The following is a 128,961-nucleotide window of genomic DNA, read 5'->3' on the forward strand; positions in this document are numbered from 1 at the left end:
ATGTGAGGATCGCTTGTTTGCTTCATCAGGGGAGCTTGAGGGAAATTTGTGCTGTGCTAAATATGAAGAAATGTCCTTGCTTTGAAGCACAGTAATTGTACTTGAGGAAAGGTTGGCCAGATTACTGGAAGTAAGAGATTGTGAATAGTTCATTGATATTGGCAGTAGTAAAGATGAGGTAAGCACAGGTCGTGGTGGGGGTCTGGTTAGGGTTTTAGTGGTGAGTGTCTGGTGTGGGCAGACAGTGGTGAGAGTGAGGTGAGAGCAAATAGTGATCAGAGTGAGGGTAAGGAAGGGTAGGTATAGTGGTGTGAATGAGAAGAGAGCACGCAGTGGTGAGGGTAAGGTGAGAGAAGGCCATAATATGGCTGATGCAATGGCAGGTGGTGGAATGAGTGGGATGCACATATTTAGGAATGAGGCTTGGGAGATGGTTTTGGTAGGGGATTAGACTTTTTTAAACAGTGAGAGGTCATCCTTTAAAAATCTTCTTCTCCAGAATGGTTAGACAGATCGAGGGGTAACGTCTCACACATGTTCTCCAAGCTTTGTGGATACCAGGGTGTTCAAGAAAAATGGATAGGTCACATGATCTGGCAGCCATATTGCATCGAGTGAAAAATCATTTATTTGAATGCCTTTTTCTTGAACCGCTTCATTGATCGATGTGAAACTTCACAATTAAGATCGAGTCATGATGGGAATACAGGATTTAAATTTCAACCAGATTGGATGCAGAAGAAAAAAAATTTTAATATGGGTTCTTTTTTATTTATTTATTTTTGAAAAAGGCTCACTTGGCTGTGCCTGGATGGATTTGAACAGTCATCTTCACTATTGTTTTAAAGAGGGGGCCACTTTTGCCGATAAGACGTCAGTGAGAGATCACACCACCTGAAACACTCTGTAATGGCTGCTATTAGGCTCCACATACTCTTCTTTGTTGTGGTTAACTGTACTGCAAGCATAATTACTTGTAGACTACAACCATATCTTAATGTAGTTATGTTACTTTTATGCTTCGTGTTGGAACATTCATTTGAAACTGTTGGGTCCATTTGATAGCATTTATGGCGGATATGATGGAGTGTTTTCACATTTGTGCATTATTGGCCACACTTTCGGCCAACAGGAGCTGCCAATGGCTCGCAGGCCATGCGATGAAAAACAGGGGGTTTGAAGGTAGAGTAGCAAATGAAACCCAAATCCTATCCAGGTTCCCCCTGATGACTTCATCTTTGCTTTTAACTTGTTCAGGTTCCTTCTGATGACTCCGATGCAGTACCGTAACTATTTGATCTTCACCAAAATGGAAGCAATTAGTCCTTGTCACACACCCAACATGTTCACCAAAATTCATCCAAATCCATCTACTACTTTTTGAGATATCATGCAATCTTGTTTTTAGCCCCATCTCTCAATGGTGAAGAATCACTTAAATAATTCTCATGTCCGGATCCAGAATCTGATCTTCACCAAAATCACAAAAATATTCAGAATGTTTGCTTGAAAACTGGAGCAAAAATCGTGTGAGAAACAGACAAAAGACAAACAGACAGACAGACAGACAGACAAACACTGCAAACCACCATACTTGGTGAAAAACATTTTAGCCAAGTAAAAAAAAAAAATCACTCATCGAGTGTCACTTGGCAAAATGGAACGGCTTGGTGTCGTCTTGTCAAAAAAATGAGATATGTAGCTAAATAACATGCGAGAGGCATTTTTGAGGAAAAGTTGGCAACCAGTTTATTTTACCTAATTTGGGTGTGCCAAATTCATATTTGCTGTCTGCCAAGCTGTATCTTGACCGAGTGACCTTCAAAATGACGTGATAAGGCACGCCCCTTTTTTGCCGAATGTGAAATATAATTCTCCTTAAAAATGGCATCAAAACTATCATGTGTGGTATCAAATTAAAGCTAATGACATGTACATTGCATTCATACTGTCAATAAATTAGTTTTGTATGATCTTTGGTCAATGAAATGTCAAAAGGTCATGATTTGTGTGAAATATACAATCAAAATTATATATACATTTATGGTCGTGTAATGAAAAGGAGAGGAAAGTCAACTTCTACTTTGATTAAAAGATGGTCAGGTTTCGATTAAAAAAAGGATAAATATGTATTTAATGTTGTTTGTAAGTGTGATCCATCTTGGTCTCTGAAAAAAATATAGCTTCTCTCGAGGGCGCCAAGTCATCATATTGTGGCTACAGGCTGTCTCGACTGCACATATCAGGACATGTAATTGGACAAAAGTTACTCCATTGTTATGTCAACAACCTTGTCAATTATACACTATTCTGGTAAGTTTTTAATATTTTGAGCACCAGTGTAATATTTTGTATGTAACAAGGCATCTGTGAATGTAATTATTTACATGATATTTCATGAATTTGAGTCCTTCCTGTATTGTTGTTTTCGTATTGTATCAATCTTGTGTAGCCTTTGGAACTTCTACTGTTACAAACAGCCCTGAATAGTATCGTTTTGTAACCTGAAGGGAACAAATTAACAAATCGAAGATGTACTATAAATCTAAGTAGTTCCAAGTCATCAAAATTAATTATTCGTCATATTTTTAAGACCATCAAAGTTGTTTTGCCCCACTTCCGATTTTATTACTGGAAGAGGGATGGAGGGATCAACACTCCAACAAAACTAGTTACATTTAAAGGACTTCATAAATATTTTGATTTGTTCCCTACCTAAATTATCCCAGATAATGCAATACATACTTCTTATCAATGAGTTGGCAATGTTGAAAGCTTGCACTCTTGTATGATACCAAACATGATTATAATGATGTTTTGATGATGTTTATGATCACTAAGAAGGTAGCCTATGGAAATGGGTGTGGCTTAAAATGTGATATCAGGGGTCACCGAGTCAGGATACAGTTTGACAGAACTTTTTTTAATTCAGCATGTAGGGTAATGTAATATATCTACCATGTACACCAAAAAAATTGTCAGATTTTTTTTTCATACTAACAAATTATGCTTCAGGATAAACCGGCAAGGCCGGAGAAGTCGGGGTGTTCTGACTGGTATTTTGACGAGAAGCTTTTCGATTTTAATCTTGATTTACATTAAAATCGAGTTGCTCCTCGTCCAAACATCACCCAATCGCTCCGAACGATCGCTCCGAGCGATCCGAACCCTGATGGTTTATACTGAATAATGATTCCTTAGAATGAAAACTCCGACCGATCGCTCCGAGCGATCACCCAATCGCTCCGAACCCTGATGGTTTATACTGAATAATGATTCCTTAGAATGAAAAAGAACGATATGAATTTAGTCCTGAATTGTCTTTATCAAGCTATGTAGAATTACGTAATATGATATTATAACCTCATTTGACCCAAAATGACCTCTAAATGACCCCACATGATGTCATATTTATTTATTGATCATGGTTTTGCAATGTTCAAGTCATTACCTTTCAAATGATACCACACATGATACATTTATATTAACTTTTACAGTAAACCGTATTGCGGAATATGCAAAAAGGGGCGTGGCTTATGACGTCATTTTGAGAGTCAAGCAGTCAAGATACAGCTTGGCATACAGCAAAATTGAAATCAGCATACCAAAATTAGGTAGAGTAAAGTGTCTGCCAGCTTTTCCTCAAAAATGCCTCTAGGGTCGTTATATTCAGAAAACTTGACTAGTCGAGTAGTGTGAATACCTCCACCAGGCTAAAAAGTTTACATTTTGTATCCGATTGATAGGTCTGATCTAAATCCGGACTTAAACCAAAGTCAAACCGGCTTGTTCTTGTCACCTGGACAAATATATATATATATATATATATATATATATATATATATATATATATATATATATATATATATATATATATATATATATATATTGTTGCGAATTCGCGCCCGCCAGAGTGCGGACGGCCACGTAACTCGAATCGCAGCACGTCACCCACTGGAAGGACAATTCTGTCGTGACCCTCTCGGACCAACGCCGGGAGCTAGTCATGGGTGGGCCTTTCGACCTCACCACAATCATGCCAATCGGCCACCCGCATAGACAAACTCGACCAACCTAAGTTGTTCGCCAAACTCGACCAACCTAAGTACCCACGCGGATGGTAAACCGGGCGATCGTACCTCGCCGCAGGTCGACTCCGGACACGAGCCACTTGGGCAGCCCGCTCTGTACTATCGGGATAACCGAGCGGTGTTATCGTCGACCTGGACGGTTCAGATTAATTACCGGGATGTTGCACCCACTACGAACCCCTTTCCGTGATGCAAGATGGAGGGTCAATAAAGAAAAGACAAAGCGAAACAGGCACAGTTCAACAAGCAAGCATTTTATTCATAGCCACAGACACAAAGCACGGAAAAAAGCCATACAATAATCAAAATGCACATAAAGCAACCAAAACAAAAGTAACAATGCAGAGCTACAACCGGATACGCGCACACATGGCAACACTTAAACAGTTCTACTTTACGAGACACGGCGCCACAAGATCCATACAAAAACACCGAAAAGAAACTGGCGACTTCCCTTTGGGCCATCGAGCCCCTCTCCCACGTCCGTCGGCGTGGTTGCGCCTGGCCGCGACTCCGATCCCTGGCGTGGTAGGCGAGTCCTCTCCGGCGTGCCTCGCGCCGGCACGTGTTGGCCGCTCGATGCCACAGACAGGGTTTCCGGCGCTATCTCAATGCGGATAGAAAGGGGGGGGGGGGAACGATGTTGCTCGACGTCGTGGTGTGGGGAATGGCAGATGCTCCGTCCCGCCAGCGGGGTCTTGGGACCACACCACAGAAGACCAGGCCAGCGGCCAGCACGAAGAGGAGACGAAGAGGAAGAGCAAGCCGGAAGAGAGAGGAGAAGACGAAGTTAGCAAGAGCACGAAAAGCGCTCCGCCCATGTCCGACTTTAATAGCCCGGGGCTCTGCCCTTCACTCCGCCCCCGTTTTTGGCTCCACCCTCCTTCGAGAGGGTTCTCGAAGAGGGGCGTTCCCTCTCCCCGACCGCCTCACGCTGGTCATCCACCAATCAGCAGCGAGCTGCCCTCCCCTCTTCCTTCACACCAAGCACGGGGAAAAATGGTGGGAAAAACAGGCAGGAAAACCCGCGCGTCCTCGCAGCTCCTTCCTTGGCACCCTTGTTTGCCATTCGGAAGCGGACGTAGTGGCGAAGATGTAGTAGCGTAGATGGTGGAGGTGACGTGGTTGCAGTGTGGTTGGCGCTGTGATGGGGATGGCGTGGTTGTTGAAATGTTGTGCGTTTGAAATAAAAGATAGAAAAAGAAAAACGCCTAACTCAAAGCGTCGCAGCCCGGATGGATCACATAAATTCCCTCTATACAGCGGGATTGGGCTAACTACACATGTACCTATGAAGATATCTCACCTGAGGGTCCTTTATGGTGTAATGCGAATTTACACAGCCGTAACAATGTGTGTGTATATATATATATATATATATATATATATATATATATATATATATATATATATATATATATATATATATATATATATATATATATATATATATATATATATATAGTTGAAGGTATGTCTGTTTGTGTGTTTGTCTGTGACCTATGCACATGAAAAGTACTGGACTGATCTTCACCAAACTTCACATGCTGACAGAACATGTACCCAGGAGCGTCCCGATGTAAAAGAGTTGTACTTCAGACTTCCGGTTTCCGAATTATGACGTCATCACCTGATTTCGTAACGTTAATTTTTCAAGTTCAGCTGATTGACATGGGGCCAACGCCATATACAATATATCTAACATATGATTTAAGTTTTTGTTTGTCTGTTTGTTTGTTTGTCTGCATGCGCTAATCTCCTGAAAGGTGAAAGATAAGAGCTAACCACTGAAACAAAAAATGTCGGGATGGGCCCCAAGAAGGTTATAGGCTATGTGACAAAGCCCCTCGGCCGGGGGGGGGGTGGGGGGAAGGGTGTGTTTCCCCCTCACCAATCCCCTTAGCCTATGACTGTCATGGCCCAATAGGGAACTGATACTGTGCTCACGTCAGACATATGTATAGAAGATTCAGTTCATTCAAAAAGAACCCGGGCAGCGCCGGGTGCATTCACCTAGTAAACAATAAATCCACAAGTTTTTGAGATATCATGCTGCACATACACCACCGGTCAAAAGCTTTACAACACCCCCATTTTTCAGTTTTTACTGAAATTTAAGCAGTTCAAGTCAAGTGAATAACCTGAAATGGTACAAAGCTAAAGGCCCAGTCACACCTTGACGTTTTAGCCAGCTTATGCCGATTTTTGGAAAATTTGTCTAAAACGCTGGTACACGTCAAATACGTTATGGGTAAGTTTTGATAACATTGAGAGCACGCTGAAAAACACTGCCATACGTCGTTGTACGCTGGCTTTAAACGTTGTACTTTTCGGTTGTCCTCAAATTTTCCATGCTTGAAATTTTAAGACTTATGCCAGCGTATGACTCACACGTTCCGCATAATGCTGGCCATAAGTTGTAGGCACGTCACGCGATCGTTGACAAATGTTACTTGTGAGTTACTCATAAGTCGAAACACGTCGAGGTAATGTTTAGCGTACCCGAAACTTATTTCTAACCTATGAGTAACGTGTTGTACTCACATTACGCGATCGGTGAAACACATCGACACACGTTACTTGTAAGGTGCTCATAAGTCGAAACACATCAAGGTAATGGTTAGCGTCAGTGTTCCAGACTCCCGGTTTTTTTTTTTTTTGGCTTTTTTTTTTCTTCCTTCCTTCGGTATGATGGTGATTTTGACACTTCGATTTCTCATGCGGTTATAATATAATATAATTAATAGGCTGCCGCTCACCGATTTAAATCATAACCGCACTGTACATCGTCATACCGAAGGAAAAAAAAAACCGGAGTCTGGAACACTATATATATATATATATATATTACTACCGGTAAAAAAGTTTTAGAACACCCCCATTTTTCCAGTTTTACTGAAATTTAAGCAGTTTAATGTTTCAATGTACTCTGAAATTAAAGCATAGAGCAATTATTAAACAATTGCAGATAAAAAAGAAATCATGGAATCGTTTTGCTGAACAAAATTTAATCTAAATTTTTGACTCATCAAAGTTGCCACCTTTTCCAGATATCACAGCCGAACATACTCGTGGCATTCTTTCTACAATGGAAATCAAACATTGTTCGGAAAGTTCTTCCCAACACTGTTGCAAAGGTTCCCACAAATGTGTTGCATTTGTAGGTTGCTTTGCTTTCACCCTTCTGTCCAGTTCATCCCAAACCAGCTCAATGGGGTTTAAGGCTGGAGATTGTGCTGGCCATTCCATGATTTTAAGCCTACCGTCTTGTTCTTTTCTTCTAAGGTAGTTCCGACATAGCCTGGAGGTATGTTTTTGGTCGTTATCTTGCTGTAGAGTGAACCCGTAAAATGCTGTGGCAGCCCTTTTGGTTCAGGGTGCCAGTCACTCTGTGCAAGTCGCTGACTGACGCTGACTGATAAGTATTTTAGACCGGTAGTGTAGTTTTTGGTCCCATCTCTCACTGGTGAAAAATCACTTTAAAATTCTCCTATCCAAATCCAGATTGAGATCTTCACCAAAATCAAGCATTGCTGTCCTTAGCTGGTCAACTACATACAAAACAAATTTCAGAACGATTGCTTGAAACATGTAGTCAAAAATTGTGTGACAGAAAAAACAGACAAACGCTACAGACCAACATACGAGGCAAAAAAAAATTTTTTGCCAAGTAACAAACAGACAAACAGAAAAACGGACCACAATGCAATAACCTCTCCTCCGGTGACGGTAAGAAACTAGAACGGCATTCGGTAGAGCGCATACTTCCATCAGGCTGAACAGTTTACGTTTTGTATCCCACTCCTAGGCCGGATCTGCTGACCTGAACCAAAACCTAATCGGCTTGTTGTTGTTATCTAACCAACTCATCCACCAAGTTTTGTCAATAATCCGTCCACAACTTTTTGAAATATCGTGCTTTATATCGTTTTTGACCCCATTTCTCAATGGTGATCAAGAATCTATTATAAAACTTATGAGTCTCATCTGTATCCGGATTTGGATATTCACCAAAATCCAATCATTTCGTCCATGTCACACACCCAACCTGTCCACCAAATTTTGTCCGAATCCATCCACAACATTTTGAGATATCCTGTTCATAGACAGAGACAGACAGACAGGGGTTAAAACATAACCTCTGTCCACCTTTGGCGGAGGTAACCAAAGCATCCCAGACCTTTCATAATCAAAGTGGCGAATTTGGTCAACCACCACTGCTGCAAATGACTACCCCCCCCACCCCACCTCCACAAACACACAACCAGTCTAACAGTAATCCCCCCCAATCCTCACAGCAAACCAGAGCAAAATTTCACCATTCCAAGAAGGGGTTTTACGATACAAACTCCATGAACTGCAGACTGTTGCAAAACTCATAGTCCCAGATGCCAGAGTGAAGTGGTCCATTGCCTAATTATGCACAAGGTTGATCCAATTAACCTAGTACAACCAATTTACTCGGCCCGACCTCAGGGCATCCCAAGACAAATGTTTCACCATTTTCAGATAATGAGCTTGGAACTCATTCCAAATGCATAACGAGCAAATATTTTTGCTTATATAAAAATAACACCACTGTGTGGCATACATGGTGATGAGAAACGTCACCAGGTGCAGCTGGCAATACAATACGATTATATAAATATATGTTCCCCATCTTCATGTTGCACTGTGAATTCTTTTATACAATCTCCTGAAAGATGAAGATACTGCAGACATTTTTAATCATAAATTATCTTGTCGATCTCATCAGTGCATCGCATAGGCAATCAATAATGTATCACAATTTTCAGTGCAATCTGAATTATTTCGCTGAAGAACATACATGCAGTGTGTGCACATAATATTCCATGCTGCGTTTGCTCATATTTTTGGTAACAATGGATGTGATACAGTATTCTTCTTTAAGGATGTGTGCATGAATATGTTATGTACCCACAAACACACACACACACCTTTGAAAAACATCTGTAAAACTCACCAGTGAAGCTGGACACACTCTTGGGAACAATTCGAACAAAAACTCCTCGTGGTCATCAACCTGCAGCACCTTCGGTGACGGCCAAATAGAATTTAGGTCAAAAATGCAGCTCTCAGAGCAGGATGTGGTTGCCAGTAAGTGGGCGTACCAAAGTGAATGACGCAGCATTCAGCTCCTCTCCGCGTTGCCATGGTGACGCCAGATGCAGCTTAATTGCATCTGGGTCCGGTTTCCCACCGTGGCACGACATTGCTTTCAGTTGTCGAGGTTCCAACCCTGAAGAAAAATTGTGTGAGTCATTTCGAGGCTATTTATTATGATGCAAATATAAATGAGAACTTTTCACCACCAACTGCCTCCCCCCCCCCACTTTCCAGCCCCCTTCTACACTGCCCTCCCCTCCACACTGCACCCATTATATTACCCCCAGGCCACCCCCCCCATTCTCCTGCCCCACTTCCGCACCCCTCCCTCTACTACTATACTATGAGCAGCATACATTCCCTTTCTTCCGGTATCCTTACTATATGGTCCGTGGGTCAAGAGGACTTACCGTGCACCCCCACCTATGATCCAACCTAATGTGCATCAGTGTGTCCAGTGATGTCCCCTTTGATGGAAACTAGATACCAACATTGAAAAAAACCCTTTTGGTCTATGTTTTCTCATGCCCTATTGGGACCCATGTTAAAATGTCACTTTTTCATCATTTCTGCCATTTTTGAGGTTCATGAAATTTGTGCATTTTGATATTGCAATATCGCAGAAGTTACTGGCTCAAATTTGATCTCGTAGCATAATCAATGTAACACGCCAACTTCAAAATATTAAACAAATGTTTGAAATTTTTATTTTACGTCTCCATCATCGCAGTCGAGAATGAAATCATGGAATCAATCATCGCAGTTGATATGAAATCCTTCCTTATTTCCAACAACCTCATCTCGTATCACCAATTTGGTTTCAGACCAGGTCACTCCACCTTGGACATGCTGCTTCTACACACCCAACAATGGATGGAGGCCCTCAATGTCTGACATGAGATCAAGGCCATCTCTCTCTGGACATATCTCGTGCTTTTGATACAGTCTGGCATCCTGCCTTACTCTCCAAACTGCTTGCCTTGGGTATCCAAGGGCTACTACATACATAGCTTATTGACTTCCTCTACTCTCGGAGCCAACATGTGGCTCTCAACGGAATCCTTTCATCTCCTCTCCCTGTCAAGGCTGGAGTGCCCCAAGGCAGTGTTCTGGGCCCAGACCTATCCCATATCTTCATCAATGATCTCTCTGACTCACTGGAAAATACTCTATATTTCCTTGCTGATGACTCCACCCTCTGCCGTGACATCCCTCATCCTTCAGACGGGCAGGATGCAGCCTCTTCCCTCTCTTCAGACCTTGAAAAAAAAAATCACAACTGGTCAAATACTTGGAACATGTCTTACAATCCTGAAATATCTCTCTCCGAAAAGACCGTCTGACAACTCCCACCCCCAACCCAGAGTCTCTCCATGTACTTTCTTAACAATCCCCTTGAGTAAGTTGTCATTCAAACTACTGAGTCTCATTTTCAGCCATGATATTTCTTGGGCAAACCACATTTCAACGTTGGCCTCGAAAACCAGCTGCAAACTGGGCATCCTCCATTGTACAAAGCCCTTCCTTGGCAAACCTGAACTCATATCGACCGACAAGGCCTTCATCCACAGCTTCATGGAGTACCGCTCTCCCCTCGGGGCTGGCTACCCTGCCTCACATCTTGCTCATCTTGACGCTGTAGAAAGCATGGCATTCAAGATCATTGGAATCTCCCTCACTGAAGCTGAGTGTATGGACTTATTACTTCACCACCGCAGACAGGTCAGTGGTCTCTCCGGTCCTTCAACTGCCCTGTTGGTGCCCCTCTCTCTCCACTGTTTCTTTTGTCCTGTTACATCTTAATTGGTTCAGTGTACTTGCTCTTCCATGAAGCTTGGCTATGCATACAAAAAAGGCTCAGAGGAAGCACGATGACACATTTCTCCAAAATCATCTGATCCTTTAATGTTGAGGCTCTTGTTAAATAGGGTTTGCCTTGCTCTTTCTTGCTGCTCTTTGCACAGTTGCAAGGCTTTGTTGAGCAATCCTTTAGCTGCTATTCCAGAGACAGTTTTGATCCATTTGACAGAGACAGTTGCCATGGCAACCATCTTGGTAACTTGACTTGTATACAATATTTGGAGGGCTCTCTTGCCTTGTTAAACAGGGTGTGTGTGTGTGTGTGTGTGTGTGTGTGTGTGTGTGTGTGTGTGTGTGTGTGTGTGTGTGTGTGTGTGTGTGTGTGCGCGCGCGTGCGCCAATCATCTGAAAGATGGGGATCTGATGTATCAGCTCTGTTATTCATAATCATTATCACTACAAGGAAGTAGAAGATAGTCCTGTTGAATCTTCACAATCATTCCTTCCTTTTTATAGCACTTGATTTTCGCTCTTGTGATCATAGCATAATAGACAACTTTCAAAATGATGTATTCAGAATGCTCGCACGCATGTGCAGACACCCAAAGGAACGTCAGAGTGCAGAGAATCATAAAGTATATTTTGTGTGCGAGATAAGGATTGTGACTTAAAATGGCTCACAAGACTTCTGAAATAAGCTGAAAATACTTGGAAAAGTACATGAGAGAATGGGCTCTGCCTCTTCACAACAAAAGACCTGGAGAACTTTCTCAGTTCGCCGAACAGGCAGCTGCTAGGACTGCAAAATCACAACCATCCGGTGGAAGACTCGAGTGAACGAGCGTTTGCTATAAAAGTATCTATTGCTAAAAGTGGAAGCACTTTTGTGGTCAGGTCAGGTTCGATCTGTGACCTGCTACAGGTACCATGTAAACCTGTACTAACCTGTTCCATGGTCGGGTTGTCGGCGACTAAACCGTCTCCCCCACCAGGTTTTCTGGTGAGGAGGGTGTTTGGATATGGACACCCAGCAGGATTAAAAACAAAACCTGTCAAAGGGCGGAGGAGCTCCTTGTGAGCCAACGGCCATCCATATCTAGTGCCCAACTGTGTCTGCGGACGTCCTCCTGCAGTTGGGTTACTTCTTATTAGGAGGTTGGTGGCAGGATTTGCACTCCAGCCACCGTAAAACCCTTCATTCCGCAAAACGCAAAAACGCAAAAAAATCTGAAAACCCACTCCGTGGGAGTACCTCCTGTGCAGCTTCCCTTCGCAGGGCAGCTCACCGGATGATGGGATTGGGGCAAAGCCTTCGGGACCCCCAATCTTTGATAGGAGGGAAACCACGGGGTAACATCCCTGTGTCAGATTGCGGGAGAGTGTGTCGGAGTGGTGCTGAGGTGTCGTCCACCAGACGGCGGTCTCCTTGGGTTAACCTGAGGCGGTCCCTTCGGGTGGGTGCCTGGAATGTCCTATCCCTAAGAGAGGATGATCACCTGTCTCTGTTATCATCTGAGCTCAAGCGTTTGGACATCGGTATTGCAGCTCTCTCTGAGGTTCGGAGACCGGATTGCGGCGAGATAATGGTGGGTGGTTACACCTACTATTGGTCTGGTCGCTCTGATGGTTACCATACCCAAGGAGTTGCTGTAGCTGTGTCCAATAAGCTGACCCCAATGATAATTGAGGTAACACCGGTCAACGAGCGTATTATGAGATTAAGGATTCGTCACTCCTTAGGTGTCATTTCCCTGGTCTCTATTTATGCTCCGACTGAGGCGAGTGATCTTACCGTGAAGGACACATTCTACGCCACACTCGAGTCTGTGGTTGATCAGTGCCCCAGACGAGATACACTTCTAGTCTTGGGGGATTTCAATGCATCGACTGGAACTGATAGGGATGGTTATGAGGTGTGTGTTGGTCCCCATGGGTCAGGAACTATGAACCAGAATAGCACTAAGTTCCTTGACTTTGCAAGAAGTCATGGACTTAGGGTGGCTGGTTCATGGTTTCAGCGCCCGCAAGCTCATCGCTGGACTTGGTATTCCAACGCTGGCGGTGTGGCAAAGGAGATTGACCATGTCCTCATTGACGGTCGTTGGAGGATGATCCAGAACTGCAGGGTCTACCGGAGTGCTCAGTTCCTCAATACAGACCACAGGCTTGTTGTAGCAACTCTAAAGCTGCACCTTAAATCCTGGAGAATGGTACCATCCCAGCCTAGGCTGGATGTTACCAAGCTCAGGGATGAGAGAGTAGCTGAGGAGTTTGCGAACAGGCTGAGTGGACACTTGGGGGGTCTGGGTGCTTTGGGGGGTCCTGAAGAGTTGTGGAGCACCTTCAAGACCACCGTCCTTGATGTTGCCGGTGGATGCCTTGGAGTTCACCGCAGGGCAAAGAAGAATTTTGTCTCTCAAGGGACACTGGATACCATTGACCAGAGTCGCAGGGCCAGGCTGAATGGCAGAGCTGAGCTGTTCAGGGAGCTGAGGCGTAAAACTGTACGTGCACTGAGGGTGGACAAGGAGGCCTATGTGCGAGGAATCTGTGAGGGGTAGAGCATCACCTGTGGACAGGTGATTCTCGTCCCGCTTACAGGGGAATTCGCGCATTACGTTCATCCAAGCCCATCCCTCGGAGCACTGCAGTTCGAGCAGAGAGTGGTAGGCTCTTGACAGAGGAGTCTGAAGTGAAGGCCCGCTGGGCCGGTTACTTTGAGCGTTTGTACCAGGCTGATCCCCCAGCTGTCGAGTTGGACGTCAAGGGTGTTACAATCCCTGTTGCTGACCCTCGAATCAACTGTGGTCCACCATCGCTTGTGGAAACACGGGCTGCGGTGAACCAGTTGAAACGGGGCAAAGCTCCAGGGATCTGTGGCATCCATGCCGAACTTCTCAAGGCTGGTGGAAATGCTGCACTCGCGTCGTTGCATGCAGTTTTGTGCTCTGCCTGGAACACAGGCATCATCCCAACTGACTGGAAGAGGGGCCTTGTTGTCCCTCTCTGGAAAGGGAAGGGTGATCGCCAAGACTGCAACAAGTACCGAGGGGTGACGCTGCTCTCAGTGCCGGGCAAGGTCTTTGCTCGGATAATTCTCGATAGGGTTCGCCACCATCTGCTTGAGCACCAGCGTCCAGAGCAGTCAGGCTTTACACCAAAGAGGTCAACGATTGACCGTATCCTTGCACTTCGTGTCCTCACCGAACGCAGACGAGAGTTTCGGCAGGGGCTGCTTGCAGCCTATGTTGATCTCTGTAAAGCGTTCGATTCAGTGAATCGGGATGTCCTCTGGAGGATTCTTGGTCTTCGTGGGGTGCCACCAAAACTGATCGATCTGATGTCTGAACTCTACTCTGGTACTGAGAGTGCTGTGAAGTGTGGTGGTACCATCTCTGACTTATTTCCAGTTGTTACTGGAGTTCGTCAGGGGTGTGTACTTGCCCCCACACTTTTCAGCACTTGTATGGACTGGATTTTTGGGAGGATGTCGGAGAGATCAAGTTGCGGTGCATCGTTTGGCAATGTCAAGATCTCGGACCTTGATTTTGCAGATGATGCAGTCATCTTTGCGGAGACTTTAGACATCCTCTTGGGGGCCCTCGAGGTGCTGAATGAGGAGTCGGAGCCGTTGGGATTACGGATTTCTTGGGTCAAAACAAAGATCCAGGCTTTCGGTGACATCTTGGATGCTGCTGTCCTGTCTGTGTCTGTTTGTGGTGAGGATGTTGAGGTCGTGGATAGATTCACTTACCTTGGCAGTGATATTCATGTCTCCGCAGGTTGTGAGCCGGAGGTCAATAGACGTCTGGGTCGGGCCTGGGGAGTCATGGATTCACTGGATCATGGGGTGTGGCGCTGCCGGTACCTGTGCGGGAGGACGAAAGTCCGAGTCTTCAGGTCCTTGGTACTTCCAGTCTTGCTCTATGGGTGCGAGACTTGGACTTTGACCAAGGATCTGAGACGGAGACTTAATTCCTTTGGTACCAGGTCTCTTCGGAGAATCCTTGGCTATCGCTGGTCGGATTTTGTGTCCAACGAGCGGTTGCTGAGAGAGACTCGGATGAGATTTGTTACCTGCATAGTCCGTGAGCGTCAGCTGCGGCTGTATGGACATGTGGCTCGTTTTCCTGACGCTGATCCTGCTCACCAGATTCTCTCAGCGAGGGAGTCTCATGAGTGGAGGAGGCCAGTGGGCCGACCACGTGCCTCATGGTTGCAGCAGGTTGACCATCATCTCAAGGAGATGGGGATGGGCCTGGCATCTGCCTGGGGGATGGCCAGACGGAGGCCCCTGGAGTACCGGCGGAAAGTGGACGCAGCGACGCGCTGTTCTGGCACATGCTCCCATACCTGACCTGACCTTTTGTGGGTGTTTGTGTGAACATATATATATATTACAGGCATCATCCCAAGTGACCGGAAAAGGGGCCTTGTTGTCCCTCTCTGGAAAGGGAAGGGTGACCGCCAAGACTGCAGGGTGACAACTACCGAGGGGTGACGCTGCTCTCAGTGCCGGGCAAGGTCTTTGCTCGGATAATGCTTGAAAGGGTTCGCCACCATCTGCTTGAGCACCAGCGTCCAGAGCAGTCAGGCTTTACACCAAAGGGGTCAACGATTGACCGTATCCTTGCTCTTCGGGTCCTCACCGAACGCAGACGAGAGTTTCGGCAGGGGCTGCTTGCAGCCTATGTTGATCTTTGTAAAGAGTTTGATTCAGTGAATCGGGATGTCCTCTGGAGGATTCTTGGTCTTCGTGGGGTGCCACCAAAACTGATCAATCTGATGTCTGATCTATACTCTGGTACTGAGAGTGCTGTGAGATGTGGTGGTACCATCTCCAACTTATTTCCAGTTGTTACTTGAGTTCGTAAGGGGTGTGCACTGGCCCCCACACTCTTCAGCTCTTAATTCTTAAATTACTCTTAAACCTCAAACCAAAACAGTTATTTCTGTAAGTTTTTTAATTGTGAATGTTTTTTATACTCATTTGCAATTTCAGGCTTTCTGGTACGCTATTTTTTCATATTATTTACACACTGTAATCTTTGTGAGTGTAAGCTCATATGTCATCACCTGGGTGTTGTCGAAGGTGCAGAAGATACCAAGTTCGAATTGCATCCTTTGCGGTTGCTATGCTGTATAAAGTTGATAAAAAAAACACTATAAAAGATGAGACTGCTGGTGTTCATGACGGTGTCTTTTCTGATAAAAATGAAATGGCAGAGCATTGAGGACTGAACTATATTGCATGATGGTCTCATTAAATTGCTATGATATTGCCATTGAACAAAATTTATTTAACAGATCAACAGCCAAAGTTAATTTAAAGACATTCCTCAAAGTAAGGGGCCATCTACATATTGTGGAAGGGGTTAAATATCAGCGGTGGGGAGGGAGAAGAGAAATTGTTTGAAGAACAAAGTTAAAGGAGATGATGAAAAAGGGATAAATTGGATGTGACACTTTCTTGGAAGGAGTGGGCATAAAATTTAAACATTTTGTGCATGAGATACTTAGATGGTTATGATAGTGAAGGCTTATGTTCAAATAAGATGATGAACTCTTATATCAGGAGTGAGAAAGTTGATTGAACACATTAACCCACGCATTATTCAAGTACTGTATATATTTCAATTTAAATACAGCACAATGATTTTAAAGATCGTAAAAAAAAAATTCTGGAAGTTTCGTGCTCTTGGAGTTGTTCCTCGATCGTAAACGGCAGGTTTGTTTTACGATGAGTGTTCAAAATACAATATTCCATTTAAATAAGTTGTTCCTCGTGCTTTTGAAGTCGTCTTATCCATCACCCTTATTTAACACAAGCAAATACAACCCGTCGCTTCACTGACGGGAAGATAAAGAGGAGGGAGAGAGAGAGGGGGAGGGAGATATGGAGGGAGAGAGAGAGGGGGAGGGAGATATGGAGGGAGAGAGGGGGGATGAGAGGGAGGGAGAGAGGGGAGGGAGGGGAGAGAGGAGAGGGAGGGAATGGAGGGGAGGGAGGGTGAGCAAGGAGGGAGGGAGAGTGAGGAGAAGTCAGAGAGGTGGGGAGTAAGGAAGGAGGGGAAGGCAGCGTGAGGGGAGGGTCCATCAGGACAGGACCACCATCCAGACACCTCCGGAGATAACCACCGTCCAAATACGTGCATAGACAACCACTATCCGGATACATGCGGTGATAACCAGGAATTCGGACACACCCCCAGAGTCCCTTTACAGATTCAAATCTACCCATATGTACCATGTCCATGTGTGCTGTATATGTACATCTCCCTTGGAGAAACTGCCAACTGTACATCCCAATCAGGACACAAACTGTACCGCTATTGACTGTAGGGTGTTCGCCAAGTGGCTTAAGCACTCATACAAGCAGTCCAATGAAATGGTTGAGAAGGAAAGGCTGGCTAGGCAAGCGATAGCAAGCTGATTGGTAATGTCACATAGCTGCAAAAAAACTAAACATCACCAATTTCTTAACATTTTCAGATTTCACTGCAGATTTCAAGTTATTAAATCAACATTATCCGATCTTCCAAACTCAAATTATATTTCGATTATACACTTTAATTAGTCCGTGAGAGTAGATAATAGAAAAATCGCACCAAGTACTCCATAAAATCGCTCCAAGCTCCCAATTTGAAAACTATAGCACGTACAAAAGCAATGTATACAGCGATTCGTAGACATGTAGATAAAGCTTTCGATAATACAGTAGAGTGAGGAAAATGAAAAACAAGGCATTTTGAGTGCTTTGTCATTAATAAACCATTGTGGCCCGTTCCAACTCCAGGCATTGTCGAGCAAGTCGAATATGTGGTATAGCCTGCGGGCATGCAGGGCGGGGCATGATGGTGGGAGGAGTGGTCGTGGTGGTCATCGTGTCTGCCAGGAATATAAGGAGTGCACGCCGCCTGAGGCGTTGTAGTGATGCCGTAGTCGCCCGGCTTGTGAGTGTGCTGAGTACGTAATAAAGGAGAGCTGCGGGCAAAGTACGACCGCGCTCGCGCTTGTGCAACACAGCCCGGCTCGACTGTTCCCCCGCTCGTGTCTGCCTGCTAAGCATCTTCTACACGACACCACAGTTGGCTGACGAGGATCTTCGGATCGGCATGTGCAGGGTGGTGGCTGGGTTCGGCATGGCAGCGAGTAACTCAGCGCACCTTGCGTGGTTCGAGGTTCCGGAGGAGTACGCATCACGAAGAGCGTGTCGCAGGTTCGCTCGCCGCGCGCACAGGCTCCGGAGCCAGGAGGCTCGCCGGCTCAGGCATGCCAGGAAGTCGGGGAACGGCACGCGGACGCGTGCCCGCCTTCGTCGGAGTCGACTTCGGCCACGTCAAGTGGGCAACGGCCGCGCTCAGTGTTCGTTTTATTGAGGCGCGACAAATCGGGGGAATGATTTCTGCAAAGCCACGGCTAAAGAACGAGGACACGCGGTTCGGCTCGAACGCGGCGTTGGACGTCGCGCAAGCTCTGAAGAATGTCCGGGGTCTCGATGGTCGGGGCGCAGCAGATGGTCCGGGGGTCAGCGCGATGTGCCAGGCGCGTAGGGCCGCGCGCAAGGTTTGCGGCGCGGGTCGTGGGCGAGCGTTGCAATGCAATCACTCGGACGGCGGTCTGAGCACTCGAGGACGTCTACGGTGTGTGGGCCGAGGGTCATCGCCCATCGTTACAGTCATAGATGGTGGTGTGTGAAGCGATCCTTCCGTCCCGGGTCAAGACCTACTGCCGGCATGGTGTTCGGTGCATGGCGTGCACGGTAACGCCCCGGGTCGAGTTTGGCGGCCGGGGCACGGAGATTCCAGCGACCCGGAGCGGGAGATGCTGCCGGTGTTAGACCTGCGTCCAATTGATCCGGAGATGACAAGATCAGTGGCAGGGGAGGTTGAGGTGACCGGGGCACTGATGCTGCCCATGTTGAGCCTGGTTTCAGTTGGTCCTACGGTGACAGGACCGATGCCAGTGAATGTCGAAGTGATCGGGGCACTGATCGGGTGTCGAATTGAGTCCACTCGTGCTGCCCTCGCATCGCGCACGTACAACGGCAAAGCGATTGCGCCGCTTGCGGCGCCCGACGTCTCGGTGCTCTACCGGGGGCGAAGCGCCCTACTCACGGTGTTCGTGGTGCGAGGGGAGGGGCCCGTCCTTTTGGGTCGGGACTGGCTGGCGCACCTCGGGCTGGATCTCCAGTTCGTACCTCCAGGTGTGCCGGTGCTCTCTTCGATGCTTTCGTCGAGTACCGAGGGCGAGGTTCTGGCGGCGGGAGCCACGTCGATGCAACAGGAGCGGCCGTTCGTTGCTGCCTGCAACAGCGGTGTGCGGTTCGGGAGCAGCAGGAGCCGTGCCAGCTCTCGCGATGAGCTCTCGCGCGTCGGCTGCGTTCATGGTGCGAGGTGCGCCGGTGTTGTTCGGGCAGCTTCAACGGGTTGCGGTGAGCCCGTGGCGTTAAAGGAAGTCGCGAGTCACAACATCGAGTCAACAACCAAGAGACGGACTCGTGATGTGGGTTATGGGTTGCTGTTCATTGCATATTTGTTTTTCATTGCTCGAGTGATGCGGTTTAACGTTGTTGGAATAAATGCCAACAGTTCATGTGTAAGAATAGGTTTGGCTGAGATCAATCGATGGGATTTGTATTATGATCAATGTGATGTGGGGGCTTTGGGAGCGGTGGGGGCGAATAAAGAGGGTTTATTGGCCTCCAGTTGCCCCAGGCCACGGGTAGTTGTTTTGTCAGGTGCTGGGATTTTATCAAAAGAACGCGCTGTACGGAAAAATGAGTTTGCAATGGTTCAAATGTTATTCCTGTTGATTTATGACGAGCCTATAGTTGGAGTATGCTTTGAATGGAGTTGCGACCGTCTAACGGCTGTGGGGGTCTCGGAGATCGACTCGGAGCCGGGACTCGTGCGCTGGTCGGCGTTACCCCCACCTCTGCTTTCAGCAAGGTCGGACGTGCCTGGCGCCTGGGGCGCGGCTCTCTGGGTTCGCTCAAGGCCGTTTTGGCCATGCGGTGGAATCTCAACTGATTGTGATGCGTGGGTTGTTGTGGAGTGTTTGTTGCTTCCAGCCAAGGGCGCTGTTCAGCGCCCCCACCAAGGTCAGTCGGGTCTGGCGGTGGCGCCGCGGGTTCCAGACAGCGGGGGTCCGGCCTCGGAAGGTTTATCTGTTTCAGGTCTGGCTGGGGAAGAGGTGCCGCCTTATGGGCCGGAGGCGTTTGATGGTGCCGGGGGGGGGGGGTTTGCTGCGGGAGGTCGCCGCGACCTCGCTGAGGGCCATGTAAGCATGAGCCGCCTGGGGGCGTTTTTGCTGTGTAGTGCTGCTGTGCTTCTCCAGTAGCTCGCTTCACACGTTGTATGATGTGATGTGCTTTTATACTTCGCTGTTTTCTTTTTTGTACCTTGTCTACTGTTGTACCGTAGTACTTCGTGCTGTTTATGCTTATTATGATGGTGATCATTTAATAATCATAGTTTTAGGAGGGAGGAGTGTGGTGTAGCCTGCGGGCATGCAGGGCGGGGCATGATGGTGGGAGGAGTGGTCGTGGTGGTCATCGTGTCTGCCAGGAATATAAGGAGTGCGCGCCGCCTGAGGCGTTGTAGTGATGCCGTAGTCGCCCGGCTTGTGAGTGTGCTGAGTACGTAATAAAGGAGAGCTGCGGGCAAAGTACGCCCGCGCTCGCGCTTGTGCAACACAGCCCGGCTCGACTGTTCCCCCGCTCGTGTCTGCCTGCTAAGCATCTTCTACACGACACCACAGAACAAAATGGCGATTTAAGACCCCAGTGAGGGAGAGCGAGGTGACCAAGGAAGCACGGAGGTTTCCAAGGATGCATCTGATAAAGGATATCATTAAATAAGGCCGTTAAGCATCTTCAAAAGGTTTATTTTAAACAACCCAAACACTCAATTTTCACTCTTGCACTTCTTTGGAGTTCCCTTCGTATGCGTGCAAAGCAGTGCCGGCTACAGGCTATAATCAGCAGGGGGGCATTCATTTTTCCAAAGGGGGAACTTTATTTTTCAACACCCCTATATATAGCAAGCAAATGCTCACCTATACAATAAACAACACAGTGAAAGTGCTTTGAAAAAGGCTACAAGTATAGGTTACTACAATTATGCACCAACAACAAATAAAATTATAGCATTATAATGTCTTTAATGTAATGTCACCATCTCCACGGCAGGAGGAAAAGGGGGAAAAAGGCTCTGCACCAACAACAACAAATACAAATATGTTGAGCATTAACTTATAGGCCTAGTGTCTTAATGTCGCCATCTCCACGGCGGGAGGAAAAAGAAGAAAAAAAAAAGTCTACTTCACCGCCAGGACTGGGGGGGCACAAAGTCTAATCTGGGTGGGCATTGCCCCCCAATGCCCCCCTCCTCCGTGGGGCCGACACTGGTGCAAAGTTTCAGGCTGCTTGGTTTTATGGTTTTGGAGTTATGGAGGAGACACACTGACGCACTGACATTTATTAGTATAGACGTCGAGTGGGATACTGCCAAATGGAAGTTTTGAATGTGGAAAGAAGGTGATGTGTGTTCTACAGTGTTCAAGTATATAATTCAATTTAAATAAAATGAAGATTGTAAAAGTCGTATAAATAAATTAATTCCTTAATTTACTGCTATTGACGCAGTATAGATTACACCACCCAATCTAACACGTTGCATTTGGGTATCCGTGCCTGTTGTTTGTGTCCTTTATGATGTCCTTAAAAACAGTAAGTTTCCCGTTTGGAATGATATTAAATCTTGTTTGACTGCCAGGCAGGCAGACAGAGGAATATGATAATCATCTCACTCCTATCTGTGGATGTGTGATCAGGACGAATTCAGACAAAGTACTGTAAACAGCAGGTTTGTTTTCCGATTCATGTTCAAAATATAACATTCAATTTAAATAAGTTGTTCCTCGATCATAAACTGACATTTGTGGACAGACAGACAGACAGACAGACGGATGTATGGATGGACATGAACCAATTGCTTAACCCTGCTGTTTGCTTCACTTGCGGTTGAACAGTTTACATTTTGTAGCTCACCGATAGGCCGGATCTGCATCCGGACATTAACCAAAATGTAATCAGATTGGTCTCGTCACCGACCCAATTCATCCACCAACTTTTGTTCAAACCCATCCATAACTTTTTGAGATATCGTGCTCTATATCGTTTTTGGCCCGATCTCTCAATGATGAAAAAAAAAATCGCTTCAAAATTCTCGTATCGGATCTAAATCCGGATCTTTACCAGAATCAAATTAATTCGTCCTCATCGCACACCCGACCTGTCCATAAAGTTTTGTCCAAATCCATCGAAAACTGGTATGGAGATATCCTGCTCACAGGCAAACGGGTGAAGACATGACCCTCATCCACATTCGGTGATGGAGGTCATAAAGTAGTCACGCAAGGTAGTGGCCAAAAATGTCACACAGAGGATAATGTTTCTCAAAACAATGGTGCCACTTTCTGTCAGACTTAGTCGAACCTGGATGTTCTAAGCACCTGAAGGTTGTTGTTTTTTTTTTGCACCCTGAATTTGCTTTGAAACACACTGAAGAGTAGGTACTGAAGGACCAGAAGATAGATCTTTCCTTGTGGAAATAATATATTTTTGATAGTATTTCTCTTCAATACCCTTGATATATTGAAGGAATCCAAATGATAAATACAGTCAACCCTTAAATATCTTGGGTTTGAATGCCACAGTTTTGACCAATTCCTTAAGTACCTGTTTAGTTATTGTGGTGTTTTATTTTTGACCAATCGTGGTTTTTGAACTAAACTGTGATAGTTTGCTCACCACAAGGCATTCGTGAACATGGAATGGCGCCAAAGTGTAAAACGATAGACAAACGGGATTCTTTTAATTTATTTTATTCTTACGAGGTTACGAGGTACAGAAGGATTTATAAAAAAAACATATCAACAGATAGCAAAGGAAACAATTGAAGAGACAAGCCGGTAGGCGACATGGGTGGTCGCTACACAATTGCATACTAGTCATACAGTTTTTGACGGATCGGGCTGAAAGTTTTTGACAAAGAGGTTGATTATAGTGCGCATAAAAGTGTGAAGCCAATTTTTGAAAAAATTAATTTTGTGGGATTTTTCAAAAATTTCAAAGTCCCATTGCTAGGCAACGGTGGCATCCATAGCAACGGTGCTCCAAAGCATACAACTTGATCCTGGTATGAACCTACCTGTCAAGTTTCATCAAAATCGGTTGACTCCTCTGGCCTCAAGAGCTGTCCATTACATACAAACAAACATACAAACATACAGACAGACAGAAAAACTGAGAATAAGGCTAGTCTAGCGTCCACCCAATTAATAGGGGAGGAATGGTGGGGACAAGGGGGCAGGTTTAATCACTTCTAAAGGTTTAATCTGCTTCAAAGCAGCAGGAGACTGCATCACAAAGCCGATTTATATTTATTCTTCACGTTTATTTCAATTGTGATGTCTTCTTTTTTGGCTGCCGCCAACCTTTCGTTATATTTTCTTGAAGTCCAGGAACCTAACCCCCCTTATTCCCATAGAAAATTGGTTTTAACTATTGCAGTTTTGAATATCAGTGTTTTCCAGGAACATTACCTCCACTATATTTGAGGGTTTTTACTATACTCTAATTATGATGAAGAAACCTTTTCCATTTTGTTCCCTTCATTCTTTTCCAGCTCTTCCACGAGCCTTGAACATATATACAATAAAAAAAAGAAGGAAGGACAAGAAAGAACGACGTCATTTGGGGTCGTGGGGAAAGAGATTACGGGAGATTTGGTGTTTGTGTGTTGCCCAGACTTCACCTTGGATTCACACAAAGACAGTAAAGAGGACTCCTAATAAGTGAGGACTCCGAAGAGAAAAACAAAAACAGCATATATATATATATATATATATATATATATACATATATATATATATATATATATACACACATATACATATACAGTCATGCGCCACTTAACGACGGGTTACGTTCTGAGAAACCCGTCGTTAAGCGACGTCGTCGTTGTGCGAACATCATTTTTTTTTTTTCGTTTTCGTTTTCGAACATCATACTTGCACAAACCTAGACACCTCGGGTTTATGGTGTAGCCTATTGCTCCTCGGATACAAACCTGTACAGCATGTTACTGTACTGAATACTGTCGGCAGTTGTAACACACATCCAAGAGAGATGGAAGACACGTTAGATTTACCTTTGTGCTGTTCATGACGGCCATAGGTGTTGTTAGCAGCAGCTTACAATCTCCTCTCGCATTGCTTATAGAAAGGTGAATATTTAGCGTTTGGATTTTATAAATATGTAATCATTGCATCGATGTTATAATTTACAAATGAAGAAACGAGCACCTGTCAATTGTTATGTGTATATATATATATATATATATATATATATATATATATATATATATATATATATATATTTTTTTTTTTTCGGAACAGTGCGATTTTTTAACAACATAAAAAGCTTCACCAAAAATAAATTTGTGTTTTAATGACGACTAAGAACAACGATTTATTCGCGGAATTCTTCAATTCAAAGGTAATTTACTTGCTTGAAGGTAAACGTGCAAACATTGGTTCAGTTTGAAAGCCGATTTCCTTGAATCCCGATTTAGCACGATCCTGTTTTTTTTCGCGATGACATTTTATGGACCTCAATGATGGCATTTTTACAGGGCCACACTCGTTTATTATCATTATGAGTAATTATGTACTGTACAGTGTACATAATTGTATGTGCTATTTTTATACGAGGCTACATCACTCGGCGATAGGAATTTTTCAGTTACATTTTTTTTTTTTCAGAGCTGGCAGATCCGTCGTATATGCGATCCGTCATTGCCCGGAACGTCGTTAAGCGGCGCATGACTGTACATATACACCACATGGGCAAAAGTATGTGGACATCCCTTCTCATTAGTGGATTCGGCGATCTCAGCCACACCCATTACTGACAGGTGTATAAAATCAAGCACACAGTCATGCAATCTCCATAGACAAACATTGGCCATAGAATGGGCCGTACTGAAGAGCTCAGTGACTTTCAACATGGCACCGTCATTGGATGCCACCTTTCCAACAAGTCAGTTCATCAAATTTCTGCCGTGCTGAAGATGCCCCGGTCAACTGTAAGAGCTGTTATTGTGAAGTGGAAAAGTCTCGGAGAAACAACAGCTCAGCCATGAAGTAGAAAGCCACACAAGCTCACAGAACCGGACCTCCGAGTGCTGAAGCACGTAGCCCAGAAAAAAAAAAAACATCGTCTGTCGTCAGTTGTAACACTCACTACCGAGATCTAAACTGACAGGAAGAAACATCAGCACAAGTACTGTTCAGCAAGAACTTCATGAAATGGGTTTCCGTGGCCAAGCAGCTGCACACAAGCCTAAGGTCACCATGCGCAATGCCAAGTATCGGCTGGAGTGGTGTAAAGCTCACCACCATTGTAATCTGGAGCAGTGGAAACACGTTCTCTGGAGTGATGAATCATGCTTCACAATCTGGGTTTGGTGGATGCCAGGAGAACGCCACCTGCCCGAATGCATAGTACTAACTGTAAAGTTTGGCGGAGGAGGAATAATGGTCTGGGGCTGTTTTTCATGGTTCGTGCTCGGTCCCTTAGTTTCAGTGAAGGGAAATGTTAACGCGACAGCATACAATGACATTCCAGACGATTCTGTGCTTCCAACTTTGTGGCAACAGTTTGGGAAAGGCCCTTTCTTGTTTCAGCATGACAATGTCCCCGTGCACAAAGTGAGGTCCATACAGAAATAGTTTGGCGAGATTGGTGTGGAAGAACTTGACTGGCCTGCACGGACCCCCAACCCCAACCCCATCGAACACCTTTGGGATTAATTGGAAGGAGCCAGACCGAATCTGTGACTGCGAGCCAGACCGAATCACCCAACATCAGTGCCCGACCTCACTAATGCACTTGTGCCTGAATGGAAGCCAATCCCCACAGCAATGTTCCAACATCTAATGGAAAGATGATTTTCGGATCATTGGCATCTCTCGCAATGAGGCTGAGTCTTTGGGCCTCTCACTCAATCACCGCAGGTTGGTCGGTGGTCGTTCTGTGTTCTACAGTCTCCTCTCCACCCTCGCCCCCCCCCACTGCTCTCTCTTCGATTTGTTCCCACCACATTTCCGCAGGGCACTCAAGCTCTGCCAACAACCCCCTTCTGGTAAAACTACCAAAATCACGAATCACTGCTCACCTTCACTCTTTCATTCCTCTTTTTTCCCGCCTTTGGAATAAACTCCCTCACTCTATTCATTCCCATTCTTCCTTCCAGACCTTCAAAACAGCTGTTCACCACCACCTCTTATCATCCCCCATCCAAATCCTCGATCTTTTCTCCCCCCGATAATCCACCCAAGCCCACCTCCTTCAAATTCCCTGCTTTCCTTCCTGAAAGTCCCTTTAATGTCCATCTTGTATTCCCCATGCTCCTCGCCCCATCCCTCTCCCTTCCACAGATGTCCTCATGTCTCCGTTTCCCACTGTTTTGTCCTTCCCACACCCTCTCCTCTTGTCTCATGCCCTCTTGATGTGAGTTGTATGTTAGCTCTCACACGAGCCTCAACAAGGTATACGAAAAAAGAAAAAAAAGCCTTACCAGAAGAGTGGAGGCTGTTGTAGCAGCAAAGGGGGACCAACTCCATATTAATGCCCATGATTTTGGAATGAGATGTTAGACAAGAAGGTGTCCACATACTTTTGGCCATGTTGTGTACATGTTTTTTATGTTTTGTTTATAAATATTCGACATACCTGTAGTTCTCATGCCAATTTCAGACTGGCTGAAATCGAACACTAATCACGTAGTGTCTCGAGTCGCGACCTGCCTCCCATTGGATGCTCTACCGTTTTCGGTGAGTGTCCAATGCTTCGGCCGGACTCATGAGGAAGGGTCCCGACTATGAGGCAGGCGGTACTACCACTGCATCCGAGAAGAGGGTGCCCCATTAACATGGGTCCTCCTCCCCTCCTTCAGAATTTTTACATGGAATTTGTGACATGATACGCCCGGCAAGGCCCTCTCAGGGGAGTCTGTTGGATTTGGCGAAGGGTATTCTGACAGTAACCTCAGACTCCTGACCTTGGTTGACCTAGCCGTGCGTAGTTAACAGCTGAACCATTGCCAGCCTTGTGCCGTCGGTTCAGCAATATCAGTGAGTTCCGTGTCCCACACCACTATGGGCAGATGGTCTTACCTGCCACACCAGGGGCACAGATCCGATGGTCTTGATCTGGACACTGGGTCAGCATGCGTCGCAGGGGGCTGCATTTGAACCATTGGTGTTGTGGTCCCAAACTGCTCTGGACGTCCACTCCGGTGGTCAACGCCTCAAACATGCTGAGGTGTAGTGGATCCAACATCTAGTAGAAACATCGAGTGAAAGGGGGAGAGGAGGACAACCAACCAGTTACGAATAACCCTGGGGGAGGGAGGCGTCGAGCTGGCACCGACCTCCACATATATTTTATTTTAATATAATAAAATATTAAAAATTAAATTAAAAAAAATTAAAATTAGATATGGCGATAAAAAAAATTTCAGCAAAAAATTCAAAGCACTTTTCTATACACAACGTTTTTGGTTTTGTTCAATGAACCTGCTGCCACTGCAAACCAAATATTTTGTGGATGGCAAATGTGGGAAGCAGCAACAATAAAATATAGTTGGCCACATGTGAAAACTGGATCATGCAGGTGCACTGCAAATCTTTTGCAAAGTTTGACCGTGAGCCTTATTTATTGTCATGCCAAATGCTAACTATACTGGGAGCTGATGTCATCGTCAAACAAATGGGAAGGACTCGTCAGCAGGCTGGATTGCAATGTGAGGAATTATTGACATAGTTTTGTATTATCCTGCAATTGTTTCCTGCAGTAGTTGTTCGTTGATGACATGCTGCACCAAAAGCAGTGTTCCATTGCAAAGGCCATTCTTTGGGGCAAGGTTTCTGTCTGTTAAAACGTATGTCTTGGTAAGGGACATTTTCACAAAAGCGGGTCAGATAACGGTAAAGACTGTCCGAGAATTTTTATCAAGCATATATTGCCCAGTCAGTGCAGAGGCCTTATGGTGATCCTGCGTTGCTGACATCATTTGAACATTTTTCTCGGCCTTATAAGGGGTTCAAGCACTATTTTGAGAATATCAAAGAAAGTTGATTTTTGATTTTGTTCTTTACCGTTACCTGACCCGCTTTTGTGAAAATGTCCCGTATAGTCTGAGTACATGTGTATACCATCGATCGATATTCTGTAACGGATGCAGAGCAACAAGTGGTTATAGCCTTTTAAGTTTCATGATGAATGGGTTTACTCGCATGTAAAATGTGATGGCATGCAAGTTAGACTGGCCATCGGTTAACAGGAAAGAACCTGGATCGGTTAAACTTGCCCAAGTATGTATCACAGCAGTACGGAAGTTCCTCAAGGAAGGTCGGATACGTTTGCCTTGGGTAGAGTTATAGTTTGGTCTCGAAAACAGTTTTCATTTGAAGTCCCTTGAGGTTTCATATTGTTATGGATTCGCCTCTGGTAGGTATTGCGATGGGAGTTCTCGGATGTATTTCTGGGACAGTGACCCTGAAGCCGACGCACTGCGGATAGCTCCGCAGCACGACGGGTTGCTAAGCAACCACAGACGCCATTTGAGATGCTTAATTTGGGTAGGGTCCAGAGTCCAAATCCTGCTTTACCTTCCTGGGAAATTAATCACCCCAGAGAAGGATTGCGCTTCCCACCGTGACACCTTGATCAAGACACCCCTCTGGGCTGGTGCTCCTGCCTCTCACCTTTGTTGGCTTCGCGCTGTGGAAACCAAGGCATTTCGGATCATTTGTATGTCCCGTGATGAGGCTGAGTCTTTGGGCCTCTCACTCTCTCACTGCAGACAGGTTGGTGGTCTTTCTGTCTTCTACTGTCTCCTCTCCGGTCTCGCCCCCCCCCCCTCCCCCTGCTCTGTCTGCAATTTGTCCCCACCATATTTCTGCAGGGTGCTCAAGGTCTGCCAACAACCCTCTTCTGGTAAAACTACCAAAGTCACGAATCGCTGCTCACCTTCTCTCTTTCATTCCTCTTTTTTCCCGCCTTTGGAATAAACTCCCTCACTCTGTTCAATCCCATTCTTCCCTCCAGGCCTTCAAAGCGGCTGTTCACCACCACCTATTATCTTCCCCCATCCAAAACCTCGATCTTTTCTACCCCTGTCAATCCACCCCAAACACACCTCCTTAAAATTCCCTGTTTTCCTTCCTGAAAGTCCCTGTGGTGTCCATCTTACCCCATGTACCCTGCCCCATCCCTCTCCCTTCCACAAATTTCCAAATGTCTGTTCCCCACTGTTTTGTGCTTCCTTCTCCCACCCCTCTCTGTCTCCTGCCTTGTTTATATGTCATGTGTGTAAGCTCTTACACAAGCCTCAACATTGCATACAAAAAATAGAGTTGTGAGATTCTAGAATGGCTCACTCAGCTTGTTACAGTTGTGCAAAAGGTTTGGGGATGTTAACTCATTGAGTGCTGAGAGACCAAGGGGTATGCAGAGCTCTGGAGGCAAATCAATAGCTCTGTCGACGTTAGGAAGAGACCATTTCCAAGTTGCAAAAACCATTCAGCATATCTTTCACTCTTCTCGTCAACACCTCCATGACAAATGCGCAAAATTTCACAAAGGTTGAAAACTTTGAAGTTCTTCCACAACGGGGAGTTCTTCAAGCATGGCCCACAATCTGCGGGCATGAGGATTGGTAGGATTTTGAGATCGGTATATACAGTACACACGAGTCTGTTTGTAACTTGGTGAAATAATTTTGCCAACGATGTTGGTTTGTAGCATTAGTGTGTCACACCATTTTCGTCCACAGTTTTGTAACAATCATTCTGAAATTTTTTGTGTATGTAGGTGACTGTCCAAGAACAGCAATGCATATTTTTGGTCAGGGTCCACCTCAATTAGCATGGGAGTCAGATTATTGGACAGAGCTGCAGAAACTCCTTGAGCATGATAACCATCAGAGCAACCAGATGATCTCGCCACTATCCGGTCTCTGAACCTCAGAGAGAGCTGCAATATGGATGTTCAAACGCTGGAGCTCAGTTGATAGCAGAGACAGGTGATCATCCTCTCTTTGGAATCGGACATTCCAGGCACCCACCAGAGGGGACCGCCTCACCTTAACCCAAGGGCCTTCTCGTAGATGACACCTCAGCACCGCTCTGGCACACAACACTGCAAACCGACCCAGGAAGGTTACCCCATGCTTTTCCTCCTATCATCAAAGAATGAGGGTCCTGAAGGCTTTGTCCAAATCCTGCCATCCGGTGACCTGCCCTGTGAAGGGCAGCTGAACAAGAAGTACTCCCACAAAGTGGGTTTTCAATTTCATTTTGTGTGTTGTTTTGTGGAATGAAGTGTTTTACGGTGGCCAGAGTGCAAATCCTGCTGTCAACCTCGTAGAAAAAGGAACCCAACTGCAGTCAGACATCCGCAGACACCGTTGGGCATCATATATGGATGGCCGTTGGCTCACAAGGAGCTCGTTCGCCCTTTGATAGATTTCGTTTTTAATCCTTCTGGGTGTCCATAACCATACACCCCCCCCCCCCCCCTCACCAGGAAACCTTATGGGGGAGACAGTTTAGTCGCCGACTACCTGACCATGAAACAGCTTCGTACAGGTTTACATGGTACCTGTAGCAAGTTACATTTCTGATCTGGCCTGACCTAACAATTAAGACCCCACCCCCACCCCATTCATGACTTCAACGACCCTCAAGACCCTTAGACCCCTTTTACCTTATAGACCCTTTGAACACTTTCGACAAATTTAGACCCCTTCACCCTTTAGACTCTTTAGACACTTTACGTAGGGTTTCAACCTTTTATACCCTTTAGACCCCTAGAACCTTTAGATCCACAGACCCTTTTGAGTTAGACCTTTACACCCCTTAAGTCCCTTGACTCCCTTTTGACCCCTTAGACCCGAACTACTATTGGAACATACCCTTTAGACCCCTGTTCTTCATTGTGTGGCCCGTGAGCCGCTGGTGGCCCGTGGTGGCCTAAAGTGCCTCAGTATGTCTTTTGATTTATGTACTGTTTGAATGTCATTTTCACCCTGACTTCGTATATTAATTACCATACTATTGGAATGTACCTTTTAAACCTTTCGACCCCTTAGACCTTTAAAGACCCTTTAAGAACCTTTCGGCACTGTTACACATTTACATCATTGAGACCCCTTGCACCCCTCGATACCTTTAGTCGCCTTAACACCCCGAAGACCCCTTAAGACCCTAAGACCGTTTAGAACTTTAAGACCCCCTTAGATCGTCAAGACCCTTAAGACCTTGCTATACCCTTTAAGACTCCCTAATGCCCTTAACACTCCCCATGACCCCAAATATCCTTAAGACTGCCAAAAACCTTAAGACTGTCAAGACCCCCAAGACCCTTCAGAACTCCAAGATCCTGAAGACCCGAAGACTACTAAGATCCCTCAAACATGTTAGACAGCATGGATCCTTGACCATTTAGGGCTTTAGACCACTTAGACCTTTTTACATACTTGAGAGATTAGACCCTTTCAACCCCTTTGACCCGAACTGCTATTGGAACATACCTTTTCGACCTTCAGACCATCTAGATTCTAGAACCTTTTTAGGCGCACACCACGCAAACATCTACAGTCTTCATGCAAAACATAGACCACTTTTGTCAGCAAGTAATATGCAAACTCGACTCAGCCAGAGGCTGGGTCCTCTACTAGTATATGAATAAAGAAGAAAAGGAAACGTGGTATCAGATAGTATTATATAATTGCTGAGACTGAGTTAATTCTATTTTAGCATTAAAATTACGTTGTCCAACAAAGTCTCTTTCTACAAGTGTGTAAGATCATGTTTTTGTGCCTACCCCAGTGTTCTCCATCCAACTCCGACTCCACTCCCCCCCCCCCACTTCCAAACCCACATATAAATTGAGTTGATAAAATGATAGCGATGTTAAGTGCTACTTATACGCACTACTGAACAAGTTGAAAACTGCTGGTTGTACTCGAGGTGTGCACGAGGACGTTTGAAACATAAAAACAATTAATGAATTCCCAGAAATGGGAACACTATGGGGACTGAACCGCTGGGTGCAATGAGTTAAAAACTGGTGCTTGGTACTTACAGGTGCATTGGCAGGATGTAAGAGGTATAAAAAAATTAATTGTCTCGGGGTGGTGGGGGGGGGCGGGTTTCATAGTTGGTGTTGCACCCCAATTTTCTGTCTATAAATGTGTATCATATAATATGTCGCCACCTCGTGGAAGCCTGGATTACAGTTTACAAGTCACAAATCATGGAAATGGAGGGAGAAGGGGTGGTTAACCTGTCCTTAAGGATGGCTTGTTCGCTACATCTATCTATAATTCCAGCAGTGTGTGTGTGTGTGTGTGTGTGTGTGTGTGTGTGTGTGTGTGTGTGTGTGTGTGTGTGTGTGTGTGTGTGTGTGCGTGCGTGCGTGCGTGCGTGCGTGCGTGCGTGCGTGCGTGCGTGCGTGCATGCGTGTGTGACCGCTGTTTCTCGACAACCACTGGTCCGATCTAATTGAAACTTGCCAGGTATATTGCTGGGAACCTGAGTATGTGCCTTTTCAAGGTTTGATATTAATCGGACAAGTGGTTCCCAAGTTATGGCCATTTATTTACCAAACCAATGACAGGACACGTTGCTGCGTAGGCGTGGCCGTTGGGGAAGAGATCCTCAGCCACGTTCCCCATTACGGGTTACAACGTGCGGACTTCCGGATAGTGATGACTTACTGTATTCTAATAATTTCTCGATTTCTTCTGCGCATTTAGAGATAAACACAATACCCCAATCCAGTCGTCGTTTACGAGAGCGAAGGAACGGCCTGTGTGTGTGTTTGAAAGTTTTTTTTTTATTTGTTTTTTTTTGCATGTACGGACACGCGAGAGCGGAGGAACGGCCTGTGTGGTGGTTGTTTCTGGCATGCGGTTTGAATGTTTTATTCCTTTTTTTTAACGTACGGCCTCGCACGTACGGCCACGCACGTACGGCCACGTGAGAGCGAAGGAACGGCCTGTGTGGTTGTTGTTTCTAGCATGCGGTTTGAAAGTTTTTTTTTTTGCGCATACGGCCAGACACGTACGGGCACGCACTAGTCTATTTAAATAGAGAGTGCCATCTCTTCCTGAGAAGCGGATATTTATACAAACTGCATCAATTTGCACATTAATGAAAGGATTTTCGAGATAGAAAATGAATTCTATGACACCAAAGGATAGGTATATTTTCCTTTTTGGTTTATAAAGGAACACTATTATAGTTTGTACATTGTAGTTTATTTATAAATGCAGTGGCAATTAATTTAAATAAGTTAAATTAGTGCTTCGTTCAGAAAAGCAGGAAATTAGTGGGGTATCATGTTCTGGACTTGTAAAGTTGATTAAAATCTGGAAGGGAAATCTTCGACGTCGTGACGTCGCCAGATATGCCTCCAAGTTTGATTTAAATCCCTGAACCCAGATTCAAAATATTATAATAATTGTTATAAATTATACAAAATGTTATAAAATCATAATTGTGACGTTTCACGTTGATTGATGAAGTGGTTCGAGAGAAATTTTTTTGAAAGATTTTCATTCAATCCAATATGGCTGCCCGATCATGTGATCGATTAATTATCTGTGAACACCCTGGTATGCCTAAGGCTTGGGGAACATGTGTGTGAAGTTTCCCATCGATCTGTCAAGCTGTTCTGGAGAAGAAGATTTTTTTAAGTTTTAGCGTAAATCCAATACGGCTGCCAAACCACGTGACCTATGATGTCATAGGTGGAGAACATTTTGTTCCTCATGGATAGGTGAACATACCTGTAAAGTTTCCCCTCGATCTGTCAAACCATTTAGGAGATTTTAAGGTGTTTTTTTTTGTATACACTGTCGAGGCTCATATGAGAGTTCATGCACAGAAACACACAACAGGGGGGGGGGGGCAGGACACAAGAGGGGTGCGAGAGGGAAGGACAAAACAGTGGGGAACAGAGACATGAGGAGATCTGTGGAATGGAGAGGGATGGAGCGAGGAACATGGGGTAAACAATATGGATACTAGAGGGACTTTCAGGTCCTGACACGACAGGGTCTTTCAGGAATGAAAGCAGGGAATTTGAAGGAGGTGGGTTTGGGGTGGATGAGTGGGTTTAGAACAGATCGTGGTTTTGGATGGGGGTGAACAGCTATTTTGAAGACCTGGAGAGAAGAGTGCGATTGAAAAGAATGTGGGAGTTTATTCCATCGGTGAGAAAAAAGAGGAATGAAAGGGTGAAGGTGAGCAGTGATTCTTTATTTTGTTAGTTTTACCAGAAGGGGGTTGCTGTCGGACCTTGATCCTCCTACGGAAATATGGGAGGGGTGTGGGACGGGGACATATCTCAGAGAGAGAGCAGGGGGGGCAAGGCTAGAGAGGAGATGGTAGAAGATAGAAGGACCACTGACCTGCCTGCGGTGAGAGAGTGAGAGACCCAAGCACTCAGCCTCACTGCAGGAGATACCAATGATCCTAAATGCCTTGATTTCCACAGCATGAAGGTGAGAAAGGTGAGAGGCAGGAGCGCCAGCACAGAGGGGAGAGCAGTACTCCATCAGCTGCAGACAAAAGCTTTCTATGAGGTCAGGAACCCAGATGTGCCAAGGAAGGACTTTCCCTTCCCTTCACACTGCTTTCCCTTTCCCGCCCCACACGCTGCCTTTCCTTCCCCTCTCATTACACTGCATTCCCTTCTCCTCACGCTGCCTTACCTTTCCCTTATGCTGCTGCCTCCCCTCCCCTCATGCTTTCCTCCTCCCCTCATGCTTTCCTCCTCCCCTCATGCTTTCCTCCTCCTAAACCTCCTCCCCTCACCACCCATCATGCTCGTCTCCCGGCGGTCTCCGTGTGCTGTCTTAACATGCTGTTTTAAAGTACCCCAGTTCGTTCAATCCTGCGGTTCCTCCCCCCCCCCCCCATTTCTCCACAAGCCCCAGTACCAAACACAAGTTGAGAACCCTCCCTTCATGCTTACCTCCTCACAAACCCTCATCCCCATCCTCTCCTCCCACCCCCCCCATTCCGGAGTCCATCCCCTTCACTCCTACTGCCCCCCTTCCCAAATTCTGAAGTGCATCCTCTTCGTTCCAACTGCCCCCCTCCCCCAATTCTGGAGTGTATATTGACATTTGGTGAGGTGTCCCTCTCCCTACGCCACTCCCTCACTCCTCTGCATCATTTCCTCCTCTTTGCTCCACCACCCCCCATCCCTCCTCTCGCCATTCTCGCCTCCCCCATCCCTCCTCTCTCCCCTCCCCTCCCCCTCTCTCCCTCCCCCTCTCTCTCTCCCCTCCCTTGCCTCCTCTCTCCCTCCCCTCCTCTCCTCCCCTCCCTCCTCTCTCCCTCCCCTCCTCTCTCCCTCCCCTCCCTCCTCTCTCCCTCCCCTCCCTCCCCTCCCTCGCCTCCTCTCTCTCCCTCCCCTCCTCTCTTCCTCCCCTACCTCCTCTCTCCCTCCCTCCTCCTCTCTCCCTCCCTCCTCTCTCTCCCTCCCTCCCTCCTCTCTCTCCCTCCCCTCCCTCCTCTCTCCCTCCCTCCCTCCTCTCTCTCCCTCCCTCCTCTCTCCCTCCCCTCCCTCCTCTCTCCCTCCCCTCCCTCCTCTCTCCCTCCCCTCCTCTCTCCCTCCCCTCCCTCCTCTCTCCCTCCCTCCTCTCTCCCTCCCTCCCTCCTCTCTCCCTCCCTCCCTCCTCTCTCCCTCCCTCCCCTCCCTCCTCTCTCCCTCCCCTCCCTCCCCTCCCACCTCTCTCCCTCCCCTCCCCTCCTCTCTTCCTACCCTCCTCTCTCCCTCCCCTCTCTCTCCCCTCCCTCCCTCCCTCTCTCCTCCCTCCCCTCCCACTCCCTCTCTCTCCCCTCTCTCTCCCTCCCTCTCTCCTCCCTCCCCTCCCTCCACTCTTCTCCCTCCCTCCCTCCCTCCACTCTCCCTCCCTCCCTCTCTCCTCCCTCCCTCCCTCCCTCTCCCTCCCTCCCTCCCTCCACTCTCCCTCCCTCCCCTCCCTCCACTCTCCCTCCCCTCCCTCCTCTCTCCCTCCCTCCCTCCTCTCTCCCTCCCCTCTCCCTCCCCTCTCCCTCCCCTCCCTCCTCTCTCCCTCCCCTCCCTCCTCTCTCCCTCCCCTCTTCCTCCCCTCTCCCTCCCTCCCTCCTCTCTCTCCCTCCCCTCTCCCTCCCCTCTCCCTCCCCTCTCCCTCCCCTCCCCTCCCCTTCCACCTCTCTCCCTCCCTCCCACCTCTCTCCCTCCCCTCCCACCTCTCTCCCTCCCTCCCTACCCTCCCACCTCTCTCCCTCCCTCCCTCCTCTCTCCCTCCCCTCCCTCCCCTCCCACCTCTCTCCCTCCCTCCCTCCTCTCTCCCTCCCTCCCACCTCTCTCCCTCCCCTCCCTCCTCTCTCTCCCTCCCCTCCCTCCTCTCCCTCCCTCCCTCCTCTCTCCTCCCTCCCTCCCTCCTCTCTCCCTCCCTCCCTCCCTCCCTCCCTCCTCTCTCCCTCCTCTCTCCCTCCCCTCTCCCTTCCCTCCCTCCCCTACCTCCCCTCCCACCTCTCTCCCTCCTCCTCCCACCTCTCTCCCTCCCCTCCCTCCTCTCTCCCCCCCTCCATCCTCTCCCTCCTCTCTCCCTCCCTCCCTCCCTCCCTCCTCTCTCTCCCTCCCTCCCTCCTCTCTCCCTCCCCTCCCTCCCCTCCCAGCTCTCTCCCTCCCTCCCTCCTCTCTCCCTCCCTCCCTCCCCTCCCTCCTCTCTCCCTCCCCTCCCTCCTCTCTCCCTCCTCTCTCTCCCACCCCTCCCTCCTCTCTCTCCCTCCCCTCCCTCCTCTCTCCCTCCTCTCTCCCTCCCTCCCTCCTCTCTCCCTCCCCTCCCCTCCCTCCTCTCTCCCTCCCCTCCCTCCCCTCCCTCCTCTCTCCCTCCCTCTCCCTTCCCTCCTCCCTCCCTCCCTCCTCTCTCCCTCCCCTCTCCCTTCCCTCCCTCCACTCTCCCTCCCTCTCTCCCTCCCTCCCTCCTCTCTCTCCCTCCCCTCTCCCTCCCCTACCTCCCCTCCCACCTCTCTCCCTCCCTCCCACCTCTCTCCCTCCCCTCCCTCCTCTCTCTCCCTCCCCTCCCTCCTCTCTCCCTCCCCTCCCTCCTCTCCCTCCTCTCTCCCTCCCCTCCCTCCCCTCCCTCCTCTCTCCCTCCCCTCCCACCTCTCTCCCTCCCCTCCCTCCCCTCCCAGCTCTCTCCCTCCCCTCCCTCCCCTCCCTCCTCTCTCCCTCCCTCCCTCCTCTCTCCCTCCCTCCCTCCCTCCTCTCTCCCTCCTCTCTCCCTCCCCTCCCTCCTCTCTCCCTCCCCTCCCTCCTCTCTCCCTCCTCTCTCCCTCCCTCCCTCCTCTCTCCCTCCCCTCCCTCCTCTCTCCCTCCTCTCTCCCTCCCTCCCTCCTCTCTCCCTCCTCTCTCCCTCCCCTCCCTCCTCTCTCCCTCCCCTCCCTCCCCTCCCTCTCCTCCCTCCTCTCTCCCTCCTCTCTCCCTCCCTCCCTCCCTCCCTCCCTCCTCTCTCCCTCCTCTCCCTCCCCTCCCTCCTCTCATCTCCCCTCCCTCCTCTCTCCCTCCCCTCCCTCCCCTCCCTCCTCTCTCCTAGAGTACCTATATATAGAGAGTAGCGACATAGGGGGACCAGAATTTGATGGTCACGTGACACATGGGCGCCATTTTGTTTCACACTCTAGCGCCAAGCTACGCATCGAATCCAGATCTTCACCGAATGAGCTCGGAGAGACCGAGTTTGAAACTGAGTGAAACTTTATTAGTCAAAATGACGGGTTGTTGCGCCTTTGGGTGCAGCAACAAATCTGAGAAGGGGTACAGGATGTATAGGTTTCGTTTTCAATTTCTGCATTTAAGCTTTTAGCCGTCGACAGTGCCTTTAGGCACGGCTCCCGGTATTGGAAGCATGTCATCATGTGACCCATATAAACTTTCAAGGACATCTAAGCTTTTAGAAGTTGTTATCTATGGAAAGAAGAGAAAATTCGTTGTTTTGATAAGTAATTTGATGAACAATTTTGGTATTTGTCTATTTCTTATGTTGACCAAAAACCAGTCAAGTTTTAGACTAAAAAAAGGGCAAAATAATGTACACATATGGACATTGACATGTATGGTATATAAGTCTTACTGTATATGCGTTGAATGTGTTACCATGGTAAAGATTATTGTAATAAGAATTATATCAATCATAGCAGCAATTGATATTTATCCCTGTGTCGTAAGAGGCGACCAGGGTTGCGTCAGGAAGGGCATCCGGCGTAAAACATGTGCCAAATCACTATGCGGATCATACGGATGATCCGCTGTGGCGACCCCTAAAGGGAGCAGCCGAAAGAAGAAGATAGCAGCAATTGATATTATTATTGATTTATAGCCTGTATGATTAAATTGGAACAAAAAATTACCTATAGAACCACTGCCCCCACGCCTGCCCCAAAAATGAAATGCTTTAAATTTGGGGGCCCTCTTTATGCATGCCGTTGATCTTATTTATTATCATAACCCCAGTAAGGATCAATGGTAGTCTGGGATGTTGGCATCTAGAAAGCTAACAATATGGGCAATCATTATTTAGCAACCCAATTAATTTACATATTTATCACTTAATTGCACATTCTTATGAAAATACACAATTTGTAATGAATTGTCTGTTTATTTGGTTACCATGGCAACACATTAGATGGGGTTTCATAAAAAAAAATCTAGCCTACAATCTCTGACCTTCATACTTTCATTTGGTGTATTTCCATTTTTGTTCAGAATCATCAATCATGTAGTATTGTCTTGAAAACTTGCTGTCAAGTTGTTAATATTTCACCAAAATTAATTTTGCTGTAAACACTAATATATAACTAATCATGATATTACGTATTTATACACTTGAATTTGAAAATGCCTGCAGTGTATGAACAATACAGGTAACTCTGCATGCATGTAAGTCAGCCTTATTAAGTCGAATAATCGCACAAGTTTAAACAAATTTTGAAACCGTATTATGCAAGACGTGTTATTTACCTTCTGTGAGGCAGATTTGTTCTACGTCGAACAGATTTCTGTGGTCCCAAGAGATTCAAGTTAAGCAGAGTTACCTGTACTTATAATTTGTAGCATTTCTTTATCGTTCATCATCTTGCAAATTGATGGAATACTGTTGACAGAAATAAAATAGCAAGTCAAACCTACTGCGATTTTTCATGGACTGTTTCTTCACAAGATTGTACCAGTTGAATACTTAACATAAGCATTTTGACATGAACGTGCTTCATAGATTCATCCAATAATTGCATAGCAGGCCTGTGCAATTAACTATTCTTTGCCCATAAAAAAGGGTCATTTCAATTGTTAAGATATTTTTGAAATCTGATACAATCATTTTGGCATAGTCACTTTTTGGTGTGTTTGAGAGCGTGTTGGGTGGTAACTATGATGATAAATTACATGTAGGTATCGGTGTTTGTTGTTTTTGTTTGTTATGGGTGAGATGATAATGTGGTGAGATGAAAAAAGTAAAGATGGGTGAGGTGGGGGGGGATGGGTAGGGGCAGGTATGGATCAAATTGAGGCCCCAACTTCGGCCTATGGACTCGAGATTTTTATTTGGCTCGACTTCATGTCATAACCCTACACAGGCCGAGTTTCTCCCAAATGTCTCGTTCTCTGGCAAACTTACTCTGAGTTTCCCGTGTAATGAGTACATGCATTTTAACATTTTATCACTTTCAACCCCATTGATTCTATAATCAAGATCTTTGGCCGAGTAAAACATGAGAATAAATATATATGTCCAGTGATGTATCCCACCCTCCTGATGTATTGCTTCATTCATGCATGCTGCTACGGCGGTAGCGCACGCACCGCGCGTTATCCAGAGTGAAACAAAATGGCGCCTATAGCTGAGTTGTCGCTACTCTCTATATATAGGTACTCGACTCTCTCCCTCCCCTCCCTCCTCTCTCCCCTCCCTTTTTCTCCCACCTCTTTCCTCCCTTTTTCTCCCACCTCTCCCCTCCCTTTTTCTCCCACCTCTCCCCTCCCTTTTTCTCCCACCTCTTTCCTCCCTTTTTCTCCCACCTCCTAAGGTCCCCATTAGCGAAGAGATGGGTTGTCCGTGCTCGTGTTTAATACACCGACTAATTAAGTAAACAAGTTACTTGTGTGTCCGTGACGCAACTTTGCTTATTTATTCAAATGGGTCAAGTGTTGCAATTCACATTGGTTAGCAACATGTCATAGTCCATAACATGGTTAACTCGAAGGGCACTCGGTGGAGCGCATACCTCCGCCACGTAATACCTGATCCACGAGAACATATCTGGCCCAATACATTTTTTAAATATCATGCTATACAGTATTATATCGTTTTTGGAACGATCTCTCAATGGTGAAGAATCACTTTAAAAATTAAACTAATCTTGGTTCCAGATCCGGATTTGGATCTCCACCAAAATAGAATCAATTCGTCCTTGCAACACACCCAACCTGTCCACCAAGTTTTATTCAAATCCGTCCACAACTTTTTAAGATATCCTGTACGTAAACAAACAGACAGACAGACAGACAGAAATGGGTGAAAACATAACCTCCTTCACCTTCGGTGGTCGAGGTAATAAGACATTTAATGAAAATAGAAAAGAATGAAGGGTTGCACGCACATGCACGTTTTCAGCACGTGTGAAGGATTGCATGCACATGTACGTTTTCAGCACGTGTGAAGGATTGCATGCACATGCACATGTACGTTTTCAGCACGTGTGAAGGATTGCATGCACATGTACGTTTTCAGCACGTGTGAAGGATTGCATGCACATGTACGTTTTCAGCACGCGTGAAGGATTGCATGCACATGTGCGTTTTCCACACGTGTGAAGGATTGCATGCACATGTACGTTTTCAGCACGTGTGAAGGATTGCATACACATGCACGTTTTCATCACGTGTGACGGATTGCATGCACATGTACGTTTTCAGCATGGTGAAGGATTGCATGCACATGCACGTTTTCAGCACGGTGAAGGATTGCATGCACATGCACGTTTTCAGCACGTGTGAAGGATTGCATGCACATGCACATGTACGTTTTCAGCACGTGTGAAGGATTGCATGCACATGTACGTTTTCAGCACGTGTGAAGGATTGCATGCACATGTACGTTTTCAGCACGCGTGAAGGATTGCATGCACATGTACGTTTTCCGCACGTGTGAAGGATTGCATGCACATGAACGTTTTCAGCACGTGTGAAGGATTGCATGCACATGCACATGTACGTTTTCAGCACGTGTGAAGGATTGCATACACATGCACATGTACGTTTTCCGCACGTGTGAAGGATTGCATGCACATGCACGTTTTCAGCACGGTGAAGGATTGCATGCACATGCACGTTTTCAGCACGTGTGAAGGATTGCATGCACATGCACATGTACGTTTTCAGCACGGTGAAGGATTGCATGCACATGTACGTTTTCAGCACATGTGAAGGATTGCATGCACATGCACGTTTTCAGCACGTGTGAAGGATTGCATGCACATGCACATGTACGTTTTCAGCACGTGTGAAGGATTGCATGCACATGCACATGTACGTTTTCAGCACGTGTGAAGGATTGCATACACATGCACGTTTTCAGCCCGTGTGAAGGATTGCATGCACATGCACGTTTTTCAGCACGTGTGAAGGATTGCATGCACGTTTCAGGGGATGGGGGAGTTTGACCCCCACAAAATAGGTATTTGCTCTTTCAGTGGAGTTGAACATGAACTTTTGTATGAATAACCAGTTCATAATCATACAGAAGAGTTGTCAAAATAATCAACAGCTTGAAAGACAAACAGCCCTTTTATAATAAATTTGACAACTACATGAACAGGATAGAAAAAAAAAAGGAAAAGAAGACGAGGAGTGCCATCAACTATTTATTTCCAGTATGATGTCGGGCTTTTGTTTGAATGTGCCAGCTTGTACCAGATGTGCTTGGCACTACTCCTGCAGTAAAATTAAGTTGCAATAAATCCGTGAATACTCAACAAGTAGAGGGGTGTGCCTGTTCGCCGAAGCAGTATCTGCACAATACCTGATCCCCTGTCCCTTTGGCAACATACAAGCTAATAAGTGCTCAATTACAATAATTATGATGGTTCGAGGAGTCCACATTAACTCTAACATAAAGCATCATTCCACTTCCCATTGGCCTTACACTTGGCTTTGTGGCCATCACGTGACTCATTGTCGTCCAGACTTGTCAAACCAGCCAATAGTCAACTGAAACGAGGCTTCGTTGATTGTTCGGGTTGAGGAGACACCGTTGTTACCTCCACTACCGAAGGTGAAGGTTATGTTTTTACCCCTTTCTGTCTTTGTTTGTTTGTGTACAGGATATCTGAAAAGGTTGGGGATCCGGATGAGATTTTGTGGAGAGGTTCGGTGTGTGACAAGGACAAACAGATTCGATTTTGGTGAAGTTCCGGATCCAACTTCTAGAATTTCTTTCAGTGATTCTTCACCTTTGAGAGATCGGGCTAAAAACGATATAGTACTGTATAGCATGATATTTCAAAAATGTATTGGGCCAGATATGTTGTCGTGGATCAGGCAATGCGTTGGCGGAGGTATGCGCTCAACCGAGTGCCCTTCTAGTTTGTTATAATTGACATCAACTTGTGCGTGCCCGTAGGTGTGTGCTCGTACGTGCGTGGCTGTACGGGCAAAAAAAAAAATTTTTTTTTCAAACAGCGTGCCAGAAACAACCACACAGGCCATTCCTTCACTCTCGCGTGCCCGTCTTGTGACGTCAATTGTGACGTCATAACACCGTGTCCTGTCATTGGTTTGGTAAATAAATGGCCATAACTGGGGAAACACTTAGGAAACAGCTGAAACGGATGAAGAAGAACGATATCAAACCTTGAAAAGGCACAGGTCCCCAGCGTCAATTGTGACATCATATCAAAAAAAAGAACTTTTTTAATTGTGACGTCATTCGTGATGTCATAGCACCGTGTCCTGTCATTGGTTGGCAAATAAATGGCCGTAACTTGGGAAGCGCTTGTCCGATTAATAGCAAACCTTGAAAAGGCACGTCCTCGCGTCCCGAGCAACATTCATGTCAAGTTTCAATTAGAACGGACCAGTGGTTGTAGAGAAACTGCGGTCGCAGACATACACACATATAGACATACAGACAGACAGACAGACAGACAGACACACAGAGATTGCTGGAATTCTAGATAGATCAATGATTTGGACAGTGGAGTTAAGTGTCTGTTTCGCGAATTTGTGGATGACACAAAGCTTGCAGGTGAGGTTGTCAGAAAGGTACACACATACTTTAATGGATTGGGCAAAATAATATCAGAGACAGTTTAACAGAGGGAAATGTAAGATGGTGGGCAGGGGTAAGAATTATGCACTTGGGGTCGTCATGATGCAAGGGGTAGTCTTGAAGCGTGTCACACAGAAGGATCTGGGGGTGATAATACATAGGGGTTGGGGGGGGGGAGCAGACCCCGCAGTATCGAGCAACTATAGAGAAAGCTCATAAATCAGGTTTATGTTGTCTTCATTGGGGGATAACTTACAAACCAAAATAAGTAGTGTTAATTGTGCAGGAATTTAGTGAGACTACACCCAGAACAATGTGTACAGTTTTGGCCACCATATCTGAGAAAGGGCATAGCTGCAGGAAAGATGGGTCAGCACGAAGCGATTAGATTGAATCCAGGACCAAGTGGAAATGAAGTGAAGAGGAACGTCCAAAGGAGACCTTTCACATCACGATGGAGGCAATTACGAGGGGATTTGATCGAGCTTTTTAAAATAATGGAGGGTGTAGTCAAAACAAGAGGAGAATGTTTTCAGCAAATTGGACAGTTACAGGACCATGGGGGGGGGGGCAGTGTTAAAGAGGAGGAGGGTTAGGATTGTAGATGGCAGTGTCGGTCCTTCACTCTTGATTGGGAAATGCATGGAATGATCTCCCAGGGAAGGTATAGTGGCAGCAGAAACGGGAATTAAAACGGTACCGAGGATGACGTCGCACTCCACTTCATTCCTTTTGAAGCTAATTTCCCCATCAGCGCAAAATCACAGCTGATGAACGTAAGTCCATAAACCCCGTAATCAGTGGAGATCAATAACGACAATCTGAACTTGTGCACTAATTGCGAGCACCAGTTACATCTTTTTTTAAAAAGGGACTCCAAATTAACGGACAACGCACGTCACCAAGCGAGACCGGAATTCTTTCACGCCGAACTGCATTCTGGGATAGGGTCACAAGCGTCATGTTAGAATATTATTGAATTTGTTGGAATCGCATCTTGAAGTAAACTATTACTCGCTATAAAAGAAAAAAAAAAGATTTCTTTTCACGTTTTAAATTACCGCATTCGGCGCGGATTATAACCTTGATTTTGGGGCCTGTACGTTGGGATTGAATTATCGTCGGTCATCATTGGAGCCTGCTTTTTAACATGTAGTCATCTTTCAACGAGCGAGAATACACCAACATGACGTGTTCACCACAACCAGCTTCGTTGTAATTTAAAATTCGGGGGGGCGGATTGGATGGAAGGGCCCATTTATTTATTATGTACGCAAATATGGCACCTCCACTTCGATCGACTCGCCTCCCTTCCATCTCCTTCTATTATATCCCACCATTGCCTTTTATACGGATGGATCTCCATTTACCCGATGGTGTTCACTTCATTTCAATCAACAGCTCACCACTTTCCTCCACTCATTCTATTTATATCAATGTTAATCATTCTTTTCCGAATTCACTCTTTTTTTCTGATTCTCCTCCCCTTAACTCCCCACTACCAAAAGTCCCTCTCTACAATTTTTAAGGTTGTTGGCTCAAAGAAAGCTTCTTCTTCTTCTTCTTCTTCTTCTTCTTCTTCTTCTTCTTCTTCTTCTTCTTCTTCTTCTTCTTCTTCTTCTTCTTCTTCTTCTTCTTCTTCTTCTTCTTCTTCTTCTTCCAAAACCTTTCGGACTCAGCTCTTTTATATACAGGATCTAGATCTCCTTAAATACTAAACACCTGTACACATCCTCGCATAGACGGTGCCTTTTGAGAGCGTCTATCATGAACTTTTAAATATATTCGGACATTTGCTTTAAAGTTTCGAAAACCACGTAACTATTTAAAGATTATTCCATTTAATGTGTTGTAATTTCGTAAATACACGATTTTCTCGTCATGAACAGGAGCCTCCATGACGGGTCTCACTATTGGCTCCATCAAGGCACGTGACGAAATATCGGAAGTTGTTATTGCCTTTTGGACGCGGCTCTTGGATACATTTGTCCTTGTTTTCTTTCTGTCTTTCTCTCCTTTAATACTCCGACCCCCTCTGAAACCTCCCTCTTCAGTTTATCCAGCTCCACATCGGCGCGTACGTAATAAATCTATGCGGCGATTAAAACTGCCCTCGTTTGTTTTTTTTATATATATATATACCAGTGCGTGCCCTTATGCGTACGTCATTGGTTTGGTAAATAAATGGCCATGACTTGGGAAACAGCTGAAACGGTTGAAGAACGATATCAAGCCTTAAAAAGGCATACTCATGTCCCCAGCGTCAATTGTGACGTCATATCAAACGAAGAAGAATTGTGACGTCATAACACCGTGTCCTGTCATTGGTTTGGTAAATAAATGGCCATAACTTGGGAACTACTTGTCCGATTAATATCAAACCTTGAAAAGACACATACTCAGGTCCCCAGCAATATACCTGGCAAGTTTCAATGAGATCGGACCAGTGGTTGTCGAGAAACAGCGGTCACAGACAGACAGACAGACAAACAAACACACACAGATTGCTGGAATTATCGATAGATATTCATTATTCAGTTTGGTGTTGTTTTTAAAACAAACGTATTTTATACCAGCAGTAGTTATGATCATTCATTCCCCACGTTCTGTCCATTCGCTCGAGGGGAAACCACGTTTACAGCAGCTGTTGCACATATTAATTTGGATACAAATAAACACGACAGACCGAAGCTTTTCGTACTGCACTCCTCAGGGTAAAAAAAAAAAATCGCAGCAAGTGAAGAAGGAAGTGAAGGAGTGTGCTTTATACACAGGTCTCAATAAGGTAGACGCTGATTGGTTCAGCCGTAATGACGTCACGGTTAATCCGAACGACACTTCCTTCTGCACTTGCTGCGATTCTTTATCACCCGGAGGAGTGCAACACGAAAAGCCTCGGTCACTATGTCGTGTTTATTTTTATCCACATTAAAGTTCTGTAGTCCCAAACATCTGTTTATCTATTAATTTGGTAAAATGACAAGCTCGGAGCAGGAGTACGAGACGTTTGTCATGAAAGTAAACGAACGAATTTAAATCTTCACGAATGTCACACGCGCAGCACGTGCTAAGCTTACAACGTGCGGGACACTAAAGTTTTGTTTCATTCATGGGACCACAACTTGACCCACACATTCAAGCAATCAATACATGATTGATAGCGCGAATGGTTCCGTCGTGGAGGGACAAAGATTTCGCGCACCGCCCACCAACATTGCACTTACCAGCATTCACCTCCCCACAGCCAGTCCACTGAAGTTGATATAAACTTTCACCAAGCCCCGTCTGTCGGTCCATACTAGCCGGTGTAGTCGTACCCTACTCCCGACGGAGAGCGGGTGATTCCAAAAGTGCTTTAAAAAGCCACGACTACACACAACCGCTTGGGGCTGGAATCAAATAATGGTGCCACCACGCAATGGCCCACTCTTTTCGAGAGGTGCCCTCACGATCTTGAACATCAATCGGCTCGTGCTGAGAAACAGGAACGTCGGCTCAACGTCCCATTCGAAGGACGATGGTGTGTGTACTCATTGATGCAGCGTGATGCGGGGACAAGCAACGGACGTCAGCAGCACCAGCATCTCGCTGGGGGTGCCCTGGGTGGGCACGTGGGATTGATGCGACCCTCGTCCAGTTGCCAGAACAGGTGGATTGTGGATATAGGATAAGAACTATATCATCGTTAGGGCAAAGGACTCGTTACGGCAGAAACAAAATTAAAAAAAAAAAAAAAAAACTTTGAGAAAGACACCTTCAAACCAATGGAATCGCTCACGTGACATAGCAACCACTGTGCACCACTAATAAGGCAAAACGGCAAAACAAAGAGAAGATAGAAAACGCACATTTCTTTTCTTGCTTTTAAACCCAAATGGCCGGCACGAAGTATTTTATTACTGCAAGTAAACCGGACGTGCAAAAGGCGGACCGTCCAAGCACCTCGGGGACGGCATGTGTGTGAACACAGCTCGGTCACTTTATACACAGCTGCCAAAATCGATCCGGGTTGCCATGGAGACGGTCGCATGCGATGTACACAATAAACAAAATGAATGGTGAACAGAAACAGGAGAATACAAATCGAAAGAAAACAACAACAAAAAAAAAAAATAATAATAATAATAATAATAATAATATACACGGAGAGACCATCAAGACCGAGGTTGACGCGAGTGTCCGTCCCCTGGAGCCCTCAACAGCTCGTTGTGGAGAGACAAGCGCGCGTTGTCCGCGCGCAGCGTCTCGAGCTCCACCTCGAGGTCGTCGGGCGCGCGGCCCGTGGAGGGCGGCACGCCGCCGGTCGTGATGGTCGATCCCCACGTGATCCCCACGCACGCCGCGGGCTCCGTCTCCACGGACTCGTCCAAGGTGTTGTGCAGAAGCTGGTTCTCCTCCTGCAGACGGAGGAGACACTTTTCCAGCTCGAGGTATTCCCGTAAAAGGTCCTGTTTGTTCATGGCGTGCAGACTCTCGGCGTGGTAACGCGCGTACGTCTCGGCGAAGTCTCGACGCAGGAAGTCTTCACCGTCGCTCCCGTCCTCGTCGCGACAACTCAGCACAAACTCGTCGTCCTCCTCGTCTTCCTTACCCGAGCAGTCCGACTCCCAGGAGTAGTCCTGCTCACCGTCTCCCATCACGTGGGGCGCGCGCGGTGGGGGCTTCAGGTCCGGCTCTCCGCCGTCGTGCTCGGCCATCAGGAACTGCGTCGTGTTGTACGGAGCCACGGGACGACCTCGGGCCAGCAGCTCGGCTCGGAGTCGGGCAGCGCGGAGCCCGTCCCGCTCCTCCAACGCTCGCTTCTCGTCCCACGACAGCTTGTTGTACGGCTTCCATCGCCGAGGTCTCTTCTGCCTGGCGGCTCGCCCCGGACGTCTCTTGTGGCGACCGTCGCACGTCGTCGCCACGTCCCTCACGACCGTACTCCCAAGACCACGCGGGGATCCCCTCCTCGACTCGGGTTGCTCACTCTCCGGACGCTTTTTGTTCTCGTCGACTTCCCTTCTGGTCCCGAAAGCTGCTCGCAATCTCCGTCCGAAGTGGCGATCGTCGTGATGTCCTTTGCAGCTTCGCTTGGATCTCCTGATTCCCTCAGGGCTCGTCCGCCCGTCCTCAGGGACTCCAGAACGCTTCGGCATCAGCACAGCACCTTTCGCGCTCATAGTCACCAATTAAAATCTTGCTGCAATCACTTTACCACACGTTTCGATCCCAACATTGCAGGAGTTTGTTTATTTTATATTATTAATTTTTTTTTTTTTTTTTAACCCCGACCCCGCAACATAACGAACCGCCACTCCTCACAACATTCCACAACACACCAGAACAGACTCTGCTGTAATACCGCTCCGCTCGTGATTATATAGCATCTGCCGATGTATCCATCCGCGGAATTATTTGTTTTGTTTACGTCGGGAAGTCCGAAAGCATTCGTCGAAACACGCGAACGGACGGCAATACAGAAGCGGACAATTGTTATCAAGCACTTTGGACGACGGAAAAAAACATCGGAATATCTGAAAATACCAGAAACGCCTTTGCGGCGGTTTGACAGGGAAAAAAGAAGAAGAAGAAGAAGAAAAAAACATTCCGGACCGTACCATGCCATTTTTTTTGATGGGGGGGGGAGGAGTCCGCACGTGAAGGATGTTTTACAGGAACGGTTTGTTTCCATTCCCTGTGACACCAATACCATGCTGTTAAGACTATTCTCTCTCCAAGTGATTATTAAAACCGATACACGTTGGAAATTAAAAAAAATAGACTCATTTATCTCAGTTTTGCTCTCGTACAACATTGACGTCATATTTATCAACATTAGAGCATCACGTTTCCCACAATAAGGATCTCGGTCCTGTACTCGCTTTGAATCACCGAGGTTAAAATCACCACACCAGGATCCATCGCTCCCCCCTCCTTCACCGTGCACCCCGAGATGGTTTGGTCCACGCAAACGAATGAATATAAATGAGTGAAAATATTCGATCCACTGTGAAAGTAATTATTTCAGGAAAGTGTGTCGGCATTGTGGGTTTTTTTTTTTTTTGTAGAATGGAACTCATTTTATTGATCCCTTTAATTCAACGTCACATTCACTTATTTTAATTGTAAATAACCTGACTGGGTGGTGTAATGGTTACGGAGTCTGTTCTGAGTTTGCGAGGTCGGTGGTTCGAACCCACCGTCGGTACGTGATGCTTCTTTTTCTGACACTCAGTATTTAACAAGCTCAAATGAGCCAAGATCCTCGTCCTCTTAATGATGACGTCATAAAACGAATATGACGTCATTGTGATGTATCAGGTTTGCGATAAATTATCTGTGCTAATCCCCGGCTTGATTCCCACAAACAAAATTCAAACGGCTTGCCTTGTTTCGGAGATAATGGTATAGGCGATTTCCATTAGCGGCGATATTATGACGTCAACTTTTTTTTCTCGGAAGAATTTCCAAAATCGGAGATGGTTACTGCCTGCGCGTGGGCTTTCTGCATATACATGGCAAGTTTCACGAAGATCCGATGAAAACTCTGGGTTGTGAAACAAAAAATGTCAAAAAATAGGAATGACGTCGTAAAAATTGATATGACGTCATAGTGATGTATCATATGTACGGTAATTAATCTCTGCTAACGCCTTGTTCGATTCCCGCAAACAGAATCCAAAAAGCTTACCTCGTTTCAGAGATAATTTTTAGGCGATTTCCGTTAGCGGAGATATTTTGACGTCATAACTTTTTTTTCTCGGAGGAATTTCCAAAATCGGAGATGGTTACTGTCTGCGCAGGGAATTTTTACATATACATGCCAGGTTTCAGGAAGTTTCGATGAAAACTGTAGGCTGTGAAACAAAAAAGTCCACAAGAAGAAGATGAAGAACAACAACGTGAGTAAGACTTGGAGATCCTCCACGAGGATCTAAAAAGAAAGAGCACAGACAAACAAGTTCCTTGGACATGAACACCTGTTTGTGTGCAACTTTCTCAATTGTATACCTGTTTATTCAATTGGAGGGTCCCACATGGATTCATAAAATTACTGTGTATTTGTTGTGTCGTAAAATACTCCAAGAATGAGGAATTCGATGTTCTCCAACAACCGAACATTGGAACGTCCCGATCCTTTGCACTGTTCACCTCCTCACCTCTCACCCAGAACTCCTTGTCCCCTCATCAGCCCCTCAAGCGTCCAGTCGATGCACACAACACCACGTATCCCCCTTTCTTTATCCACATGCGTACCGCATCTCAGTGGACAACAATCGATCTATAATTCCAGCAATCTCTGTGTGTGTCTGTCTGTTTGTCTGTCTGTCTGTCTGCGACCGCCGTTTCTCCATGACCGACGGTCCGATCTCATTGAAACTTGCCAGGAATATTGCCGGGGCCCCGTGGATGTGCCTTTTCAAGGTTTGATATCAATCGGACAAGCGGTTCTCAAGTTACGGCCATTTATCTGTCAACCAATGACAGGACACGGTGCTATGACGTCACAAGGAATGTTTATTTTAAAAAAAAAATTTTGCACGATTGACGTCACAATTCTTCTTCTTCTTCGTTTGGTATAACATCACAATCGACAATGGGGACCTGAGTATGTGCCTTTTCAAGGTTTGATATCGTTCTTCATCCGTTTCAGCTGTTTCCCAAGTGTTTCCCAAGATTTGAAAGCTGTTTTTTCCCAAGGTTTGAATTAATTGTTCAAATTATTAATTAATCCCAAGGTTTGAATTTTCCCAAGGGAAACGGCTGTTTCCCAAAGGTTTGAAAGCTGTTTTTCCCAAGGTTGGAATTAATTGTTGTGCTTGGTAGACATTTGTGAATACATTTACAGAGAGAGGGGCGAGAGAGGAGGGGGGAGAGAGGAGAAGGGAGAGAGGGGGCGAGAGAGGAGGGGGAACAGAGGATGGGGAGAGAGGACGGGGAGAGAGGGGGGCGAGAGAGGAGGGGGGACAGAGGGGGGGCGTCACAATTCTTCTTCTTCGTTTGATGTGACGTCACAATTGATGCTGGGGACCTGATACTGCAGGCACGAAGCTGCATATACTGGCACGCACCTACGGGCCCGCCCCTACGGGCCCGCACTAGTAATATCAATTAACGAGAAGTTTAAATGTAATTGCCACAGCATGGATTAGCCATAAAACAAATAATAACGAGAGGGGAAGCACTCGGTAGAGTGCAAAACCTCCGCCGCCAATACTGCTAGGTCACTCAAGTGAACCTGATATCCTATTCATTCAATTTGACGTCACCAGCGCTCACAGAGTTATAGTTTGCAACTTTCCCTTTTACTTTTAACTTTTACATAATCAATTCATTCGTCATAACTCGATTCCTTGAGATAGAAATTGATTTTACGTGGGTATATCCACCTGAAGTTCCAAAATCAGCCGCAATTATAATTTTGGCATGTTTTTTGTTGGAAATCACTTATAACATGGAGAAATGCAAAAAAAAAAATTTCAAATATTTTTTCAAAATGGCCGCTATGGCGGCCATATTGGATTTTGGACCAAGTCCAAAATCTAATGGCATGATCCTTGGACCAGACCTAATCCCACCACCAAGTTTCGTCGAAATCCATCCAGGAGTTTTTCCATAATACTGTTCACAAACAAACAAACAAACAAACAAATAAAACAATGTCACCTGCAGGGTGACCCGTATCTTGCCAAAAGGTGACCACGTGTGACTTCTTTAACTTCACACTGAGGTGAACAGAGCTGCTATCCACCAGGAGCGACTCCTTGAGGAATATCTGCCTACAAGAGAATGTTGTTGTTGTTCATCTTTCGGCTGCTCCCGTTAGGGGTCGCCACAGCGGATCATCCGTTATGATCCGCATACTGATTTGGCACAGGTTTTACGCCGGATGCCCTTCCTGACGCAACCCTGGTCGCCTCTTACGACACAGGGATCAGGATTTGGGTTTTGCCATGATTCCGGGCTGCTCTACACCCATCTGCCTACAAGAGAATATCTGCCATAATATCTGCCTATGAGAATCGTTCTACAGAGTAACCATGAAAAATATGCGTTTGCCTCATAACGTCACCAAATGACGTCATAATGTCTCTAGCTTGACATATCTAGAAAGCACTCATCGAGGTGTTCAATTTGAGGTACTGCACGATATGGTTCCTAAAACTTGAAAATTTGACCTTGGGGTCAAATATGTTTGACCTCAGGCGCGAACCATGAAGGTCAAGGCCAATCGCCACCAAAAATTAATCAGCTGAGCGCCAGACCATGAACTATATTCCCATGAAGTTTGAAGACGATCCGATCAAAATTACTCAAAAAATAAGGGTTTCGTCGACTCCCCTGATTTGCGACAAAGTGACCTTGACATTTGACCTTGACCTTCAAAATTTTATGCGCTGAAAGGGACCTCTATAGGCCTCTGATATGCGAAGTTACAAAAATTTCCAATGATAACTGTGCTCTGCAGAATTTTTTATACGTGATTACAGACAAAAAAAAAAAAACCATACAAGCTGACTAACATATCTTGCAAAAACTTCCTTTTGGCAAGATAACAAACAGAAAGGGGTGAAAACAGTAACCTCCGATCTTCGATGGCAGAGGTTAATAAACATGGCAACACTTTAAATTAGCTTCCTTTTCTTATTCTCAAAAGACTTTGCATTACTTCATCACATAACTTTGAGTCCAGACTGGAGTTCTGCGAATTCTGGCATCCGGCCGACCGGCACATGTTCTGATGTGTTTTACACTGGTGGTGCCGTGATGTCAGGAAGGAGTGGGGGGAGCTCGGCATCATCTCTTACATTCCTTCAACAGGCAGATGATAAATGAGACGCATTCCAGGTCCGTCCATCGGAAAGTTTGTACGTGTGAGATCCTGTTTGCTCCATAACTTGGAGAGGCGCTGAAAATTTGGATTGTCCTTTTTGGAGGACGCCAGGTTTCCTCACTCGGAACGAAAGAACCACATTCAAAGTTCACAGCCTTTGCTCCACGGCGTTTGTCGGTGTACACCTTTTGCTTGTTCTGCTTATCTTTTGCTCTGAGCGCCGTGTCTTTGTGCGACGGTGTATTGGGCTTTGGCATCTGCAGACCAGATACATGTCGCTTGGTGTGCATCTCTCTCCCATGAAGCAGTTCAGCAGGTGATCGCTATGTCGTGGCATGTCAAGTTGCCCGGTATGTTTGAAGAAAGTCCGTTGTAAATGTTTTCCAGTCTTTCCCCTCAATGCTAGCAGTGAGCAAGCTCTCCTTTAAGCTTATACTGAATTGTTCAATTTCCCCCATTCGCTTGCAGGTAGAACACTGCTGACTTCCGGTGGATAATTTCTCTGGTCTTTCAGAAAGGTTTCAAATTCCTGAGATGTGAATTGTGAACCATTGTGAGATATCAACTCTTTTGGGTTACCTTTTCTGCTAAAGGCAGTTGACAGGAACTTGATCACTGTGGTGGAAGTGACGTGGGAGGTGAAGGAAATTTCTGGCCAATTGCTTAAGCAATCGATAAGAGTGACAGCGAAACGACATCCAGTGGCGCAAAATTGGAAGGCTCCACCATGTCCATTGCCAATTTCTCCTAAGCGGCATCGGGATAAGGAACTGGCTGTCATATAGTGATGCGTATGTCACAGCTGTCTTGTCGTGCTGCTGGCAAGTAATGCAAGCCTTGATTGCAGACCCGACGTGCGCGTCCATTCCCGGCCACCAATACAGATGTCTTAACCGCTGCTTTGTCCTCACGATGCCCTGGTTCGTACCATGTGCTAATTTGATGAAATGCGGCTGTAACGCCTCCAGGACAAGAAGGCGGTGAGTACCTCTCAACACGCAGTCCTCTTGTAGTGACAGTTCAGTTTGCAATCTGAAGTAAGGAAGGAGATCAGGATCCAGGCCTTTTGACGTTTTCGGCCAGTGCTTTGTAAGCAATTCACGCAATTTTGTTTGAATGGGACAGGAAATGCAGGCAGTTTTGAATTCTTTAGCTGTCACCGAAGTGAGGGTCGACGTGAGCATGATAACCTCAACATGATCCTCCAGACTGGGCTCTGAAGTAGGTAGTGGAAGGCGAGACAAGCAATCGGCTGTTATGTTGTCAGAGCCAGGCTTGCACTGAATATCATAATTAAATGAAAGAACCCGTGCGGACCATCTGGCGACGCACATTTCCAGCTCTTCCCAATCCTTTCGTGGAAAGCAGTGGTTATGTCAGTGGTCCAGCAGTAGTGAGAAAACAGTAGTGAGAGGACTGTGGCCAGTGCATAAAGTGACATGTCTACCCCAGAGATAAGTCCTCCACTTCTATGTCGCCCACACACATCCAAGTGCTTCCTTTTCCCATGTGGAATATTTTCTTTTCGATTCAGCCAGCGTTTGGGATGCAAATGCGATCGTTTTCTCCGTTTTGTCAGCATGAATTTGGGTCAGGACTGCTCCAAGGCCATAATGGGAGGTGACAGTTGTCACTATGGTGTGGAGCTCTGGATCAAAGATAGCAAGAGCTGGACTACTGACAATCAGTTCCTCAACCGAATGGAAACTTTGCTGTGCTGTGACTGACCAGGAGAAGGTGGATGGTCCTCACAGTAATTCTCTTCGGGGGATCAGCGACCGATGCATATTTATGAATGAACTTTGCATACCATGACGTAAGCCTGAAAAAGAGCGCAAGCTCTGCACGTCTTTCAGTGGGGGGGTTTGATTTGCAGTGCTTTGGGTGGTAGAAGTGATGCGACAATTCAGTAGTTGCATGTCAAGTGCAGCAACCTGGTCTCTGCCCAGAATGGTGGTTCCGCTCCGCACTATATAATATTCAGCAGGCGCACAGTTAATTCTTGAAAGTCACATCTGCATGCAGGTAACCACGTACAGGTATCAGATTTCTCAGGTAGCTAACCAGGTGTAGTTTTGGCTCATCAATCAAGTGACACATTATTGAAACGTTGCAGGTAGCCAGATTCGGGAAGTATTGACACCGCCGAGCCTGTATCTAACAGTAATTCAATGTCCATCGGCTCTCCCCTGGCAGCAGTATCTTGTGCAGTGCACATTATCTTATCAGCATCTCGAGCCCTATTGTCTACACTCAACACATTCACATCAGGGACGGTCTCTTCGTGAACCTGTTTGGAGCCCTGGCATACGTTAGCAAAGTGTCCACTCTTTTTGCAGCTGTTGCCCTGGGCGTCCTTTGCTGGGCATCCATAGGAGTTGGCTGTGTGATTTACACATCCACATATATAAGACGTTTTCCTTTGAGCCGATTGAGATGGCTCATCTGACATTCCTCTCACAGTAAGTCTAAAGGATCTCTTGCTGCTCTGCAAATCCTGTGTTTGAACAGAGTGTATGGTCTGTGTGTCGCGAGCAGTGCCTTGGCCTATGATCTGAGTCTCCGCCATTGCTGACTCAATCTTCATTCTGATGTAATGGTGGAAGATCTTTGAGTGACAACTTTTGTTTTGCTTTTTCCAGGTCAAAGTGCCTTTTTACAGCATCACGGTCATAAGCTGTAGGCACCAGAAGACCTCGGGCAATGGGAAGAGTATTCCTCGGACGTCTTCCCATCAGTAGTTGAGCCGGTGAGAGATGAATGCCTTCCAGTGGCGTTGTGTGATAATCCAGCAAGACCAGGTGCTTGTCTGTAGATTTTAACCAGAGTCGTTATATTGTTTGTACAGCCCTCTTTACCTCTCCATTTGAACGTGGATATCTGGGACTGGACGTTCTAAGAATGATTCCATGATCTTTGCAAAATTTCCTGAACAAGTTGTGAGTTGTACATAGTCCCATGCCCACTCCGTAGAGTCTCCATCTCATGTAGACATGTAGACCATGTCGACTAAACTGTGCTTTGAGCTGCTCAAGAGTTTTACTGCAGCGTAAATCCTTCACTTCATCCACCTCAATGAATTTGGAGTAATAGTCATCCGTTATCAGGTATGTCTTACAATCAAACTGGAACAGGTCTGTCCCAATTTCACTCCATGGTAGATTCGGTGTAGGAGTCGGTTTCAGGGGCTCAGCAGGCAGGCCATTTTGATAGTTTGCACACTTGGAACAGTTCTGAACAGTTTTCTGAATCTTTGTCCGCATTCATGGCGGGCCAGTATAGAACCTCCCTTGCTCGTTGGTTACACTTGACTATTCCGAGATGCGATTCGTGAATCAGACTCAGCAGTGGGGCAGATAAGAGCAATTTTTGAGAGGAATCATGCAAATGATGAGACAAGCATCAAATTTGGCACATTTGTTCTCCAGGGGATTCTAATCAAATCTGCCTGATTGGCCATTTGAAAATCCAAATTTGGAAAAATTTGAAAGAAAGAAAAAAAAAACTTCAAAAAAGTCAAGATCACGAATCAATGTTGGATGCTGGCTGAGATTGGTGAATGTTTCAGAAACATCATCGAAGACGTTCCAAGTCTGCCATGCAGTTTTCTTCCCTTCACCGCGGAAGGCAGACACGACGTCACATCCAGTGAACGCATGGAAGTATGGGATCCCTCGAGCTTTCTCAGGCCCTATTGCAGAAACTACCTCATGAACTGGAATCCATCATGCCTTGGCTCGTTGGCCAAAGGCAATCCACATGTTCTCAAGACCTAGTTCCTGTAAGGATGGCAGTACAGATATTGCTATGACTAGCACGTCCGTGTCATTAGCCTTAATGATAATGGACTTGCTACCATCCGTCGTTGCATCCCTGGCGTGTACAAATATTCGAGTGTCAGCTTCTTCATGACAACATGGAGACACAGCATCCAGTGACTTCCTTGTGTTGCTAATGGCATCTTCTCCTTTTGTGACAATAACTGTGCTTGTCGTCTGTGCTTCACACATCTTTTCCGCAAGGAAGTGAAACAGCTCAGTCTTGTCGCTGTCATCTCGAAGAAAGCTTCTCTAGTTACTTGGGGTCTTACTGGTTCCTGTCACTCATCTTCTGATTCCTTGCCCCCTTTTCGACCTTGCCTCGGACTTCAGACTTGACTTCTTGTACACATCAAACACTACGTCCACCCTCTCGTACCTGGAGCAACATAGGATTCCACCTTTGGGATGATGTCTTCTTTAGCGTAGTCATCAAATATCTTTGAAGTGCGTGGAGGTAGGGCATCGATAAGTGCTGAGCCATCAATGATGACTGCATCTCCCCTTGGTTCTCTGTCTGAGATGTTCACTTGCGCTTCAAAAATTTCAGCCAGCTGTGACTTCAAATATTTTTGAAGTTTTTTTTTTTTTCAAATTTTTCAAAATTTGGATTTTCAAATGGCCAATCAGGCAGATTTGATCAGAAAGCCCTGCAGAACAGAAATGCCAAATTTGATGCTTGTATCATTTTCACGATTGCACGATTTTTCTACTATCTACTACACTACAGCATGCAGAGTCTCAGAGTAGGTGGTACTTTTGTGGGGCCGAGTTTCGGCGACGAGCACGACCGCTAGATGGAGCAGTTGAGTCGGCTCCACCGAACACCCGGAATTTATAGGTTGTCACCCCGGATAACTCCGGAGCCGACGGGTCCCTTATCGGACCGAAGATCGCCAATAGGTCGGCCGCGTGGGACAGGGTCGATTGGCAATTTCAATTTACCTAAATACCCACGTCGTCCAAACTACCGGGGAAGTTCACCCTCGGCGGAGCTCGAGCGGAACGAGCTATTAGCGTGCTCGAACCGTGCGTAACCCGAGCGGATGGTTACCGAGGTCCGTCGGTCCAAATGCACAATTTGCCGTTTCCAAATTTCCCAACCGTGCTAAACCATTAAAGAAAACACAGAAACGAGCTGAAACATTTAACAAGGAATTTATTTATAATGTGGGGGAAGGGAACACACAAAGAGCAGAGTTATCCGACTACAAGATATGAAATGTAAATAATGTACAAGGCACTTAAACAATTGCTACTTATCGACTGGGCCCACAGACATACACGCACACACCCAAAAGAAATGATGGCCGCGGCCTTTATTCGGCCCTTCAGCTCGGGAGGGAAGGTGAGCCGAAGGGGAGAACCTGTCTCGCACCTCTCCGCCTCATGCGGTTTTCGATGATCCGGTTCGGCGGGACTCGAAACCGCAACACAATGCAATGATGGATGCCAGCTGGCGCGAAGGTGGATCAGACAGAACGCCGGCAGGCCAGACGAGATGCCCAAGCGACGAGGCTGACAAGGCGACCAGGCGACGCGACCTTGATGTTCTCCGCACCAGACAGAACACCCCAAAACACTTATTCACCCCTTCTCCAGAGGGGAGGAGCCGCCTGCCATGGACCCGCTCTCGCTCACTGGACAGTTTTAGCGCGCAAAATGCGCTCGTCGCCCCCGTGATTGGCCAAAAGGGGCGACAAGTCCGCTGATTGGATCGGGGGGCGTGGCGGCGCCACGGCGGACCACCCCTCAAACAGGGAGAGTAACATTGTCCTGCGTGGGCTGCGCTCATTGGCCGACTGACGGCAACCTCGCTCGCATCCCCCTGATTGGTCGAGATCCGCCGCAAGGTCTCTCCTTGAACTCCGCCCACCGAGAGCGTTATGGCGTCAGGATGGAGCGAAGTTGTTGTTGTAGTTGTAGTAAATGTAAAAATCCTATCTATAAAATAACTTCGCAGCGCATGCACACTTAATTCCCATTAGACATAGGGGAAAGGGAGCTATCTATCCATATTTACTTATCGAAATAATGGAACTATGGGGACCTGAATGTTGAGTGCTCATGGCTTCCAGATTCGCAACAATATAGCATGATATCTCAAAAAGTTGTGGACAAGTTATGACAAATCTTGGTGGACGAGTTGGTTAGGTGACAAGAACAAGCCGATTCCATTTTTGGTTCAGGTCCGGATCCAGATCCGGCCTCTCAGTGGGATACAGAACGTTTCAGTCTGGCGCAGGGAGGAGGTATGTGCTCTACCGAGTGCCTCCCCGCTCTAGTCTATCATGTCACGTCGTCAGACACTGGAAACCCGTGGAACAAGGTAATAAATAAGAAGATGGCTGAACGTGAATGGAATGAGGATGAATTGACTTATTGGTGACCAGAGCACAGGATGAGGCTCCAATTTGATGAAGGGAATAAAACACAGCACGATATTTGGAAAGCTGTGATGGGCAGAGTGACAGGTGACTTCGTTCTCTGCGTTTTACTTGATGACCTCTCTTGCCTTGGGCGTGGAAGGCACTGGAATTCTGCAGCCAATTATGGCTTGTTCTTGCTCGCCCTGAGAACCGTGCAGTCTTTCATAACAACTGCAAGAAAACCACTTATGTACTGAAACAGCTCATGCAAGCATGTTCTGTGATGGTTGCATTTTTTAATTCGTTTCAAATTGAATTATTACCTCCGCCACCAAAGGTGAAGGAGGTATTGTTTTCACCCCTCTCTGTCTGTTTGTTAATCGCCCACAGGTCACAATTTGAACCGATCGTCATGAAACTTCACCAAGTTGTAGAGGTAGTCTCAACTGAGAAGCCTGTTGATATTTTGGTCAAAGGTCATCTTGAGGTCAAATTTCTAAAATCATTTTTCATCCAAATGACTTGAAAGTTCAACAGGATTTGCAAATTGCAACACTGAATTGGGAAACCAACGATTTGAGGTCAAAAGGTCAAAGGTCAACTAAAGGTTGGACTTTTAAAATCATCTAATTTTTTTTATCTGAAAAATTGTCAATTTACATGCTATTAACTTGAGCATTAAGCAACAATTGCATAGTACATCACTGAATTGGGAAAACAACTATTTTTGAGGTCAAAAGGTCAAAGGTCAACTCAAGGTCAAACTTTTAATATCATCAGTATTTATGTGAAAAATCGTCAATTTACAGACTATTAACTTGAACATTAAGCACGAATTGCATAGTCCATCACTGAATTGGGAAACAAACGATTTGAGGTCAAAAGGTCAAAGGTCAACCAAAGGTCAGACTTTTAAAATCATCCATTTTTTTATCTAAAAAAATCGTCAATTTACATGCTATTAACTTGAGCATTAAGCAACAATTGCATAGTACATCACTGAATTGGGAAACAACTATTTTTGAACTCAAAAGGTCAAAGGTCAACTCGAGGTAAAACTTCTAAAATCATTAGTTTTTTTATTTTTATTTTTGACCTTTTGATCTAAAATCAAAAGGTCAAAATCGAATGAAAATTGAGGATTTTAGAAATACCACCTGAGTTGTTGACCTTTTGTCTATGTTGACCTTTTGACCTCATAAACAATAGGCTTCTTCCTTATGACAAACTCTACCATGTGGTGAAGTTTCGTGAAGGTTGGTTTAAAATTGTGACTTGTAGGCGACAAACAGACAGACAGACAGACAGACAGACAGACAGACAGACAGAATAACAAAATCGACTAACCAATATACTTGAAAAATCTTCCTATTTTGCAACAAACAAACAGACAGAAAGGGGTGAAAACATCACCTCCTTCACCTTCGGTGGCGGAGGTAATAATTGGGGGATTGTTAGCTGGCCCGAAGGGAGAATGTAAGAAACTGGACCTTCCCTGCTTTGCAGGAACAGACATGTCCCAGAGAGGTTTCTCTTCCTTTTCTCAAATTTTTCTTTTCAATTCAGCCTCCCACCCTCGTTCACACCTGATAGACGGCTCAAAGGTAAATATTACAGGTACACACCAGCTGAACAGACACAGATTTTGTGTTTAATAAATGTGGTTTCACATACAGTGGTGGCGGCTCTTACTAACGGAGTATGTTCACGTTGGCCCAACCGCCCAAAAGAGGTCACGAACCGGCTGGACAGGCCTGACGTTCGACTGGACCTCATTCGAGCAGGAATTTGTAATTTGTTCAGGGTGCCGGCGATGACTCGCCTCCACCCATCAAAACACACACCGTGCGATCTTGAACGTCCACTTATGCTAGTAGCCTGGATACCCGGCTTAACGGCCATACGATCAGACGGATGCAACACCGAGCGTGCGATATGCGATATACGTGATCATCGTATGCTACTCTGTAACACTCAATGAAGGCATTTCGAGCCGTTTTCGTTATAATTCCCTCGCGATCACACGTGATGCAGTTTGATCATGTAGTCGGGTAGAGATTGATCATGTAGTCGGGTAGATATTGATAATGTAGTCGGGTAGCGATTGATTTTGTAGTTGGGTAGATATTGATAATGTAGTTGGGTAGATATTGATAATGTAGTCGGGTAGATATTGATAATGTAGTCGGGTAGCGATTGATAATGTCGTCGGGTAGCGATTGATCATGTAGTCGGGTAGGGATTGATCATGCAGTCGGGTAGAGATTTATCATGTAGTCGGGTAGCGATTGATCATGTAGTCGGGTAGAGATTGATCATGTAGTCGGGTCGCGATTGATCATGTAGTCAGGTAGATATTGATAATGTAGTCGGGTAGATATTGATAATGTAGTCGGGTCGAGATTGATAATGTCATCGGGTAGGGATTGATCATGTAGTCGGGTAGATATTGATAATGTAGTCGGGTAGAGATTGATAATGTAGTCGGGTAGCGATTGATCATGTAGTCGGGTAGATATTGATCATGTAGTCGGGTAGATATTGATAATGTAGTCGGGTGGCGATTGATTTTGTAGTTGGGTAGATATTGATAATGTAGTCGGGTAGCGATTGATCATGTAGTCAATCGAGGTTGATCATCTAGTCGGGTAGATATTGATAATGTAGTCGGGTAGCGATTGATCATGTAGTCGGGTAGATATTGATCATGTAGTCGGGTAGATATTGATAATGTAGTCGGGTAGCGATTGATAATGTAGTCGGGTAGCGATTGATCATGTAGTCGGGTAGATATTGATAATGTAGTCGGGTAGCGATTGATCATGTAGTCGGGTAGATATTGATAATGTAGTCGGGTAGCGATTGATTTTGTAGTTGGGTAGATATTGATAATGTAGTCGGGTAGGGATTGATCATGTAGTCAATCGAGGTTGATCATGTAGTCGGGTAGATATTGATAATGTAGTCGGGTAGATATTGATAATGTAGTCGGGTAGCGATTGATAATGTAGTCGGGTAGCGATTGATCATGTAGTCGGGTAGATATTGATAATGTAGTCGGGTAGCGATTGATTTTGTAGTTGGGTAGATATTGATAATGTAGTCGGGTAGCGATTGATCATGTAGTCAATCGAGATTGATCATCTAGTCGGGTAGATATTGATAATGTAGTCGGGTAGATATTGATAATGTAGTCGGGTAGAGATTGATAATGTAGTCGGGTAGCGATTGATCATGTAGTCGGGTAGATATTGATAATGTAGTCGGGTAGCGATTGATTTTGTAGTTGGGTAGATATTGATAATGTAGTCGGGTAGCGATTGATCATGTAGTCAATCGAGATTGATCATCTAGTCGGGTAGATATTGATAATGTAGTTGGGTAGAGATTGATAATGTAGTCGGGTAGATATTGATAATGTAGTTGGGTAGAGATTGATAATGTAGTCGGGTAGAGATTGATAATGTAGTCGGGTAGATATTGATAATGTAGTCGGGTAGAGATTGATAATGTAGTCGGGTAGAGATTGATAATGTAGTCGGGTAGAGATTGATAATGTAGTCGGGTAGAGATTGATAATGTAGTCGGGTAGAGATTGATAATGTAGTCGGGTAGAGATTGATAATGTAGTCGGGTAGAGATTGATAATGTAGTCGGGTTGAGATGTGTCCTTGTTGAAAGGAAAATCATATGAATCTCGTGTCGGAGAAAGCAACATTTACGTGTTTTTGCCAAACAAACCAAGCGAACACAATACAATCGGCATTTGATGAAGGATCCTTAATCCTCTTGTAAATGTCTCCGGTTTAGTGGGCTTTTTATGTCGAGCACACAACGTGTTGAAGTAGATTGGGGAAAAAAAGAGTGCTGCTGATTCTACAGTGCGATCACTGGCGCAGACCCGGTCCGATGTTGGGCGAGGCCGCGAGGGTTCAAGCGACGACACGGAAAACGAAACGTTCTGAGAACTCAACAAATCACTCGACACGCCACGTGACTGCCACGTCATGTGTAAACAGCACACTGCCCAATTACGTCCCTCGATGGGCGTGGTCTGGACCACGTGATCCCCGCCCTGGCGATTCAAAGGCGCGATGTTTTTCTTAATTTCATTTCTTATATTTATTATTTCTACCTGTTCGGTTCTTTCAAGTCGTCAATGTTTGGTTCGTTTCGTTCTTTCGTTTATTTAATTTTGTGCAGTTTCATCACCAACCGAATTTAATGAACATCTTGCTCTTGGAGGGTTTTCAGAGCTATCCCATAATGCCGTGCGCGCCGCCATGTTGGTTGTATCGACTTCCCTGGCAACGACAGCATCAGCAGCCCTTGTTTCTCGCTTGTTTAGCTTGCCAACCAATTTGGCGCCCGAGCAATGCATCATGGGTACTGGAACCCCTCATTGAACTGTACATCAGACTGGAAAGATTATGTGTGGTGCGAATTTGTCGCCAGCAAGCGCCATCTTTGTAGGCCCACTCGTTGCTGATATATTTCGATTCGCGTGATAAATTCTCGAGAGATCTTGAGTATTGAATGTTAATTTTGACTTGAAAGTCAAAGTCCGTGTGAACACTTTCTCACGTAAACGTAATGCAACGCGGGGGGCGGTGAATCATGCTCTGGGCCGAGCAATATGGCGGCCGTGTGCATGGAAAAGGGCCGTGAGGTGGTGACACAATGATGCGTGCAACGTGAAGAGACATAATCCTTCCGGTTTTCCACACAACCCCTCCAGATGAAACCGCACGACTTCCTGACACCGCTCAAAATTCGCACCTCCCATGAGTCATTATTATTATTATTTTTTATTATTGTTTTGGAACTCCGTAATTCCACTTTTGAGATGCGAAACTGCATGATTTATATATATATATATATATTTTTAATTTCTCAACCTCAACCGGAACCTCGTGGTGTTATCTCCCCCTGCTTCGTAACGTGGGCGGAGCTAATAATTTGATTGACGCGCCAGGCAGTTTTGGGCCTAACCGAACGGAGCCGTTTTGGAGCCGACGTTTGGCTAGATTACCAAGCCGATAATACGGTCACCTTGCCTGCAGGGGGTCGTGCAGCTTTTCGATTTGTTAATCGATAGCACGAAACAAGATCATGAGGCGGTGTGTTTTAATTCCGCTTCGAAAGTTTGGTTTTTCACATTTATTTCTGTGATCATTGATTCATATTTAATAAAATATATTTTGCTTCCCTTTCAGATCTGCCGCATGGACGAGGGTCATTTTGAAGCACATGGTGAGCAATCAAACTTCTGGAATGAAATCATACGTTGTAATCCAGATGTCTTCTGAAATGAGAGCGAGAGATGAACCTTCAGAGTTTAGGCTTTATTCCATTTGATTGGAGCCGCTTCTATGGGCACACCGGGGAATACAGGTTCAGCTAGGAGTACATAAGCAGTAACGTATACATGGGCAATTAATCATTGCAGAATAAATTCGCGTAAGCACGGAGTTCGATATAATCTCCATTCTCACCAGTCAATGAGCACCTTCAGTTAACGAGCATCAAGTGAACAGCCGATGTAATGGCAATTCCCCGGGGACCACCACTCGTGCCGCAGAGACCTCCCCTTATACGCGAGACGCACAACATGTGATCCCGCGTCATGTCCCTCAATTCACCTCAATTCACCACATTCTCCTCACCTTTAAAATGTAACTAGGGGCCCATCTTACACACCATGATTGCTTTAGCACTATAGGAGTATACATTTCAAGCAACGCGGACTAATAGGTCTACAGAAGCATACATGCCAAGCAGTGATTATTTTGAGTTGTAGGAGCATGGTAATGAGCATCGATATATGATATAATGGGCATATAGGAGCATGAGCAGCGAGAATGCCGATAATCCCCTTTACAGATTGAGTCGTCGAGGGGGCCTTATTCGTCGACCTCTCCGGGAGTAAACGGCAGTTTCACTTGAGGGAGACTCCCGATCCTCTTGGTGAGCCTCGACTTGTGCCGGGGATGACTCCTCGATCGCTCTCGGGTGGAACGCGGCAGCCCCGTCGCCCGGCGGAGTTCCTGGGGGGGAAATGTCAGAAGGAGAAGTGCCAGAAGGTGGTGTACCTGCGGGAGGAGTACCTGAGGGAGCCAGATGGCGAACCGACACAGTGGTCTCCCTGCCATCCGGGAGCCTGACATGAGCATACTCTGGATTAGTGTCAATGAGTTCGACCCCCTCCACCAGCGGTTCATACTTGCTTTGTCGTACCGGGCGTTTCATGAACACTGTACCGGGATGGGTCAGCCAGTTGGGCACCGTTTGACCGTCAACATAACGTCGTTGGTGAGTAAACATTCGTTCGTGAGGAGTGGCATTGGTGGACGTGCAGAGCAAAGAGCGTATGGAATTCAGAGCGTCGAGAAGGGTAACCTCCCACCGCTCGGGGCCCAGTCCTCTCGATTTCAGCGCCAGAGTTACGGCTTTCCAAATAACTCCATTATACCGTTCCACCTGCCCGTTTCCCTGTGGGTTGTAACCCGTCGTTCGACTAGTTGCTATGCCGAGCTCTAGTAGGAATTGTTTTAGCCCGGCCGACATGAAACACGGCCCTCTGTCTGAATGTATGTACGAAGGTCTCCCAAACATAGCGAAGAGGTCAGAGAGACATTTCACGACAGTGCCCGAGGTCATATCCGAGCACGGAAACGCGAAAGGGAACCTTGAATATTCATCAACAACAGTGAATATGTATCTGTTGTCTGTCTCGGTCGGCAGGGGCCCTTTGAAGTCGATGTTTAGTCTCTCGAAGGGGGAAGTGGCCTTGATCAGTCTGCCAGATGCCGCGCCAAAGAATCTGGGTTTTAGTTCAGCACAAACAGGGCATGAAGCATTCATTTGTTTAATATCTTCAACAGAATAGGGAAGATTTTGTCTGCGTACGAAATGTGCCATCCTGGTTACCCCTGGGTGGCACAGAGACACATGGAGGTCTTGCAAAGCCTGACTGATTGTTGCCGAACTGTAGACCCGAGAGAAGGTATCTGCAGCAGGGTTTTCTTTCCCGGGCCGGTAAACAATGTCGTAACTGTAGCAAGCTAGGTCTATCCGCCATCTCATAATTTTTTCATTCTTAATTTTCCCGTTATTTTTCCCATCAAACATGAATGCCACGGATCGTTGGTCCGTCACGAGCGTGAAGTGGTTTCCCAGTAAATAATGTCTCCATTTCCGCAGCGCTTCAACGATGGCGTACGCTTCCTTCTCTATCGCTCAGTGTCTCTGCTCGCTTCTAGAGAGAGTTCTCGAGAAGAACGCGACCGGCCGCCCAGACTGATTAAGCGTAGCAGCTATGGCGTGATTTGAAGCGTCGGTTTCCACCACGAAGGGCACCGAGCTGTCGATCGATAAAACCACGGACTTACTGATATCATCCTTGAGGTTGTGGAAAGCTCTTACAACAGCGGCATCTGGTGGAAAGTTTTTGCAATGCACTAGGGGATGTATTTTCTCGGAGTATTGCGAAATCCATCTCGCATAGTAAGCGAACATCCCGATCACCCGGCGCATTGTCTGCAAGTCCTGAGGTGGTGGAAGCTCACGGAGCGGGCGCAATCGCTCAGGATCAGGCTTAATTGTGCCGTCGGCTATCGTGTAGCCGAGAAGGTCAATTGACCTTGCCGAGAATACGCATTTCTCGTAGTTGAGAGTCAGATTATATTTTCTAGCAATGCTCAAGAATCTGTCCAGATTCCTATCATGTTCCCCCTGATCCCTACCGCACACTGTGACATTATCCACGTAAACAAAAGTGTCTTTGAGGTTTTCATCTGAGATGATGTCGTCCATAACCCGTTGGAAGCAAGCTACCCCATTCGTGACACCGAAAGGTATTCTCCTGAATTGGTAGAGGCGCCTCCCTGCCTGGAATGCAGTGTAAGGTTTGTCTTCCTCTCGGATGGGAATTTGATGATAGGCGCTTCGCAAGTCGATGGTACTGAATACCTTATAATTGGCCACGCGTTCGACCATCTCATCTATGCGCGGCAGGGGGTAGGCGTCGAGTTGGGTGAAGCGATTGACCGTTTGGGAATAATCGACAACCATTAGTTTCTTATGGTTCTGACTGCTGGTTACTAACACCTGTGCGCGCCATGGCGAATCGCTCGGTTCTATAATTCCTTCTTCCAGTAATCGCTTGGTTTCCGAAGTGATGAAATTCATGTCAGCAGTGGTATATCGCCGCGATTTGATCGCTATCGGTTTGCAGACCGGCGACAAGTTAGCGAACAGCTGGGGGGACGTCACCTCCGCGGTGGTCAACGCATTTAAAATTAGACGAGGCTTGCTTCCTCCAAAGGGTATTTCGACGCTCGTGTGCTGCTTGAGGACATTATGACCCAGAATTACGTCTGCGCACAAATCACGAAGCACCAGTACCCTTACATCCCGATGCGTGTACCCTTTTACGTCCAATTCAACATTGCAGTACCCTCGTACGCGGGATTGTAGTGAGGTGGCGGCCATGCATACCGTATTGTCTGTCGGGTGGATTATCCATTTCCTGCCCTTCACTAGCGAGCTGTTGACGAAACTTTCAGAGCTACCGGTATCAATCATTGCCTCAGCCATATGCCCGTTAATTCGTACGTTTCCCCCGGGGATAGATTAGATTCCCCGGGGAGGCTGCAGTTAATTTATTCTGCGAGTAGAGAGCCGCAGAAGTGGGTTTATTTCTCCTTAGAGTAGATTTACATACCCTGGCATAATGCCCTTTCTTGTCGCAATTCATGCATGTGGCATCTCTGGCGGGACATTTTTGACGAGGATGCCTTTTGTACCCACAAAAGAAGCATTTACCAACCGGAGCAGTTGCTGAGGAGTTTGACGTGGCCTGGGTATCCGGCTCCTCGGGTGTTTCTCCATCCCCTATGTCTGGCTGTGTCTGTGCCAGTGGGGTTCCTTGAGTTCCCACCGTAGCAGCGTTCATTAGCAGCATCGGTGTCCCAAGTGACTCAGATTGCTGCTGAGCCGTATCCATCGCTCGTGCCTGATCGACTACCTTGTCAAGAGTGGGTTGCGCTTTCTCTAGTAAGCGTTGCCGTATGTGGGCTGATCTGAGTCCTTGGATGAATGCCTCCCGTGTGGCTTCCTTTCGGTGTTCCTCGGCGCTTACGGCCCGGAAGCTGCCGTCTTTTCCCAGCTGATTCAGAGCTTGCAGGAACTGATCGATTGTCTCCCCGGCTGCTTGCTTGCGTGTGTTGAGAAGATGTCGTATGTATACCTCGTTCTTGGGCTTCACGTAGAGCGCCTGCAGCACGTCAATCGCTGCTTCGTAAGTGTCGCACTCCGAGAAGAGCCTGTACACGCTGGGCGAGACATGATTCACGAGAGCGGCAAATTTGTCAGCTCCCTCCTCGATGATGGTCAGATAGTGTGAGAAGGAACAGAACCAATGCGACCATTTCATTTCTGCGTCAGTCGCGTTTGGGTCTGCGTCGAACCTCTCTGGTTTGTAGATCTTGTCCATCTTTGGTTGAGAGAGCCGAGAAAATCAAATGGAATAAATTGAAATGAGAGCGAGAGAAGAACCTTCAGAGTTTAGGCTTTATTCCATTTGATTGGAGCCGCTTCTACGGGCACACCGGGGAATACAGGTTCAGCTAGGAGTACATAAGCAGTAACGTATACATGTGCGATTAATCATTGCAGAATAAATTCGCGTAAGCACGGAGTTCGATATAATCTCCATTCTCACCAGTCAATGAGCACCTTCAGTTAACGAGCATCAAGTGAACAGCCGATGTAAATGGCAATGCCCCGGGGACCACCACTCGTGCCGCAGAGACCTCCCCTTATACGCGAGACGCACAACATGTGATCCCGCGTCATGTCCCTCAATTCACCTCAATTCACCACATCTTCGTCTTCGTCTTCGTCTTCGTCTTCGTCTTCGTCTTCGTCTTCGTCTGTACATTTCCGTGTTTGTTTAAACCAGGAAGGGCCATGCTCGTTCTGGTAATCAGTTCCACTACGACCGAGGTCGGCAACCTGCGGCCCGCGAGCTCCTCCCTTGCGGCCCGCGAGCTCCTCCCGTGCGGCCCGCGAAACATTTTTCTGAACCGACGGCAAATTTAACATATGTGGACATATGATTCTTCTACATATATCACAGTCTGTACGTCACAATAAATTATTTTCGCTTCTAGTCCGCTTAACTTGGTCTTAAATATTTTTTTCGTTGTTTCAGATGGCTGAAGGTCTTAAGGTTCAATTTACAATTACATTTGTTATCATTGATTTTAGGTGTGTTTGTTATTTTTTCGGGTTGGGAGGGGGGTGCGGCCCGCGAGGTGGCCTGAATGTGGCCCAGTGGCCCGCGGCCTGTTTTAGGTTGCCGACGCCTGCACTACAACATGATCTGTGCTTTGTTCATTTTATTAATACTCTTTGTGTTTATTAATAATCTCTTCCACACCTGATATTGAAAATCGATCATTGGTGTGAATTGTGATCCCAGCTCGGCACACCTCACCATACAGATTGAACGTGTTACACTTCATGACTATTTGTAAGGATTTATAATGTTCCCACATGATTTGGTGTAGTACCACAGGGTGGAACATCCACCTCACAAACCCCCAAGCCATCAACCCCACCACCTCACAAACCCCCAAGTCATCAATCCCACCACTTCACAAATCCCCAAGTCATCAACCCCACCACTTCACAAACCCCAAAGTCATCAACCCCACCCCCTCACAAACCCCCAAGTCATCAACCCCACCACTTCACAAACCCCCAAGTCATCAACCGCACCACCTCACAAACCCCTTCATCAACCCCACCACCTCACAAACCCCCAAGCCATCAACCCCACCACTTCACAAATCCCCAAGTCATCAACCCCACCACTTCACAAATCCCCAAGTCATCAACCCCACCACTTCACAAACCCCAAAGTCATCAACCCCACCCCTCACAAACCCCCAAGCCATCAACCCCACCCCTCACAAACCCCCAAGTCATCAACCCCACCACTTCACAAACCCCCAAGTCATCAACCCCACCACTTCACAAACCCCAAAGTCATCAACCCCACCCCTCACAAACCCCCAAGTCATCAACCCCACCACTTCACAAACCCCCAAGTCATCAACCCCACCACCCCCCAAACCCCTTCATCAACCCCACCACCTCACAAACCCCCAAGCCATCAACGCCACCACTTCACAAATCCCCAAGTCATCAACCCCACCACTTCACAAATCCCCAAGTCATCAACCCCACCACTTCACAAACCCCAAAGTCATCAACCCCACCCCCTCACAAACCCCCAAGCCATCAACCCCACCCCTCACAAACCCCCAAGTCATCAACCCCACCACTTCACAAACCCCCAAGTCATCAACCCCACCACTTCACAAACCCCAAAGTCATCAACCCCACCCCCTCACAAACCCCAAGTCATCAACCCCACCACTTCACAAACCCCCAAGTCATCAACCCCACCACCTCACAAACCCCCTTCATCAACCCCACCACCTCACAAACCCCCTTCATCAACCCCACCACCTCACAAACCCCCAAGTCATCAACCCCACCACTTCACAAATCCCAAAGTCATCAACCCCACCACTTCACAAATCCCCAAGTCATCAACCCCACCACTTCACAAAGCCCCAAGTCATCAACCCCACCACCTCACAAACCCCCTTCATCAACCCCACCACCTCACAAACCCCCTTCATCAACCCCACCTCCTCACAAACCCCCAAGTCATCAACTTCACATCATCAACCCCACCACCTCACAAACCCCCAAGCCATCAACCCCACCACTTCACAAACCCCCAAGTCATCAACCCCACCACCTCACAAACCCCCAAGTCATCAACCCCACCACCTCACAATCCCCCAAGTCATCAACCCCACCACTTTACAAATCCCCAAGTCATCAACCCCTCCACTTCACAAGTCCCCAAGTTATCAACCCCACCACTTCACAAACCCCCAAGTCATCAACCCCACCACCTCACAAACCCCCTTCATCAACCCCACCACCTCACAAACCCCTTCATCAACCCCACCTCCTCACAAACCCCCAAGTCATCAACTTCACATCATCAACCCCACCACCTCACAAACCCCCAAGTCATCAACCCCACCACCTCACAAACCACCAAGTCATCAACCCCACCACTTCACAAACCCCCAAGTCATCAACCCCACCACCTCACAAACCCCCAAGTCATCAACCCCACCACCTCACAAACCCCCAAGTCATCAACCCCACCCCTCACAAACCCCCAAGTCATCAACCCCACCCTCACAAACCCCCAAGTCATCAACCCCACCCCTCACAAACCCCCAAGTCATCAACCCCACCCCTCACAAACCCCCAAGTCATCAACCCCACCTCACAAACCCCCAAGTCATCAACCCCACCCCTCACAAACCCCCAAGTCATCAACCCCACCACTTCACAAACCCCCAAGTCATCAACTTCACATCATCAACCCCACCACCTCACAAACCCCCAAGTCATCAACCCCACCACCTCACAAACCCCCAAGTCATCAACCCCACCTCTTCACAAACCCCAAGTCATCAACCCCACCTCTTCACAAACCCCCAAGTCATCAACCCCACCCCTCACAAACCCCCAAGTCATCAACCCCACCACCTCACAAACCCCCAAGTCATCAACCCCACCCCTCACAAACCCCCAAGTCATCAACCCCACCCCCTCACAAACCCCCAAGTCATCAACCCCACCCCTCACAAACCCCCAAGTCATCAACCCCACCCCCTCACAAACCCCCAAGTCATCAACCCCACCTCACAAACCCCCAAGTCATCAACCCCACCACCTCACAAACCCCCAAGTCATCAACCCCACATCATCAACCCCACCACCTCACAAACCCCCAAGTCATCAACCCCACCACCTCACAAACCCAAAGTCATCAACCCCACCACTTCACAAACCCCAAGTCATCAACCCCACCACCTCACAAACCCCCAAGTCATCAACCCCACCCCTCACAAACCCCCATCATCAACCCCACATCATCGACCCCACCCCCTCATAAACCCCATAGTCTTAACCTCCCCCTCCCAACTCCCATCTTTGCCCTCCCTCCAAACCCCAACTTTCTGTCCTCCCCTTCCTCATAAAAGCAAAAGGGCTTTTTCAATCATTACTCGCATCAATCTCACTCACAATCAACCGCTCACATCAATCGTTACGTATTTAAAATCGTGTCACCCATCATCATTGGGTTTGATGTTGTTGTCCTTGAAACCTTATTATCATCACTTGTGAATAAACGACGATCTCAGTATTCTGGTGTATTTTGTGTCACTGACAATCTCTAGTATAGCGCCTTGACCACGTTTGATAAAAAATATTCTTCTCTTCCTCTTCCCTTTAAAAGGATAAATAGATAAAGTAAAAAACCCTCTTTTCGTTGTCTTCGACTTGTCACGTATGTCTATTTTCTTCATCCAGAATGTGAATTCCACGTACATGTGACTTACAGTTGCTTTACAAATCATGTACTTGCACATTATTCAGCTTTAAACTTGGACGAAAACAAAAGTTACATCCAACAACCTTCCGTTCTATTTCAACGGCGCTTTGCATAATAAAGTACAGGCCACAGGTTGGAGTTTGTTTGTGTTTTAAGCAATTTTTTTTTGTCCATTTGTCTGTTTGTTAGTTGCAGAATCGAAGATTTTTCAAGTATATTGGTCATTCGATTTTGTTTTTCTGTTGGGTCACCAAAATAGGTGACCCTTATTGTCAGTAATTCTGTCTTTGTTTGTTTGTTCGTTTGTCATCAGCATAATTGGTAGTAAACGTGGGCCGATTTTGACCATACTCGGGTGGTAGGTACATCTTATGACGTAGTGCTTTGGAAATTGTGATGGTTGTTCGGGACGCTTTGGTTCCCTCGCAACAACCAAAAAACCTTCAAAATCGGTACCATTCACGCAAAATCAATTCCGAAAGCCGTTATCCCACGTAAGCTTATGAAATTTGGCATGCATCATCTACAGGTGATGCTCTACCAAATATATTCTGGTTTTTGTGATATATGGAATAGTTTAACCGCAGCGCTCCCTGCAAATGGGGTATGCCCGAAAATTGAAGGCCCCCTAGCGACCAGGTGAGTGCATCGATCCGAATGAAACTTTTCAGGTTCATAGCGCACAATGAGTACTACAACTTTGCCTCAGGGCATATTGACCGATATTGCTTAGGTCAGGGGTCAAAAGGGAAAAAAAATCGATAATATGCGAGAGCTGGAGGTGCCTTCGCGCCAAATGCTACTCCTCCTAGGGTTATGGTCAGATGGTCATGAAAATTCACACTAATCATCTGGAATGCATTGTGCACAAACGATCGAGCCGGATTTTCGATTTATATCTTTGTTCACCCACAGCACCCCCTCAAACTTTCGGGATTACGGATATCAAACCTCATTTTCGGTACTTTTCATTCAAATTGATACCGAGTAGTTATCAGTAGATGGAACTCGATGAGATTTGGTATGCATAATCTTAAGGTGATTCTTTATCCGCTATATGACATCCATTTTAGGTCATCTCTATCATCTCAATAGAGATGACCTAATAAAGCCAGTCTCGAAGTCTATCCGCCCGTCCGTCCGTTCCTCCGTCTACAATCAAACCGAGTGGAGACAAATAACCAATAGTGGAATGGATAGAGGTCGATGAGACCTGCACAACGAAAAACTTTCAAGGTCGTCCAAGGTCGAGGTCAACGTCACGAGACTGTCAAAGTTGCAAAAATCGTCAATTTCAAATCGTATCTCCTCCCTCATTTATCAAGAGAGATCAAATGTTATTAGTGATTCAGATACTATGGACTATTATCTAGAACAACACGAGCCATTTTTTTGAAAACTATTCTCGTTCCGATTTTATAGGCCTTCAAACTTCGCTCCGATTCTTACATGTCCGGTGGTCATCCGGAGGCCGGCGCCAATCTCTGAAGATGCTCCGGGTCCTGCGCAAATTTTTGCATATTTTTGCCCCGTATGGGCCGTTCATAAAGTACATACAAAAATGAGGGGGGTGGGTGGTTTAAAGCCCACATACGGGCTGCGTACAGGGGGTGGGTGGGTGGTACGATGGCTGCATACATACTTTATGAAAGTGGTGTCGGACTACATGAAAGCGTTTCAGAAGATGAAGGTGAGCCTGTTGTCATCGCGAGGGAGAAAAATATCCCCGTTCACAGGAACATTTTCGACGTGATGTTGAATCTGTGGACGTCAATAATTGTTCCATATTACTGTATTTCCATAGTTAATAATTACTGATCCATTTGAGATAAATCTACAGTTCGTTGTAATCTTCAAGTATTGTGATGTGATATGAGACGCATATGGGGGTGGGTGGGTGGTCACTAGCCTACATACAGAGGGGGGTGGGTGGTTTTGAAACCCGGAAGTAGAGCGTACGACGTACGTACTTTATGAACTGCCCCTATTCCAGTCTGGCACAGAGTTACTTTCGACCTCTGGCAGAGACGACCGGCACTCCCGCTCGGGGGTATTTTTTTTTCTATATCTTATAGTTTCCAAATGGTAACCCTCTCAACTTGGGTGTCCGAGGGCCATTGAGCATTCCCGCTGAAAATTCAAAGTACACTAGCTCAAAGACGGTTGAACCGAATCGAATGAATCTTTACATGCTTGTAGACCGTAATGGGTACTACAACTTTGCTCATTTGCATAATGACCTATCTCGAGTAGGTCAGGGGTCAAAGGTCAATAAGTGCATTTTTGGGGTGAAATTACCATTCAAGGCACCCTTGCTCCTACACGGATTAACCGATACAAATGAAAGTTCATAGGTACATAGTACTCAATGAGTACTACAACTTTGCTTCAGGACATATTGACCTATCTCGGCTCGGTCAGGGGTCAAAGGTCAATGAGTGCATTGTTCCGGCAAAATGACCATTCAAAGCCCACTTGCTCATACACAGGTTAACCGATTCGATTGCAATTTCGTAAGTACTTACTTAGTACTGGATTAACTCAGATCAGGGGTCAAAGGTCATCGGATGCTTGACGACCCATGGCTGCCTACCGGCTTGTCTGTCTGTTTGTCTGTCTGTTTATCGCCCACAGGTCACAATTTTAAACCGATCTTCACGAAACTTCACCACATGGTAGAGTTTGTCATGAGCAAGAAGCCGATTGTTTTTGAGGTCAAAAGCTCAACATAGTCCTCAGGTCACCAACTTTGGTGTGATTTCTAAAATCCTCAATTTTCATCCGATTGACAAGAAATTTGAAGAGGAGTTGTATATTTGGTCATTGGATTCAACCACCAATTATTTTTGAGGTCAAATTTGTTGAAGGATTTTGCAAGTACCGTACTCTGCACGACATCTTCTTCTTGTTTCTTTGTTTGTACGCACAGAATTTTAGTGTTTTTCTCCGCAACCGCTTGTCAGATTGAGACAAAATTTTCACCATGGAAGCGACTACTCATGTAGAATGTTTTAATGATAATTATGATGTCATAGGTCACGTGGTGTGGCAGCCATGTTGGAAAAGCCAAAAAACTTTGGACCTCTGTATCTCTGAAACTGCACCAAGGAAGAAAATTAAACTTGGCACATAGCAAGTACTCCACATGGAGAATAAGTGTGATTTTTTTTTTTTATGGTGTCATAGGTACCTTCATTATGACATCATTGCATATGCAGAACGCTACATCTAATCAGTATGAAAATTTTTGAGGGGCGTCTAGGGATAAAATGGTCCACAAAAAAGAATTGATGTCATCGATCACGTGGTTCGGAAGCCATATTTTTTTTATTTTTGTTTTTTTAACCTTCAAAAGCCTTCTTCTCTGAAATGGCTGGACAGATCAAGGGGAAACTTCACACAAATGTTCCCCAAGCCATGGGTGTACAAGTTTGTTCACGAATAATTGAAAGGTTACATGGTTTGGCAGCCATATTGAATTGAAGAAAAAGATTAAATAATGTTTTCTCTGGAACCGCTTAATCAATCGATGTGAAACTACACAATTATGATCTAGTGGTGATGGAGAATAATTTTTTTAATTTCAACTTGATTGGACGCATAGTCTGGCAGGCAGAGTTATTCAAAAAAAATTGTTCTGTGTTCTTTTTAAAATTTATTTATATATTTATTTTTTGAATAAGGTTCACTTAGCTGTCCCTGGATGGGTTTTGAGGGTAGAGGAGTAGCAGCTGAAACCCGAATCCTATCGAAGTTCCTCCTGATGACTTAATCTTTGCTTTTTTTTCTTTTTGGGTTCCTCATGATTACTCTGATGCAGGACTGTACCTATTTGGTCTTCCATTTGATTTGAATTGAATTTATTTTAATCCCATTCTAAAATCAATTGAAGAAAATAAAAAAACGTCATGGGTCAGGTGTCCGATCAAAGCGGGGTTGCATCAAACCGAGACGTCTTGGTACCCGGTCATCACTGCCAGCAGTTATAAAGTGGCAGTTCTTATTATGCCTCTTATTAATTACAAAATATACCACACAACACACCATACAAAACAAGTCCTGGTGAGGGTCTTCAATCTCTGATTGCTCCTTTTTCTTGTTACATTTGGCTTTGCTGTGTCGACAATACAGGGATTAAATTGATGGAATTATTCCACATAAATGTGCTTATTTAAGTATTTGGTACAAAATATTGTGCTGTGTGTAACTTATGTAGACTTGTATTTGGTACTCTGTAGCTGGTGTGAAAGGTTATAGTGATGGTTCAAAACATCAGTAGTCAGGCCAGGTATGGGAGCATGTGCCAGAACAGCGCGTCGCTGCGTCCACTTTCCGCCGGTACTCCAGGGGCCTCCGTCTGGCCTTCCCCCAGGCAGATGCCAGGCCCATCCCCATCTCCTTGAGATGCCGGTCAACCTGCTGCAACCACGAGGCGCGTGGTCGGCCCATTGGCCTCCTCTACTCACGAGACTCCCTCGCTGAGAGAATCTGGTGAGTAGGATCAGCGTCAGGAAAACGAGCCACATGTCCATACAGCCGCAACTGACGCTCACGGACCATGCAGGTAACAAATCTCATCCGAGTCTCTCTCAGCAACCGCTCGTTGGACACAAAATCCGAACAGCGATAGCCAAGGATTCTCCGAAGAGACCTGGTACCAAAGGAATTAAGTCTCCGTCTCAGATCCTTGGTCAGAGTCCAAGTCTCGCATCCATAGCGCAAGACTGGAAGCACCAAGGACCTGAAGACTTGGACTTTCGTCCTCCCACACAGGTACCGGCAGCACCACACCCCATGATCCAATGAATCCATGACTCCCCAGGCCCGACCCAGACGTCTATTGACCTCTGACTCACAGCCAGCAGAGACATGAATATTACTGCCAAGGGAATTGAATCTCTCCACGACCTCAACATCATCACCACAAACAGGCACAGACAGGACAGCGGCAGCCAAAATGTCATTGAAAGCCTGGATCTTAGTTTTGACCCAGGAAACCTGTAATCCCAGCGGCTCTGACTCCTCATTCAGCACCTTGAGGGCCCCCATAAGGATATCTAAAGTCTCTGCAAAGATGACTGCATCATCTGTGAAATCAAGGTCAGAGATCTTGACATTCCAAAACGATGCACCACAGCTTGATCTCTCCGACATCCTCCCCAGAATCCAGTCCACACAAGTGCTGAAAAGTGTGGGGGCCAGTACACATCCCTGACTAACTCCAGCAACAACTGGAAATAAGTCAGAGATTGCACCACCACATCTCTCAGTACCAGAGTAGAGTTCAGACATCAGATTGATCAGTTTTGGTGGCACCCCACGAACACCAAGAATCCTCCAGAGGGCATCCTGATTCACTGAATCAAACACTTTACAGAGATCAACATAGGCTGCAAGCAGCCCCTGCCGAATCTATCGTCTGCATTCGGTGAGGACCCGAAGAGCAAGGATACGGTCAATCGTTGACCTCTTTGGTGTAAAAAAACAAAAACCTAAAAAACCTTTGCTGTGCTCTCCCTTTACGCCATGGTGTAAAAAAACCTCGTTAACCTAAATAAAAAAACTATATAATACAAGGAGTTGTATTATATCAACTTGTAAGTGTTCTGCGCTTGGTGCTTGAAATTGGTCATCATTTCTATGTTTTCTGTGTTTTGTTTCAAAGTTGCCGAAGTGAGGGTTTCCGTCACTTTACTATCTGATTTATATTGTAGTTGGGGTTTGCAACTGCCCCATTATTTGTTTAAACTTTATCATTTCCTTAAAGCTTTCAGGAAGTTCTTGGTATACCGTATTTCAGCTTTGACCACACATGATTTCTCCTCCCTTGAATCGAAGAACGAACAACCAGTTTGCTATTCACGAAATGCTTCTGAGGTTTTGTTATGTTTCTGTTTTTTTTTTTTTTAGCGAAGATTGATATGGAAAAGATTAAAAGTAGGACTCAGGTCGTTAGTGGATCACATTGCTCTTTTGAAGCATGGAGGAGAATATTGACAAATCTACTATATAAATGACAGTCCTTCTGTCTGTGTCTGTCTGTCTGTCTGTCTGTCTTTTTTTTTGTGACGAATAAGCTCCTAGACCAGTGAACCGATCTTGATGAAACTTCACACATATATAGAACTAACATTCAGCTCCAGGATGCGCTAAGTGGCTCTCCATAAAAATGAAAAAATATATATATATATATAAATAAAATAAAATTTCCATTAGAAAAAAAAATGGCTTTTGAATAGTGCGCCGGCATATTAATCATAACAAAAGGCTTCATGGTTAAAAACGCGAGGGTTTTTTGAAATACAAAATGTTCGTATTCGTTGACTTTTTAAACATACACATTCTCCTCCTGTTATTTGAATTCTCGAACTGCACGCGCACGGCAACAGCTAACTGCTGATCGATCTGCTCATGAAAGAGCGAGGCAAGCGGAGTCAGAGAGAGACAGAGAGAGAGACAGACGGACGTCTTACTGCTGATATATCTGCTCATCTACTATATAAATGGTAGTCCTTCTGTCTGTTTGTCTGTCTGTCTCTTTGTTTGTAACCAATAAGCTCCTAGACCAGTGAACCGATCTTGAGGAAGCTTTACACACATATAGACCTAACATTCAGCTCCAGGATGCGCTAAGTGGCTTTCCATAAAAATGAAAATATATATATATATTTTTTTTTTTTTAAAAGAAAAAATTCCATTAAAAAAAAAAGGCTTTCGAATAGTGCGCTGGCGTATTAATCGTAACAAAAGGCTTCCACACATATAGACCTAACATTCAGCTCCAGGATGCGCTAAGTGGCTTTCCATAAAAATGAATATATATATATATATATATATATATATATATATATATATATATATATATATATATATATATATATATTAAAAAAAGGCTTTCGAATAGTGCGCCGGCGTATTAATCGTAACAAAAGGCTTCATGGTTAAAAACTCTAGGGTTTTTTGAAATACAAAATGTTCGTATTTGACTTTTTAAACATACACATTCTCCTCCTGTTATAACAGCTTAGAAACCCGAAACATTATGCCACTGCGAAAGCGAACAAATTTAAATTCTCGAACTGCACGCGCACGGCAACAGCGACAGAGGCGTTCAGAGGTATGCCATTTCATAATACACGTCTCCCAATTCTTACTTCAAGAATGGTTATAATTATGACATTATCACGATAACAGACGTAAATAAATCAAATACGCTGGGCCAGGCTGGGTTATGCCCGACGTATAAATTAAGTCACAAATGATGACATGAAGCCAGCCTCACATTGTTGAGGCATTACTGTTTTTTTATCTGATGCGGCAATAAATCTTAACATTTTTGAACTAGAGTCTTCTGCATATAAAACATGACGGGGAAAATATAATATTATAGTGGTGATGAAAAAAAAAAAAAATAATGGTGGCAGCCTCTACAATTTCACAATTAACTCTGACATATACTCCTTCAGATCCACCTTCATCCACAGGATTCCCGTGCGGAGCACGGGTATCCCTGCTTGTGGAAAATATAGGAGGAATTCCACGTTCCACTTGTATTCCAATTGAAGTTTGAAGTGTATAGCTAAATGCATGGTGCGAGGTGTTATGACTAAGTCGAGTTATGGTATCACTGAAGATGTGATCCTACCCCAAGGCATTAGGAATAGTTTGTTGAAAATTATTAAGCCTTGTTATGTGGCCATTTCATATCTTTTTGTGTCTGTGCGCCTGAATCAGTCTGGAAATATACTCAAATGTTTTTTTGTTTTTTTTTGCTATACAAAGTTGAGGTTCATAGAAGAGTTAGAATGCAAAACAGACCAAAACATAACAGTCGTCGGCGTTGTGCATATGCAGCACAAGGCTGCGGGGTAGTATCATTGGCTGAGGGCAAGCCTTCTGCTGGTTAGGGTATGAATTTGTAATTTGTTCAAGGTGCCGGCGATGGCTCGTCTCCTCTTCATGAAGGACACCGCGGAATCTTTAACATCCACCAATAAATGCTGGCAGATGGAACACCCATTTAATGTCGATCTAAAGAAGGCACACACATTGATTAATCACCCTGCCTGTGAAACGCCAGGATGGTAGTTTCTAGCTGGGTCGGGATTTGAACCCAGGCTAGACAACTTAGAGGCGAGTGTGCGTACCTCAAAGCCATCCTGTCAGCCAAAAGAATGTAGTGAATATTGTGGAAACACCAACAGCAGGGTAAAGGGACACTTTGAGGAAGAATGGGAACAAAGGTAGGGGCAGGAGGGCATGGGAAGTGGGGAGTTGGGGGGGGGTGGAGGAGGTGTTGGGTGAAAGAGTTGGGTACAAGCTCAAACATAGCAACAAGAGGAAGGGAAAAGCAGGGATGAAACAACAACGGAAATGCAGCATGAGGGAGAGTGGTGAAAACAATAGCCTGGAAAGTAAGGTAGCAGCTTGGGGAGGAAGCTGTCAATTTTTGAAAAATGTGAAGTTGCACTGTCTAGTGTTCCTCGCATCGTGCGTCCTCTAGTGTAAAATTTTGTGGTCATTATTGTTAGGCCCATAATTGGTGTTTGAACATGTTATATAGAGCCTGCCATCAGATTTGAATAACGTCTACCTGGACGTATCACTCCATGAAACCTATTTCCATATTATGAGGTCCCAGAATACCCTTGAGGATGAAAAACGGTACCATTTGACCTTGTGCCTTAACTACTGAGGAAAGGCTCATTTATCGCTGATCTTCCAAGGTATTCCAGAAATGCAAGGCTTGACAAACTGGACTAGTCATTACAATAACTGACTGAACTCTTCCATCACATCATGCGGTTTTTGACTTGATGAAAAAGGTTACGTTTCATCGAAAAATTTGTCAACGTACTTTCTTAAGTTTATTTTTGATGGTCAAAATTGGTGTTATTGGTGATCTTCCACTTGGAAACGAGGGGAGAGAAAGAAAGAGAATATAGGAACCTGCAAATATATCTGTATAGGTTTCAGATGAGGGGAGAATAATGAGGGGAGAAAATATCACAGATAGAGACGGGTGATTACCTGAGATGGTAGTGCACAACAAGCTTGAAAGCATGAAAGGAGTATGATTAAATAGTATGAGGAAGGAGGGTTCCATAAGTGGAAGAAAAGAGAAACAAAGGACTCGAGGTGAGCAGTGAGTTTGGTGGGATTTTCACGAGGAGGTGGTTTCAGGAAGATTGCGTGTGACATTGAGTACTGTAAAGGGACATCGTTTTGAAAATGCAAGAGTCAGACCTGAAGAGAGGCGGTAGATAAAAGGCCACCAACGTGTCTGCGATGATGGAGCAACAGTTCTTGTGCTTATGCTTCTTTGTGGTTGAGTCCATTGGTGTTGAGAACTTTGGCTTCCACAGGGTCAGCATGTAGGAGAGAGTGGCGCAAAGTGTGTGCACTCATCCATAGGATAGAGAGCAGTACTCTAATGAGCTTCAGATAAAGGCCTTGTCTGTGGGATGTGAGGAGTTTGGTTTCTTTTAAGGAAAGACTTGACATGATGGAGGATGCCCAGTCGGTGGCTGGATTTTCAGGTCAGCTTTGATTATATGATCTGCCCAAGATAGGTCTTAGCTGATGGTGAGGCCCAGAAATTTGAGAGACTGAACTATTTTGGTGGTTGATTGCAAAAGTGATGAATGTGAGAGATGAGAAGATTATGTTTAGAGCGATGTGCTGACTCTGTGAGTAGATCAAGTTGGTGGGAAAGAAGGTGGCCTTGCATTCCACTTGCAAATAGATTGACAAGCAGAGCTGTGTGCCACTCTGCCACAACTGTGTCAAATCCCTGAGAGATTGTCCAGAGAGGCAGATCTGACGTCTTGCTTGAGATTCAGGACCCCCATCCATTGTTAAGGGAGAAGTAGCCAGACATGAGAGAGAACTCGATGCCAGACATGAAATCAGATCCATATCCCTAGACATATCGCGTGCTTTTTACACCGTCTGGCACCCTGCCCTGCTCACCAAACTCTCTTCCCATGGTATCCAAGGCCATCTCCACTCATGGCTCGCAGATTTCCTCTCCTGTCGCAGCCAACATGTGGCCCTAAATGGAGTTCTGTCATCCCCTCTTCCTGTCCAGGCTGGAGTTCCTCAAGGCAGCGTTCTGGGCCCTGTTCTTTTTATGGTTTTCATCAATGATCTCTCTGACTGGAAAATCCTCTTTATCTCTTTGCTGATGACTCCACCTTCTGCCATACTATCTGTCATCCCTCAGACCGACATGCAGCAGCTTCTTCGCTCACTGCAGATCTGGATAACATCACAAACTGGTCCAACACATGGAACATGTCTCAATCCTGAAAAATTTCACACTCTCACTATGTCTCTCTGAAAGGTCCATTTGGCAACCCCCCCTCCCCCATCCACTTTCTCAGCAATCTTCTGGACGAAGTCCTTTCTTTCATGCTTCTGGGTCTCACTATCTGCCATGATTTTTCCTGGGAAAGCCACACTTCTAAGCTGGCTTTAGTCGAGTCAAAATATGATCCGTATCACCTAACCCCAAAAAAATCGCAACAAAAGTTTTATTGTTTTAAATGTTTTAATAGGTCATGCTGCATGCCAGGAAAAAAGTCTCGGGTAATTTGACCCCGGTAAAGGGGTTAATTTGCATATTTTCAAGATGGCTGCCAATGAAAATTTCAATGTAATACAAACTTTTTTATGGTTGATTTTAGACCCTCTAAATGTATTAGCAACATATAGGAACATGGGGTTTCTGAATCAAATGAACATAGTTTCTCCCACCTATGACGTACTGTGATGTAACTATGATGTTTATGACGTCATAGCGAAAACCGAAAGCTAACCCCCTTTCTTAGGATGAAAGAGCACAGACAAAAAGCTCCACCAAGAAGATCACAAGGTGATTATGAATAACTGCTGTTTAGGCCTCCCATATGCACTTGTGCTGCCATCTGTGACTTTCAACTAAAACAATATAATTTCTGGAACTGCTGATATTCACCTTTTCAATGTCCTTCAAAAGCATTGTCATGATGATAATGAATTAGAACCTTGTAAGACCACAAAGACCAGGTAGGGATTAACACAGAACGTGTATAATTTTAACATGTAGATCATGTGGAAGTAATTGGAAACCACATGTGGCCACGCCCTTGAGCAGAAGTATATTTGGGCAGCCAATTGTAGAAAAATTCACCACGTTTTTAAAATGAGTGCACTATTGGGGGGGGGTGGGGGGGCCATCCATTTGGAGACAAGCAATCCAGCAGTATATAGCAAGTACCAGGAAGGCTACCATGTGGTTCGCCGGAGTGATCAGTTCTGGGCTGGACTTGGGTCCGATCTTGTTATCGAACAGACACTTATGCAACACTCAAGTCAACTGGTGGATTGACCAGGGGCAGTGGCATGACGGAGGAGCAACGTGCCCTGTGGACACTGTCGCCCCCCATATGTTCGGAATATAATGTAGCCATGCAAGAATTCGATGATTGCACTTACACATCGAGTGAACAGCACAAGGAGGCCACCAAGTCCAGGATGGAGAGGGACCAGTCAGATCTATCAAAAATCCAAGAAAAACTTCAGTCATGCAATCCGTTCTCGGATGATCCAGCCTTGAGAAATGTTGTCACTGGTGTTGTAGCCAAGGATGAAGTGAATGTCGACAACTTGCAGGTAGTGGGGAAAGAAGTTGCTGAAAAGCTGACTGGACAACCAGTTTTCACCTACACATGCAAAAGGAAGGACAAAGCAAAAACTCTGGGAGATTCATCTGCTGTCCAGGTTACTGGCGACCTTACTATAGACCCTGCTCTTCTGTTTCAGAGGCTACTTGTCATTTCTCGGGCAGGGAACCTCTCATTGGAGGACATTCTTGAATATGAATTGTCTCCATTTTCCCGAGCTCTCTTTGAGGCGAAGCACATAGTCAGGAAAGCGGACAAGCCACAGCTTGCGAGAGCAATAGATGAATATGCAAAAGGTTTGTCTACCGAGGATGAGTCGGACGATGTACCCAAGACGGACCACTATGTGTTGGATGGTGGCCCACTGATGCATCGCGTTAAGTGGACGAAAGGGAGCACATACGGATCTATAGCTGACGGCTATGCTGACTTCGTACTCCGCAATTACGGGAAAGCTACTGTTGTCTTCGACGGTTATTCGGATGAACCATCTATCAAGGACAGCACACACCTGCGTTATCAAAAGAAACATCATCCCAAAGTCAACTTCACAGAAGACACCGTATTCATGGGGAAAAAAGATGAGTTCTTATCCCATGGTTCCAACAAGCAGGAACTGATAAACATCATTAGCCAAAGGCTAAAGGAAAAGGGGTGCACTGTGATAAACGTAACAGGTGATGCAGACTACGCCATCGTGCAAGCAGCAGTACGAGCTTCCCAGCTGCAGTGAACAACACTGATAGGTGAAGATAGGGACTTACTTATTCTGCTGCTTCACCATTTTGCTGAAGGTGGCAACCGGGACTTGTACTTCCGATCTGACAAGACGCAGGACCAAAGCAGAGTGTATCACATAAACAGACTGAAGAGCCCCTTAGGATCCCAGGCATCTACCATGATGCTGTTCGTACATGCCTTTACTGGATGTGATACGACCGCGCATATTTGGGGTTGGCAAGAAATCTCTCTTCCAGAAAGTCATGAAAGGTTATGCTGGTTTGAGGTCATGTGTCCCCAAGCATTTGCTACACTAGGTCAAAGCACAGATACAGTTGTAGAGATTGGATTACAAGGCAATGGTCCAGGTGTTTGGTGGAAAGGGAACAGATACTCTCACTTCATTGCGCCACAGCATCTTGACAAAGAAAGTGGTATCGGCTGTGTCGTTTGTTACCCCAGAGCGTCTGCCGCCAACTGAAGCGGCTACTAAGCACCATTCACTCCGCACGTATTTCCAGATCATGACATGGATGGGAGAAGAGGCAGATTTGGAAGCAACAGACTGGGGGTGGAAAACAGAGGAGAATCAGTTCATCCCAGTAATGAATGAAATGAATGCCGCACCAGACTCTTTGCTTAAGGTAGTTCACTGCAACTGCACTACCGGGTGCATTACTCAACGTTGCACATGTAGAACCTACGGTCTACCATGCACATCAGCTTGTGGACAGTGCCAAGTGCAGTCATGTAGCAACCCTTTCAATCAAATGTTGGGGGATGAGAATGATGACAATGACAATGCTGAGATGATCTAGGGTGACAATGAGCATGGCTTATGTTAAGGCTGTGTGGCATACATACAGATTTCTTTTGGATTGATGATGTCCCATTTATGTAATTACAGGAAAGGGACAGCTTAACTAGGTCAAGGAGTTAAATGACAGCATCACATGTCATTACATATTAGAAAACAACAGATTTTCTATGGCATACTCATTTATCTTTTAACTATGATGTCATATACGATTATACGTCATAGGCGGATGGAACTGTTTATTTGATTCAGAAACCCCATGTTCCTATCTGTTGCCAATACATTTATAGGGTCTAAAATCAACAATAAAAAAAGTTTGTAGTGCATTGAAATTTTCATTGGCGGCCATCTTGAAACTATGCAAATTAACCCCTTTACCGGGGTCAGATTACCCGAGACTTTTTTTTCTGGCACGCAGCATGACCTATTAAAACAATAAAACGTTTTGTTATAATTTTTGTGGGGTTCAACCGTATATTGACTCGACGACTTCCAAAGCCAGTCGCCGACTGGGAATCCTTCATCGTGCAAAGTCCTTCCTCGGCCCACCTGAGCTTCTGACCACATACAAAGCTTTCGTCCGGAGCCTGATGGAGTACTGCTCTCCCTTCTGGGCTGGTGCTCCTACCTCTCATCTTTCTTGGCTTCACGCTGTGGAAACCAAGGCATTTAGGATCATTGGTATCTCCTGCGGTGAGGCTGAGTCTTTGGGCCTCTCACTCTCTCACGACAGGCAGGTCGGTGGTCTTTCTGTCTTCTACCGTCTCCTCTCTGGTCTCGCCCCCCCCTCCTTGCTCTGTCTGCGATATGTCTCCTCCCCCATATTTCCGCATGGTGCTCAAGGTCTGCCAGCTGCCCCCCCCCACTGTGACTGGCACCCTGAACAAAAATATTTACCACAGCATTTTGCAGCGCCATGCAATACCCTCTGGTCAACGCCTAGTTGGTCTGGGGTTCATTCCACAGCAAGATAACGACCTAAAATATCTCCAGGCTATGACGGTAGGCTTCAAATCATGGAATGGCGAGCACAGTCTCCAGACTTAAACCCCATCGAGCTGGTTTGGGATGCACTGGACAGAAGGGTGAAAGCAAAGCAACCAACAAGTACAACACGTTTGTGGGAACTACTGCAACAGTGTTGGGAAGAACTTTCCGAACAATATTTGATTTCCGTTGTCGAAAGAATGCCACGAGTATGTTCAGCTGTTATATCTGCAAAAGGAGGCTACTTTGATGAGTCAAAAATTTGGATTAAATTGTGTTCAACAAAACGATTCCATGATTTATTTTTTATCTGCAATTGCTTATTTGTTCTATGCTTTAATTGCAAAGTACATTGAAACATTAAACTGGTTAAATTTCAGTAAAAACTGGAAAAAATGGGGGTGTTATAAAACTTTTGACCGGTAGCGTTTTATGATGCAAAGATGAACTGATTCGATTTTGGCATCAGAAGGTCAAATGTCATGTCGTGTCATGTCATGTCAGGTAAAAATATGATACTTGAGAACAGCTGAAGGGATTTAAATAAAACTTGGTACAACTATGTATAATGTTATTATGTGAGCGGAGGCATATTGGTCAACGTCTAAGAGTGCCATTCTAGTTTAAGCTGTTTTCGTCGTGTTTAGCATACGAAAGAAGAAGAAGAAGAAGAAGAAGAAGAAGAAGAAGTCCGAATATAAAGCCAACGCGGAGGGGCTTTGCATTTTCAGATGCTTTCTTGTTATCCTGCCCCCCGGAGGGAGGGAGCGGGATATTGTAATCGTCCGGTTTGTTTGTCTGTCTGTCTGTAAGCAACTTTACGGCAAAACGGCTTTAGCAAACACTATCAAATTTAATCCACAGGTGGGCAATGAACCTTGGACGATCCCATTAACTTTTGGGTCCAATTGGATCAAAGCTCAAGGTCAAGGTCACGAAAAGATCAAAATCGTTTTTCGCTCATAACTTTGTCAAAAATGATCTGATTTACTTCAAACTAAGCTTATAGTGAACCTTATTCTATTTGTCACTTATACTCCTACCCATTCCTATAGTGAAAAATGCATATTTGTGAAGATCGGTAGGGTCCGAAGTTTTGGGGGTCATGGTCATCGGTCAAAATTACAAATTTTCCATTGAAACTAAAACATGGTTCCGAAAATACAACTTTACGGGAAACCGGCTGGCTCAAACACTGTCAAATTGTATCCACAGGTGGGTAATGAACCTTGGATGACCCATTAACTTTTGGGTCCAATAAGGTCAAGGTCAGGAAAAGGTCAAAATCGTTTTTCGCTCATAACTTTGTCAAAAATGGTTTAATTGACTTCAAACTAAGACTAAAATATTCCTTATTCTATTCCTTGTAATCAACATTCAGGTTAAGGATGTATCAAATTTAAATTTGATCCACAAAATAAATTTATGCTTTAAATGGGTGGGATTTATTGTGCCTGGCACCACTTGTTTTTATTGTTAAGCTTTCTCATCATTCTGCCCCTTCTTCCAATATGGTGTTTGTCAGACTAGGTTGTTATTCAGTTATTTTGAGAAAGCATTTTAATGTTGTTATGTCTCTCCTTTATATTCCGTTCATTGTATTCTCCCACAATTTTCTGCAGCGATCGTTTGGGACTGTCCCCACTTCAGAACCAGAAGTGGTTTTGAGCCAGGAGGGATCAGCAGGAATCATTCTGCTGAACAGGCCCAAAGCTCTCAATGCCTTAAACCTTAATATGGCACGTATGATCTTACCCCAGCTCAAGGTTTGTGTTTGCTTTGTACAAAATGTCCTCATAATTTATGAACACAATATTGTGTGCCACATTCTCATAAGTCGAGGTTTGTTTTTTGCATCTTCATGTTTCTGTGGCCGCTCTTGAAATTTTTCAGATTTATGAAATACCATCCTACCTTGATTAAAGCCTGTATCTCACTGGGCTGCGACAGCTCACGACTAGTTGGAGACACCAAATTGCGATAAAACAGCGATAATTTTCACTTGGAATCACACTGAATTTATTTTTGCGTATGTCTCACAAATATCTCACATTTGCATATGTCTCACGTCATTGAGAACAAATTGCAATATAATTACGAAACTCTCAGGGGTCCCAGGACAGATTATCATTTTTTTCTCCAATCAGTCACAATTTAGTTTCATAGGTCGCCAATTCCTCACAAAGTTGTCACATTTGTCGCACCTTCTGACTCACGGAAACTAAATTGAGAAGGGTTCGAGACCAGTTCGAGACAACTGCGACGACTCTGCGACTATTTTGAGAGAAAATTTGTCGCACAAGTTTTTTGAACATGTTCAAAATTCAAGCGACGTCCTGCGACTCGCGTGAGGAAATTGAGAACCACCGCAAACGTTTCGAGACATTTTGGAGAATCCCGTTTGCATTTTGTCGCGAGCTGTCGCAGCCCAGTGAAATACAGGCTTAACGCCCATGATGCATTCCTGAAAATCAAGCGCTAATCAAAACAGTGCTACATGTGGTAATTATGAGATGGCTCCAATGGAAATTCCGGCCAGTCAGCACCATTGCTCACCGATACGTGATACATGAGGGCTTCATAAATCAATTTGTAAATCTATATGTGTGTGTGTGTGTGTGTGTGTGTGTGTGTGTGTGTGTGTGTGTGTGTGTGTGTGTGTGTGTGTGTGTGTGTGTGTGTGTGTGTGTGTGTGTGTGTGTGTGTGTGTGTGTGTGTGTGTGTGTGTGTGTCCTACATAACGCCAAACCCATGAAACCCAGTGGTCTGAAACTTTGCATGCATACTAAGGGCACTCCAAGGGAGTGCATGAATGAAAATTGGGTGTTTGGGTAAATTTAAACACCCCTTTTGAAGATGATTAACAGCTTACCTCCATGAAGGGCTTATCCTTGATCTTGAAGGGCGGAGATCTTAGCCGTCATTTTTGATTCGGTATATTCAAACATGCCTTGCCTTGGAAGCACTATCCACTTTCACAGAATAATTAAAGCATATAATAAAAATATTATTTCAGATTTGAGAATCTGATCTTGTGGACTATAATATGGAGTGAAATCTGAAAATTTTAACAAATTAGCGATTATTGTAACTAAGTGTATTTATTGAAACAAAACATAAAGCTTAAATTTTTTTTATCCTGTTTGAACGATTATATTCAATGAAGGAAAGATAAAGAATTGTGCAGAGATTGGAACTTCATTGAGTGCAACAGAAATAATAAACCAGCACGATCGCCGCACTCCACAAGATGCTTTTGCAAGCCATGGCGATAGTCCACAGGGGGTCCTTTGTTTTTTTCGGCAATTACGAACACAGTTTGCTTTTTTTCATCTCTTTGTGCGATCTGCTTTCATGATAAAATATTAACATAAATATATTTATAGTTCTGCAATACATTAATAGTTGGCAGTTGCTGCATGCACAAAGCAGTTTGTAGGCAGCATACACGGATGTGGTTATAAATGGGTTGATTGGGATTTGTAAAGGGACTCTCCACAGGGGTGTGTGTGGCGCGCAGATTCCACGCGCGTGCGTGGACCAAACTTGCACCCGGCCCATGGTGTGTGGCGCCGTGGTGGTAATTATGTGGCTGTCTCGCGAACCGCGTGCTTCGGCACATGGGGAGCGGACGTGCTGCAGTGCCCTAGCCACACAGGATGGGACGTGCTGTGCATAGTGGGTGTGTGCAAAGTTGAGCATGTTGGTGAGAATCCATGCACGTGTGCAAGTGAAAGGATTAGTATATTGCCGGTGTGTGTGCATAGTTAGCATGGACTGCGAGGGGTTGGAGGAACATGTATGAGGGGCTGTTATGAACTGACTCTTCAGTCTTGAATTTAAACCGGTTTCCCCAGAGCGTAGCATGTATGAATCTGGTTTGGAGTGAGCTGACCGGAGGGTTGCAAAGGTCACTGCATGCGTGAGCATGCATGCATACATGCAGTCAGGCCTTTGCCAGGTAGATAACATGGGTTTTAAATGCTCCCGCCTGGTTTTATATGGCACCCTCCATCACAGTATAACTCTCAGGAAGTCGAGGAGAGGAACGGGTGTCGAAGAATGTGTGACTTGGACAAATTAACTTGGAACTGCTGCGAGGATCAATTCCACAGTTAAATTTTGGAAATTCGGCTCATGTTAAGAGATTCTGGAGCTCATCACATGTGCGGAAATTAAATATAGGCACGAACACTGGCGTGGCTTTTACGACGATTGAAGGAAAACTTCCTTTCTTCCCTTCCCCTCCTCTCACGCTTACCTCCTCCCAAAGCCCCTCCCCTCTCCACCTCCCATGAACGTCTCCGGGTTGTGTTTAGTATGACTTGTTTGAATGTGCTGTTTTAATGTAACCCATTTTGTTCAAGCCTGTACTAATGATGGCAGATGGGACCATCTCTCCCTCCTACCCTCCCCGACTGCCCCCCCCCCCTGATTTCCCTCAAAGCCACTTACCAAATGCAAGTTGAACCCCCTCAAGTCCCAATACCAAATGCAAGTCGAGAACCCCGAACCCTGCCTTTCCCCCTCAAGTCCCATCTACTGAACGCAAGTCCAGAACAGCCCGTTCCCCTCACCACTTCCCCCCTCCCCTCTCCCAACATCCTCCTCACTCCAATCCCCCTCCTGGAGTGTATAGCGACGTGTGGTGAGGCGTTTCTCTCTCCACCCGCGCCCTTCCTCACGCCCTCCTCGCCCCCCCTTCCTCACGCCCTCCTCGCTCCCCCTTCCTCGCTTCCCAATCACTCCTCACTTTGCCCTCCCTCACCTCCCTTCTCTCTCTCCCTCACCTCCCTTCTCTCTCACCCCCTCTTTTTCTTCTCCTCCCCCCCCAACCCTTAATATTCCCGTCAGTGAAGTGACGGGTTGTATTTTCTCGTAAAATCAATAATTTTAATGATGATGACCTCAAAAAATTTCATTAAGTAGCGGTATGTAATTACCGATGTATTCAGTTGGAGCTGCATAAGACAGAGGTTGGTAATGAGGTGGGAGGAGCATTACCAACACCATCATCTGCAATCCTTTTGCGGACATGATAGGTCAATTGAGCTCTCAAAATTATAGACAAATAGTCACGACGGTGCTGTGAACATGAGCATGAGAGCTTTCCAAACAGGGAGAGCGAGGTGCTGATTGGCTGAGTGCTGATCATCACACACTGTTCTCATTGGCTCGGCGCACAGCTCAGGGGAAAGACGAGACTGGTGCGTGTTTTCTGGTTTCACACAGGACTTTTGAACTGCTTGATGGGTTTTAATCATTTTTTTGTTTGTTTAAACAAAATTCGCCGAGACAGAGAGACAGAGAGACAGACAGAGAGAATGTATGAGAACGTTTTAAGTTATAACAAGTCAGCATTAATCAAGGTATGACTGTCTTTATTTTGCATGACCTGATTGAAACCCTGATATGAGTCTCTGGACATATTGAAATTGGAGCTTGTATATTCATGTTATGTAAATAATTACCATAAAGTACTGTTTATTAAAGTAATATTTACAGGTCAGGATGAGTAACCAGCATCTGAAAGCACATTGTGTCGTGGCCACTCAGCTTTACATCAGCATCAGTCTGTTATGAACTTACCAGAGTTAAGGTTCTCATCAGCTAGACGAAACAAAGCTAATGTTAATAAAGCTGCTTCGTAGCTTTAAACATGAGGATCACTGTGACATTATGTGATCAAATGCTTGCTTGGAAGCATTTAAAAAATATATATATTAATTTTTTTGGTTGACAGACATAATATAAATAGAGGAAGAACAAATTGGAATGCAAACAAAAACAGAATTTAAGTAAACAAGATGAAAAAGGAGAAATTCCGGAAAAGGCTGCAAAAATGAACGTACTGTTGGTGTTTTTTCAACCCTCGCCCTACAACCTCTTTTATCCCCACCCCCACACCTTCTCCCAAATAAAAATAAATACACCCTACTGATGTCTCTCTGTTCCTGCACCATGTAGTTCCCCTCCACACTCCTCCCCTTCCCAACCTCTCCCCAGTGAAATTAATTAATGTTGCATTTATGGAGCACAGGCATGGGCCAAGCAGCCTCCTCCTGCATCCAAGTTCCTTATTATATCCTTGTATAGCAAAAATATGTGGATTCACCACCCGTGTACTATGTGCAAAAGCATAGCTCCATTGACTGCACCTGTACATCGAAACCTGTTTGCCTTTAAACTATTATTCAACAAAGAAACTTCATGTCTGAATTTGAATATATCACACATGATTATTATTATTATCAATGGTGCAAAAGGGTACAGGCTGCATCACAAAATTTTATGCAAGAAGCTTGCTTATTTATTTGTTTGCTTGTGTAAGGTTACAGCTTTGTTCAGCACATTTTCATTGGCTTTAAACACTTGAAAACAAGTAAACAGATGTATAAAGTTTATCATTCATTACACTTGCTATAAATGCAGCCGTGGTACACTTGTTGTGCATGTTTCAACATTTGACCTTTTTATATTGAATTCCTGGATATTTCTGGCCTTTTCAGGAGTGGGAGTCGAATCGGAATGTCTCGTTGATCGTCGTCAAAGGTGTAGGAGAGAAAGCTTTCTGTGCAGGGGGAGACATCAGGGGTATGGATTGCTTTCTTATTGGTCCATTTAAATGTGCAACAGTTTTGCCATCTCATTTTGGGCTTCCACTGAGCTAACATGACATTCGTGATGTTCAGCTGTTGTTGAAGCTGGGAAGCAGAAACACAGACTCGCTCAAGATTTCTTCCGTGAGGAATACATGTTAAACTATGCGATTGGTAAGTCACCACCTTGCCACTGTGAACACTTCTTTACGATGAGTATTCAGCCAATGGGTCCATTGATCATAACAATTTAGCCTTCTAAACGCCCGGTCACACCTTGACGTTTTAGCCAGCGATGGCAACGTATTAAAATGTATCTAAAACGCTGGCTTACGTTGAACTTTTGATTTTTTTTTAAGTTTCGGACGTATTTATAACGACTTGGTCTTATGTATAACGCATTGGTAACAGACACAGAACGTTTCGTTGTGTTATAGATAACTTATACCAACGAATGCTGAACCTGTTGTCGGCCTACACAACCGATGCCCAACGATAGTCTAACTTCAGCATAGCGCGTTGCACGCATCGCCGACGATGTCGTGACGTAGCCTATTAAAAGGCTGACGCACAACGATTCGAATCATAACTGCCGTAGAAATGGAAGTGTCAACATCACGGTCACACCTTGGCGATCTTGCCAGCGTATGCCGACCTAAGAAAAATGTGTCTAAAACGTTGGGGCACGTCAAATACGGTATGAGTAAGTTTGGTATACGTGACTACAACGCTAAAGTACGCTATCATACGTCGTAGTAAGTAGAGTACGTCAAGAAATTTTAAACATGTTCAAAATTTTACGACGTACTCGGCGTATGACACACGTTCCGCATGCGATGGGGATAAGTTTTACACACAATATGCGGACGCTTACACACGTCCACAAAGGCTACTTATAAGCTACTCATAAGTCGAAACACGTCGCGGTAATGTCTTTTTTACGCGAAACTTATTTCTAACTTATGTTTGACGTGCTTTGAACCAATTCTTTACGTAGTCCCAACACACATCGACGTATGTAGACGTATTCCAATGACGTCTTGCGGTTGACAAAAAAAAAAATTAACATGTTTCTAGCTTACAACTGCCATATAAAGATGTGTTCCCAGCGGTTTTGGGAATTGGTATATAAAAAATGCTGTTCATAAAAGGGGAACCCAACAGTGTTTTCGAGTCCTTTTTGAGTCTATGTCCATGTCAGCAGTAACAGTATCAGTATCAGTACCAGTATTAGTATCAGTATTAGAAGTAGTTTGTTCATGTTGCCAGTAGTAGGTGAGTGAGGGGGAGGGTGTGGGTTATGATGGATCGTCCTTGCGTTTAACGATTTAACGATTTAAATGATAAACTCAACGATTTAAATGGCTGCATCTCCACTATTGAAAGTAGACGCTTGCGCTCAACAATTGGATTTTTTTTTACACTCAACGACTTTTAAACGGTACCACTCAGCTATTTTCATTGTTTACAATGAACGATTTAAATTGCTGTCACTCGCCTTTGTTTTTTGATGCTGGCGCTCGGAAATTTTAATCGTTTCTATTGAACGTGCTAAATCGCTCAAACCCCACTATTGAAAGTAGACGCTGCCGATGGACAATTGGATTTTTTTTTTACAGTCAACGACTTTTAAACGGTACCACTCAGCTATTTTCCTTGTTTACAATGAACGATTTAAATTGCTGTCACTCGCCTTTGTTTTTTGATGCTGGGGTTTGGAAATTTGAAGCGTTTCTTCTGAACGTGTTAAGACGCTCAAACTAGACTATTTTAAATAGACGCTGCCGATGGACAATTGGAATCATAGCCAAGCTAGACATCGAAGTGTGAACATCCTCGTCATGCCGAAGAAAAGTTTGAAGAATGCTGCAAATAAGTGTCCTGGCCGTGGCTGTGGACGCTGATGCAAGGACGATCCATTATACCGACGTCTTTCAGCCTATGAGTAACTTAAAAGTAACGTCTGTCGACGTGTGGCATCGAACGCGTAACGTGCCAACAACACGTTAATCATAGGTTAGAAATAAGTTTCGGGTACGCTAAACATTACCTCGGCATGTCTCAACTTATGATTAACTTACAAGTAGCATGTGTTGACGTCTGTCAACGATCGCAGACCGTGCATACAACTTGTGGCCAGCGTAGCGGAACGTGTGAGTCATACGCCGGCATACGTCGTGAAATTTCAAGCATGAAAAAATTTGAGGACAACCAAAAAGTACAACGTTTAAAGCCAACGTACAACGACATATGGCAGTGTTTTTCAGCGTGCTCTCAATGTTATCAAAACTTACCCATAACGTATTCAACGTGTGCCAGCGTTTTAGAAAAAAAAATCAAAAATCGGCATACGTTGGATAAAACGTCAAGGTGTGACCGGGCCTTAAGGTTGACTTGATACTTGGGATTTAAAAGTTGCTGTGAATAGTAAGATACCACTTTACTACCGTCATTGCACTGAGAGCATGCTGCCATGATTTTACGTCGTAATCCATCATTCGTTACTCTTCTCAAACACTACTTTTATCTTTGCTTGGTGATGTAACAAAAATGACACATCGCCAGAGCCTTTTGTTCCATATTGTCTTTGCACTTGTCCTCAGCTACCCCAAACCAAGTGGAAATCGCATCTTTGCTCGCATACTTTCCTTGCTTTGTTGTCTTGAAATCGTAGCTAAATTGGCTGTTGGGATCATCCATTGTAGACGAAGTCCACCACTCTGGCCTTCTTAAATTATGATTTAATTCGTCATACTGGAACTGACAAAAGTTTCTGACTAAAAAGGGAATAATGATACTCGCTTGGTGTTTATTGCCATGTAGCTGAGTGAACCTGGATCGCTGACAACACTGCGCATTTCAGTACCATTTTAGTTTGCTCGAGTTTTAAATGTGATAAGCTGCTCTGTCGGCCTGTTGGACCCTGACATTCGCGGGGGATACGTTCCTGAAAAATGCCGTGAATATCAGGGTATTATTTATTTGTTTGTTTGTTTGTTTTTACATGGTCTTGGCTTCTGTAAGAGCAATGGCGCAGAGCAAATCAGGACACAACATGACAGGAAATAGCAGGAGAAAGGGGAAAAACCAACAGTCGGGTGGAGGGAGAAAGTAGACAGAGACGGACAAACAAGGGATGCAGGTAACGATGAGGGGTAAGGGAGAATGCAAAATTGTGTTTGACCAGTTTGTGATTTTGTCAAGGTCTGAGGAGAGAGAGAAGAGGCTGCTGCCTGTCTGTCAGAAGTATGAGAAAGGTGAGAAGTCATCAGCAAATAGATAAAGAGGATTTTCCAGAGTCAGTGAGATCATTGATGAAGATTAGGAATAATATGGGGGCCAGAACACTGCCTTGGGGTACTCCAGTCTTGACAGGGAGAGGAGATGAAAGGGTTCCATTGAGAACCACACATTGGCTCCGAGACTGGAGGAAGTCAGTCATCCAAGAGTGGAGTTGGCCTTGGATTCCATAGGCAGACAGTTTGGAGAGCAAGGAAAGATGCCAGACTGTATCAAAGGCTCAAGATATGTCCAGAGAGATGGCCCTGATCTCATGTCTGATATTGAGGGCCTCCATCCATTGTTGGGAGAGGAGAAACGGCATGTCCAAGATAGAGTGACCAGGTCTGATTCTGATTTTATGATCCGAGATGAGGCTGTTGGAGAAAAGGAATGACTTTATGTCACCTGCGGTGATAGATTCCATGACCTTGCTGATGATTGGAAGTAAGCGAATTGGTTTGTAGTTCAGGGGATTGGTTTTTGCACCTTTTCATGAAATTTTTGGCTGATTTCCAAGCAGATGGAAGATGACTTATGGTAAATGATAGGGTGAAAATGGCAGAGGGGAAGCATAAAAGTAGCAGAGCAGGTTTTTAGGACTCATGAGCTGATGCCGTCTGGTCCCATTGCAGAGTCAGAGTCGAGGGTTGCCAGAAACTTTTCCTCCTTTTCAGGTGCAAAAGACAGAATTCAGGAGGAATTGGGTACGACTGGGAAGGGTGGGTACAGAAAGAGAGAGGGGTTAGTGACACAAGATGAAGTAAACACAGAATTGAGGCATTCGACCTTCTCGTGAGCGGTGTCGGCTGTGGTGCCATTTGAAGTGAGGGAAGAGATGGAAGGGGGAGCATATACCAGAGACTGATTTGACAAGACACCACCAGGTTTTGGAGGAGGGAGACTAGCTTGAAAGCTCATTCTTGAGATTGGACAGATGTTGTTTTTCTGACTCGTCTGAGGGTAGATGCACACTTGTTGCGTGCTTTGTGGAATGATCGGAGGTTGCCTTCCGTCAGATTTGCCTTCCAGGAGGAGATTACAAGTTATTTTAAAGAAACAGCCTCACCACAGGATTCAGAAGAGAATCAAGTGCGTGAGGATACGTAAGATAATTGAAGACTAGATGGGATGAATCTTTTTATCAGAGAGAAAGCAGTTTTCTGCAGAAGAATACCCAGGCTGAATTGATATCAGTGGCGGTGGATATTGGAGAGCAGTCCTGAAGTGTATTTTTTTTTTAACTCAAACAGTTGTCGTTGCTTTGCTAATTCTTTTGAAATCTCTGTTGATGGTGTATTTAAGATGCATATAAATGATGTAAAATGCCACCGATGGTACAGCGTTCAAACACCTGCCTTAACTGTAATGAAATTAATGCACTGTAAAGGCGAGTAGCATTTTATCTCATGCTTATCTCATCAGTACATGTGATATTTATTACTCCCATTAGCCTCACCTTAGTCAAACCTCTTATTTGTAGGTTACTGTGTTTCTTACCTTCCTCTCTCTCTTTTTCTCTCTTCCCATTTGTTAATTTCATTGCTTGATATATTCAACTGTGGCCCCACTGCCTCACTGTCAGTTTGCTGTCTTTTTACCCACCGTCACCTCACCCTTCCGTGAGCAGAAGTCTTGCATGTAAAATTTAAAAAAACAAGCAGTCATAGACTGGTACTGACGAAATCGTCAACTTGACCTCTGACCTTGTCTAATAAAAGCTGTCTCTTGAGAAGGTAGCGATGCAAACCAGAAGTTTCTACGATGATTCTGTACCAAACCATCAACAATCGAATGTTTTGGATGTTTGACCTCACTGTGACCTTGACCTTTGACCGATTTTGACCAAAATCTAATCAGCACTAGCCATCACCCTCCTGAATCACGTGGTGTAATTTGACATTGGTAGCTTCTTCCGTTCTCGGGTTATCGTGCCTACAAACAAACAAACAAACAAACAAGCAGTCATAGACTGGTACTTATGAAATCGTCAACTTGACCTCTGACCTTGTCTAATAAAAGCTGTCTCTTGAGAAGGTAGCGACACAAACCAGAAGTTTCTACGATGATTCTGTACCAAACCATCAAAAATCGAATGTTTTGGATGTTTGACCTCACTGTGACCTTGACCTTTGACCGATTTTGACCAAAATCTAATTGGCGCTAGCCACCACCCTCCTGAATCACGTGGTGTAATTTGACATTGGAAGCTCCTTCCGTTCTCGAGTTATCATTTTTTGGATGTTTGACCTCGCTGTGACCTTGACCTTTGACCGATTTTGACCAAAATCTAATCGGTACTAGCCATCAGCCTCCTGAATCACGTGTTGTAATTTTACATTGGTAGCTTCTTCCGTTCTCGAGTTATCTGTACCAAACCATCAAAAATCGAATATTTGACCTCACCGTGACCTTGACCTTTGACCGATTTTGACCAAAATCTAATCAGCACTTGCCATCACCCTCCTGAATCACGTGGTGTAATTTGACATTGGTAGCTTCTTCCGTTCTCGAGTTATCGTGCCTACAAACAAACAAACAAACAAACAGAAACGGAAGGCATCAATATACTTACGAAATCTTTAGATTTCATAAGTAACAAACACACAAACAAACAAACAGAAACGGAAGTCATCAATATACTTACGAAATCTAAAGATTTCGTAAGTAATAATTGAAGACAATAAATAATTATTGAAGTCATACCCTTAAAGTACATGTATGTAAATGTGCTAAAACGTTACATGTGAAAAACAAATGCTTTTATAATTAGAATGGAACTCGGTCGAGCGCATGCCTCTGCCAGGCTGAACAGTTTACATTTTCTATCCCACTGATAGACCAAATCTGCATCCAGACCTGAACCAAAATATAATCAGTTTGCTTTCGTCACCGAACGAACTCATCCACCATGTTTCATCTGAAACGGTCCATAACGTTTTGAATATCCTGCTCATGGACAAACAGATAGACAAACGGGTGAACACATAACTTCCGTCCACCTTCGGTGGTGGAGGTAATTAGTCATTATTGGAAGGGGATGGTGGGAGTGGGCTTTTAAGCATAAATTGCGTGAGCATCAGTTCAGCACTTTCACCATATAAAATCCTTGTCAGTCATGAGAAATGCCCCAAGCACGGCAACATGCGATGGCAATACGTCTCCACTATTACTCCAGCTGAAGGTATGCCTGAACGAAAGAGTGTGCTTTCTTTTATTTTATGTTTTTTGGTTTCAGGAAAGAAATTTATCTATTGCGTGTCCGAGCAGGGTGTTGAACTTCGTCGTCTGAAAATCTGAGCCGGTTTACATTTTATTTAAGCTGCCAAGCTGGCAGATCTAAAATGCAAATAGAAGCAAATATAAATTGACTAAGAACCAACTTTAAAACGTTTGGGCAAAAGGTTTGTGAGTTTTGATGGCCAGTCATGAAGTTCTTTAAGTAAAGCTATTACTTTCCTTTTGGATAAAGCCAAATAGATTTGTGACACTTACATTTTGATCAGATCATTCTAAACACATGGATCGAAAAATGAAACTATTTAGGTGGAACTTGCCAACATCATGAAAGGCGATAATTTGTCACTTGCGACTTTATGATCGAACTATCTGAAGGAAAATCATCCATGATTCATGATGTGAATCGTCTGAAATTATACAAAACGTCTTGTTTAACATCCTTGCACCAGTTTCAAGAAATATTTTGGAAGTTGTCACCCAAGAGACGAGAACGGAACTTGATAGGGCGCATACCGCCCCTCACTTAACAGTTTACGTTTTGTATCCCACCGAAAAGGTTGGATCTGCATCGGTACCTTAACCAAAATCTAATCGGCTTCTTGTTGTCACCTACACAATTCTTCTACCAAGTTTCGTCCAAATCCGTCCATAAGTTTTTGCATATCGTGCTATGTTTCGTTTTTGGCCCCATCACTCAATGGTAAAGAAACACAAAAAATTATCGGATCCAGATCTTCATCAAAATCAAATCAATTTCTCCTTGTCACACACCCAACCTGTCCACCAAGTTTTGTCCGAATCCGTCCATAACTTTTTTGAGATATCCTGCTCACAAACCGACAGACGAACAGTGATGAAAACATAACCTCCGTCCACCTTGGATGATAGAGGTAATAAAGTTTGCATTGTTCAATTTTCATTCCTCTTCTGTCTTGCTCTACAAATTATTACGAGCAAAGTAATAATTAGCATCAGAAACAGATAAATTAAAGATGGCAATAAAAAAAGATGAGAAAGCTCTTCACATGATATTACCAAGGAGCCACCACACAAAAGGGACAGTGTGCTGTGGCCACATTGACTTAAAAAATTTTTTCTTTAAAAACCTTACCATTTCAGACTACATTATCACCAGTATGACAAAGTGGTTGATACAAATGTAAAGCGCATGGCCATAACTGAATAGAGGAAAACCATAATTCAGGATTTTTAAATTTTTTTATTCGAGAACCCTAAATAATTTCCACACGCGAAAAACGATATCAGTTAGCAACCTAATATTTTGCGTAAATGTGTACTAATGTTACAGAAAGACGTGCCGTGATTCACACAGTTGATTACCTTTAATGAAGTGCTGGAAGTGTCCACCGCCATGTTGCAGGCACAAATTCCTTCTTCGCAGCATGCTGTCTGACATAGAGTGTAGCATTTCTTGGGGAATATTGCTGATTATGTCACTGATTATTGCCGCCTTCCTTGCACTGGAATATGAACAGTGAGCTTGTTGTGCTAAACATATTGGAGATTTCTTGGGGCTTGCTTCCATTCTTTCCTGCACTTCATCCACTTTCTCTGGTGTAACGACACTTGGCTGGCGCACGTGCTTTTAACTTTCACGCAGCCTGTTTCTCTGAACTGCTTTTCCATATCACCGATATATTTTTTGAAGGTTTTGTACGACCCCCAAAGTGACTTTTAAATGTAATTTGATGCTCCCTAAAGGATGTATTGTTGATGGAATGTTCGAGAAACACGTGTTCTTCCACGTTGAGCTCCATGACGTGACTGAGTGAAAACCGTTAAACGTCACTGCAGGGTCACGTGATCAATCACATGATACCTGGTAACTCTCAGGATCATGTCACATCTTTCTGTAACATTAGGCTACATTTACGCAAAAATATTATGTTCGGAACAGATATAGTTTTTAGTGCATGGGAATTATTTAGAGTTATCAAATAAATAAATAAAAATCACCCTGTACCAAGGAAGCACAAAACAGCTTACCTTTAACTACTAAAGAAAGAATTACAGGTCAAAATCTATAGAATCAATAAGAATTGGCGTGAAGGCAAAAGGATGGAAAGTTGGGAGAGCTTGCCAAATATGGCCTGGACATGCACACACTGACTTGTATGCATACATATGTTCAGGGTGTCCCAGAATAATATGTGCTCACGTCATCAAGTAGTATTTTGTATTTTAATAAAGAAAACACAGATGTAATTTAGCAAAAACAAGGTTAACCTGATATACTATTACAAGTGTTAAATGACCACTGATTACAGCGGCAAACAACTGAGCGACAAACTTCAGCAAAGATTTCTGCCGAGATAGATGCACAGGATTGCTCGATTCCATGCCCATGTTCTCCGAGTGTAGCTGGTTTTCTCTTGTGCACCACATTCTTCAGGTAACCCCACAGGTAAAAGTTGAGTGGAGTTAAATCAGGTGAATGTGGGGGATATTTAACACATCCTCTTTGCCCGAGCCAATGGTTCAGAAATTGAGCATCAACATTGGCATTGACTCCACGATGATAATGTGGGGGTGCTATCCCTCTCTTCTTCCATCAAATTCATACGTGAGTGAATGCAAACTGTTACCCATTGTAAACACTACCTCAAGCCATCACAGTTATAATATTGTCGTTATTAACATACAAAATATCACTTTACGAAGTGTGCTCACATTATTCCGGGACACCTTGTATATATACACACTGATTATAATTATGTGATTATACATCGTGTTGTGGATTTCAGATTTGTTGTGGATTTCAGAATCGGATCCGAGTAATGCGCAAAACATCCAGGTCCTCAGACAGCTTTTTCCATAAATGCATGTCCAGAATCGACTCATCCCCTTGTCTGGTGGGATTATAACTCTGATGTGTTGGAGAATGGTAGAGAACAGGTTCCCTTTCTTTCTTTTGGGATAACCTTTTCCTCTTTACGACACGTTCATGACGGATGATTTTATGTCAGTTTTAATTTCCACATGAAGGATATTCACCGTTCGTGCACGCGAGAGATAGCTGTTAGCCCAATGGAGACTCATTCTATTCCATTTCCATCAATACACATTGGCTTGGAAATAGATGATTTATTTACACATTTTATTGTGGTTATCGTTTTCACGTTGGACTTACAGGACATTGGAGTCATTAAACACACCGCAGGCTTTTCCTGAACAGTTCATTCTGATGATAAAACATGGCTGTGGTCTCGGATCATTTACTTCAGGCACCCACCTTCTTTCATCGACGTTCGATACCCCATTCAGCAGCTCGATGGATACTAACTGACTCTTCTTCTTGTTGGGCTGAACAAAGAGGTGATAATTGCCCGTTTACATTCTGTGGGCGCTTCATGTTTCCGCTCGGTTGCTCCGGCAAGTAGCTACTTTCTGGCATTCGTCCAGCGCCCTGAACATGGCGACGTAAGCCAGGTCTGTGTTGATTGGGAGTTGCGTCGCGTTCTATGGTCGGGAGAGAACGACCGCGAGAATGGACGGTTGGAGGTCTCGTGCAGCGATGCACCAATAGGCAAGCCAAATAGATTTGGCAGAAGTCATGCTTGAGGCTCCGCCCACACTGGTCACCTTAAAAAGGATGGCAGGATTGCCCTGTTAGAGTTTTGGAGAGATCCTGCTGACGGTTGGTGACGTTCCTGACAGCTCCTGATGGTTGGGGACAGCTGGACTGTTCCTGCTGGTTCTGCTCGGTACCTGCCTCTTGGTGAACCTGGCTTCTGGGGGTGACAACATGACGTCAATTGGTGTTTGAGCCTGTTTACGGGTGGGTGCACGTCAAGGCAGGGCACTGGCAAAGGAAACGAGCCAAGCTGTGGAGAGCTCATTTGGAGAGGTAGACCAAGGCACGCTCACACATTTTGGGTTCTTTTAGTCGACACACGACGATTTCTGCCTTGGTAAGCCGAGACCAGATTTATTTTGGAGACCAGCCCAGAACTGTTGGAGCATTGTGACACACAAACACTGGTCCATGAATTATCGTAAGGATTTTACACACACACACACACACACACACACACACACAAACACACACACACACACGATTGTAAAACCATGTCTCCCACTGCACAGGGGATGGGCTAATTATGGTAGGCAAAAGAAAAACAACACTGTGGTGTTCTAGTTGGCGTCCGCTCCGAGACTGCGACATCGGCGGTTCGAAACCTGGCCGAGTCATACCAAAGACTTTAAAAATGGCACGTGCTGCTTCCTTGCTTGACATTCAGCATTTAAAAGGATAAGAGCATGGATAATCCTCATATGTTGGCATCCATGGGGAGGAGGAAATTCCACCTGAGGAAATGCTCTGCTGAGGGTGATGAAAAGGCAGCGATGTTGTTGTGACATCGCTGCTACCCAGAGTAACCTTGGAAGTGACGTCATTTTCCCCAAGCTCTCGTGGCTGGGTTTGTCTCGTCTTAGTCGTGTGTGTGTGTGTGTGTGTGTGTTGGTGTGTGTGTGTGTGTGTGTGTGTGTGTGTGTGTGTGGGTGTGTGTGTGTGTGTGTGTGTGTGTGTGTGTGTGTGTGGCAGCTCCATTGTGAGCCTCAGATACTGTTAGAAAAAGACCTCAAAAGATGTGGAGAATGTCTGGTTATGCTATTTTTCCTTTTTCTGCATTGCTGATGAATCCACCTGGACTGTCACGCACAATGTGCTGTGGAAAAGAGCTGTAAATCTTCAACAAAATGAAAACTTAATACTTCCTCATTTTGACACCGTTTTTACATTACAATGACAAACATTGATGGGCCCTAAAAGGGTCTGTAAAGAAGCACTCATCGCTTTATCATTGGTTGCCATAATCACCTTCAACGTCATCAAGTCATTGTTGCCGACCACCTGAAGGCTTGGAAAGCAGTGCCCTTCTTTTCATTACATGTGATATAATAAGTCGCATACAAATCTGTAAGTCAGTCATAGTGAGAATACGGAAAACCTTTAACCTTTAGTAATAGTTATGTCATACTATGTGAATGTGTGACAACCAAAGATGGAGCATTTTCATTTGAGGGCGTTTTTCAAACCTCTTGGCCAACGTGTTTGCAGCAACCTGCAAGATTCCTTACATTGCACTCATTGATGGGATCACCATGGGAGGGGTGAGTGGTTTTTGTTTTCTTCTTCAATTTCACATTGCCATATTTTACCCCTCTTCCACCTTCGAAACTCATACCTGGATCAGCTCAGGCCCACGGTGGACAAGTTTCCCCGTGATTAATTGCTCAGGTCAAGTCTTGGGCATCTCATCTGGGATCATTGTAGGACCAGGATACCCAATGAAATTGTAAGGGGGCAGGCTGTAATTTGGGTCATAGTAGAAGTGTTAGTGTGTTTTATGCAAGCTGAATATTGCTGTTCGTTGATGTTTTAAAGGACAAAATAATTCGCTTTTACTTTAAGAGGTCAATCCTTTTGAACAATGAGTTTTTAGGTTGAGAAACAGTAAATGGAGAAAACATAGTCTTGAAATGGTGAGATTATTATCTCACAAGAGAAAGCAACTCCAGGCTAAGCTAAGTCCAGCAGAAACACACATCCTGGCTTGTTTCAATTAGGTGCAGCATGTGCAATGGATTTCAGAAAGGTACTTATTCCTAAGGATTATTGCCATTGCATGTGCCTTGCAGGGTGTCGGCCTATCTGTCCACGGCTCGTTTCGAGTTGCCACTGAACGAACCCTCTTTGCTATGCCAGAAACTGCCATTGGTGAGAGGATACGAGACAAAACTATCTGTCCAAGGTTGTCGTGAAATAGGTGTGGTTTGATGTGTTAACTGATATGTGGTTGTGGCATTGTGTGGTGAACGGGAAGCTTGTGGAAAAGGTAGGAGACACAAACATGATGTGAGCCCACGCTTTGGAAACCTCGTGTTTCATTTTCGATCGATCAATCAAAGGGCTGTCACAATCCCGTGGCATCCGGCATCAGCTCCTCCTCCCACCCCAAAAAATCCCGACCTTCGACCTTTCATTTCAGTAATCAACCCAGTGAAACAATGGTCTACAAAGGTATTCAATTACAGATCTTAAAGTGCATCATTTTCAAACTTGTATGGAGAAAAACAAACTCGATACGAGGGTTTCTCCAAACTCCCAATTCCCCTAACAGCGGTATTGGGTGCCATCATGCTTTAAGACTTCTGCACCATGTTGTGTATTAATTTGGACCAATTTTGAGTTATCTAATTCACAAATGCTATTGTTATTGTCGGTCATCTCGTTCATACGCCTGGTGTTGCTTTGATGGTTCGGGTGGTGGGCTTAGGATCCTAGGATCCTGAGTTCAAATCCCACTCGGCTGTTAAATTAATACCAGGTGGTGTTCACTCTGCCTGTCATCCTTCCGAGGTCGGCAAAATGAGTGCCGGCTTGCTGGTATACTGTGTCGGAGTGGTGACCCGTCCAGGATTGTACCCAATAACCAAGGAGACTGCTTCGGCAGCACCAACGCTCTGCACAGAGTATGGTCCCAATGGATGGACGGATGTCGTTCATGACCACACATTTAATTACCTGAGTTCGTCTTTTTATGAACACATCTTTCCTCTGATGAAATAAGGATTGTGTGGCCAAAAGTTGAAAAATGTGATGCTCACATTATTTTGCAACATTTGGACAATGGATTGATAATAATCAAGAGGGAATTTTAAAAATAGAAATCAACCCGTGTTGCTGTTTCTGGTGATTATGTTGATGAAAATAAAAGTATTCTAATTTAATCCATTTGTATTTTGTTTGTGCGTTCCACTGATGAATGGTTGGTTTATTATGTTGGTTTACATAGCCCTCGTACATACGGCATGTGAGCACTGTTTTTTTTTCGTTTTTTTCCTTCAATCAACTTTTATGTCGATCTTCAACCTCCACTCCCATCCCCCATCCCAACCCCAACCTCATTCTAGGCCTATTCCCAGATGTTGGGGGTGGATATTTCTTGCCACGTCTCCAAGGAAAACTTGGCTTGTACCTTGCACTTACTGGATTCCGGCTGAAAGGGAAGGACGTGCAACATGCTGGTGTGGCCACACACTTTGTGGAGTCCGCACAAGTAAATGGCCTTTTGTTGTTGGTGGTTTTATCATTAATATCGTGGTTCGGCTCGCTACGCTCACCTCTCCACACATTGTTGCGGAGATTGACCTGACAGATTTTTTGTGTTGGCATGATTTACACCAATCAGAATACAAACTTTTTTTTTCCTCCAAATTTATTTGTAATATTGGTGATATATTTATTTGAAATTTAATTTGTGATAGAAGAAGGTCCAAGCTGTCTAATCTGTCTGAAGGGTGTAAGGGGTCAAAATGTTAAGGTCTAAGCGGTCTTTTGGGACTTTTGAGTATATTTGGTGTTTTGGGTCTTTTTGGGTCCTCAGGGACTTTTGGGGTCTTCTGGATCTTTGGGGGTTTTCTGGATCTTCGAGGTCTTGGGAATCTTCGCGGTCTTTGAGGGTTTTCTGGGTCTTTGGAATCTTTAAGGTTTTGCAAAGGTCTAAGGGGTCTCGGGGATCTTTTGGGTCTTTGAGGGTTTTCTGGGTCTTTGGAATCTTTAGGGGTCTTCGAGGTCTGCAAAGATCTAAGGGGTCTCGGCAGTCTAAAGGGTTGCTAAAGGTTACATTCCAATAGTACGTAAACAATAAACATATAGTCACACGGCTGAACGGACAGAAGGAAGGAAGAAAGGAAGGACAGATGGACACATGCTGAGACTGAGCTCTTTTTATATACTCGTGGACCCGGTGGTTTGATGGACCAAAATAACCACCTGCTGTACTGCTTGAGCATTAGCTGGCCTTTCACCAGGCCCATATGTGCTTGGGGCCAACATGGGTATTATGTATGTTCGTTATTATTATTGCCAGATGATACAACTATTCTTATTTTTGTTGTAAATATTATTTGTGTTAATTAATATATGCTTTGTTTCAATGTTATCATTGTTCTTGTTATATATTTTGTAATTAGTGTAAATGCCATGCTATGGTAGAAGGAGATATGAAGCTGCTTTTTTACCCTAACATGGCGCACGTTTAAAACATGGGAATTCTCATGGGTTTTTTTTTTTTTGGAGTATAGTCGAGTCTTGAAGGGTCAACAGGATCTGCAGTCTTTAGGGCTCTTTTGGGTCCTTGGGAACCTTTGGGACTTTTGGGTCCTTGGGGACTTTTTGGGAGTTTTAGGTCCTCAGGAATTTTTGGTTCCTTGGGGTCTTCAGTGTCTTTTGGGGTTTTTGGGGTCTTCAGTAACTTTTGGGTCTTCGGGGGCTTTTGTGGTCTTCGGGGTCTTTTGAGTCTTGGGGGTATTGGTGTTGGGGGGGGGGGCCTTGGTCTTTGGGGTCTTGGGTGCCTTCTGGAAGTTTTGGTCTTTGGTTCTTGGCCTTGCGGTGTCTGTCTTTGTGGTCTTGGGGGCCTTCTGGAGTCTTGGGAGTTTTCTGGGATCTTTTTGGGTTCAAAGGGGTCTCAGCAGTCTAAAGTGTCAAAAGGTACATTCCAATGGTGTGTAATTAATGAATAGACGTACGTAATTAATAGACAAAAAGTATGACACAAACACACACACACCTCATCCATTTATCATCGATAGATTTGCCTTAATTCTGTTTACTTTATTGCTATTTTTGATAAACCTTGAAGAAGGACATTGACCTCAAAGTGAGAAGAGTACAGCAAAAGACGATGGATTACATCATGGAAGTTGAGATGTTAGGATGATAGATAGCATGTTTGGGTTGGAAATCCTGAGGTTCATCTTCCTTGTCCAATATCATGCTTGTCCTGTATCTAACTTTCTGGCTGATCAGGAAGTCAACATTCCCTTTCCTTTGGTAGGCAACACTGAAGTTGTGCCATACTTCTTTCAATTAAGGCATCTGGGATTTTTTGGGGCCTTTAAACTAACTTTTTGATGGTCGAGGTGATTGCTCAGATTTTTTTTTTCCCTCTCAAATCCTGAGAATAACTATCAGGGTTACTTTGGGGTTACTTTGGCGTTCATAAAGTTGTACAAATGAGATGCTCGCATTCGTCAAAGAAGCACCAAAAGGTATAATACAGAGGTGTACATATAAATAAATAATACATTTATGTATTTTCTTACTAATTGTATGTACGACAGTACTTGCACTTGTTTGGAAAAAAAAAAAAAAAAAAAACCTTGGAGTGTTATGAACAATTGCGAGCATCTCATTTGTGCTAGTTTTCTAACACCCTTCGTATATTCTTCTTTTTCGTCGTCGTCGTCGTCCATCATCATCATCGATTGGTCACCTTTCCAACGCAGGATACATGACTGTGCAAGAATTTGGAATTTGTTCAAAGTGCCGGCGAATACTCGCCGATTCTTCACGAAGGACACAGTGGGATCTTCAACACCCACCAACTAACGCTTGCGGATGGGATGCCCAGTTCAACGTCCATTCGAGGGACGGCACACACGTTGATGAATCTCCCTGCATGCGAAAAACCAGGATGGCAGTTTGTCGCTGAGCTCAGATTCCAACCCAGGCTAGACAGTTCAAAGGCCAGTGCGTGTACCTCCAGGCTATCCTGTCGGTCCCCTTGTATGTCGTCATCATCAGCTATTTTCAGTCCACTGCTGGACGAAAGCCTCAGCATGTTGATGCCATGTTGCTATTCTGTCTCTTGCTTTGTTGTTCTTGCCTTGGATATGGATGGTGTACAAAAAGAGACTAAAAATCCAAAACACTGTAAATTCATGAGTGTATTTGATTTTCCTTGCACGGTTGCATTGTAGTCACAAATTATTTTCATCTTCTGCACCCCCTCTCCCTCTTCCTGCCCTCCTCCACCTCAATCCCCACTGGTCAGGCTGATGAGAATTTTTTTATTATTATTTGTGCATTTTACTTGCATCGCTACTTGTGTCTCTTCTTTAGCTTCCCTCCCTAGAGAAGGACCTCATTTCTCTATCCTCACCATCTTTTCAAGACGTCGCAGATCTCATCGACTCCTATCATTCCATGGTCCGTCTCCTACCCTATTCGATGATGTTACGGTTGGCACTCACAGTTCTATTGCGACGGCTGGAATTTGACTCTTATTGTCCAATACCATTCGAATTGTCTTGCAGAGCAAAACCGTAAGAACCGATTCCTTCATTCTTGCCGAACAAATGGAGAAAATTAACCGGTAAAGTGCTGTGAGTGTGCTGATCAGAAGATAACGTTTTGGCACGTCCCTCATGATAAGCTCTTCAGTTATCTTATTATTTGAAAACTAATTTCTTCTCTGTACTTTTGCTTGAAGGATTTGTTGTGCAGTTAACGATCTGTGGCTTTCGATTTTATTTATTTATTTTGAACTAGAATGTAAAAAATTGTCATCTTTCTTTTTCAGCCTTTTTTCTGCCTCCACCATGGAAGAGATAATGTCGAATCTCGAGAAGGACGGTAGTGAATGGGCACAAAATCAGCTGCAGGTCAGATGGTATGATGGTAGAATGGGATTTAAGGCATAATGTATTTTTGGAAGAAAAACCGAAGTCCCTGCATTTACATAGATTCTGCTGATGTGCACAACTACTAAGTTGTCTTATGCATTGTATTTTGCAACACCTGCCAACTTTCTTTGTCCCACTTCCCTTCTCCAATTCTTCTCGTCAAAGAGCCTTAGGAAGATGTCCCCAACATCACTCAAGATCGCTTTCCGGCAGCTTCAAGATGGTACCTCCAGGGGAATTTCTGCCTCATTGATCATGGAGTATCGCATGAGCCAAGCTTGCATGGTGAGCATTTCTGTTTTTTGTTTTATCCCGGTCTACACAAGCAAGGACAATGATGAAGTTGTCGATTTTTGAATATCTGACGAAACTGTGAACGAATGACATCAATGCCTTATGAAAATCGAAGATTTTTCAAGCATAGTGGTCAGTCCATTTTGTTACTACCTCCACCGCCGAAGGTGGAATTAGGTGATATCTGTCTGTCTGTCTCTTTGTGTGCAGGATATCTCAAAAAGTTGTGGATGGATTCGGATGAAATTTGGTGGGCAGGTTGCGTGTTTGACAAGGACAAACTGATTCGAGTTTGGTGAAGATCCGAATCCGAGATTTTTTTTTAAGTGATTTCTTCACCATTGATAGATGGGGCCAAAAACGATACGAAACATGATATTTCAAAAAATTATTGGGCCTGATATGTTCTCATGGATCAGACAATGCGTGGCGGAGGTATGCACTCTACTGAGTGCCCTGCCATTCTAGTTCTCTCTGTTTGCTGTTTGCCAATCACCTTTGGGTCACAATTCTAAACCTTTCCTCATGAAACCTTACGAAGTTGTTGAGGTAGTCTCAACTGAGAAGCCTATTGTTTTTGAGGTCAATTTCTAAAATCGTCATTTTTCTTCTGAAAGTTGAACAGGATTTGCATATTGCATCACTGAATTGGGAAAAATGAGGTCAAAAGGTCAAACTTCTAAAATCAATTTTTATCTGAAAAATCCATTTTCATCTGATTGACTTAAATTAAACAGCAACTGCACAGTGCATTACTGAATTGGTAAACCAACTATTTTTGAGATCAAAAGGTCAAAGGTCAAACTTCTAAAATCAGTTTCAATTTGAAAAATAATCAATTTTCATCCGATTGACCTGAGCTTTGGTTGAGATTGTCAATTTTAATCTAAATGAAATGGACAATTTGATGTATCCGTGGCAACCTTTGGAGACGGGGTGGATTGTGCAAGTATCGTGCTCTGCACGACGTCTTTTTCTCGTTTGTCTGTTTGTCAATCACCGACAGGTCACAATTCAAAACTGATCATCATGAAACTTTACCAGTTGTAGTGGTAGTTTCAACTGAAAAGCCTATTGAGGTCAAAGGTCTAATTTCTGAAATCATTTTTCATCTGATTGACTTTAAAGTTGAACAGGATTTGCATATTGCGTCATGGAATTAGGAAAGCAACCATTTTGAGGTGAAAAGGTCAACTCAACGTCAAAATTCTAAAATCATCAATTTCAAACTGTAAAATAATCGATTTTCATCTGATTGATGAGAATTAATTAAATTTAATTAAGTGTCAATTTTAATCTCAATGAAATTGACAATTTGATGTATCCATGGGAACCTTTGGAGAGAGGGTGGATTTTGCAAGTATCATGCTCTGCACAACGTCTTTTTGTCTGTCTGTCTGTCTGTCTGTCTGTATGTTTATCGCCTTCAGGTCACAATTTTAAACCGATCTTCACGGAACTTCACCACATGGTGAAGTTCATCATGAGCAAGAAGCTTATTGTTTTTGAGGTCAAAAGGTCAACATGGGCCAAAGGTCAACAAATTTGTTGACTTTCTAAAATCCTCAATTTTCATCCGATTGGCAAGAAATTTGAACAGGATTTTGTATGTTAGGTTACTGAAATCAACCATCAATTATTTAAGATCAACAAAGACCAAAAGGTCAACATGGAGGAATTTATAAAATCCTTAATTTTCATCCCATTGACTTGAAATTTGAAGAGGATTTGCATATCAGGTCACTGAATTCAATGAACAAGTATTTTTGAGGTCAGCATAGACCAAAAAGTCAACAGTCATTTCTAAAAGTCAATTTTTATCCATTTGACTTGAAATTTGAAGAGGATTTGTGTATTTTGTCATTGAATTCAACCACCAATTATTTTTTCAGGTCAAATTAATTTTATGGATTTTGCAAGTATCGTGCGATGCATGACTTCTTTCTTGCTTCTTTGTTCTTTTTTCCTTAGAAAGGACATGATTTCTATGAGGGAGTGAGAGCAGGTGAGTAATTTTAAGTGCTCTAAGTGGCTTGAAATAAAATTGCACAGAAGCAAAATTTTGTTGATTCGTAACATGTTTCTTCTTTTTTTAATACAAAATCTGGCCTCATGGAAGAGCAAGGTGACAGAGGACAGAAAGTAAAAACATTCATGGATGAGCTGTTCAGTAACAGGCACAAACACAAAAAGGAAGGGAATGAACGAAAATAAAAGGAGGAGAGAAAAGGAGGAAACAATAACCAGAAAACAAGAGGATTGAGAAGGTAAAGGGTTAATTGGGATAGAAAGGATCATGGATCGAGATGGATGACAAAGCATTGTGGTGTACCCACAACTGGAAGCCATGGAAGGAAGAGTGGGATTGAAGTGGGAGTTGAATGGAAGGCTCTGGACCTGTAAGGAAGAGTGGGAAGAGGTCAGTGATTTCAGATAAGGGGGAAAAGAGGAACAAGAGTGGAGGTGGGCAGTAAGTCTGAAGTTTTGACGTTTAACCAGGAGGGGGTTACTGGAAACATACGTGCATCCTGGAGGAGCAAAAGAGTGTCAGAGGGCGACGATAGCAGAGGGGAGCAAGTCTGATGGAGAAGCAATTTTTAAAAAGAGGCCACAGACCTGACTGCAATGAGTGCAACTGGCCTTGTACATCCGTATCTTTGCAGAATATGCCAATAATGTTAAGAGCTTTAGATTTTACAGAATTCAGGAGAGACAAATCTGATGCTGGAGCACTAGCCCATTGTGGAGAGCAGTACTCCATTGAGCTACAAACAAAGGTGTTGCAGACAGTGAGTAGATCTGATTTTCCAAAGAAAGATTTGGATTGACAAAGGATGCTCAGTCTGAGCCTGATTTTGGGGGCCAGCTTTGCGATGTGGTTGGCCCAAGAGATGTCTTGGCTGATGGTGAGGCTGAGAAATTCAAGAGAGTGAACATCTTTCAGTGGATGACCATGGAAATAGATAGCTGTATTCATTTGACAATAATTCCAGAGAAACAGGGTGAAAGTGTGATTTCCCAGGGTGGAAAGACATGTTCCATTTGTCAGATCAATTGCAGATCAGCAGAGTGAGGCAGCTTCTGCCTGGCTTTTAGTGTGATGTACATTATGTAGAGTCATCTACAAAAAAAGGATGAGAGGTTCTTCCAGATCATTGCAGTGGTTATTTATGTAAATGAGGAACGAGACTGGGCCCGAAATACTGTCTTGAGGCAATCCAGCTTCCACTTGAAAGGAGAGGGGAGGGTTCCATTGATAGCAATGTATTGATTGCATAAGTGGAGGGGTTATAAAGCCAGGTTATGAAGGTGGCCTTTTATGACACAAGCAGCGAGATTGGCAAGTTTGCCATGAATTAACGTTGACATGGCTAAAACCAAATCTAGTAAGTACAATTCTGCTATAGAATGTCTTAAAGTCTTTCTTAATATTTATATATTGGCATTGGCTGACTTGGGGATATTGCTGTTTCTCTCAAGATCTCTCGAGGGGTACATTTTGCCTTCAGCAATGCAATTATAAATACTACACTCTTTGAGAACTTCTTATTCATTTGATCCCTCGTCAGAAAACTTACCTGATAGGAAATAATCAATCGAAGGGGAGAGGAGGGAGAAGAGTAAACGCATGATCAGGAATGTTATCGCAAGCAGGGTCTCAAGATGGTCCTCGCGGTCCAATTGACTATCCCGAAGGAATAATGCACCAGAGCCCTGACCTTTCCAAAGACCTTCTTGCTCTAATCTAATCACAATAAGCAATAAGCACTTGAAATTGTGACCTGACATTTAGTTTGCTCAACTTCAACTGATTACCATGGATGCACACAGAAATAAGGACAAAGCTAGGACATAATTACAAAAATAGTTAATGGAACTATTGCTTGTATATTTACAATTGCTTTACAATGAGCATGAATGGTATGATTAAACCACATAAATAAGGCCTAGCTTTTTAAGCTTGAATGAGCTGTTGCAGAAGCTGTTTTACAAGAGGCATTTTAACAGCTGAATGACAAATTGCACATGGCATTGGTACAATGGTATCCAAAACCACATGAAGAAGTATGCTTTCATCCTTGTTAGGCATTGTCAGGACCATTGTAAACCTGCACAGCAATACCAAAAATATATGCCATTGTCAAGGCAAGGTCCCTCACGAATACATCGGTACTCTGTGTAATTAATTATTCCAAACTGATGATTACTCTGTATTTAAGCATTTTATCGCGAGCTGTCCTCATCACATTATTTGTTTTGAAATGAAGTTTTAATTAGCTTTTCATCAAATTATATGAGTGAACGTTAAAGGGATTATAAATCCAGATGTCTTACAAACATTGCAATTTACATATTTGTCTGTAATTATGACTTTTTCTTTTAATAGGGTCTAAGGCTCATGGATGAGCTGTGTAGCACAAGACAAATCCATGAGACAACACTGGACTTAACTTTGGATAAACAGCCACTGACCTTGGGGGAAGTGATCTCTTTTGCGCTCGACAGCCAGAAATCTCTCCCCACTTCACATAAGATGCCAACCATTGGGGTTTATCTCTGCTCTATCTTATAAATGCAGAGCCTCAAGTGAGGAAGCAGCATGTAAAAACGTTTTTTTGTCATTGGTATGACTCAGCCAGGGTCAGAATCGAACTGCCAACCTCCCAGACTTTGTAATGTTATTCTCCATTTAGTGCAGGTACCAGAACCTTGTCTTAAATAGTGCAGAGAGACTTTATTTAGCTTGTAATATTGTACTCAAATACCATTCCCATAGCATAATACTTCCATCGATCCATCCATCCATTGCGACCATACTCTGTGCAGAGTGTTTGTGCTGCCTAAGCAGTCTCCTTGACTATTGGGTACAATCCTGGACAGGTCACCACTCCGACACAGGATACCAGCAAGCTGGCACTCATTTTACCGACCTCGGAAGGATGACAGGCAGAGTCAACCCCACCTGGTATTGATTCAACAGACGAGTGTGATTTGAACTCAGGACTCGAGGATCCCAAGCCCACCACTCTAGCTATTAAGCCAACATCAGGCATATAATACTTACCCATGATGAATCCTAATTGTGTTTTTTTTTTCTGAACACTCATGCATGTTCTGCCCTTTTGGCATAACCTTGAAGTTTTTCCAATCATTTTGTGCAGTTTTGGTGGACCGCGATGCTTCTCCACAATGGAAGCCTGAAAAGTTGGAGGATGTGACTCCTGACATTGTGGACTCTCACTTTGAGCCTCTTGGGGATTTCGAGTTGCGATTGTGAGCCGACGGAGACATTTTGGACCCTTTATCTCGAGAGTTGTTTGGCAGTGGATGATGCGAAGTTTTTTTTTTTTTTTTTTTTAATTATTTTTATTTTCACTGTTATAAATACATTAATTATCAGTCTCGCTCAGCAATATGTCCCCCGAAAGTCCCCCGAAACCATTGTTTTCTTAATTCCTTTGGCCGATCTATTCCATCGCCGGGCTTCTTGAGTGGAATTGTCTGAACACAATTCCATTGCATGTTTATTACTTGCAACTCCAGTTGAAGAACTTATTCACAGGGTAGACGCATTAACTTTGATAAGTGATTTCAAGAATAGAATATGAGATGTAAAAAAAATTAATTATTGTGAGAATGTCTTGAACATGCCAATGCATCATGAAGAATAACTTCAAGAAAACTGACATGAATCGAGAGATGTTGAAACAAATGATGATGTGTGTATTTGTCTTGTGGACAATAAAATTGGAGTACATCTGCAGCAACAGCGAACACTGTCTTTCTCTTGGATGTTGGTTGCAGTCTAGACTTATTAACTTTTATTTCAAACTGCTCAGTTTTCAGTCACAGATATTGGTTGTTACAACACAAAGTTTTTGTAATGTGAATTAATGGCAAGACTTGAGTAACGTGGAAAGACATCAGTAATGTCAGACAATATCCGAGTACATGCAGTTGGTGTAAAACAGGTCAATGATGAATTGATTTGTACGTTAATCTAGTTAAAACGTTCATCACAAATTGCATCCAACTGATTTTGCAATCACCATATTCACTACTATTGTCATCATAAACTCTGGAGTTTGTATAGGATTGGACTTCTTAACTCTTGAATTATATTTTTAATTGCAGGATAAACAAGGTTATAATGAGGGCATTTGGGCCATGCCTGCATAGTCAACAACACATTAATTTTTTTTTTAAACTCCTTTAATGTTCACAGAATCAGAGAAAATAAAATTAAAATTTCATGTTATTATGTTGATTTTTAAGTCAAAAACAAACAACTGAACATGGTTGTTAATTCCAATAATTTTTGAGGGGTTACAGTTAAAAAAGCAAACCCAGCGTGTACGACCCCTAAAAATTTATAGTAAACTGCCATGTCGTCATTAAGTGAAAAATTCTCAGCAATTGATGGATAATTAATGGGCACACAACTTACTTCACTCGTCAGAAAGTGAATTTTATGAATGATTTTCTGATCAAGAATCCTCAGATTATGACGACAGTCAGAATTGGCTGTAAGACCGTACATGAATGAATATGAACCCGAGGTCAAAATGACGTGGAGAGTCACGTGATGTATGATCACCGTTTTTTTGTGGGGGGGGGGGGGGGCTAATCGAGTATAAAAGAACACTAGAAAACATTAAAATCGTCCTTTCAACGTATTCATTCAAGAAAGGAACAATGATTAAGTGTTAAGTGAAGCCATATCTCATCATTAAACCAAACATGTGGTTTTTTATTTATTCTGTGGACCTTTAATTTCACTGGTAAGGGTATGAATCTATAAGCTTGGTTTATAGATTGTAATAATAATGTTTGAACAGTTTAGGTGTTAATGGTGAGCTCACCCTGACCAATTCTCACATTCAAAACTATAGCTGGTATCAGTCAGTGGATGCAAAAGGAGTCGGTACCCAGGTTAAAGGTCGTCATATATTGGCCAACATGTATGTAGGTATGTCTCTTCAGGTTGTGTGCAACTTCATAAATGTTGTGTTATGGACAAGACGACCTGCATACACTGGCACTTCTCAACCCTCGAAACTCGCCCAGCTGAACACCATCTCTCTTACCTTCACCGATTGGCCAATGGAGTTTATGGTGTTTACCCATTGGCCAAAGGTACAGATGAATATGTCCAATTTTTACATGACACACAATGTGGAAGATGGCATTCACTGACCAACTTGGTCTCACATGACATAAAACACCTGCTTCGTACAATGTATATGTTCACCTTGCAAACACGATCTGGCTTGATAAGTCCCCTGTCATGTGCGCTGCTTTACTGGTGCAATAAAGTGCCTGATGATTGGTCGGTGAGTGCTATGATTCTGCCCTTCAGCTGGATCCAAGTGTGGGCATGGATTGGTTGTGGAGCCTGGAGTGCAGCTCGGCCAGCAGTGACGGTGAGTCTGCGGCTGGTAATTGCAATGATGATGGTGATGTATGGAGAAATGTTCTCTTTCTGAGGCACACTGCAGAGAAGGCCATTAAATTGTCATTACCAAACGGGTCGGTTTTAAGGCCCAGTCACACCTTGACGTTTTAGCCAGCTTATGCCTATTTTTGAAAAATTTGTCTAAAACGCTGGCACACGTCGAATACGTTATGGGTAAGTTTTGGAAACATTGAGAGCACGCTCAAAAACACTGCCATACATCGTAGTACGCTGGCTTTCATCGATGTACTTTGTGGTTGTCCTCAAATTTTAGCATGCTTGAAATTTTACGACTTATGCCAGCGTATGACTCGCAAGTTCCGCTACGCTGGCCATAAGTTGTAGGCACGTTATGTGATCGTTGACACACGTCGACACCCGTTACTTGTAAGTTAATCATAAGTCGAAACACGTCGAGGTAATGTTTAGCGTACCCGAAACTTATTTCTAACCTATGAGTAACGTGTTGTAGGCACGTTATGCGATCATTGACACACGTCGACCACGTTACTTGTAAGGTACTCATAAGTCGAAACACGTCAATGTAATGGTTAGTGTCAGTGTTCCAGACTCCATGTTTTTGTTTTTTTTCTTCGGTATGACGGTGATGTTGACACTTCGATTTCTAGTGCGGTTATGATTTAAATCGTTGAGCGGCAGCCTAGTAATTATATTATATCATAACCACACTTGAAATCGAAGTGTCAACATCGCCGTCGTAGTGAAGAAAAAAAACAAAAAAATAAACCAGGGAGTCTAGAACACTGACGCTAACCATTACATTGACGTGTTTCGACTTATGAATAACTTACAAGCAACTTTTGTCGACTTGTGCCAACGATCGCATGTCGTGCGTACAACTTATTCCCATCGCATGCGGAGCGTGTGAGGCATACGGCAAGTACATCGTAAAATGTTTAACACGTTTAAAAGTACAAGACGTACTCCACTTACTACGACGTATGATAGCGTACTTTAGCGTTCTATTCACGCATACCAAACTTACCCATACCGTATTCGACATGCGCCAGCATTTTAGACGCATTTTTCAGAGGTCGGCACACGCTGGCAAGATCGCCAAGGTGTGACTGCGATGTTGACACTTCCATTTCACCCGCGGTTATGATTTGAATCGTTGTGCGGCAGCCTTTTAATAGGCTACGCCACGTGATCATCGGTGATGCATGCAGCGTGCTATGCATAAGTTAGACTATCGTTGGGCATAGGTTGTGTGGGGGAAAATTTTATATTAATGTATTTTAAATTGTAACAAATGGAGTTTCAGAAATGTAACTTTTATGCTGCAAATTGAATTGGCTGTCATTTCTGGCCAAAAGACTTTTGCCCTAAATGATAAGAAATGTGTTGTTCTGGAGTAGAGTGACCGAGCTGATAAATTAACTTTTGCTTAGAAAATGTACAAAGTGGCTTTTTGTCTAAAGGACACGTCTACAGTCTGGGTGAATATCCCCCAACCTCTCTCTCATGGAAGTATAAAATGTTTTGAAAGACACATTTTCTTAGTACGAGCACGTGAGGAAGTATAGTTTCTCAGTGGCTCGTACTCCTTGGAACTGACCAAGTACCAAGTTAGAATAAAACTCTCTGATGTAATGTAGAAGTGAATTGAATCGGGTTGGTCTAACTGTTAACTAAACTAAGAATAAATGAAATAGAACCAAATAATATTGCAATCAAATGGGGATTCTTAAGTTCATTGTACAAAGGTGAGAAGTGTATGGTGTATAACTAGGAAATAAATTGTTTCACAAGGAAGGACTTGTGTGGACATCAGTTTTATCAGTGTCGATAGGGTTTTTTTGTAGGGTTTTATAATCAAATCGGACAAATGTTAAACTCTGTCTGAAGTCAAATAGGATTCCACAATCGACCAGTTAGAATCCTTCAGGAGGACAACGATCACAACAAGGTGGGTTTAAAAAAATCCACATCAGTTGGTGCCGTGACTCGGATTCGAACCGACGTTGGTGCGGTGCTCGTGACCGGAGGTGCTTAATCTGCCGGAGGCAGTGCCTGGAGGAACGACAAGTGCTTGAGCGAAGGTAAGGGAGAGGGCTCTCAGCAGGTAACGCATTTTGAACAAAGAAAAGTTCATTGTCAGATAATTTTATTGAGAGAAAGAAGAGGATCCGGCGGAGGGAGTCCGTTTTAAAGTAAACGATAAGTACTGTAGTTGTTTTAGAAAAGTGCTGGAGAAGAAGAGGAGTCAGATGACAAGAAGAGGCTCGTTGAGGAGCCAGATGCGTAATTAAATAGGCATGATGAAGCGACATGCCACATGTTTGCATTGATACGGACCGGCTGTGAGAGAGATGCCGAGGACACGGCTGAGACGCCGAGATAGGGTTAAAATAGATAAATATTATAAGTTACCTGTTTGTAAGAGTTATAAGAGTTACTTTTTGTTCATTGAACTCACTGGAAGTTTGTTGGCAGTGAGGTTGTTATATTATATTGTGTGGAGGTTTTACGGATTTGTAAATGCAATGATTTGCACGAAACGTTTTGTGGAGTGCAGGAGATGATTAACCAGTTGGGAGCATGGTTGGTGATTTGCATTGAGATGCGATGTGTTACTGAGAGTAAAAAATGAAACTTGTGCGATTCCAATATTCACTGCAATGAAACGTGTTCTGTTGGGATTTTGACGATATTTTAACTTGTGCTGAGTTGAGCTGTGGGTTTGTTTGAAATGGCATGTTATACATTCTTTGCGTTGCATTTCCACGCGAAGGTCGCAAACTACACTGTGTGAGACCCCCTCCACTCGATCTGTGGGGGGTGGCATATCTTTACACTGAGTCTTTGTTCGAGCCTTTGCTTTAGGTGTGAAATTCGATTCATATGCAGATTCAAGAGGATGAGATAGAAATGTGATTGGTATTTGTCACGTGATCACACGCGAGTCTATGAGATGCAATGCTGTCTAGTGTATGTGTTGAAGCCATGACAGAGTAATGCTAAACTGTGGGTTTTGCCTGTCAGAGTTTTTTTTCCTTTTTCTTCCCACTGGATGTGGAGAGAACTTCCTGTTCCTCGTTCCTTGGTGTTTGTGGCGCACCCTCTCGACTGAATCTGTTTAAAGTGAAGTCCATTTAGGAAAAAGTGTTGAAGTTTTATTTTACAACCATCGGGATTTTGAATAAATTGTGAAATAACAATTGTGAATGTGGATATACTGTATGTGATTTAAATGTATAAACGTGATTTGGAATGATTTTAATGATTTGATGATGTTTAGCACGTGGGGCAATTCACAGATAATAGATGATTCCCTCGGATGGACATTGAAATATTGTTTTATTCGTCTGCGAATGTTGAGGTTACCTGAACTTGTGCTGGGAAGGCAATGGCAAACAACCCAGTGTAACCCTTTGATCGATTCAGTCAAGGTAAATTCATGATTTAATTGGATAGATGCTGAAGATTAAATTTTTCATTTCTGGATTTTAAAAGGAAATATTTTGTTTTGACCAAAAAGTTGTTTAAGAGAGTTTGGATGTTTATTAGTCTGAAGTTTAAGATGCTTTTCCAAGACTGGGATAAAGATTGTGGAGGGTGAAGCTGCATGTGTAGACAGAGTGTTTGAGCTGGAATTTAAACGATATTCGCCTGATAACAGATTTGACAAGTGATTTGACAATTTTTGAACAACTGTTTAAAATGATTTATTTGTTTTGATAAAAGAAAATGGATTCGTAATTGAGAAGGTCGGAGGAAGTGATAGATGGTTTGTGTATGTGAGTTGGAAAAATGGCAGCATGTTTGCTGTTTTGGTGAGAGAGAAGTGGACAAATGGAGAAATGTCAGAGATTTAAAATGTCGATGGAAATAGCAAATGAGATGTTTTGAGTATACGTACAACTGGGATTTCTGTATATTTTAGCATGTTGTTTTGGGAAATAACAAGGAAAGGGATTAAAATATTGATATGACATATAATGCAAGTTAAATGCTTCCATAAGAATCTTTGTTAGTCTTGTAGAACTACATATGCCCATGACGTTTATTGATTGGTGTTTTATTGATGCTTTGTTTGTTTCAGAGTGTTGAAAGCAGTCTTTGAAGCAATGTACGATTTCATCTAAATAAAGTTTGGAAAGAAGTTCCACACAAAGATTGGACGACGGGAGAACCCAGATTTGGGTGATTGAGCATTCAACACATGATCATGCCCCTTCCCGAGGAGATAAGATGGAGCAATGTGGGAAAAGAAAGAAAAACCCACTGAGGAGAAGGTTGAGCAAAGTCTTAACATCGGCGTTGTGTGGTGCCTGCGTGGAGGAATGTTCTCAGCCACACTCTCGATTGCCGCTCTGCAAATACATCGTGAACTTGCTGTGGTCGCTTCAATGTACGACAGGCCTGGAATTCCACACTGCGCTCCTTCAACCCAGTGTCCGGCCCAAACTTGTACTTGCCCACATCTACCTTCTCCTCAGCTCAAGGAGTGCTTCAATTGTGTTTCCCGTTGGGTGCCGCTCTATCCACACCCTGACCTGTTTATCTTCTGACTTCGGGTAGCATGTTTCCAATGTGTAACACATGCTGATGAACAGGCCATAAATTAAATGGAAACTCACTCATTTTCTGACATGAGCACTCGCTGCCATTGTTGATTGAACTTGAATAATGGAAATCTTTTCTCCTTCAGGAATGGGACATGGTAATCATGTGTAAGAAAAATTATTCAAATTTTCCTTAAAAAAAAAAACGGGGGAGTGTGGGGGAAAATTTTATATTAATGTATTTTAAATTGTAACAAATGGAGTTTCAGAAATGTAACTTTTATGCTGCAAATTAAATTGGCTGTCATTTCTGGCCAAAAGACTTTTGCCCTAAATGATAAGAAATGTGTTGTTCTGGAGTAGAGTGACCGAGCTGATAAATTAACTTTTGCTTAGAAAATGTACAAAGTGGCTTTTTGTCTAAAGGACACGTCTACAGTCTGGGTGAATATCCCCCAACCTCTCTCTCATGGAAGTATAAAATGTTTTGAAAGACACATTTTCTTAGTACGAGCACGTGAGGAAGTATAGTTTCTCAGTGGCTCGTACTCCTTGGAACTGACCAAGTACCAAGTTAGAATAAAACTCTCTGATGTAATGTAGAAGTGAATTGAATCGGGTTGGTCTAACTGTTAACTAAACTAAGAATAAATGAAATAGAACCAAATAATATTGCAATCAAATGGGGATTCTTAAGTTCATTGTACAAAGGTGAGAAGTGTATGGTGTATAACTAGGAAATAAATTGTTTCACAAGGAAGGACTTGTGTGGACATCAGTTTTATCAGTGTCGATAGGGTTTTTTTGTAGGGTTTTATAATCAAATCGGACAAATGTTAAACTCTGTCTGAAGTCAAATAGGATTCCACAATTGACCAGTTACAATCCTTCAGGAGGACAACGATCACAACAAGGTGGGTTTAAAAAAATCCACATCAGTTGTGAATGCCGACAACAGGCTAAGCATTCGTTGGTATAAGTTATCTATAAGACAACGAAACGTTCTGTGTCCGTTACTAATATGTTATGAATACGTCCGAATCTTTTAAAAAAAACATCAAAAGTTCAGCGTAAGCCAGCGTTATACATACATTTTAATACGTTGCCATTGCTGGCTAAAACGTCAAGGTGTGACTGGGCCTTTACAGATTAAATCCTCCGCTCAAAATATGACCTTTGAATTTTACTGGGACAGCATCAGAGCAACCTCAACACTCCTTTTGAACCGTTGATAACAAGATCATTATTAGATATATCTCTCCTCAGTTTGTCCACTTGCTATATACATTATCACTGGTTTTACAGATGTCCACTTGTGCTAAATAAATGATCGCCAAAAATAACCTTGTACAGCTTTGCAAGAGGACATTCCAATGCTTACAAAAGACTCCGTTAAACTGGCCTCACACCACCACCTCACAAAAACCTCAGCGTGGCAGTTCGCACGTATGAAGGAAATTTCATGTTGTCTAATTTAATTTGGTGCAGCCGTACAAGTTTATCAGTGATGGTGTCATCGCCTCGTCTGGTTTCGGGTTTGATCCCGGGGCTAGAATGTAATTAACTCAGCTGTTTGTTGTGGGGTGCTAGCATGAAGTGCCTGTCCTCAATAAATTGTGTATGCCTACTATTCCATAATATCTTTCACAAGAGTAGGCCATTGGCCAGGTACCTACCCCACCAATTGGTCAGACTAAGCTTGATTAGTGTTCCATTTGAAGCAATGGCTTAAGATACTGGAAACCAGTTTCCCAGTATCATCAGTCCATTATCTATGAATTTCCATGTCATGTACAAGGACAATTATGTCACCTCGTGTTTTTGGCCTGCATGCGATTTATGTTCAAGTTCCTCCATGAGCTTTAAGACTTGTATAAAGGAATTTTTAAATTGAGGGATAGGGGCAGACACCCCATAAAATGGGATGTGAAGATGACAGGCAGGAGGGGAGGAAATACCTTCTTTCTTCGTCTAAATTTCCTTGTACCCCCTTGTAGGTTACATCATCTGTCGCTGGCTTGCGTAATTCTGATATACCATTTGTCCACTTCAGAAGATATTTTTTCTCTGCCAATTTGATTTCTATGAGGGATTTAACAGTCAGGACACTTGACAACTAAATTATATAATGATAGGTTTCATCGGCTTTCTGTCAAATCCTATGCACACTGACAGGAACTTTAACAGTGGTCTGGTGTTATACAGTGCCCACAGAAAGTATTCACTCGCATCCCTCGACTTTTATCACATTTTGATGTGTTCAAGCCTGAATTTAAAGTCGATTAAATTTAAATTTTTGTCACCGATCTCCACAAAATACCCCATAATGACAAAGTGAAAACATGTTTTTAGAGATTTTTAAAAGTTCATTGAAAATGAAAAGCTGAAATGTCTTGCCTGATACAGTCAATAAGTATTCAACTCCCTGAGTCAATACATTGTCGAAGTGCCTTTGGCAGCGATTACAGCTTTGGCAGCGATTTCGGCTTCGAGTCTTCTTGGGTATGTCTGTATCAGCTTTGCACGTCTAGATTTGGGGGTTTTCTCCCATTTTCCTTGCAAGTTTGATCAAGCTCTGTTAAGTTGGAAGGGGAGTGTGGGTGAACAGCAATCTTCAAGTCTTTCCACAGATTCTCAATGGGATTCAAGTCTAGGCTTTGGCTGGACCACTTAAATACTTCCACATTCTTGTGAAATGAGCAAAGTGTTGCTTTAGCTGTATTCTTGGGGTCATTATCCTGTTGTAATGTAAATCTTTGCCACACTCTCAGGTCTTTTGCACTCTGAAGTTGGTTCTCCTCAAGGATTTGCCTATACTTGGCTCCATTTGTTGTTCTCTCGACACTTACAAGTCTCCCAATCCTTGCTGTTGAAAAGCAGTCTCATAGCATGATGCTGCCACCACTATGCTTCAGGGTATGGGAGGTGTTAGATGGGTGATGAGCTGTGCACGGTTTCTGCCAGACATAGCACTTTGCATTCAGGCCAAAGAGTTCAATTTTCGTCTCATCAGACCTTATATTCTTTTTTCTCGTGCTCTCAGAGTCTTTCAAGTGCTTTTTTGCAAACTCCAGGCATGCTGTCATGTACCTTTATCTTAGGAGTAGCTTCCATCTGGCCACTCTCCCATAAAGCTGAGATTTGTGAAGTGCTGCAGAGATTGTTGTCCTTCCTGCAGGTTTTCCTATTTCAGCCAAGGAACTTTGTAGTTCTGTCAGAGTGGTCATCGGGTTCTTGGTCAGCTCCCTGACCAAGGTCCTTCATGCCCGGTTGCTCAGTTTGGTCGGACAGCCAGCTCTAGGAAGAGTCTGCGTAGTTCCGTATTCTTTCCATTTCCTAATGTTGGAGCTCACTGTACTCTTGGGAACCTTCACACTCTAGAAATTATTTTATACCCTTCTCCAGGTCTATACCACCTCACAATTCTATCTCGGAGTTCTACGGACAGGTCCTTGGCCTTCATGTTCGAGTTTCTGTTCTGACATGCACTGTCAATTGTGGGACCTTGTAGAGAAAGGTGTGTTTCTTTCTAAATCATGTCCATTGAATTGACTTGGCAACAGGTGCACTGCAATCTAGTTGGGGAGACATCTCAAGGATGATCAAACGAAATTGGATACACCTGAGCTCAATTTGGAATGTCGCAGCAAAGGAGTTGAGTACTTGTTGATGCAAGATATTTCAGATTTTCATTTTTAATTTGATTTGTAAAAAAAATTCTGAAAACAAGTTTTCACTTTGTCATTATGGGGTATTTTGTGTGGATCGGTGACAAAAAGTTTAAATTTAATCAATTTTATATTCAGGCTGTAACACAACAAAATGTGATGAAAGTCAAGGGGTGTGAATACTTTCTGAAGGCAATGTAGGTTCTCCCAACTATTCTCTCAGTGATGCTTTTTGTTTTTGTTTGCTGTGTGATGCACACTTACCATGGCTTTGCATGGCCTAAATGGGCTGATGAGCAAAGACTGGAGCATAACGTGCTGCATGTGGATTGCATCTGAGCACTTTGGATCATCATGATGTCCATCAGGTCTGGAAAATGGCATGGATGGACAAAAACGCAAACCAAACAATTGGATCAGAATATGATACCACTACATCAGTATCTCTTAGCTGGTAAGATAGTTTTCTTAAATAAGCAGACCTACAGAAATACCGAATCCACCAAACGGATTTTTTTTTCACTCATGGACCTATTCACCCTGTCTTGTAATTTGGAGCACCTGGATGGAGTTCAGATCTCACGATATCCCAAGTTGTTGATATCAAGCGAGTCGAAAAGAGTTTTGTGAAAAATCACTTTCCCAAAACCATTTTCCCAATGCTCACCTTTTACATGCTTTCAATATTGCTTCCCTTGCTGATCGTCGCATTAAACTCATCACACACTTTGCTCAGTCTGAACTCGTTTCCAGTCGTCATCACCACCCTTTTCCTCAAACTTGGAAAAATCGGCATCCAGACATAGTTTAAGAAACTCAAAAAAATTGATCTGCCGTAAACCCGAACACAACGACACAAACGATCGTCCGTTCCATTCCTTGTCCGTTTGTTGAATATTAAGATCCGAACTATTTAAAATTTTCTTTGTTTGTATCATTTTAGTCATTGTCCATTTTTCATCTTGTATGTCGCTTGTATATTCGTTGTTTTCTGTCCTTAATTATTAGATCTCAACCTTTTTTTCAATTTATGCTTTATTCATACCCTGCGCAGGCAAAGCGAAAAGTGGGGTAAAGCATTTGGTTCATGTCAGTCTGTCTGTGTTATCAGTTTATGATCTAGGAACAACCTATTTAAATCAAATGCTATATTTTGAACACGAATCAAACATGAATAGACAAGTTTGCCATTTTACAGTACTTTGGCTCAGAATTTGTCCCAATCACAAATTTGTCCCAATTATATTTTTCTCTATCTCCCTGCATGGCAGTCAAACAAAATTGAAAATCATTCCAAACAGGAAACTCATTTTTCAGGATGTTATAAAGGACACAAACAACAGGCACGGATGATTAATGTAATGTGTTACATTGGTGATGTAATCGACCAATGCATAAAACGGCGGTAAAACCCTGAATTCATTTATTTATACGACTTTTACGCTCTTTATTTCATTGAAATTGAATTATACACTTGAACACTGTAGTACACAAATTGCCTGTCATCACTCTTCCAAGGACCTCATTTTGCAGTGCTTGGACATGCTCCATAAGATGGTGTATAGCACATGAACACTGCTTCAATGGCGTTAAAGTTTTTTTTTGTTTTTTTTAAACACTATCTTTAAAATTATTTTATTAAAATTGAAGTGTATACGAAAACACTGCGCAGTGTGGTGTTCAATGAACTCTCGTTGTTAACGTGCTAATTTTGTTTTTGTCTTTGTAAATTTGCATGATTTTTCAATTTATTGTTATTCCCCTTGCCAGAGGAGAGAGTAATTGCATTTGTGTCTTTGTTTGTTTGTTTGTCCGCACAGAACTTATTTTTCTCCGCAACCGTTTGTCGGATTGAGACAAAATTTTCACCATCGGAGTGACTACTCATGTAGAATGTGGTCATCGGTCACGTGGTGTGGCACCCATGTCGGAAAAATGGAAAAACTCTGCACCTCTATCTCAAACGGCACCAAGGAAAAAATTGAAACTTGACACATGGCAAGTACTCCTCATGGGGAATGTTATATTTTTATGACATCATAGATCCCTTCGTTATGACGTCATAATTGCATATGTAAAACGCCACATCTGATCAGTATGAAAATTTTTGAGGGTCATCTCAGGATAAAATGGTGCACAAAAAATATTGCTGACATCATCGGTAACTTGATTCTGCCGCCATATTGTTTCAAAACAAAAACCTTCAAAATCTTCTTCTCTGAAA

General features: G+C 44.3%; 3 protein-coding genes across 4 annotated transcripts in view; 1 reads left to right on the forward strand and 2 right to left on the reverse strand.

Moving 5' to 3' along the window:
* Positions 1–9,320, reverse strand: part of LOC147024132 (phospholipid-transporting ATPase ABCA1-like) — a 315,313-nt gene extending 305,993 nt beyond the window's left edge. The window contains exon 1 of the mRNA XM_085883724.1: positions 9,076–9,320. Coding sequence (XP_085739850.1) covers positions 9,076–9,243 — 168 coding nt within the window. The 5' untranslated portion in view covers positions 9,244–9,320. The remainder of the gene's footprint in view (positions 1–9,075) is intronic.
* Positions 9,321–47,314: 37,994 nt separating this feature from the next.
* On the reverse strand, positions 47,315–48,826 carry LOC147024134 (protein HEXIM1-like). Its single transcript, XM_085883725.1, has one exon. It carries the CDS (start codon positions 48,643–48,645, stop codon positions 47,638–47,640), a length of 1,008 nt encoding a protein of 335 aa, XP_085739851.1. The 5' UTR covers positions 48,646–48,826; the 3' UTR covers positions 47,315–47,637.
* Positions 48,827–64,437: 15,611 nt separating this feature from the next.
* On the forward strand, positions 64,438–116,848 carry HIBCH (3-hydroxyisobutyryl-CoA hydrolase). 2 transcript variants are annotated; one of them, XM_085883726.1, is made up of 14 exons: positions 64,438–64,607; positions 64,704–64,740; positions 88,801–88,944; positions 93,688–93,772; positions 93,871–93,951; positions 105,380–105,432; positions 105,961–106,039; positions 107,236–107,381; positions 110,228–110,314; positions 110,422–110,480; positions 110,688–110,769; positions 110,956–111,075; positions 113,056–113,089; positions 116,247–116,848. In XM_085883726.1, exons 1-14 carry the CDS (start codon positions 64,600–64,602, stop codon positions 116,360–116,362), a joined length of 1,131 nt encoding a protein of 376 aa, XP_085739852.1. In that variant the 5' UTR covers positions 64,438–64,599; the 3' UTR covers positions 116,363–116,848. The 2 variants fall into 2 exon arrangements, with proteins under 2 accessions (XP_085739852.1, XP_085739853.1); XM_085883727.1 differs by lacking the exon at positions 113,056–113,089.
* The last annotated feature ends 12,113 nt before the right edge of the window (positions 116,849–128,961 follow it).

This window comes from Eptatretus burgeri, chromosome 6 (genome assembly GCF_056783735.1).
Source record: "Eptatretus burgeri isolate ZD-2024b chromosome 6, Ebu_testis_v1, whole genome shotgun sequence".
Lineage (NCBI taxonomy): Eukaryota > Metazoa > Chordata > Myxini > Myxiniformes > Myxinidae > Eptatretus > Eptatretus burgeri.

Bases quoted from the DNA above. Each gene is read 5' to 3' on its own strand.
- LOC147024134 (XM_085883725.1), bottom strand. From the start codon at position 48,645: ATGAGCGCGAAAGGTGCTGTGCTGATGCCGAAGCGTTCTGGAGTCCCT.
- HIBCH (XM_085883726.1), top strand. The intron at 93,952-105,379 runs GTAAGTCACCAC...ACGTGTTTGCAG, and splicing joins CATGTTAAACTATGCGATTG to CAACCTGCAAGATTCCTTAC. The intron at 110,315-110,421 runs GTCCGTCTCCTA...ATTGTCTTGCAG, and splicing joins TCGACTCCTATCATTCCATG to AGCAAAACCGTAAGAACCGA.